A 140,114-nucleotide genomic window follows, 5' to 3' on the forward strand; every position below is an offset into this window, starting at 1 on the left:
ACAGCCTCTTGGTAGAATACTATCTAAGTAGAAATTTAACTGTGAAAACCTTGAGAGACACATATGCACAACTGTAAAGGAATTCATAAACTAAGCTGAACTGGAGACTTATATAGAGAATAAACTTCAATTCAGTGTTTCCATAAGCCAAAATAATGTCTGCTTTGTAACACTGGGTCTAGGAAACCAAAGGTACGGCCTGTTAAGGAGCTGCAATAAGTTTCGTTATAGAAATGAAAATAAAAGAGAACAATAGCTCAAACAAGTATTAGTAAGCTGCTTTGACTTACCAATCTATGTTGATTTGGGATCCAGGATATCAACAGCACATACGCTGTATCTTATTATTTTATAGTTCCTGTATGCCAGGTTACTTCTTCCAAAATAACACCTGAAGTTCTTGCTGTCTCTAATTTTATTCAAACAAGAGGTGTAAGGGTACCTGATTTACAGAAGGATACCCTGGACTCAAATCATATGTAAAAGCAAAGAGCGTTTTATTGTGCAGAAGTCGAGCATGTTGGGGTCTACCATCTAACAGGATGGAGGCACCCAAGTGAGCTCACAGGTCCAATCTAAAGCACATTAGGGGAGTTCTGGGAAGAAGGAAGGAGACCTTTCTCTTAAATCTGTTGGCTCCATCTCTAGGGACATTCTGGAACCATTGTTGGGGCAGTCTGGAAACTGTTGCTGGAAAAGTCTGGAAACTGTTGCTGGAAAAGTCTGGAAACTGCTGCTGACCCCATTCAAAGTCCTTGTCTCTGACCAGGTGGTGGAGCAGCTTCTGAGACCTGGGGTTTTTCAGGAACTAACTTGCCCAGTTCTTGGGAACAGAGATTCTGGCCTAGTTTCCTGAACTGCCAATTTGAAGCCTGTCCTGGAGTCAGCCTGTCTGAGACTAAAATGGAGAAGGACACTTTCTGGAAGTTACACATCACATCTGCAGGCATCCCAAAAGCCAGGCCCCATTTTCATCTGGTTAAAGAAAGGTCAGAAAGTATTGTTTTAAATCCATGCATTCAAGACAGTCACTAATAATGCAGAATTTAAATACTAAGGAGAAAAAAAAACTAAATTGTATCAGAAACACACTTATCAATGATGACAGCTTAGAAGGGTTCCTGTCTCAGTGATAGGGACTAGGAGTGCACTGCTGCTGTCTGTCTAGGAAGCTTCTCTCTGTTAGAATTGTACTATAGCAGTTATATTTCTATTTAAGATGCAGTGTCTTAGTGGTCAGAGGATAGGGTAGATTGACCTTTGAGTAACAAGGGTTCTGAAAATTTTATTGTTTGTCAAAGTTTTTTAATGAGGAGAAAGATAAATTTTCTCTCTGCTTTATCCCCCTTAGGGTGCACTGCAGTAGGCATATGCTGTACTGTGTTCCTGTAAATGTTTAAGCTTTTTGTCCTAGGCATTTTTCTGTATTGAGTTACCCTGGTGAGACTACTGCAGGGTGCTTCAGGATTTCTTTATTTTAAATCTGTGAAGCACCTGAAGTCACAGAGTAACATATAAAACCTTGCACACAGCAGACGTGGAGATGCATACGTTTAATCCCAGCACTGGGATGGCAGAGGTAGGTAGCTCTCCGTGAGTGTGAAACCAACCTGGTCTACATAATGAGTTTCAGGCCTCCTAGGACTTTATAGTAAGACTCTGTCTAACAAATAAGTCACAAGTTAATTAAATAATGCAAAGCAAAACAAAACGGAACAAAAATTTGCACATAGGTTGAAGTTACCCCCATATCAGCATAGCAAAATTATTCCTTTAAAACATGAAAAAATTTAGGGATCAATGTAGACTTTAAAAATAATAATTTGTTTAATGAAATAATAGCCCTTGATTTATATCCACATAAACAAACAACAGATAGGCAAAGGTCTTATGGGAAAGTGGCATTCAGTAACATTGAAAATAATTAAGGTACTGAAATCATTGGGTAAAAAGTTGATGATGGAGAGACGGCTCAGCACTTATGAGCACTGTCTGTTCTCCCAGAGGTCCTGAGTTCAAATCCCAGCAACCACATGGTGGCTCACAACCATCTGTAATGGGAGCTGATGCTCTCTTCTGGTGTGTCTGAAAACAGCGGCAGTGTACTCATGCATATAATAAATAAATCTTTAAAAAATGTTGATGAGGAGAAAGATGTCACATGCTTTCAGACTATTCATTAAAAACATATGTATTCATTACAAGTTAAAAATTAATAATAATAGTGGAGGAACATCGTAGAAATAATTTTAGAGATGTTGATGATCTGCTTTGTTGAGAAGGGTTCGATGTAAGGTAGGCGGGGTTCTTGTCATACCTGCATAACCTAACTCATCATAAGGAATTATTAAATTTACCTAAGATGTGTTCTGTCTGTTCCTTTTCTCTTGCCATTTTAACCAGACTATATGACAGAAACAACTTGCAAAAAGTAAGATTGACTCTGCCCCAGGCTCTTAGCTTTTCAGATCTAGAAAGATAGGGTAGGACAGTTCCTCAGTGATAACAGATGTGTATCCTGCTATGATTGTGACCTCTAAAGATTAATCCTGTGGCCCTCCTCCCCTACACAGGTTCCTCTTTCAAATGACTCCAAAGTCTTCAAAATAATGACACATTGTTGTGAACAATTATTTCTACTTTCTTTTTTAAATAAGAAAAACCACTTTGTCATGTTAAATATGTTGTCTGAGGTTATATGATGAAATGAAAAAAAAACTGAAATAAAAATCGTGGTAATAGAGGCAGAGTCTGGAGTCTTGGCCACTCATTGCATGATAATGTGTTCTCAATGGTGGTTGTATGTCTGCTCATGGAATTGCTCTGTATCAAGATAATCTTTTACAAAGCTTTGAAAGTAACTGACAAATAAAGGGAAGGAAAATGTACTCCTTAAATTTAATCCAATCAAACAAATCAAATCTGTGTTTTTTAAAGATCTATTTTATTTTTATTTTGGAATATGTTTGCATATTTTCACATATATTTGGATTCCTGCAAAAGACCAGAAGAGTGGATTGGATCTTCTGAAGCTGAACCTTCTAAAGGTGGCTGGCTATAAACACACGTGGAACTGGAACTGGATTTCAGTCCTCTGCAAGAGCAACAGACTCTTTCAATACCAAGCCTTAAAATGATGTTGCTGAGGGGAACACTAGAGTCCCAACTGATAATAGGAAATCATTTCATTTAACTAGAATTTTTTCTCAGTTACTTTACAGTGAATTTATAAACTCATATTCAGCTTAAGTAGCAAAAAAGACAGTGTTTATTAGATTCTGAGGTGGGCTCAAGAGATTTCAGAACTGATCAATGGAAAAGATATGGAACGGGTTTTGTGTGGACAGCATCTTCACAGTTTGTTGTAATAGAATTCCTTCACACATGGCATTATCGATGGCTACAGTTCTTGATGGGATGAGTAAGGATGGGGTGACACCCAAGAAGGAAGGAAAGCACAGCATACAAAATGGAGAGGGTCATAGAAGGATGCTACGTATCATATGATGTCCTGCAGCAGCACAGTCAGCAGTTAAACCAGACAGATGCAAAAGATAGCAACACTGAAGGCATTTATTTCATCGATAGCTAGTATCTACTGGGTACATTTTTTTTCCTGGAAGAAAAATTGCAAAAGCTGTAAATGGCCAAAAATATTTTTATTGAGGCAGTGTTACAAACAATTGGATATGTAAACTTTTCACATCAGCAAGAGTAGGCTCTTGAGCTCACAAGTTGTAGGCTTGTGGAAAGAAAGAACTTAGAACTGGAGATGCAGAAAAAAATGGTAAAATGTACTTGTCTAATCTGCACGGAGTCCTAGATCTGACTCCCACTACCACATGGAATCGCAGCTCATTGTAGGCCAGTGGTTTTCAACATTCCTAATGAAGCCACCCTTTAATACAAGTCCTCATGTGGTGATTACCTCCAATGACAAAATTGTTTTCATTGCTACTTCATGTAATTTTGCTACTGTTATGAGTCATAATGTAAACATATGTTTTCCAATGGTCTTGGGTGACCCCTGTGAAAGGGTTGAGGGGCACAACCCACAGGTTGTAAGCTGCTGTTCTATGCCTAGGACAGCCACAGTTATAGGATACCCTGTTTTGGGGGGGAGAAGAAAGGAAAGAGTAAGAGGGGGAAATAAAAGAAAGGAGAAAAGGAAATAACTTGGGATGGGGGTGGTCATCTTTGGTTTATTTGTGTAACAATTCACATGACAGTAATACAATTCACTGGCCAGTGGCCAGTGGGCTATCTCAACAAGGAAGGCATTGTTGGGCAAGTCTGGCTACCTGACTTCAATCCCTGGAACCCACACAAAAATAGGAGAGACCTCACCCCTCAAAGTGTCCTCTGACTTCACATATTGCTCTCCAGACCCTGCACATTAATAATAAATGAAAATTAGAAATAAAAAATTCATTGGTCAAAGAGCGACTATTTATCTCTTAGGATCTCTAGGCCCAGATAAAATCTCAACTCTCTGTTCTTTGGCAGGTAACTTCTAAAAGTCAAAGAAGTGTTTGTTTAAGATGATGAGAATGTCAGAAGTCTTTGAGATTAGCTGGATGCCAGGGAATGGGATAGTGTTTGCTGTTCTGGGCACTTCCAGGAGGAAGTGGGGTTATCTGTTGTTAAAAATGGCCCAGACTTTGCATTTACATGTTTGAATCTTCACCTGCTGCTGGTTGAAAATGGCTGGTCTGGTGAAAAATATGATTCCTAAAAGAAATACATGGTTTCACTTCAGGCATCAATGAGGGAACACCAGTTAGAATTGCGAATCTGTATGCCAAAGGTGTTCAAGGGAGAATGTCAACAAGGAAGTCTCATAAAGGGGCCAGAGGAATTTGGGACTTGCTAGTGATATCTATTCTAAGCTATACTTTGGGATATGTGGATGCCACAGAACGATAGCAACTTTCTCTTTAAACTTTGACATGTTACTAAAATTTAGATTAAAACCATAATCCCGCTGTGCTACATTCCGGTGGATGGCATAAAGAATATTTACTTCACTGCATAGTCATTTACGAGCTCAGGTTGAAAGAGAAGCCCACCATCCTGAAATGGTGCCATCCAAACTATTATAGATACTGGAGCAAGGAAATAAAATCTGAATGATGACATATCCTTACAGTGATCAGAATTCAGAGCTTTAAAAGAACTACAAAATGTGGGCGGAGAAGAATAGGATACACAATAGTGGAGGAGTACTATGTGGTAATTCTACAGCTACATTGGGAGGGGGTTAAAATTTTATTTGTGTGTGTGTGTGTGTGTGTGTGTGTGTGTGTGTGTGTGTGTGTGTGTGTCTGTGTGTGTCTGTGTGTGCCTGTGTGTGCAAGTTGTGGAAGACAGAGGACAATTTTGGGAGGCTTGGTTTTCCCCTTCTATGTGAGCTCATGGATGGAACTTAGGTCCTGAGGCTTGACAGCAAGAACCTTTACCTGCCCAGCCTCCTTTCTGTCCCAAGTTGCTTTTAGAGATGTGGGTATTTAGTTTGTTTTGATTTCTTTTAAAGTCAGGCCTCAGGAGTCTTTGTTAACCTAATTATCACTGTGTAGATAAGGCTGGCATTGAACCTACAGCCTTTGTTAACTGATTCTCACTTTGTAGATAAAGGCTGGCAGAGAGCCTGCTTCAGCCAGCTAAGTGCTGGGATTAAAGATGCAAAAGTATGACCTTCAAGTTCTTGGGGGTTAACATGTTTATATTAGCTTCTTATAGGTCACTTAATGCATGACCACAGAATAATTGCAGGTCTAAAACCTAAGATGGGAATCCAAAGGCTACTGTCCGTATTCTGGTAACCATGATTGTGGCTCCCTCTGTCTTCAGCACAAGAGTGTTTAATAGAGTCATTCTCTTACATCGTTCAACCTTTGTCTCTTCTGCTTCCCTCTATTACACATAACTCTTGAGATTGTATCCAAAATGGATAACCCGACTATTCTTGCTAGCTTAAGGATCAAGTAATTAGATTCCTAATTTCATCTCTTATCTTAATTCGCCTTTGCCATATAATATAACATACTCACAGGTTCCAGAAATCCAGACAGGAATCCTAATTTTCCTGCCTGCCTCAGTAAAACATTTATGTGTCTATATACTTGCTAATAATATTTATTATGTTGTGCAATGACTTTGCTATAAAATTCTATATTTTAAATATTGCAAGAATCACAAGCTTCTTGTTAGTTCATGAGATGATACTTGTAATACAGTGCATTTCCCTTTTTGTTTTAGAGACAAGGAGAAAAATTATCTCAGCAATATATTACCAGAGGCATTTTTAGTGTTAGTTTCTATAATAGTATATGCTGGGTTTTATTATGTTTTCCTGTAATGTTTTTGTTGGGAAATTTTTTCCTTGCTACTACTAATGCATTTAGAAGTAAAAAGCTATTAGGGAAAATGGCTACAGAAAATAGAATAATCTTGTTATGGTTGGACCAAATAAAATGATACTGTTGATTAAACTTGGCAGAAAAAATACTGAAAAGTATTCAGTATGATTATTTTTTTTAACTTTTACAGGTTACCATGTAGAAAACATGACTTATATGTACTTGGCAAAAAGAATAGACAAAGGGATAAAATACTCAACCTCCTCAGGGTCATAATAGTTTTCAGACATGAAGACAGAACTTGCTACACTTGGTAGAACTGAAGAAGTATGTCATAAGTAAGAGCTGTGTGTTGAAACAGGACAGGGGGAAGAAAGATGTGATGAGGCAATAGTGCCGAATACATTAATAAAAATAAACACAAGGTAATTTTATCGAAAGGATTTATTCTTTTGAAAAACTTTTTCTTAAGAGATTGAATTTATTTGGCTAATATACTCTTTAGACACAGAAAAGGTAAGCCCTGACATGACCTTTAATTGTTCAGTGATTTATTAGCAAAAAACTTTCCTTCTCCTCACCACAAAATTAACAAGTTTTTTTTCTTCTCAATAAAATACGCATAACCTCACGACCCTTTTATGTGACCATGTTTCAGAAAAAAAAATATAATTATGGTAGACACTGCTGGTTGCTTACCCCTTCTCATTTGAGTTTATGAATCAGTAACTTTTAGCTTTCCATAATAGCTCACAATATCAGTATGCACAATAGAATATTACCTGTCCAGTATTGTTTGATTACGAATGCCCTAAGAGGATGGGAGGGTGATCTGCTTGTGACATCAGTCATCCCATTGATTATCAGCTGTGGGTCTGGCTGGCTAGGGAGTTGTCCCTTTTCTCCCTCACAGCTCCAAGTGCATCCACCCCCAAGGGCTGGGGAAGATGATAGCAGTCCCCAAATAGAGAAGGACAATGTAATGTCTATTCCTGGTTGTCAACTTGATTATATCTGGAATGAACTACAATCCAGAATTGGAGGGCTCACTGAGATCTAGATCTTGAAGCTGGAAGACACAAGTTTCTGACCTGAATCTTGGCGTGAAGAGCTTGAGGCATAATGGTCATGAAAAACTTAGGCCCAGGCAAGGTAGTACATGCCTTTAATCCCAGGAGACTGAGGCTAGGAGATCTGAGTTCAAGGTCAGCCTGGGGCAAAGCAAGTCTCAGATCCAGCCCTGGTGGCACACACCTTTAATCTGGGCCACACCCTCTGCTGGAGACCTACGTAATGACATTGGAAGAAGGAAAATTCTTTGACAGCTTGCGTTTATTTGCCAGCACATTCGTAAGAACCTACTTGTACAGAGGAGCAGCTGAAGCAACTACCCTCATGGGACTGAGCAACTACTGGATTCTTGGACTTCCCATGCACAGCTGACCACTGTTGGGTTAATTGGACGACAGACTGTAAGTCATCACAACAAATTCCCTGGATACATAGAGACAGTCCATGAGCTCTGTGACTCTAGAGAACACTGACTAATCCAGACAGGTTTTCAGTCAAAGACATACAAGGAGCTGTATCCCCTGCTAGAACCTTCATACGAGTTCTGAAGTAATGTCCAAGGAACATCTCTTGACACTGTCACTTAATGGGGAATTTGACATGTGGCCTTTTATGTTTGCCACTTCTCCCCCTCCCCTTCCCCCCAGTCCAATCCTATTTTCCTGTCAAGTATGAAGATGGCAGGCATCTGGTGTCTACTTTGTGGCTAGGACAAACAGATCACAATTTTGAAGATGGTAGACGAGAAGGGTGGAATGAATCCATACCCTGTATCAAGCCAAACCCATCCATGCAATACTTCCTGCTTGTGAGGGACAAAGAACCCTCACCTTTCGGTTTTCAATGCTTCAGTTCCAGTGGCCGTTCTCTGATCTTCTCATTTGATAATGATGTATAGCCTAAGCCTCTTTAGCAGAAAATGGGCATCTGGTTATGATCTCTCTTGGATCAAATGTTTTCAGGCACCTCACATAATAACCTATTTGTATTTACTGATTAGTCAAACATAAATGGCCACCATTTACAAATGTTTATGTGGAGACTGACACTAAGCTGATTTTACCTCTTCAGAGGTATTGGAATAAGTTAGTAACTAATTTAAAAATTCTTGAATTGGCCATCAAATTTTCATTTTGCTTTTATCTTACTGCAGCTCTTGTTTAAAGTACCTGGAATAATTGCTTTTCTGCACTAAAGATTTTCAAACTTTGCAATGACCTCTCATGAGGAATCTTCTTATAGTATCATAGTTCTCGGGGTATCATGAGTATGTGACGGAAGACTGGTGGGGGTGGTATGGAACTACTGAGTCTCCTGTTTTCACCCAGTTAGTGCTTGTCTTGGTTACTGCTTGTTATTTCATGTTTGCGCTCTGAAGATTTAATAATATGTTAACCTCTTTCATGTTCATTGGCATAGTCTTCTGTTAACCCAGATTCACTTACTGTTCATTTAATTTCCCCTGATAGTTATACTGCTTTGCAACTTCAGGAATGTACTTGGTTTTCTCTCTCTCTCTCTCTCTCTCTCTCTCTCTCTCTCTCTTAAATATGTAGTTTCTGTCTTTCACTGATAGTTATTTTGCCCTACTTCAGTTCCTTATTTATGATTCTTTTCCTATTTTATTTGCTAAATATCATATTAAACTACCTCATAAAGTTTCAAGGAGCTGCTTGTGTGTTGACCACATCTCCAGTATATTTCTACTATGATTTATATTTAATATGCGATTTTTCATCAAGGGAAAATCATGTTGAGAGCTACTGTCCTCACTGTTGGTGTAGGAAAGGGATATGGAGTTTTTAAAAGATGTCCTGACTTTGACATAAGTAGATCTTTGAAAGTACTCCCTTAGAAGGAGTACTTCATGGATAGATTTGTATGTGAATTCACATTATATTTGAAGTTCAGTAAATTCATGTCTATGCTATATTTCACTTTTTTATTGATGAGGCCTCATGTTAAGACTAGAGTGGTTGTTTAGTAGAACTCTAATGACTTCTATATATTACTACAATCTTCCAGATAACTAGGGAAAAGCAGAGTATTCAGAAGGTCCCAACTCTACTTCCTTAGTGCTTATTTTGATTTTCTTTTGTCTTATGGGCTCTATCATTATCTGTGATAGACCAACAGGCCACTCTTCAGTGGCAGGGTCCTGAGAGAGAAGACCAGGAGATCGGAAGATAGAAGATATCAGATTATAGAAAACGGAAGATAGGAAAGTTTATGAGAACAAGAAGTCTTACACAAGTTCTGTCTTATGCCAAGCATGTTCCTGTATTCAGAGCTGTGTTCCTTTCCTATATATCAGGTTCATTCCCAAGTCTCTGGCTTAACGGTATTTCAGGTTCTGTCAAGCATATTCCTGGTTTTGAGAATGAACTAGGTTTTTCTCCATATAACTGGACCTCAGTGAACACCTCATTTGAACAGTCTAGCCCTCAAAAATTATCTAGATTTCTCTTCATTTTCTGGAGAAGTAAGCCATTTGTTGATGCCCCAACCATTATCACAATTTATTGGGCTATAATGCTCACTGCTAAGGAGAAGTGCATATGGGCATAGAGAGTTCCATGTTTTGTTTTGTTTTGTTTTGTTTTGTTTTCCAATAAGTTTTTACCTATACTGCCAAAGCTCTCCTGAGATTCTCAGTTTTCTTAGCTAGGGTGATCCATGGTGATCTGGGAGGGAACATGTCCTCAAGCCTTGGATAGTTTTCCACGATAGATTTCCATGAACTTCTACCATGCTTGGTCAGATTCAGATTTCCTTTCATGTATTGAGCTTCTCACTTTTTGTCACATCTTAGAATAAACAGCCCTTGTGAACAGGTTTACCTGGCTTTTGTGCTATATCTCAGCTCCCATTTCATAAATCTCCCCAAATTAATTTTTTATGCAAATCATAATCCTAAGTTAGTAGCTTATAATTAGTAGAAATTCTATGACTTATAGTTCTCAGTGTATATTCATATTAATATACTCTTTTAAAATATATGCATGGGAAACAGACCTCTATGTTATAGGCTATTATAATTTATTTTGAGAAAGAAATAGAATACAATTTATACCAAAGAAAATTATGCATTTATTTGGAAATTGTTATTATAGTGTATAAAATAGTCTAAATTTGCTTTAGAGTATAAGAACAGCCATTTTTAATTCTTATTTGTTACCAATTTTACTTTATAAAAGATTGTGTGTGTAAGATATAATGCTGATTTTTACATATGTATAAACATCTGGATGTTATATTGGTTGCTATTAGTTTTAAGTCAAAAAATATTCATCACAATGTGTGAAAATTTGCAGTAACGAAGTTTTAAAAAATACTGTAGTCATAATAAGTCTTTGGGATGAACTTATTTTTATATTATTGCTTTGAAGGAACCTGTGGAAAGAATATCTTGTATGTTGTATCAGTATATCAGCTGGCAATTAAAAAGCCTACAGCCTGTGACATAGGAAGGAAGTAGGAGAGGGGAGATCAGGGAGGAGAACAAATTCTTGGATAGAGCCAGGCAGGAGACTTGCCCTGGAGGATGTGGAGAGGGACACACGGTATCTGAGTACAGGTAACAGACACGTGGCAGAGTGTAGGACACAATGGTATATAACCAAGGTATTTGTAGATATATTTTGAGTCCGAGTCTTGTTTCTGAGAACATGGGGCTGGGAAACAGAACTGGTCCTAACTTCAGCAGGAACCACCTGAATGAATTAGAACAAGCTTTAAGACGTGATATAACAAAGATATTAGTATGTTCCAGAACTGGCAGAATGACAATTGAAAAAATTAGGAAGAGATGAACAGAACTAGCGTTCATCACACCAATGTTTGATTAGCTACTTATCTCATTGATATTGCCAATATCTAACAAGAAGCAACTTGAGGGAGGAGAAGTTTCTTGGGACTTGCAGTTCACGTGATGTTCATAGTTGCAAGGAAAGCATAGTGATGCAGTGGCAGGAGTTGGTCACATCATACCCACAGCCAGGAGGCAGAAGAAACAAGAAGTAGGGACAGACTCTAAAACCCACAACACCCTTATCCCTGGATGATTTTCTCCTGCAAAGACACTGCATCTTCTCAAGATTTCTCAGCCTGCCAAGACAGACTGGCTGGGACCCAAGTTTTCAAACTCAGGAGCCTAAAATGGGCCTTTCGCATTTAAATAACAGTAGTGGGTCTGTTGCTGTTGTTTTCTGAGTGGGTTTGATGTCAATTTATTTGTTTATGACAAACAGCATTCTTCATATTGATTAAGTAAACTTTCTGAAATGGTAATGACCTTGCTATATCAAATCTGACCAAGTAAAAGGAGATGGCTCAGTGTGTAAAGTGTGTACTGAACAGGTATGAGGGCATGGATATGAATCTTCAACTCACAAATAAGAAGCCAGATGCAACCACATTCACCTACAAAATCAGCACTAACAGTGGGTGATTAGAGAGACCCCAAAGCTGTGGGCCAGCTTACGTTGCCAAATCACTGGGATCCAAGTTTACTGAGAAAATCTACCTCAGTAAATAAGATAGAGAACAAGGGATGGAGACACTTGACATTGATATCCTGCCTCTGAATCTACACATGCAAACAGATGCAACACCCCTACTCCCCAACCTACATACGATAAACAGTGTTGTACAAGTAAAGTATAAAATTATCCCAGATTAGGGATTGAGGCATATATTATTCAACTGCTTATTAAGTTTGTAAGCAATACTACAACAAAGTCGAATTCATTTCACAAGAAGATTATTCTAGAAGCAACTGTACTGAAACAATGATGGACTAATAGTAACTAATGAAGCATTCCCCAGAAATGACAGTCTAAGAGGAAACTGCCAAACCAGAGGCTCTAGAGTGAGGAGGGGAGGACATATTATAATATGTCAAGTGTACTTTATAATGGAGTTACTTATAATGGGAGAGGATATGTCCTGAAGGTCCAGCCCATACATCACATTGGTTCCCTATTTGCCACCATGTTTTTCACACTGGTACAGGCAGTGTGGCAGCATGTGCATCAACCTTGAGCTACAGTAGGTGAACCTGAGCCGGGGAATTGGCCAGGTGCTACTCTGGTGCGCTTGCACGATGGGGAAAGCAACACCCACAGATGTCCCTTTCAGCCATTTTCTTTTCTGCTGACTTACCTTTTCTAAACTTCTGAAATTCTCAAAATTCTATCATTTAGAGTCAAAATCTGTCCCTTTTCTCTGTCCTGATTCTTTGTTCTCATTTTTACTTTTTTTGACTTAATTTCTTGGAATGCTTCCATGACTAAAATCAAACCAACCAACAAACAAAACTCAAAAATTTACAACCATTCATTTGATGTCTAGTAAGTTCTTCAAAGATAATATAACCAAACTACACTTTTTTTTTTGAGACAGTTCCACTTTGCAGACCAAACAATATTCTGATACTTTCTCTATAAAATAGAATAGCCTCAAACTCCTAGCAATGGTCTGGGCTCTGCCAACCCCAGGGATTTGGGTGACAGACATATATATATATATATATATATATATATATATATCTCAAAACTACAGAGGAGCATCACTTTATTTTTATTTTTAATTTTATTTTTATTTATTTATTTATTTTTAAAGATTTATTTATTCTATATGAGTACACTGTAGCTGTCTTCAGACACACCAGAAGAGGGCATCAGATCTCACTACAGATGGTTGTGAGCCACCCTGTGGTTGCTGGGATTTGAACTCTGAGCCTCTAGAAGAGCAGTTGTGCTCTTAACCACTGAGCCATCTCTCCAGCCCAGAGGAACCCTTTAATTTTTCCCCAAGTGCTGTGATGAAAGTCATGCCCAGCTCAAGGCTAAGATTGCTGACATTAATTTATTGTTTATTTCTCTTATTCCTTTCCACCAGTCTATAATTCTGTCACCTCTGCCACTAGAGTTAATGAGGCTGGGATCTGAACACTGACCTCACTGTACGGCTGTTGTTCAGTCATCTTTTGGGGTACCAGCCTAAAATCTCTAAAAGCTCCCGACTGACCTCCCGTCCTTGCTTTATTTTGTTCTGTCACAGCATAGGATCTAAAGGACTGCGCAGCTGGGGTACACACACTAACGCTAAGCAGGCTGGGGCAGGATGATCCTGATTTCCTTCCGTGTTTCAGTTTGAAAGTTTTTCACATTTATATAGTTCATGGAGCTATTTTCATTGCCTATGCTCAGCACCCCATGCTCATCCCCATCTCTCTCCTACTGGAGCCCCTCCCTCTTTCCAGCATCTCTCTTCCTTTCATAGATTCCTGTTTGTGGCCCTCTGAGTTAAATTAGGAAAAATTGCCTGACTTTGGTAGGGAAGTGACTTGCATGGCTATGCCATTGAAGAAAGTGATACTCCTCCCTCAACAGCATGAATTGCCAAAAGTCCCTGAGGGAAAACAAGGGCCTCTTGGGTTCTTCTTTCATGTGTGATTGCACGTTGATAGGCCCAGTTTCATGCAGCCTTTGTGCAGATAGCCATGGCTGCAGTGAGCTTACTAGTGGAGTCCTCGTGTCATGTCCAGAGTGTACCTCTTACTGTGCTTCTCATCCATCCTTACCTCTTACATTCCTACACCCCTTCTTCCAGGATGCTCCTTGAGCCTTGGAGGGCTTGTTAAAGCTGTCTCAGTTGGGGCTGAGAATTCCAATCATCAATTTTTCATGGTTCTTCGACTAGTTACATTTAAACCAACCCAGATTATATAGTGAATCCCAAGCCTATGTTGGTCATATAGTTAATTCTGGGTCAGCCTAAACTCCATAGTCAGGCCCAACCTCAAAATTAACAAATGGCTGAATTAATTTTAAAAACCGAGGAGGGAAAAAAAAAAAACCTATCATTCAGCATCATGGTTTATGCCTTTAATCTCAGCTCTTGGAAAGTAGAGGCAGGCAGATCCCAGTGAGTTTGAAGACAGCCTGGTCAACAGAGAAAGTTTCAAGCAAGCCAAGGTTACACGGTGAGACCCTGTCTCGAAATCTAAAACAACCAAAATACAACAGAGTAAATTGCCCAACACAAGGCTAATCATGACCACCCTAGCTGTGGCCTTTCATTAAGGTAAAGACCCAAGTCTGGAGAAGTGCTTACCATGCTTAAGTGGTTTTCTTATTCACCATCTCTAGGATTCGTCCCACAGAACTCAGGAGCCCAAAAGTCTGAGTGGATGGAGTGCTGAGGTTCAAGAGCCCTTGTGTCCATCAGGGCTCTCTTGATCCAGGTCATTTGAACTTGACCCTCTTAGAGAGCACTACACGGCACTTCCTTAGAAATGGAGGGCCCTTCCACCTACTGTAACAGCACTGACCCTGGTTTCACCTCACTTAGGTCTGTCATTTTAATTCAAGGTGCCAATCATCATTAATTGACATGTTAACATTTACTCATCACTTGTGCCTGAAGACACATGCTGTGTGTGACAGAATTAGACAGAGGCAAAAGACAATGTAGACATGTATAAACTAGCCTGAGGCTAGATAATTTGTCTGTTTTAGTTGCTACTCTTTCCTTGATGCCTAGAACAGTGCCTTCCATAAAACAAACAAACAAACAAACAAACAAACACAGAAACAACAAACCAAAACAAGTTTTTTAGGCACTGATGAGCATAGGACCATCTGGGTAAGAGAATGAAAGGGAAATTAAGGGTCAGGCAAGCTGTTTGTTTCTTACACTCAAATGACTCGATTTATTAAGATTTCTTCTGTTCTTTTCATTTCAAACTCAAACGAAATCATATCCACATATGATCTTCTGGACTCCTCCAAAGGGCTTGTATCACATCTTCAGCTCTGCCCTCTGTAGAACTCTAGGCTCTGGTTGACTCCATTCCCCTACTGCTGCTGTTCTTGGTGATCATCCTATGGTAATGCCATCTCTAATATACTGCGGTCTTTGGCTGCAACTAGGTTTCACTAATAGCCTCTCATAGATTCTCTTCGTGGTGCCAAGCCTCAACTTCTTTGTATGATCCCTTCAGTCCTGAGACATCAACTGCAACTGAGGCTGCACCTTCACCAATGGCCTTCCCTGGCCTCTCACAGTGCCAGGCCTCAGCTGCTCTCCATGACCCCTTCAAAATCCGTGACCTCCTGGCTGATTATTATACATTACCAAGTCCAGCTGCAGCACAAGGTACAACCTTGGCTATTTGTAGAACACAGTTTCTTTGTGCTCTCAAAGAACAATTTCCAGAAGATTTTCCCTTAGTGATGTTGATTCTTCTTAATCACCGCTCATTTCTTAGCTCCATCTAGCCAACATCAATTGTCCCAGTAGTCCATTCTATTTTTGACACTAAAGCCAGAGCCACATGACTGAAACTGCTGAATTCTGCTGCTTGCTTGAGCTGAAACATGGCCCCCTTGTTCTATTACATCATCACCAGCTTCCTCTTTTCCACCTTCTTCACTGCCTAAGTGTGACTGTCCTGGAACTTGCTCTTTACATTGACCTTTAATTCCAAAACACTGGGATTAAACATGTGGTCCACCAAGCCTGGACTTAAACTTTTCTCTTAGAATTTTCTCTGTACCAGGCTGGCCTTGATCTCAGAGATCTGCTTGCTTTTGTCGCCTGGAACTGAAGGAGTGCACCACATTGATGGGGCCTAATCGTTTCATGGGCACTATGCCTCAAGATCCAGGAAAAAAGCCTGCATGCATCATTTCTAGATTGTGGTTCATTTCAGATGAAAAGTCCAAGTAAAATCAATAACCACACAATAATAACACCTAGTATGATATAGCTATTTGTTGTTCAATTATTCATGCATAAACAATAAGCTTAGCTGGGAGGGATCTTGTGACAAAGTCACCACTCCCCTAATCTGTTCACTTCCTTGAATACAGGATTCAGCTCCAGTTCACTTCCTGGTCCCCTTGTTTACTAGAACCATACATTTTATATTTTTCTTTTCTAAGCTTGCTATGCTTATTCAAAACGCTCTTCATGAGGCTTAACCAGGGAACAAAGTCTCTGCTGGGCTTTTTTGAGACTTCCTTTGTCAATGTGATTAATTGACAAATGAGATAATGAGATAAATCTTTTCACCTTAGACTCAGACTCTTTGGACAAGGGCAAAGAGCAGCCACATTCTTCACCAAAATATCACAAGAATAGTATCTTGGCCACACATTAAAGTTCTTCTTTTCTGAAGCCTCTAGAGCCAGGCTTCCACAGTTCTAATCACCCTCAGCAACTAACTCCTCCATATTTCTACTAGGATGATCCATTAAGCTCCTTAAAGCATTCCACGGCTTTCCAAACCCAGAGTCCCTAAATCCACATTCTGCTATACAAAAGCATTCTCAGGCCTATTACATCAATACCCCAGTCTCTGGTACCAACTTCTGTCTTAGTTAGGGTTTTACTGTTATGAACACACACCTTGACCAAGGCAATTCTTATAAGGACTACATTTAATTGGGACTGGCTTAAAGGTTCAGAAGCTCAGTCCATTATTATCAAAGGGAGAACATGATAGCATCTAGTCAGGAATGGTGCAGGAGGAGGAGGAGCTGAGAGTTCTACATCTTCATCTGAAGGTTACTAGAAAACTGACTTACGGGCACATAGGAAGACGGTCTTAAAGCCCATACCCACAGTGACACACTTTCTCTAACAAGGCCATACCTACTCCAACAAGTCTGTACCTCCAAATAGTACCACTCCCTTGGTCAACCATGAACAAACCATCATAGATCCTGTGGGTTTTGTGTGTGTGTGTGTGTGTGTGTGTGTGTGTGTGTGTGTGTGTGTGTGTGTGCTTTTTGGGTTTTCTTTTTTTTTGTTGTTTTATGCTATGTTATAGATATAAAGTCTTTCTAGCTCTTCTTAGTTTTTGATTTTTATGAGAAGTTTTCTTAATCTATTTCCTGCTTCATATCTAATCTATCTGGCTTCTATTTATATTGTATTTCTACAGAAAACCAAATGTATCTGAGAAATCACTTGACTTCTACATATTTCTGCAGACAAGGTAATTCCGAGTGAGAAAATTTCTATCTATAAATGAATTAAATTGTTGGGGGAGGCGGCAATGGGGGGAGGATGGGAGGGGAACACCCATAAAGAAGGGAGGGGGAGGATTAGGGGATGTTTGCCCGGAAACCAGGAAAGGTAAAAACACTCGAAATGTATATAAGAAATACTCAAGTTAAAAAAAAAAAAAAAGAAAAGAAAAAAAATACACTTACATTTTAAATCATAATATATCAAGCGATGTTTCATTTTTCTTTTCAAATAGACATTTCCCTATTGTTAGCTGTGTGCACATGTAACTGTGAAGGTGTGTGCTTGTCATGGCATACAGGTAAGAAACCAAAAGAATTTGGCTGGACTTTGTATTAAATAAGAAAACGGATTAATATATGATTATGAAAATATCAAATATCACATGTCAATGGATAGGACATATTGATGTCACCAAAACAATGGCCATCAGTTTCTAATTATGTGCCAAAGGCATGATATTATTTTACAAAGATGAGAATAATTGTACGTGGCACACTTTGAATCATAACACACTAGACAACAAACATATGGAGGTTTGTGATTTATGGAAGTTGTTCACTAATCTGAATGATTGAACAGTGCACTTCATTGAAGGGTTGTTAAGTACTGGACAATCTGAGGATTAGGAAAATCTGTCTGTTTTAAAATGACAAATAAATGCAAATTCTCATGAGGAGAGTGATTATTTGACAATATGGTATTATTTCACACTTTACAGACTACATGTGACATAAATGTAATTTTATATGATCCCCAAAACCAAAAAAAAAATCTAATATATTATAATAGTCTCTTTATCCTGGTGCTCTACAACCAAACCCATACAATCTTCAAATATGGTATAATGTAATTCCTATCACATCTAAGTAAATATTGCTTCTGAGTAAAAAGTAATAGCTTTAGATTAATATTTTAGAAAGACTTCTCCAAGTTGACTCATTGTCATGATGAGAGAGAAACTCTTCCTACCATTCCACCTCAGTGTCAATTTCGTTTTAACTAGGAGAGATGTCCTTTTTGTGTGTTTGAGACAGTATGTGTATGCGGTGGAGAGGGAAGTATTGCTCTATGGTGTGTGGTCTCCTGGTGGTGCTATCAAAATTATCTGTAGAGTGATAGCATACCATATTTATTCCTAAGAGAGCAACACTATATTTTCTTTAATAAGTATAGTCTACTAGAAACAAAAATCTACCAAAATAGGGAGAGGAAAGGAAAAGTTTTAAATGGCCTTGCTAGTAAGATTTGAAGACTGATAATCAAATAGTACACAATGTTAGTACTTGTGGGGGAGAGCATTAAAACCTGTTATCATATAAAAATTATAATCACAATCTTCCAGCAAATACTTTATAAGGCTATGTGGTAATTTGAATATGCTGGTCCCAAAGGGAGTGGTTCTGTTAAGGGTGGGTGGCCTTGTTGTAGGAAGTGTGTCACTGTTGGGGATGGGCTTGGGAGGTCTTGTCTCTTCTTATACTCAGGTGCCACCCATTGTGGATGAGAGCTTGCTCCTAGCTTCCTGAGGATGCTAGGCTTTTCCTGGTTGCTTTTGGAACAAGATGTAGAATTCTCAGCTCCTCCAGTGCCATGCCTGTCTGGATGCTGCTGTTAAGGTAATGGACAGAACCTCTGAACGTGTGAGCCAGCCCTGATTAAATATTTTCCTTTATAAGTGTTGCCTTGTTCCAGGACCCAACAGTGAGGACATTAGCTGAAATACCCAACAAAGGGGAGATAGAACCTGCAGAGACCATATCCAGTGGATAGGCATGGCCCCTAGTTGAGGGATGGAGCCACCAAAAATATTAATCCAGAATTCCTTGTGTCAAAAGGAAATGCAAGGACAAAGAGCGGAGCAGAGACTGAAGAGAAGGCCATCCAGAGACTGCCCTACTGAGAGATCCATCCCATCTGCAGACACCAAACTCGGACACTATTACTGAGGCCAAGAAGCCCTTGCTGACAGGAGCATGCTATAGCTGTCACCTGAGAGGCTCAGCCAGAGCCTGACCAATACAAATGCATATGCAAACAGCCAAGCATCAGACTGAGTGCTGGGACCTCAATGGAGGAGTTAGGGGAAGGACTGAAGGAGCTGATTTGGTTTGCAACCCCATAGGAAGAACAACAACGTCCACCAATCAGAACCCCCAAAGCTCCCAGGGACTAAACCATCAACCAAAAAGTGCACATGGAGCAACCCATGGCTCCAGCTGGATATGTAGCAGAGGATTTCCTTATTGGGCATTACTGGGAGGGGAGCCCCTTGGTCCTATGGAGGCTCCATGACCCAGGGTAGGGGAATACTAGGTCGCTGAGGCAGGAGTGGGCAGGGGAGCACCCTCATAGAGGCAGAGGGGAAGGGGGAGAGGATAGAGGGTTTGCGAAGGGGAAACTGGGAAGGGGGATAGCATTTGAAATGTCAATATATAAAATAACCAAAAAAAAAAAAAAAAAAAAAAGTTGCCTTGGTCCTGGTTTCTCTTCACCACAATGGAAAAGCAGCAGCTAAGATTTTCGTTACAATGTGAAAACGTGCATTACATATCTTTCCTAAGACTCACAAATATTTTATATAAATTTTACAAAAATGTCTCCAAGTGTGCATGCATCTATAATTTATAACCTTTGTTTTATTTGGCATGGCTTTCAATGTGTAATTAGAAGCATGTCAGTGAGCTAGAATTACAATAGTAAGAAAGGAACATTATTCAATAAGGAAATATGTATCTGAACCTAAAGAGTGTGTTGTACATAGGCACCTGTTCGTGAAGAAAAACAAGCTCAACTTCCCTCTTTCCTGGTGCCTAATGACCAACAATTTCAACTGTACGCATTTAAAGTCATAACCCACTCCTTGTCCTCTTCTGCCCTCCCCACGGCTTCTCAGTAAACAAAATGTCTTAGCTTTAGGTAAGGGACAAAGTTCAAGAGGAACTACTCTTTGACACAGACATTTGCCTTTGGGATTATTTTATCTCCTAAATCTCTGGGCTAAGGGAAACAATACTGTGAATAAATATTGTAAATCCTCTAACCATGGCTTATTTAGACAAAGACAAATTAAGAAAGTAATACAGTAAATGTTTTGAATAACTTCCTACCATATAACTCTACTTCAGTTGAAAAGGAAAATAACTTACGGACTCTGTCTTTTGTCAATTGCATCATCCTCAAGTTCCTTGGTTCCCATTTAATGACTGATTAATTTATTATTATATTAATACCGATTCCAGTTCATTACATGAAGTTTCTATTTATAAACATTGTTCAAAAATTATTTTGCATAAATTGAGACAAAAACGTGCCAGGTACAATATGCTTGTTTTTATTTACTATAGATATTAACTTCTCAGAAAATACTGAATTTTTATCAACTTTAATATAGTAATGAAATGTGTTATAAGCAGTGTATTTTCCTCTTTATAAACACTGTGCTCATCAAAAAGTAAAAGAGCTTTGTATTTTGCAAACAAATGCCCATGAATGGCCAACTTTGGAAAATATTGAAGCTGATTTTTGAGTGGAAATTTACCAGCATCTAGGCTTCCTTTGAGCCTCCAGAAAGGCTTTGTACAGAAGACTTTCACTCTGTGAAATTTCTCATGTGAACTTGTGAACTTGGGCCAATCCCTTCCTAACACCTCTGTAGGTTTTATTGTCTTATCATGTTATTCATACCTAATCAGATTAATGTCATTGAGAATCTTTCCCCTTCGTTAAACAACTACATTAAGATGAGAAAAGGAAAAAAATACCACAAGAAATTGAGAATAAAAGTCAAACACAGGAAACACATGATCTTTTGTTTTAAAGTAAGGCAGTGTTTTATGAGAAGGTACATTCCTGATTAGGTAAAGGTCAAAGTCTTTATAGAATTGAAGTCTGTCTGCTTGTAAGTTTCATAAAATTCTAAGAACCATTCTAATCAAACAAAGTATAGACATGTTGCTCATTCGTTTCCTAGGGCTTTAAACCTTTTGATGAATTTATTACAATTGAAGGAGTTCATGGGAATACAATTTGGAAAGGAAGAAGTTAAAGTATCTTTATTTGCAGACAATATGGTCATATACATAAGTGATCCTAAAACTTTGACTAGGAAACTCCTGCAACTGGTGAGTACTTTCAGTACCTAGAAATCAGAAGCCATCTCATGCGCAACGTGACAAATGAGCCAAGAAAGACATCAGAGAAACAACATCCTACAATAGCCACAAATAATATCTTGAAGTTCTCAAACCAAGCAACCACAAGGCATGTATGCTAAAGACCTTGCAACATTAACATTGAAAGTACACACACACACACACACACACACACACACAAATACACACACACATACACACACCATACACACATATACACACACAAATACACACACACCACACACAAATACACACACATACACACACACACACACACACATATACACACACAAATACACACACACACACACACACACAAATACACACACACAAATACACACACCACACACACACATATACACACACATACACACACCACATACACACACACATACACACACATCACACACACATAATTTGTTATTTTATTTACAATTCAAATGTTACCCCTTCCCCGGTTTCCCATCTGGAAACCCACAATTCCACCCCCTAATCCCCCTGCTACTATGAGGGTGCTTCCCCACACATCCACCCACTTCTGCTTCCCTACCCTGGCATTCCCTAAACTGGGACATCAAGTCTTCACAGGACCCAGGAGCTCTCTTCCCATTGATGTCCTAGAAGGCCATCCTCTGCTAGAACCATGGGTCTCTCCATGTGTACTCTTTGGTTGGTGGCTTAGTCCCTGGGAACTCTGGTGTGTGTGTGTGTGGGGGGGGGCGTCTGTTTGATATTCTTGTTCTTCCTTTGGGGTTGCAAACCCCTTAAGTTCCTTCAGGCCTTTATCTACCTGCCTAAGAATTTCATGAAGACATTGTTTTTAATAGCACAGTAGTACTCCATTGTATAAATGTACCACATTTTCTGTATGCATTCTTCTGTTGAAGGACATCTGAGTTTTTGCCAGCTTCTGGCTATTATAAATAAGGCTGCTATGAACATAGTGGAGCATGTGTATTTGTTATATGTTGGGATATGCCCAGGAGTGGTATAGCTGAATGGCCAGGTAGAACTATGTCCAATTTTCTGAGGAACCTCCAGACAGATTCCCAGAGTGGTTGTACCAGTCTTCAGTCTCATTAAAAATGGAGGAATGTTCCTTTTTCCACATCCTCACCAGCATCTGTTGTCCCCTGAGTTTTTGATCTTAGCCATTCTGATTGGTGTGAGGTAGAATGTCAGGGTTGCTTTGATTTGCATTTCCCTGGTGAATAAGGAGGTTGGACATTTCTTTAGGTACTTCTCAACCATTCGATATTCCTCAATCAAGAATTTTTGTTTAGCTCTGTACCCCATTTTTTGAATAGGATAGTTTGGTTCTCTGGAGTCTAACTTCTTGAGTTCTTTGTATATACTGGGTATTAGCCCTTTATCAGATGTAAGGTTTGTAAAAATCTTTTTCCAATCTGTTGGTTGCCATTTTTTCCTATTGACAGTGTCCTTTGCCTTACAGAAGCTTTGCAATTTTACGAGATCCCAATTGTCAATTCTTGATCTTAGAGCATAAGCCATTGATGTTCTGTTCAGGAAATTTTCTGAAGTGCCACATGTGTTGGTGGCTCTTCCTTACTTACACTTCTTTCAATATGAGTGTATCTGGTTTTATGTGGAGGTCCTTGATCCACTTGAACTTGAACTTTGTACAAGGAGAAAAGAATGGATCAATTTTTGCATTCTTCTACATGCTGACCTCCAGTTGAACCAGCACCATTTGTTGAAAATGTTGTGGTTTTTTTTTTTCTAATGGATGGTTATGTTGTGGCCTTCATTTTCATTAAATTCTAAAAAAAGTTTTTGATTTCTTTTTTTTATATCTTCCTTAACCAAGTTGTCATTGAGTACAACTTTGTTCAGCTCCATGTGTATATGGGCTTTCTCTCATTGTTGTTATTGAAGACCAGCCTTAGTCTGTGGTGATCTGATAGGACGCATGGGATTATTTCAATCTTCTTATGTCTGCTGAGGCCTGTTCTGTGACCATTTATATGATCAGTTTTGAAGAAAGTACCATGAGGTGCTGAGAAGAAGTTACATTCTTTTGTTTTAGGACGAAATATTCTAGACATATATGTAAAATCTATTTGGATTATAACTTCTGTCAGTTTTACTGTATCTCTGTTTAGTATCTGTTTCCATGCAGTAGCCTAGGCTGGCATTTGTATTCTTTTAAGGTCTGTATGACATCTGCCCAGGATCTTCTGGCTTTTATACTCTGTTGGGAATTCTGGTGTAATTCTGATGGGTCTCCCTTTATATGTTACTTGACCTTTTTCTGTTCCCCGTTTCAATACATTTTCTTTTTTCTGTGCATTTGGTCTTTTAATTATGTGGTGGGGGATTTTTTTTTCTGGTCCAGTCTTTTTTTTTAGAGTTCTATATGCTTCTTATATGTTCACATGGATCTCTTTCTTTAGGTTAGGGAAGTTTTCTCCTATAATTTTGTTGACAATATTTACTGACCCTTTAAGTTGGGAGTCTTTGCTGTCTTCTATACCTATTACCCTAAGGTTTAGTCTTCTCATTGTGTCCTGGATTTCCTGGATGTTGTGGGTTAGGAACTTTTTGCATTTTCTTTGCCTGCCTCTACTCTAAGGATAAACAGGCTGAGATGAAATTAGGGAAATGACACCCTTCACAATAGTCACAAATAATATAAAATACCTTGGTGTGACTTTAACCAAGCAAGTGAAAGATCTGTATGAAAAGAACTTCGATGTTTTCTATGGTATGTTCTGTACGTGAGATTCTTTTATCTCTTATAGTCTGCTGGTGATGCTTGTATCTTCCCTGTGTTTTCTATCTCCATGATTGCCTGTCTCCCTTTGTGATTTCTTTATTGTTTTTATTTCTGTTTTTAGATCCTGGATGGTTTTGTTCAATTCCTCACCTGTTTGGTTGTACATCTCTAAAGGAATTTTGTGTTTCCTCTTTAAGGGCTTCTGCCTGTTTACCTGTGCTCTCCTGTATTTCTCTAAGAGAGTTATTTATGTCCACCTTAAAGTCCTCTATTATCATCATGAGATGTGATCCCAAATCCAAATCTTGCTTTTCCTGTGTGTCAGGGTACCCAAGACTTGCTGTTCTGGGAGAACTCTGTTCTGATGATGCCAAGTAGCATGCTCTGTGGTTCCGTGCCCTGTGGTCTCTTGGCAGATCTCCCTTTGGCCAGTCACTGGAACAAAAGTTTGGTCTTACCTATAAACTTAGAATTGACAGCACTCCTGGGAAACCAATTCTCTCTGGGCAGGATTTTGGTACGGAGATCTGTGTTGCTGGGTTAGATCAGGGGAGTACACACACACACACACACACACACACACACACACACACACACATGTATTTAAAAATCCCATTTCCCTGGATGATACAATCTCAGGTCCTTGTCAACAACATTGGTATGGGTTTCATTTCATGGAGTATGCCCACCTATGGAGAACTGATTTTTTTATTTTTATTTTTTATTAAGCAGACAGAAATGCACACTGGGGAAAAAAGATAGCATCTTCAACAACTGATACTGTGCAACTGTGCAAACCGAATCACTGAATCACTGTGTTTAGAAAAATAATACAAAGAGATACATATTTATCACCATTCACACACCTGAACTCCAAATATATCAAATACCTCAAAAAACAAACAAACAAACAAACAAACAAACAAAAAGCCAGGGTACATTGAGCCTGATAGAAAAAGAATTTGTTGGCACATGCAAATCCTTTCTAAACTGAACACAGTCCAGGAACTAAGACCAACAATTAGGGAATGGAACCTCGTTGAACTAAAAAGACTTCTGTTAGGCAAAGGACACCATTGATTGGACAAGTTGGCAGTCTACAGATTGGGAAAATATTTTTACTGCCTACAAATCTGATATAGATCTAATATCCAATATGGATATAGATCCCAAAAAACTAGACATTTAGAAAGTCAATAACCAAATTCAGTATGGATATTGATTTTAACATATTTCTTAAACAGGAAACGCAGATGTCTGAGAAACACTTAAAATAAATGTTAAGTGTGTTTAGTCACAAGGAAATGCAAATCTGCTCTACTTTGCAATATCATCTGTACCTGTCAGAATGGCTAAAACCAATAAAATAAATGAGAGCTCATGCTTCCATGGATGTAGAATAACTGAAGCCCTCATTTCTTGCTGGATCAGTGTGGCAGTTCCTCAAGAAGATGCGAATTGATGTATCTCAAGATCCAGTTATACCACTCTATCAATTTATCCAAAGGATGCTTCATTTTACCACAGACTCATCTGCTCGACCATATTTGTTCATAATAACCAGAAGTTAGAAATAACTTAGATGTCCATCTATAGAAGAGTGAATAAATGTGATATATATATATGTCATATATATCATATATATATAATATATATATTAGAGATTGTTTAATGACCTGAACACATTTAAGCAATTCTCTACTGTGTGATTGTGCTCAGTCATTTAAAAAAATCACATAAAAATTTAAGGTAAATAGAAAGACATAGAAGAAAGCATCCTGAAGTAGCACAGATCCAGAGAGACAGATATGGTATGTATTCACTTGTACGTAGATATTAGCTGTTAAATCAATAGGACCATAGAATTTACAGATAGATTAAGCTATTAGAAGGACAAATAGATCTTGCTAGGGAAGAGAAATAGAGTTTGGATAGATGGGAGAAGGGACTTGTAGGATGATGTCATAGGTGAGGCAGGTACAAGATAGAAGGAGGCCTGTCATTGGATGAGAAGGAAGGATGGGTGGGAGAAAAGTTTGAAGGAAGAGGAAGAGACTGGAACAGAAAGGAAGAAGAGACAGGAGGGACAGGGAGAGAAGCCATGGCAGGACAATGTAGCAGGTGATGTTAAGATTCCACGCTGACAATGACTTTATGAAATTCATAGGCAAATGGTGGGAACTGGAAAATATCATCCTGAGTGAGGTAACCCAATCACAGAAAAACACACATGGTATGCACTCACTGATAAGTGGCTATTAGCCCAAATGCTTGAATTACCCTAGATGCACAGAACAAATGAAACTCAAGAAGGGTGACCAAAATGCGAATGCTTCACTCCTTCTTTAAAAGGGGAACAAGAGTACCCTTGGCAGGGAATAGAGAGGCAAAGATTAAAACAGACACAGAAGGAACACCCATTCAGAGCCTGCCCCACATGTGGCCCATACATATACAGCCATCCAATTAGACAAGATGGATGAAGCAAAGAAGTGCAGATCAACAGGAGCCAGATGTAGATCTCTCCTGAGAGACACAGCGAGAATATGGCAAATACAGAGGCGAATGCCATCATTAAACCACTGAACTGAGAACGGGACCCCCGTTGAAGGAATCAGAGAAAGAACTGGAAGAGCTTGAAGGGGCTCAAGACCCCATATGAACAACAATGCCAACCAACCAGAGCTTCCAGGGACTAAGCCACTACCCAAAGACTATACATGGACTGACCCTGGACTCTGACCTCATAGGTAGCAATGAATAGACTAGTAAGAGCACCAGTGGAAGGGGAAGCCCTTGGTCCTGCCAAGACTGAACCCCCAGTGAATGTGATTGTTGTGGGGAGGGTGGTAATGGGGGGAGGATGGGAAGGGGAACAGCCGTAGAGAAGGGGTTAGGGGGATGTTGGCCCAGAAACAGGGAAAGGGAATAACAATCGAAATGTAAATAAGAAATACCCAAGTTAATAAAGATGAAAAAATATATAGCAAATTCAAAAAAGAAAAAAAAAAAAAGATTCCACGCTGTACCTTTACAGGTTGTTACGAATGTTCTTAAGGGATGGATCTGTATTGGGCTTTGTATGTTTAGGTGGGCAATTATATCTTATCAATTGCGCCAAAGGTTATTGTGTTGCGTGTTCTTTCATGCGTAGATTTAAGTGAAATGGAGTGTGGGGTAGCTGGTCTGGGCCACTACGGAGTTGGAATTTGTGTTTCTGGCATGGAAATTTGCCTTGGGAACTAGATATGTAGACAGCCTGCTGCCAGGCTATGAGAGAGGCCTTCGGCAGTGTGATATGGGATGGAGCAGGGCAGGTGAGCGGCTTTGCTGGCTGAGAATTAAGACATCCAGCAGATACCTTGGGGCACTGGGGATAAAAAACAGCCTTTTTATTTTATTTTTATTTTTACAACAACAGGGACTGGAATGGGAAGATCAAGTAGAAGGGTGTATTGGTCAGATCAGGACAATGTGGAGAGACAGCAAAGATTATGTTGTCTTTGAGAGGTAGTATGAAAACCTAATGCAGCAGCAGCTTTCTGAAATAACTGATGAAATCACCAAATAACGGGGGGATTGATCTTCAGCTGGAGAGCTCCTGATCAATGAAGCTTCCAATACTGAGTTTGGGTTGGTCCTAATTGGGTTTTTGGCCAAGGTGTTTAATGGTAATCCCCAAACAACCCAGGCTATTGCTAAGGCTATGGTTGGTCTCTGAAAACTGGCAGCAGGGTAGCATTGCTGAAGACAACCCCCACACGACGCTTGTGGAAACAACCAGCTGTGCCAACCTAGTGCCTTCTATACCTATGTATTAATGTATTTGGTATAGGAAAGTACTTTGCATGCCAGCAAAAAATAAAGGTAAATACCAGTCCACCCAACCAATGCTTTGATCTAAAATGGTATTCCGTCTGCAAGATATGCTAGGGCAAAATGGTGACACCAAACTTTTGGGAGTATTCAACAAATATTTGATTTGACTAAAGGCCTACTCCAAGAGACAAAACCCATGCCTGACCTTGCTTGGGTGACAAAACCTGAGAACTAAATAGTTCAGGGACCTAGGGTAAAACCAAATACTAAACACACAAAGACACACACAAACATGCATACACACATGCATGCATTCATTCATGGATATACATGCAACTGCTCACAAAAAGTACAAACAAAAATGTAGCCATAAAATGACATCTAATATCATTCTGCCATACTCATAGATCTGTGCCTTGCTAAGCCATCATTATAGAAGCTGCCTCTCCCACTAGATGGAAGCAAATATGGGGCATATAACAATACACTGGGCAGAGAGTGAGACATCTTGTATCTCTCAGCCGTGCATGGGATAGTTTCATCAAAATCACTCCTCTCAGGGACCAGGGAACCCAAGGGAAGAAGAAGAAACAATTATGAAAAGTTAAAATAATACTAATTAAAATATTACTAAAAATATACAGAAATAAATGGACAAATGAAGAAAAGGCCTCAGAGGTAAACAACTAACACATAACAAGGCAGTTCTGTGACTCTGTAACCAGAACCTTGCCATGAATTTCCAATGTCTTAATAAGTCCGTGGAGATAAGACTTGATCAATTGTAAGCCAACACCAAAGTCAGTCAGTTCTATTTGTTTCCACTTTGAAAATATAGCTGAGGTAAAGGACTCACTTAACCATGTTTTGTGATTTTGCATTGTACTCACAAATCTGCTATTAAAAATGACCAATTACACTAACGAAATCCATAGGTTGTTGGAAATATAAGTTCTCTGTATATTCCAGTTTTAGTACACAAATTCTTAATTTTCACCTATACTTGTACCCTCAAATGTGTAATGATTTTTTGTAATTTTCATGTTTTTTTGTGTATGAGCGTTGTAATGAGGGTATGTGTTCATGTTTGCATTCCCATGTATAAGTGTTAGAAACCAAACATGCATGTTGTGATAGTTTGTATATGTTTGGCCCAGAGAGTGCTATTACATGGACATTTGGTCTTGTTGGAGTAGGGGTGTCACTGTGCGCATGGACTTTAACACCCTAGTACTAGCTGCCTGGAAGCCGATATTCTGCTAGCAGCCTTCAGATGAAGATGTAGAACTCTCAGCTCCTCCTGCACAATGCCTATCTGGATGCTGCCATGTTCCCTCTTTGATGATGATGGACTGAACTTGTGAACCTGTAAGCTAGCCCCAATTAAATATTGTCCTTTATAAGACTTACCTTGGTCACAGTGTCTGTTCACACAGTAAAACTATAAGACACATGTGTATGTGAAGTCCAAGGATAACCATTTTTTTCTAATTTACTTGTTCCTCCAAAAGTCTTCACCTCACTTCAACAAAAAATAATAATTATCACCCCAAACCCTTAGATTAAGATGTCTGACTTAATTACTTTATAAGTTATACATATATTGTTATTTTAAAGGATAATTTATAAATAAGTATAGTTTTAGGCAAGGAGAAAACTAAATTAAAAACTTAAACTCAAAAATTTATATCTTTCGCTTCCTATTTTCTATTCTTTGAATTTTAGGAAAATGGAAGGTGGTTAAAAAAAAGAAGGGGAATATGCTAATATTGAGATTAAGAAAATAGGGATGAATTGTTAAATCTACTCTTAAACAAATCATTTTATAACTGTCCAGAGGGATGTCCAATTGCATTAAGAGAAGCCCAGATAAGAAGTGATAACTTGGGACTGTAGATAGGAAAGTAGATTCTAACAACATGGGGGTAAGCAACTGGTCACCTATTGTGCTGCCTAAGGCATATTAAAATACAAAGGCTGTGTATGCCCTTAACCTGGGAACATAAATATTCTAAGATGGGCAAGGAACCCTAGGACATAATTTTAATAATTTTTACTACAGAAACGAATGTTATTTTTAACATTATTTAATATATACATATCAATCCCCTTAGCATACAGTGGTTTGAGAAAACTGACTCCTAGTAGCTGCTCATGTATGTGCTATGTCAGGAACACACGCTGTCTCCAAAATAAAACTAAGAGAAAAGTGCTAACCCACAAGACATGGTCAGAAACATTTCACAAAAGTATTCTTTATTAATTAAATGAAAATTTGCATAGATATTTTTCTGATAATTTTCTCTTATGAAATTACAGTGCTGCCACAATCTTAGGAAATCTCCAAAGGATAGGCTGCTGCCCTTCGAACCTGGACCCTCACAGGTTCTCCAGTCCTACAGAATTAAACCAAAAACAGTCAGTCAATTTTCACATAAAATGAGATTTTCACATTGCATATTCGATTTAAAGAGTGTGAGTCCAATGAGTATTTTCTGCCCCATACTTTCTTCTACCTGCCATGGGTATGAATGGAGTCATCTTTCTGTGTAAAGTTGTGTTAAGGTTATCACTTCTCCCAGAGAAGGAACAGTACAGGAACCTGGCTTATTTGTTTTCTTGTTGTAGAAAAAAATATTTTTTATCTAGTATGTGGAAGCTGTAACAAAACATGTACCAAATATGAAAAATTAAAATTTCTTTAGAAGCACCACTTAATTTGAGACAAATCCCATACATTAATTAATATGCTTCCATATTTAAGTGCAACTTTTCCTCCATAAGAAATAGTTGGGTTTAATTTTAAACTAAATGATAAAGAAAAAACCAGGCAATTTATTCAGATTATCAGGCACTTTTAATAAAATTTGAGTGAATGTAAAATGTAGAGATGTGTGACAACATCAAATTTCATGTCTTCTAAAACAAATCTCAGTAGAAATTTAACTATTAAAAGGCTAAAATAATTTATCTTGGAAATTTAATGTAATTTTAGTTTAAGTTGAAATATCTAATTTAATTTGTTAGATTATTGAGAAACAATTACCAAGTTGCCAGATAAAATTAACACAAATAGAAATTAGGAGGATGAGGTATATGCTAGCATTTCATTTTTACATGTGTGAAATTCTCGGTTATAAAGTAGAACATTTTAAATATACTTGAAGAAAGGGAGTTAATCCTATATGGCCTATATTCCGGTAACTAATGGGGAAACCCTGTAGAGTTAAACTGTGCACACTTTCACATTTCCATTTCACACTCCTCTATTACCTTCCTATTAAAAGTATTACCAGTGCTTTCTGTCCCTTCAGATCCAATCCCCAAGTCTCACCTCCAGCACTGAGATAGAACACCTGTTGCAGCCTTCTTTGTCCCTTCCTCCATCTTCTGTGGACCACACAAGCCTTCCCTTCCTAATATCCCTCTCTCTACTTTCTGCTTTATTGCATCTCCCAATTCCTTCGAACCCACAGTCCATCCCCAGGGGGAAAAAAAATTTCCCTCTGCTCTTTCTCGAAAGGAAAAATTTCAACTTCACATGAACAACAACAAAAAAACCAAGCTAATTAGAAAAGAAAAAAGGAAAGCTAAAACAAGCCTGAACAATAAGTAAAAGATCTGCTTGCTGGAGATCTCACGATTCCCAGTTTCATGTTGTACCTCAGAACTATAGTAATGAAAATCACATGACACAGGCAGAAAACAGATACATTGATCAATGGAATCTAACTAAAGACCCAGATTTAAATTGCCACACCTATGGGCACCTGACTTTTTTAAATAAAGGAACCAGAAATAAGCACTGGAAAAAAATCCACAGTATCTTTAACAAATGGTACTGATCTAACTGGATGCGTGCATGTAGAAGAATGCAAATAAGGCCATATTTATCACCCTGCACAAAACTCAGGTCTAGGTGGACCAAAAACCTCAACATACAACCAAACATACTAAGTCTTGACAGAAGAGGAAGTGAAAGAAAAGCCTTTAGCACATTGTCACAGAAGAAGACTTTCTAAGCAGAACACCAGTAGCACTGGCACTAAAATCAACAATTAATAAATGGGAACTCATGCAACTGGAAGGCTTCTGGGAGGCAAAGAATACCTTAATTTGGACAAAGCAGCTGTCTACAGAATGGGAAAGATTTTTACCAACTCCATGTCAGATGGAGAACTAATATCAAACGTATATAAAGAACTAAAGAATCTAGGTATCGAAAAAAGCAAAATACTCTAATTCAAAAATGGGGTACAGATCTAAACAAAGAATTCTCAATAGAGGAAACTCAAATGTCTGAGAAACGTATAAAGGAAATGTTCAGCATCATTAGCTCCCAGGAAAATGCAAATCAATTTTGTTGTTGTTTTGATATTCTGTCTTATACACATCAGAACGTCTAAGTCCGATAACAAATGACAGCACATGGTGTGGAAGAAGGGTACCACTCTTTCATTGATGGTGGGAGTGCTAACTTATGCAGCCACTATAGCAACCTGCATGGGGTCACTCAGAAGGGTGGGGATCCATTCACCTCTAACATTCTTGGATATATAGTTGAAGGACAATCCATCCTACTACAAGGACATTTCCTCAACAGTATTGATTGCTGCATTGTTCATAACAGGTAGCTAGGAATTGTAAATAACTCTAAATGACCCCGAACTCAAGGATGGATAAAGAAAATGTGGTGCATTTACACAGTGAAGTATTGCTTATGGTTGAAAAATTGTACCATTAAATTTGCAGGCAAATGGACTGAAGGAGATTAAAATAATCTTGAGTGAGGTAATCCAGACCCAGAAAGGTGAAAATGGTATATAGGCACATATATGTGATTAGTAGTCATTAAATAAATGATACCCAGCCTACAGTCCATACACACAGAGACAGAAGGGGGGGCAGGGATCTGCCTGGGAGGGGAAAACAATAGATTTTAAGAGTGCACTGGGGCTGGACATAGAAGGGAATGAGATAGTCATGTGGGGGGTAGGAGTGGAGATGGGGCTAAAGGAGATCTTGATGGACATTTGATGGATGGTATGAAATCTAGTGCAGTAGAAACGCCCTAGAACTTATACAGATGATCTAAGTGAGGTCTCCTAATAATGGGGGAGAGAGTCCAAAAAACCCATCTCTTGTCTCAAGGGCCACTTTCAGTAGTGGGACTATGTTGCTTTCATTTTAGTTGTTGACTAAACAGGTAAATGGAAATCCTCAAACAAGTCAGGCTGTTGTTAAGATAATAAGTTAGCCACATTGCCAAGGACAACACCTGCACCACCTTTTGAACATGACTAAGTCCAGCTGGTGCCTACATGGAGCCTTAACCCCTACGTTTTAGTCTTGTTGGTGTCGGAAGATATTCTGGTCTACAATCTGTCTTGCCTCTCAGATACGCTAAGGCAATGATGGCACCAAACTTGTGGAGAGAGCCGACCCAGATTTGATTTGATTAAGGCTCACTCCATGAGCCAGAACTCATACCTGACGCTGCTTGGGTGACCAAGAACCAGATACTAGATAGCCTAGAGACCTAGGATAAAACCAAACACTACTTTTCTTTTTTTAAAAAAAGGCAGTAAAATGGTTTCTAATGATATTCTGCTCTACTCAGACATCAGCGCCTTGTTCAGTCATCACCAGAGAAGCTTCCTCCTGCAGCAGATGAGAATAGACGCAGGGACGCACAGCCAGACATTGTGCAGAGAGGAGTTCTTGGAACATGTACCTTTAGATGGGATGTCTCAATCAAATCTTGTCCCTCGGAGCTCAGGAAACCTGGCAGAAAAGGAGGAAAGAGTGTAAGAGCCAGAGAGAATGGGGGATACCAGAACGAGGCTCTCTGAGTCAAACAGGGCAGGCTCATGAACTCATAGACAGCACAACAGCAGTCAGAAAGCCTGCACGCAGTTCTCTCATAAATTACAGCCTTCAGCTTTGGGTTTTAATAGAACTCCTGAGCATCTGAAGGAATGGATCTCTGATTCTTGTGCCTGCTCTTTCCCCTCTGTTGGGTTGTCTTGTCCAGGTCCAATGTAACAATTTTTCTTTTTTATCTCATTGTATTTTATTTTGTTGTGTTTGGTTGTTATCTTCCAGAAGCTTACTTTCTGATGAGAGACAGAAAGGGGGTACACCAGGAGAGGAGGGGAGGTGGGGAGGAAGTCGAGGAATAGAAAGAATACAGACTGTGATCAGAATATAAGGTATGAGAAGTGAATTAATTTTTAATGAAAGGAAAAATACCTGCAATATTTTTAAAGATTTATTTATGTATTTTATATATATGAGTGCTCTATTTGCATGAAAACTTGCATGCCAGAAGACAGCATCAGATTACATTACAGATAGTTGTGTGACGCACCATGCTGTTGCTGGAAATTGAACTCAGGACTTCTGCAAGAGCAGCCAGTTCTCTTAATTACCCCCCCATTTGTTGCTATAGATTTGTGTGTGTGTGTGTGTGTGTGTGTGTGTGTGTGTGTGCACGTGCCTATTTTTGAGTTAAGTTTAGCATGTTTGTTTTGTTTTGTTTGTTTGTTTTTTGGAAACAGAGTTGGTAGCTCTGGTTGCCCTAAAACTTTGTAGACCAGGCTGGCCTTGAATTCACAGATTTATTTTCTCTGCCTCCCAAATGCTGAGGTTAAAAACATGCACCATAACCCAAAATTTTTTTTAAAGAAAAAAGTTAGATATTCAAATATCTTAAGCAATCTTAAAACAAGTCATGGTTTTATGCTCAGATTAATTGAAGCATTACATGAAACATACTTTTAAACTACATCATTATTATTATCTTAAAAGTTACTCCATTGACAAAGGGAAAAACAAAGTTCTTACCAAAGAAGAAATCAGTTAAGAATTACGTTTTTCTTGCTTTGCTTTCTTTTGTTTTCTTTACGCCCTCACTTCCAACTCTTAAAACATTATACTTTAAAAGTGCCAAGAGGGAGAGCAAAGTTGAGATTAATTTGCAAGAAATACCTGTATTAAAGAAAATCATAATATAACTATGTTTTTAATAAAAGTTTTGAAAAGAATGCCAAGCACCTCAAGAAAGTATATAGTTTACTTCTGAAAGTATTAATTTCTAAATGACAAAATAAAATTAATATTATAGTGATTTAAAATTAATTTTTTCAATGCTTACTAAACTTTTCATATTAATCAGATAGCCTCCAAAGAGTAGTGTTTTATGCATTCATTTACTGTATTAATGTAAAGACACATAAATGCATTTTCCAAATTTATCATCAAAAGAAACTGAAACATTCTTAAAGATTTAAGCAGGTTTAGTGTTTGAAATATTGATCATTTCCCATATATAAACATTAATTTATAGAAAATTGCTTTCATAGGTTTTTGAAAATTAAAATTGTTATATAATAATTAAACTTCACAAGTAATAAACCCTGTTAAGAGTCAAAATGATGTAGCAAAAAAAAAAAATACCAGTTAGTCAATATAGCTACAACACAAGTAAGTTAATGATTCTTTTCCATTTATTCATTATTTCATATATCTCAAGGGATACTCTCTCAAAGATGAAGTTACCTGTAATTTACAATGAAAATTATAGGTAGTGAATAACTAATATTCTTTTGGAAACACAGAGCTTGAAAAACAAATGAGAAATCATGGAAAATACATCGAGTAGTGCTTCCAAGAAGAATGTATTGGTAATAAGAAACTTATCTGACAAGAATAGAAAAAGTTCAGACCATACATTAATATCGTCTATGTCTAAATAAATAATTAACTAATTGGCATCCAAAGATAGGGAAGAGCAACAGGGCAGTAGCACGGAGTCCTCTTTGAATACATTTTCCAGAGCAGGTGGGAGCAAGAGGTGGGAAACCACACTTTCACCAGAAGGATCTGTGACAGAACAGAGCGTTCTGTTTTAGTCTTACAAAGACTGACATGGTGGAAGGATCACCCAGAACGAAGAGTGCAAAGAAATACCAAGAGATGTGCTTAACATCGAGGGGGCAGAATTTAAAACAACCAATCAGCAATGATATGCTGTGGGCAGCACTGGCTGTTTTTATTCAGAATTTCAGTAGAACCAAAGGACTGGGAAGGCAAAGACACGGGAAGTTTATAGCCTGGTCAAGAAAGAGCACAGCCACATCTCTGGAAGAACAAAACCTAAGTGTGACCCGTAAGGACTTGCCGATGAGATTACTGTGACTAAACAGGAGTGTTCAATGGCGCATCTGAACGATGAGCCAAGGCCCTCAGGGGCTGAGCGCCATCACTCAGCATGGGCTTGCTGCTCAGGGAAACTGTTTCCTCCCTGATTCCTTCCTTTCTTTTTTCCTCCTTTTAGTTTTTTTTTAAACTTTTAACTAGCTATGTCTCTCTATCTATCTACATCCCAAATGCTGCTACCCCTCACCATAGTTTCTCCCCCATAGAGTCTCTCCCCTTATCCCTCTCCCCTTCTCTGAGAGACTGAAGTGCCCCCCCTCCACTCCTATTCCCTGGAGCTTCAAGTCTCTGCTTGATTGGATACATCCTCTCCCACTGAGTCCAGAAAGGGCAGCCATGGGGACTGAGCTGCACATCTGCTACAAATGTGATGGGGGCCTCGGTCTAGCCTGTGTATGTTCTTTGGTTGGTGGCTCAGTCCCTGAGAGTTCTGGAGGGCGGGGAGTTCTATTTGTCTTCCTGAGACATTCCCATCCCCTTCAGGGTCTTCCATCCTTCTGCCAACTCTTCCATGAGTCCCTAATCTCTATCCAATGTTTGGCTGTGGGTATCTGCACGTTTCAATCTGCTGCTGGGTAGAGTCTCTCAGCAGACAGTCATGCTAGGCTCCTGTCTGTACGAATTAACAGAGAATCATTAGTAATGTCAGGGATTAGGGTTTGCCCATGGGATGGGTCTCAAGTTGGGCCAGTTATTGGTTGGCCATTCCTTCAGTCTCTGTTTTATCTTTGTTTTCACATTTCTTTTAGACAGGAAAATTGGGGGTTGAAAGTTTTGAGGGCGGTTTGAGGGTTCGATACCTCCGCTGGGAACCTGGGTGGCTACAGGAAGTGTCCTCTATAGGTCGCATGTCCCCACTGATAGACATCTCAGCTAAGGTCACTCTCATTGAGTCCAGGGAGCATCCCCCATGCCAGGTCTTTGGGACTTCCTAGAGATTTCCTGCCAATCCTGGCAGCGGAAGATTTGCAATCTTTCTCCTAGTGTTCCGGACCTCTCTCCTATCGTTCACCACACCTGATCCTGACTCCCCGTTCCCCCCACCCATCCAGTTCCCTCCTTCCCTCTGTCTCCTATGACGATATTGTTTACACTTCTAAGTGTGATTCAAGCATCGTTTCTTGGGTCTTCTTTCCTGTTTTACTTCTATGGGGTATATCAAGGGTGTTCTAAACTCCATGGGTAAAATCCACTTTGTCAGTGGTTCCATGTCCGTTTGGGTCTGTGTTATCTCACTCAGGATGATATTTTCTAGTTCCATCCATTTGCCTTCACAATTGTGTTTTTTTTTAAAAAAAAAATAACCAAATAGGAGTTCACTGTGTAAATGAACTGCATTTTCTACACTCATTTTTCTGTTGAGGGACATCTGGTTGGTTTCCAGTTTCTGGCTATTATGATAAAGCTGCTATGAGCATAAAGGACCATGTGTCTTTGTGGTACGATGTAGCATCTTTTGTACATATGCCCAGGAGCAGTATAGCTGGGTCTTCAGGTAAAACTATATCCAAATTTTCCCTTTCTTCACATAATTGTCAGGATTAGCTGCCACTTGACTTTTGATCTTACCCATTTTGGCTGGTGTAATGTGAAATTTCAGAGCCATTTTGATTTGCATTTCCCTGCTGATTAAGGATGTTGAACATTTCTTTAGGTGCTTCTCAGCCATTCTAGATTCCTCTGTTGAGAATTCTCTGTTTATCTCCATACCCTGTTTTTAAATTGGGTTATTTGACTTGGTGGAGTCTAGATTCTTGAGTTCTTTGTGTATTTTAGATATTAGCTCTCTGTCAGATGTAGGGTTAGTGAAGTTCTTTTCCCAGTTTGTAGGCTATTGCTTTGCACTGCGATCAGTGTCTTATAGATCTTTGCCTTATAGAAGCTTTTCAGTTAAATTAGGCATCATTTGCCAGTTGTTGATCTTAGAGCCTAAAACCCTTTGTTTTCTGGTCAGAAGATTGTATCCTGCAACAATGTATTCAAGGCAGTTACCAACTTTCTCTTCTATTAGATTTAGTGTGTCCAGTTTCGAGTGGAGGTCCTTGATCCACTTGGACTTGAGTGGCCATGGCTCAGACCTGAGTTTTATTGCTCTCGTGGGCAGCAGATCTTACTAAGTGGTCCTAATTGTCCAGAGAAGCAAATTGCAAGTGTTGTGGGGTCCTGAAAACTTCTAGAAAATTCTCCGAGCGAGTCAGGAAGAACAGCCCAAAGTCAGCTGGAAGGCTGGACAACACTAGTCAAGTTTTGGACTTGAACTTTGTAGGGATTCCGCAGGTCCTTGACACTATAGGGATGTGATTTTTATATTTTACATTAGGAGAAGAGCGTGGATCATGGAAGCCAAGGATGAGTTGGGGAAGATTAGAAATTCATGCTTGCAAAGTTTGACTTCATTGTATGAATACCACGATGATAAGTCTTGTAATAGGTAGGACCCAACAGGAGACTCACAGAGAATACTAGAAATATAGATTGTACAAATAATTGACCTGGATTACTTCTATGTTAACAGAGCCTAGTTTCTGGATTTTCTAGCTTCTCGTGTCACAATGTGATAGCTCTCTAACAAGCAGGTCTCAGATTATGTCAAAGACTGTGATCTGATACAGCAAAAACTCTCTTGTAGAATTGTAATCCTATGTGAAATTTTAAACTCCAAAACTGTGGACTAAATAAGCTTCTTTTCATTATAATATGCTAGGACTCAACCACCATTATTATTTGTATCATTATAAAATATCAAGTTTGATTTAAAGCAATCAAAACAAAAAATAATACACATGGTGTCTATCTAGCTTATCCATATTATGAGAGAAATGTTTCTTCATTTTTCAAGGCAGAATAGTATCACTGATATGGAATGTCAGCTTGTCATTATCCATTCATCATTTTTTTTTAGATTGCTTCCCATTTTCTGTAATAGTTCTAAGCTTACTAATGCTATTTTTGTTCACTTTGAAGTTCTTATTGTTTCTTATACTTTTTTCTACTGAATTTTGCTTCTATCTATATATTGCTTTCTGATTGCATTCTCTTTTTGTATCTATAGTAGTTCTCTTTTATCCAGTACTAATATGGGAATATATTCCAAGATTCTCTAATGGGTATGGAGTTGTGCTTAGCACTAAGTGGCTCACATCCAAACAATCAACACCGACAACCTCACTTTCTGGCTTAATGTCCAGTTCTTCTATCCATTAAATTAAAACTCAGATTGTATTCATGTTTTTTTTTTACCCACAAATATTTTGTTCAAATTTAAGCACTCATCTGTCCTAGGTCCATTCTTGAATTTTTATATAAAATATCAATATTAATATAACTCTGTTTTCCTATTTTGTAATTTCGCAGGAAGATAATGTTCTCAGTGTTAATCATAGCGACTTGATCCAATAATTTTTTTCCCAATAAAATACTCTTGTTCATTCTCATTCCATTAAAAAGAACTCTCAGTGATTCCTCTCCACAATATCGGGGTATTCCTTCTCTCATAACTTTGAGGCTGTTATTACGCAAATTAAAGGCTACCTGAACACAAGCCCTGGGATAGCACAGCACGTGACATTTGAGCCAGGATGGCCGTTGACTGGTTAGCGGGTAGATAAGGTTATTGGATAAAGAGAAGACCTGCATCTTGGGATGGATAAAACATGATGGCATATCTTCTTCAGCTCTTTAAAGTGGACTGAAAATTTAAATTTATGGCTTGTGCTTTTTCTGCAGTCTCCTTTTAACACCTTCAAGCCAGAGTTGGTGATGGGGTATCACCACCACCCTATTATTCCCCACTGGCAGTTTCCTCGGCTTCTTTAAAAGGACCAATTTCCATTGTGTCAGGCAGGTTTGGGTTCATCCAAATGTGCTTTGTTTTCCTAGTATCACCTTATCCCTATGTTAGAGGCATAAGCTTTGTTTTGTTTTAAGAAGAAGTCATGAAGGTTCTTTAGATGTAATTAAAAAGTCCTTTCAGAATTTCACACATTCTATTTGGTATACTCATCCTCCACTCATCCCTCTAGGTCTTCCCAGACACACCCTACTTTACCACTTTACCGTGACCTTCTACACTTTTCCCCCAATCCCTGCTTTTAAAAGAAACTTATCGTAGTGGTTCGAGTGACAAGTTTTCCCTGAGCCTCGGGTGTTTGGACACTGCTCCCCAGCTGATGGCCTTGTTAGAAGGAGGTGGCTCTCCTGAAGGAAATATGCCATTGGGGTAGGACTGGGGAATTCATGAGGTTACCCCAATTCTAGTTTACACTCCCTCCCTCCCTCTCTCTCTCTCTGTGCCATTTTCTCCTGTGTCTCCCACCTGCGGACTGTCATCACTCAGAAACCACACTCAAGGCAGACTCTTCTATAAGCTGCTTTCGTCTCTGCATTTTATCCCAGCAACAGGAAAGTAACTAATACAGAACTTGGTACCAGAGAGTGAGATCGCTGTGAAGAATCTGTGGGCTGGAAGAGCAGTCGATCTGTGTGCGCAGAGCATCATGGGTTATTCAAGAAGCACCGAGAGAAATGTGGACGGTAGAGGCACAGTTCAACAAGTTTCAGGGGGAAAGTAAGACCGTTTACTTACAGGCCATCCTTGTGATATTTTGGTAAAGAGTTTGCCTATCTTCTCCCTGTGTTCTACAAGCTTCACGGATAATTATGGAATGATTTCAATGGTGGAAGTCATTTCAAGACAGCATGTCATTAAACTCGGGGCTTTGTTATTTTCTATTTCTCTTATGTGATTCTTCAGAGAAAAAAGGAGAAGGCAGAAAGAAATAGAAAGGTAGAGTTTGGATGGAAAAAAGAGTACTAGTTATAGTTAAGGCAAATGCTGGAAGAGCGGTATTATTGTAAAGGAGATATTTTCCTAGAAAAGATAGACTTCTTCACTGGGATAAAGTAAAAGATACCATAAGCGCACCCAGACAACTTTCCAATTTGTTAAAGAGAGGCTGAAAGTTTTCTGCTCTGAGGAAGCTTTCAGAAACTACTGCAACTACAATTCCAGGGTGTGAGAGACAACGCTAAGGTTTAACAAGGCACTATGGGATTGTGGTAGATGGAAAAGGAAAGGGAGTGTGTTTAAATTCCTCCTTCAAAAGTTCAGTTTGATACTGAGGCCAGCAAACACACAGCAGGAGAGTCCCGTCAAGAGGAAGGCTCTGAATGTTTAAGAAGCCTTGAGAGTCCATATAATGAAAGTGTGAAAGTGCATCCTGGGTAGCAGACAACAAGATGATGCAGATGCCAGAGCGGTGGAATATGTACCCAAGAGAGTAGCAAAGCTGAAGTGGCAGAGACATCTAAATCCCTGGGCCCTTCCTACAGGCTGAGACATGCTCACTCCTAAGGTTTGATCTTGTTTTGGTCTGTTGTCTCCCCACTGTGTCCCAATTCCTCCCCTTTGGAAAAGCAATGTGTCTAATGTGCTTTAGATACTGAAAGTAGGTAACTGTCATTTATTTTATGTGGGGATTACAGCTAATTGATTGCCTTGAATCTCTAAAGAGCCTATGAACATTAGTCATTCAAACAGCATAGAGACTGTTGTATTTTCTAGAGACTTTTAAAAGTTGACTAGATGTATTTTGCATTATGACATGGCCTTGACCTTATGAAAGGCAGGGAGTGGAATGTAGTAGTGTGAATGAGAGGGTCCCATAGGCTTAGGGATTTGAATACGTGGTTCCTGGTTGTTGGCACTGCCTGTGGACATGGAGCAACCTCAGTGGAAAAAGTGTATCACTAGAGAAGAGAAAGGTTTTTCCCATTTTCATGTCACTCTTTATGCTTTCTGTTTATTTAATAAACACCAAGTCTGTACCCAACTCCATAACATGTGGAAATGTATATTTTGAAGATTGATACCAAGTAAACATATTAAACTTTCAGTAACTAAAAAAATTACAAAATATTTCTTGTATGGATCCAAATTTGTTTGTATGACCCCAAAACATCAGGTTTAGTCTTCCAACAGATAAAAGTATTTTGAAGATGCTATTTACATCTGTAATATTTTATACATATATTTATCTAATATTTAATACCATGAAAATGAAAAACTCACAAGTGAAATCAATTTGGATATATAAATGCACAGGCAAAATAAGTTAACAGACTGAAATTATGCCACTTATCATGCTTTTTTAAATAACAGGGAACTGAAGTGCATTTAATATTATATTAATACTGTAATAAAATTGTATAAATTAATATATAATTATATAAATTCTTTAGTATAAGTTTATAAAATGTTCCTACATGATTGTATAAGCCTGTAATTATAAGCGTATATGCTCATGGTTAGTTATTACCTCGCTTTAAACAACTGAAAATTGTAAATCAATTTTATTTACTTAAGTTTATACGTGTTACATCACTTACATAATCCCAGCAATATGGACATCATTTTAAACTTATTATATATCCAACAATGTCCTCTGAGTCCACATTTATTAATGTCCCAGTAAGAACAAGAACTACTTGATGCTATTCGAAAAAGCAGTGGTCCAGGAATGGAACCTAGGAAACAGTCAGTGATTATGAGTTCTTCATAAAAACACTATTGAGAAGGAGTAGAATAATGTTTTCTTAAAATACACACACTCACTCACACACACACACACACACACACACACACACTCCTACACACATTATTTAAAATTATTCTAGATTTTTTATTGATTGGCTCATCAATATCCTGATTCCTGCATGTATACCAATCTTAGTAGTTTGAAATGATTTTAGAATTCTAAGTTGCTGAATTTGCAGGGAAATATTTTTGAGACGTAGGTAGAACAAAAGAAGTAAACCACATGATTTTGTGACTTCCAGTATCTTGAAAGATACACAACTGTGAGAGCTTCACTGACTGAGAATGACTTAATACTGCTTTGTGATTGCATTCTGTTGTTTGTGACTCTACAATATTCCTTTTTTACCCCAGCGTGATATAGTTCAAGATTCTCCAGTGGGTGTGTGGAATTGTATATGACATTCAAATGTGCACACTCACCCAAGTGTGTGTACACACACCTTCTGGCTCACCATGCTGCGGTCAATTAAATTAAAATACATTTTCAATCTATGTCTTTCATTTTTATCTAGTTTGTAAATAAGTAGGATTTCACAAACTTTCATCATAATTTTTAATTTTGGTTGACTCGTCCCATTGTTCTCCTGTCTTCCCCCTCATCCCTATCCTCTTAACATGTTCGCACTCTCTATTCCTCCTGCATTTTCTCATGTTCCGTGAGTTCTATTATTCCACTTCATTATACTTTTACTAAGATGGCAAGATTGTTACTGCCCATGTGACTTCTTCATGAAGACATCATTTTGTCTAGGACTTTCCCTGGTCCTTCTTCCTCCAGCCTCATCACTTCACAGACTGCCTGGACCCTTCTGCTCCCTATTTTCCTCCATTCTATCTTCATCTCACCTATATTCCGGTATCCCTCCTCCGCAGATGCATCCCAGCAAGCAATGAGCCATTTCTAGTCTCATCATATGCTTCAGGTTCAAAGTACAAATGATTGGAAACTACACTACCAACCTCCCAGGCAGGTGGTGCTTAGGGCTCGACAGTGGTAAGGTCCTTTATGGCGACAAGCAACCACTACCTTGATTGAATCTGAGGACTGCTTTGCGGGAGGAATTAATGACTAGTACTATAAACATGGCAACAAAATAAAACAAAAAACCATGAGTAGAGAAATCATATACCCTAGTAAAGAAAATATTGATGTTGTCTTTATAAGTGGTCATGTTGTGAAATTTCATCCTAAACACTGCGTATTTCTATACATTTGTGCTGCTCCTGATCTGTATCCAAGAGGCGTCTTACTCCATCATGTGGTACTTGAAGCAGACTTGTGCTAAGAATATTCCACTGTGGGTGCTCACCTATAGATGTGACATGTGTGTCACCCTTCTCTTGTCTACATCTCGGGAAACATCATAGAGGACCAGTTTAGGGAATGTTAAGAGCTACAGGACAGAGAGACAAACACAAAACAGTCTCCTAGACATGACATAGCTGATGCAAATATGGACTCATAATAACGGTCGCTATTTTCTCAGGCATTTGAAATATCCAGCCAGTTAAAAATCTCATCGTGGATTTGAATTTTGATTGGGTTCTAACAAAACTGCCCCAGAATATCCAATCTATTCTTGGGGTAATTTATATCCATAGACATATCAAATTAAGGATTATCATCATCGGTAATGAAACTTTTATAAAGGACTTATTCTATTTGGGTACTTCCCAAGCATATGCTAAGTATGAAATGACTTTGAGTATGTTAATGTTTTGTACATCTCTCAGAGTCACATGTGCAAGATGATGAAAATACTTTGGTTTAAATGCATGGTTCCAGCTGAGGTAATTAATTGATGTAATATTGGTTTAACTGCATAGCTTTCATTTCACATGTTTTCTCTGTAATTGGCTCCTAAATCTTTCAGAATGATCTTCTATTCATTTATTTTGTTATTGTACATTATTACTTACTTATAATTTTAATTATATTTAAGCAAATCAATATAGCAAAAGGAACAATTCACATTAAAAATAGCTGAAAATACATACCAAATATTCTCAATATTGTATAGGTCACAGCTAGGCCCAGTGAATGTAAACTTGTAGGTAAAGTTCTGAAAACAAATATCAATGATATTACCTATGGGTGATATGTGGTAGGTATAGATTTAAATAAATATTTATTCAAATATATTAATACATACTTATGTGTATGTATTTTAGATTCATGACTATATGCAAGTTTATATTTTTATGATTATATATTTATATGTAATGTAGAATTACATATAATCATATGCATAATTTCATATTCTTTGCCCAGTTGACGAAAGTTCAATTTGGCCTATGAACTTACTGTAAATCCTTCCATTTCTGCACTTTTTTTTCACTTGCTGCCTAAAACTCAAATCCTGTAGTGCTTTCCATGAGAAAGAACTTTATGGATCAAATCTGCCTGAGCCACCTTTTCCGGAAACAGCTCAGCTCTTTCTAGCTTTCACGTTTACTTTCCTGCCTCTACCATATTGCTTAGAGTCCATTTCAACATTGTCAAGTACCCTGCCCATTTCCCTGGTTTGCTGTTTATGGTGGGATTTACACTCATGAATTATACCATTAAGTCTACACTTGACATTTTGGGTTTTCATTGGGTTCTAACTAAACCGCACTGTGAATGAAGGAGACAGTTTAAGTCCACTCTTTACCTTCAGGCTTCTTCCCATGGTTACTTGGGGTGACTGAATCTCTCTCTCTCTCTCTCTCTCTCTCTCTCTCTCTCTCTCTCCATCTCTCTCTCTCTCTCTTCTCTCTCTCTCTCTTTCTCTCTCTCTCTCTCTCTTTCTCTCTCTCTCATTTGCTGGAGTGCATGGTGGCTGCATAACACACTGTGCAATGTCGTTCCTTACATGCACCCCATATTTGGTTGCAACTTTATTCAACTTTACTTGATTTATCCTAATTTCTGATTGTCCCCTCTTTCAGGTGATACCTTTATCATAGTCACAACTCCAAATTTAAATAAAAATATCACTGTCATTTAAAATAACTAAAATTCATATATATGTGAAATATATATGAAAGTTGATAATATATATATGAAAGTTGAAAAAAAATATATATGAAAGTTGAATAACAAGCAGGAATATCTCTGTATTTTTATTAAATCAGTTATTCATTGAAGAAAACTGATTGTGATATATATATATATGTATATATATATATGTATACACACACACACACACACACACACACACACACACACACATATATATCAACTTCCACTCTCTTGTTCCTTTCATGTCCTAAGGATTTTCATTTAAGTTCATGACTTAAAAAAGATAGATTCAAAACATGAGGTACTATATACAGGTACTTATATATAAGTGCTATATACAGTGCTTAAAATTCCAAGTCTACTTTATTCCCTTAATCTGTTGATATGCAGTTTCATTAATATTCCAGCGAATGACATAATTTCAGTCTTCTTTATGGTCCACTAATCCTCCAATGTATGCACCATGTATTTTTTTATCCATTTAGCAGTGTTGTTACCACTGCTCAGTGACCATGCTGTGCGGCTCTGTCAGTACTCTGTGCTATGATTCCTCACATATGTAACCTGCAGTGTTCAGATGAGCCGTGTAGTAATTCTTTTTATAATCTTTTTAAGGAGCATTTCTAGGTTCAGAGGCAAAGCTATTTCCTTCAGCTCGAGGGCACTTCTTTCCCTCCCTTGCCCTCACAAGATTTTGTTTTTCTTAAATGTAGCCTTTCTACTGGGGGAAACCAGGAACTGAATGGTTGCAGATTTGCATTTACTTTATTATTAAAGAGCCTTGCCACTTTTGTGTTTGTATTGGACATCTCTCCATTTCTTTATTGCATATGTGTATTTCTTTTGGTAAAGTGTGTAGACATTGTATTTCCCCATTCGTCGACTGAATTATTTGTGCTTCATTTTTCTGATTTCTTCATATATTCCGAGTAGCAGTTTCCTGCCAGAGGTGTAACAAGACATAATCCCTTTCCCAGCTCATTGAATGCTCGCCTTTCTTAATCATTTTCTTTACTGTACGGATTTTTAAAAATATCGTGAAATCTCACTTGTCAGTTTTATTCCTCCTGGTTCCTGAGCTGTTGGATATCTTTTGAGAAAGATATTGCCTATGTTTATATTGGGGGTGTCTTCAGAAAATGTTTCAGTTAGTTTCTATTTTACAGTGTCATTTGTAGTGGAATTTTCCCCTAATTGATTGGACAATAAAGACAAGAAACTAATCATTGGTCGACGAGGCAGAACTTCTGGGTCGGGGAGAGGAAGAGGAAAGACGGGAGAAGGGAACTAGAACTTTCGGACAGAGGGAGCAAGGCAGGCACATTGTAGGAGGCCAGAGGATGTTAGTTCAGGTCGTGGATGGTGGATCCACCACTGGAAGATTTCTAAGTTAGAATAGTTGGAGAAATTAGGATGCTAGGTTCTGTGCCCAGCGATTGTGTTATCTGTCGACTTTAAACTAAGATTCTGAGGTGTTTTCGTTTTCACAGAGACTCAACGAAGCTCCAGGGAAAGGTAACCAAGGCAGAGCATGGGTTTACAAAAAGCACACCCCAGCTAGCCAGGATAATTTGGGAGCGCTGAGTGGATTTGGTGGCAGCCAGCTGTGGGGAGGAGAGAGCTGTTTTGGGGCAACGGAGAAGCAGAGCCAACTTTGGTGGGACAGGCTTTAACAAAAGAAAAGCTACGGAACAGACAGAGACCACCCTCCGTGCCTAGCCAGCGTTAGCATGGGTTATTTTGAAATATTACACGCTACAGCCATTATTGGTTTAGTGTCTTACATAAAGATCTTTGTTTCATTTAATTTTTGTTTTTCTTTTTTTTTTTTGTATCAGTTTCATTTGTTTTTCTATGTGTACTTCCAGAGTTTACAGAGCCGTTTGTTGAAAAAAACTGCATTCAACAGAAACATCTTAGTCAACATATATTTTGGAAACGTTTATTTAAATTAGAGGGCTTTTCCTATGTGGGTTTATTTCTGGGTACTGTATTCTATTCGGTTACTGTTCATTTGGGCTTATGTGCTAGTGGAATGTTGTTTTTTCCACTATGGCTTGGTTACATAGTTTGAAGGTGGACATAGTTTCACCGTTTGCTTTGTGCTGATTGCTTCTGTGTTCATTACAGGTTTGAATATTCAGGAAGTTTTATACTTACATGTATATTTTAGGAGTCCCCCTTGTCTTATGAAGAATGGCATTAGAATACACTGACGGGGCTTGCATGAATTCATAGGTTATATTTGGTAGTGTGGGCATTTCCCCACTATCTATTCTACTGACCTGTATACACAAAATGCCTTTTTCTAATGCATTCTTTGATTTCTTTCCGTTTCTATTGTTCTCATCAAAAAGACAGTTCACCTCCTTGGTTAGTTTTTTTCCTTGATATTTCACTAAGTTTGAAGTTACTCTGAGTGTGACGCTTTTCTTGATGATAGGTCATTTACTTTCATAAATATATCCAAACTGGCTGACTTTTGTGTAACGACTTTGTGTATTAATGCTTTGCTATTAGTAGTCAGACAGAATACGGAGGGTCCCTTGCTTGCTTATTTATTTGTTTGTTTGTTTGTTTGTTTGTTTGTTTTGAACCCTGGTTTAGTTGTGAATCCAAGGTTGAGCTTGAACTCATGATCGTCCTGCTTAGGTCTTCTAGGTTATGGAAAGATAAGTAAACATATACATGACTTTGAATAATATAAACATTTTCTCTATTTACTACTTTAAACCGAAACTCAATTGCTATAAGATTTGAACTGTTTCTAAATGCATCATTTTACGTACTAAATATATAATAATTATGAATATTACACACTTACCGGAGGATAATCAAGGTGATAGGTATACTAGCTGAACTGGAAAAGACAATTGACGAAAAGAAAAAGGCAAAGAACAAAGGCAGTGCATAGCACTTGGTGTTACACTTTCCAAGGAAGGCGTCAATGGGGTCATTTTCAGAATCTGCATTTGCCAGTCCATGTTTAATGCAAGAACAATTGTAGAATGTCTATGGACAATGACAATAAAAACAAGTATTTCAGATGCAGCCAGGAGAAAAATAACCTCAGTATAAAATTTAAAGCTTAGTTATTATACAAAAGGAAAAGGCCTAGTTTTTTCATTTTTTAAAATATGATTTAGATTAAAATGTGATCATCTCAGTTTCTGATTCTCTTGCCCTTCCCAAAGCTATTTGTCCCCCTTTCAAATTCATAGCCTCCTTTTCCTTAATTGTTGATACACACTAGCCCAATCTGTATAATGTTATTTAAATATACACATTCAGGCCTGACCATTAATAACTAGCTGGTATGCTCCTCCCTAAAGAACGTGACTTTTCATCCTCTCAGCATAACTTAGGCACGGTCTCACTGTGTATCTTTGGCTAGTCTGGGATTCACTGTTCTGGCTGCCTCTGCTTCCAGAATACTGGGATTAAAGGCATGTTCCATCACATCTGATAACAATGCATTGTTTTAATAATATTCTCAGACTAAACCTGTCATACATTGTTTTGAAATGCAGTATTGTAAAATCAGAGATATATTTCCCATGAGTGAATTACTTTTTGTGTAGGTGTTTGTGGATGAATAATTGTTGTAAATAAGGAAGAGTCCTACAAATTTAAGAAATAGTAATTATCTTAGGCTAAGTTTATTATCATTTATCAGAAATATAAATTAAGGTCAATTAAAAGTAATGAAAAATTGGTTTCAGCTGATATTTGAAATATGGTTGATTACCCAATTACAAAAGATTGTGTGATCTTGCTAATACTTTATTTTGAATATACCCATGACAAATTTGATTTTTATTAAACACAGTACACACAGTGCTCCAGACATCAAAGGCTTTAAGAGCACACAAAAGAATAATTGTAATCCCAGCACTGGGAAGACAGAAATGCACACACACACACACACACACACACACACACGTAAAAAGACTTACACAGGGACTGGAGATAAAGAGATCATTTGGGAATTTATTAGGCCCTTAAAAATATTCTGAGTTACAAAACAATAATTATAACAGAGAAACAACAAAGTAAATGTACTCCCAAAAACAAGTGCAATGATGGCTTGGGCTCAAGTGGTTAAGTACACATTAAATAGCATAAATGTACATGAGCCCAAATTAAAATTATCCAATCCACCAATTTTCTAAATGTCTGTGTGCTAAATCTCATTTTAATTTGAGGGGGCATATTGCAAACAATACAACAAACATCTGTTTGCCATTAGAAAACTGTCTACCTAGGAAGGTCAGAAATTAAACATGGCAGAAGAAAGTTTTATATAATTCATATGTGTTTACTATTCATGGAAAAAGAGGGCAAGAAAAATTGCAGGTCATATTAGGCGAAATAGCTTTTGTACTTAGCAGTATGAGGGGATGCATGAATGATGGAGTATTACTTGAGAAGAAATTTTAAGAACAAATGGAAGAACGTTACAAGACTCTCAGGAAACATGTTCCAGATAAGAGAAAGAGAGCAGTGGGGCATAAAGTCGAGAGCTACAACTTGCTCGGCAAGCTCACTGAGCAAGCACACTAGGACTGGAGCAGAATGTGAAAGAAACAAGACAACAAACAAACAAACAAACAACCCAGGAAGTGAATGAGAAGTGTAAGTTGTATAAAAATTGGTAATTGCAAATAAGGTTAGGGAACTTACGGGGTGGGAGATAAGGAATTACCTAAAAGGTTAGACCTTTGGTGAGAATGGAAAGCAAAGGGGAGCATATTAGTCGTAATGTTCACACACACACACACACACACACACACACAGACAGAGACAGAGAGAGACAGACAGAGAGAGACAGAGACAGAGAGACATAGAGTGTGAAAGGCAGAGAGACAGAGAGAGAGACAGAGAGAGAGAGAGAGAGAGAGAGAGAGAGAGAGAGAGAGAGCCACCAGTTTGTTGATAATTGATGCCAGTAGGACACATCAAGGAGCCGCCTCCACAGACGAGAACTCAGAACAGGGGGTGCCTTAGACATCAGACTTACGTGACAACATCCAACAAAAAACCAGAATGAGTAGTGAGTTTATGGCAGAAAACTAAAACATATAATAAAAAATAAAATAAAATTATGCTAGTAGATTTCTTCACAGTCCTGTCTAAACTGGTAAGAGATGTTTTAGAGATGAACTTTCCTCCTTTGTAGCGGGGATAGCAACACTCCGAATGCCTTTTACCCTACTTTTAGGCAAACTGAGAGAGGTCAGAGAACGTCTTCATAACTATGCTCAAATCCACGCAATTGATATTGGAGAGTCACACTTGCAGCTAATGCACTCTGGCTTCCTTCATACACACAGAAACACCATAAAGACAATGGTAAATTTTAAGTGAGAAGAGTTGGAAGAAATCATACCATCTCATGTACCATTTATAAGATAATGATGAGCAGTGTTTATAAATTATAGCAGATGGGTTATGAAAATGCAATTGAAATGAAGCAGCAAAATATATTTAATTCCAGTAATGAAAAACAATTTAGGACTAGGTAATTGGTTGAGTGGCTAACTTAGTCAACATGGGCGATTTTTCTTTTCTTTATGAGTCAATGATTTTTATTTGAAAAATTAATAACACCAATAAAATGAAGCTAGGCTAAAATTCTTCTATATCAAATATATTAAATATTAATCTACGAGTTGAAATTGAATTTAAAGATATGTGCAAGTGTCAGAGAAGCAATAACCTTAACGCATCAAACATGAAGATACAGATACACGGAAGTTGAATTAGCTATAATCGTCAAAAGAAAGTTAACAGTAAGAATCTATTGAAAATAGACTTGAAGACACTGTAGTTACCAGCCGTGAAAAGGAATATTTCATGAAAGAATAATCCATCAACGAGGCATAACAGTGTGCCGTACACATAACACAGCCTCGGAAATAAAACCCAAGCAGGAAAAGAATTAGAAGCAGTGTAGTTAGGCAATCTTTTTCATGTGTGATGTTCATAACTTAAAGTTGCTATAAGCAGCTCAAAAATAACAAATAAAGTAGGCTTAAAATAAAGACAACAGATGGCAGTAAAGTCTTACTTGATATGGTTGATGGAGTTAGTTCCAAGAAAACAGTGTATCAGAAACAAGGGAGAGAACAAACTATGGGAATGCATAACATTGCTAGACATTTGTGTTCTGTGACATCATGGGATCAGTGTAGAGGAATTTTAATCCAGCAACATGGTTGCTCTGGCAAGGGATGATATCCAAAGACCTAAGTCTGTGATCTGGTTGCAATAGAAATACACCACACACCTTTATTTTCTCTGGCTGGAATACGGACAAGCCTTTGGTATACATTTTTAATGCCAAATAACGTCATCTTAAGTTGAGAGGCAGACAAAATCACGAGTCAGAGAAATATTTGACTGGATGAGTCAGAGATAGGAAACTCCTACCTCTTAGAAGAGCAGAGAAGAAAGAGAGACATAGAAAATCAGCTTGGCAGGAGGAGGAGGTTGTGTGTGTGTGTGTGTGTGTGTGTGTGTGTGTGTGTGTGACAGTTTTTACCAGGACAATTTTACATATACAGGTCCAGGGAAAGACAAAATGAGCCAGAGAATGAGAACAAGCCAGAAGATTAGAATAGAGTGCCAAAGTCAGTATGAGGCCAGGCAGAGTAATCCAGAAGTTCAGAGTAGCCAGATAGAATCAACGTGGAGAGGAGTAGGAGGACCAGGATCTATGAGCAAAACCAGCCAGAGTTCAGAGAGAGCCAGAAATCCTGAGCTTATTCAGCAGTGAGCCTCCAAGACAATTCACTCAGGCAAATATGAGTTGCTTTTACTGATCACAAAAGTGAAATTAAAATGTAGGTGCTAATTGCAAAGAAATCACTATAGAATAAAGGATCAATTAATGACTGGGAAACAGATCAATGGCAATAACTACATTTAAACAGAAGAAAAGAGATGAGAACATATAGGAGATACTAAAAGGCATGGAACAGTGTATAAAAGTCCCCAACTGCCTGTGCTAGGAAATAATTCAAGATGGCTTCTTCTATAACTCGTGAATAAATGAATAATACCCAGGTCAAAGAATTCATGGTTTTTAGTTCCCTTTCTAAACTATATTTCAAGTGTAGTGAAAAAGAGGAACTACTTTGTGTAAACCTCACCTACCTAGGTGAGCTTCAAACCATCCCAGGCTTTTCCTGATTCCAGAGTTTCAAAACATAAGATTCTATTGTGTTGGCCTTGAGGGAAAGGGTTCCTCTCTTCAAGACTTTGAGTAGTCCACAATAGTCAAAACTGCTTCTGAAGAGAGGTAGCAAAGAAACACACATTTCTTTTCTTTCAAACTCATAAAGAAATAGACGGGTTCACAAGTCATCTCTTCTCAGATCCTCTAGAAAGAGCAGAGCGTGGACATGCACCCTGATTTCTGTCTATACAACTAAGTGATGCCATGTCTTGGATTCTGAACTTAGAATTGGGAGGCCATGACAATGTTATTTAAAGGCACAAACGCATTGCTAATTTACTAGGCATGAATGAGATAACAAATGTCAGACATCCATCCAGACTCAAGATGTATAATGAATCTCATAAATCAATCAATCAATCAATCAATCAATCAATCAAGTGAAAATTATATCCAGGCTAAGTGGAACTACAGATAGCACAAAACAAGGAGGAAATCCTAAATGTATCTGGAGACAGATAGAAGATATCAATAGAGTTCTGTGGTGGTGACTTTTGATCCTCAGTTTGGCTGTGTATCCATACATGAGGCCAGTTCCAGAGCTTGGTTAGTAGATTTGAATGTGAGAACTGGTGCCTAGCATGAAAGGTTCAGAAAGAACCAAAAAGCGCAAGTCGTCAGTTAGTACAGGCACACCTACTTGTTTCTCCCTCCTTCCTGAATGCAGTAAGGTGAAAAAGACTTTAGGCACCCCACACAGACTTAAACCTAATGTAGCCAGCTACAAGGGACTAAAAATGTGAAAGCATGAGCAAAAATCTTTTTTTCTTCCTATTGTTTTTCTTGGATATTTGTCACAAAATAGAATGGCTAACACCAAAACTTCAGGTGACAGCACATATTGGCAAGAATGTGGAGAAAAAGGAACACTTCTCCAGTGCTGGTGGGATTGCAAACTGGTACAACCACTCTGGAAATCAATCTGTAGATTCCTCAGAAAACTGAAAATAGATCTACCTGAACATCCAGTTATACCACTCCTGAGCATATACCCAAAAGATGCCCCACCTTGCCACAGAAGAACATGTTCTACTGTGTTCATAGTGGCCTTGTTTGTGATAGCTAGATGCTGGAAACAACCCAGAGGTCCCACAACAGAAGAGTGGATACAGAAAATGTGGTTCATTCACACAATGGCCTACTCCTCAGCTATTAAGAACGAAGACATCCTGAGTTTTGTAGGCAAATGGATGGAACTAGAAAATGTCATCTGGAGTGAGGTAACTCAGACATAAAATGACATGCATGGTATGTTCTCACTAATAGGTGGATATTAGCCAAAAAAAGAAGAAGAAGAAGAAGAAGAAGAAGAAGAAGAAGAAGAAGAAGAAGAAGAAGAAGAAGAAGAAGAAGAAGAAGAAGAAGAAGAAGAAGAAAAGAATACCCGAGATACAGTCCTACAGTCCACAGAACTCAAAAAGGTCAACAAACTAAAGGGCCCCGACTTGTACATACTGCCATAGGCTCACTCTTACATGGGACATTTCCATCAAATCCCCCTACATAAGGGTTCAGAGAACTCTTCAGAAGAGGAGGAAGAAAGATTTTTCAGAGTCAAAGGGGATCAAGAACGCCAAGGCAACAAGGCCTTCTAGACACAACAGGACTGATGCACATGTGACCTCACAGACACTGTGGTATTATGTACAGATCTGTGCCTGACCGTGTCAACAGATCTGAGCGAGGAAGTAGACGCAAGCTCTTTCTCTCCAACCAACGCTCACTGGGAACTCGAACCACTTTCAAGTGCGGGCTGCATGTACATCAACTGTTGGACAATGTAAACCAAACTCAAACACAATATCTATCTCCCTGTCTATCTGTCAGTCTGTTTGTCTGTACATCTGTCTGCCCATCTGCCCACTCATTTGTCTGTCTGCCTGCCTGCTTGCCTGCCTTTCTGTCTGTCTGTCTGTTTGTCTGCCTGTCAAACAATGTTTTGTCTGGGTTATTTACTTATTTTCTAACTAAGAATAATTTGTTTATAAAGTATAGTTTTCAGTTTTATTTTTCATGGATTTTGTGATTGTTAAATGTGTGTCTCTTAGAATCTATACTTTTAAAAAAATGCTTTTTCTTTGGCTCTTTTTCCTTTGTGTTATCCTACTCTGGCTTTTTAAATTTTTATCCTCCTTCCCCTCCTCATTGCCTCAGAACATTTATGCACACAACATGAAAAAAACCATAAACTTAGACAAGTAGTAGACTTGTCATTGTTCTCTACAACTGGAGAAGTAGTAGGAAAAAATATGGGTGGCTATAACAGTTCTGGAAATAAGAAACCCATGTTAGTACCAACAGGTGTGTAACTACATTATGTTTTAGTAAAGTCAGTGGGTGGTTTTTTTAAGACAGAAACCAGAAACAATTCAGTTAAGTCATATTTCTCCAATTCATAGGAGTTCTTTATAGCTCTCTGTTTTTGAGAATGTCAGATATATTTTGTGAAAGCCTTGTTTATATGATAAGATCTGGTGCACAGAGAACTAGGAAGTGGGGATATAGCTCAGCTGGAGAGCACTGTATTCAACCTCCCCGTACAGTTAAAAGTAATATCCATATCTGAGTTACTGTGGAGCAGAAACAGGAAATGGAAGGAAAATATGGAGTGTGCATTTTGAATCTCAGCAGAAGACAATTTTGAAGGAAAGATGATTCACAGGATAGCGCTGTCAAGCCCATTGGTGTGTAAAAGATTATGTTCAACGTTCGGTGAGTGTTGCTGAAAAGGAATTCTGAAAACACAAAGTAGGATTCCTTTCCACGTTGTTGAAATAAAAATAATATGGAAAATATAAAAACAAAATTCTAGAGAGAGCTGAGAGTCAAATCTAGTCACTATCTACAAACTTAGCATGCTACTGGAGAGGAAGAAGCATAAGAAAATTTACCTTTTCATAGTTTAACTCTTTAGAATTAAGGCAGCCTGCAAAGCAGGGAGAGAAGTATTCAGTCTCATCTCTTCCACATATAGCATAGTAGGTGTGACTTGTGCAACCACAGTGTGCGTTGCACGGCGCTGTTAGGTTTCCAAGGGTACCTGATCTGTTAAATTGAGATTAAATAAAATTCTAATACCCTCATTTAAATATAATGTATATATCAAGATATCAATAAAATTCATAAGTATGCCTATTGAAATGATTTTTATCGGCTTTACTAATATATAAAAGCATAATAAAAAGCATATTTATGAGTGTAACACATGATAGATCTGGAGAGATGACAGTTCTTAAGAGCACTTCCTGATCCTTCCAGAGGACCAAAATTCCATTCCCAGTATCATCATAGCACTTCACGGCTCTCTGTAATTCCAATAACAGAGAATATGATGTCCTCTTATGGTTTCTGCAAGCACCGGGCATGAATGTGGTACATATACATATATGTTGGTGAACATTCAAACACAAAAAATTAGAAATCAAAAATCTTTAAAATGTCACTTGGTGTTTTATGCTATAGTGAAATCGTCACTACGGTCACATTAACAAGCAAAATCATCACTACCTACAATGGGGTTCTTTTCCCCCTACTTCAAAGATTTCCTTTACTCCTTTGTAATCCTTCCTTCCTTTCTTCCTTCCTTCCTTCCTTCCTTCCTTCGTTCCTTCGTTCCTTCACTCTCTCTTCCTCTTCCTTTCATTCTTTCTCTTTCTTTTGTTTTCTTTTCTTCCCTTCTACTTTCTCTCCTCTTTTTTCTCCTGTGTGACAGATTTGTCCCCTATTGACCAACCTAACCCCACCGTGTAGCCAAGGTTGACCCCCAACTCACGGCAGTCCTTCTCCCTTAGTCTCCCCGTGTTTTAGAACATTTTATCACCTTAGAAAGTAGCAGATGTTGAATTTTATCAAGTTGCTAATTTTTTGTCTACCTTAAGAATTTCCATGCCATTTTTAGCTTGTTTAGTATGATGGATTCATTGATTCTTATCTGTGAATCTGATTTTCCTGGTGATGATTGGTTAATCATTTATTTACACATATGATAAATTCATCAATATAATATGCAACTGAGATTATATTGTGATACATTTATTGCCTTCAGCACTTATCATTTCTTTGTATTTTGAAATGCTCAAAGTTGTCTTTGCTACCTGCTTAAAATAATATATTAACCATGATTATAATACTGTGTTATAAATATAAAAGCCATTCCTCACAGACAAATACCTTCTTGGGCATACTTAGCATTTTTTTTCTCCAGCCACTTTTCATTCACACAATTATCTGAGAGACACTATTTGACTGTGTCTTATAATTTATTGAACAGGCTTTTGTGATTTACTTTTTTAGAATTGAATATAGGCTGGCCTTGTAGTAGTTACATTTTTCACTGCAATAATTTACTCCTTTGGTTACATTTATCCTTGGGAATGCTACTTCATTTGTTTTTAGAACTACAGCTAATAATATTATCTTTTCACAATTATCATATGATTAATTCAACATAACTGCATTTAGTTCTTTCTACCCAGCCCTTTGTGAGGTTATGGTGTCTGCTGTAATGCCTCTCTTTGACCTCTAATTTTACTAACTTCAGTTTCTCTGATTTTCTAGTTTAGTTGAAGGTCAGGTAGTGATTATTTATTTATTTATTTATTTATTTATTTATTTATTTGTTGAAGAAGCAATGTTGTGTTACACTAATTTTAGGGAAGTCTGGAGAAATGGCTCACTAGTTAAGAGCACTTTTTGCTCTTCCTTTTAGAGAACCAATGTTTAATTTCCTGGAACCAGGTATTCCTGTGCTGTATGGATTTACAGTATTCCTGTGCTGTATGGATTTACAGTATTCCTGTGCTGTATGGATTTACAGTATTCCTGTGCTGTATGGAGTTACAGTATTCCTGTGCTGTATGGAGTTACAGTATTCCTGTGCTGTATGGAGTTACAGTATTCCTGTGCTGTATGGAGTTACAGTATTCCTGTGCTGTATGGAGTTACAGTATTCCTGTGCTGTATGGAGTTACAGTATTCCTGTGCTGTATGGAGTTACAGTATTCCTGTAATCTCAGCTCTTTTGAGTCTGGCACCTTCTTCTGGCTACAGGCTCCCACACGTGCAGGTGCTCATGCAGACGTATAAAATAAAATTTCTAAAAGAAGTACTCCTTTCTGTTTTAAGTTTCATTTGTTTTTCTGGTACAACTTTTTTTCATTTCTACTAATTTGCCCCTGTTGAAAAATTAACTAGTTCCGAGTAAAGAAATCAAAACAAAGCAAGAGTCTATAGGTCACACCTATAACAGCTTCCATGACACTGATCCAGTCCACCTTGCTCACAGGTATCTAAATCAATCTCTTCAAAATACTGGTGTAAAAATGTGTCCCTTGTGCTAGAAGCATCACCCATTGCCTATGAATCTAAAATTCTCAGGTTTGCCATTTTAAAAATCACAGGGATGGAAGCCAGCCAATCTATATTTTGACATGTCTTATAGGAAGATGATATTAAAGATAATAAAGAACAGTGTTTTAAGAATGAAATAAATTGTGAAATGTTGTAAGCAGAGCACACATAATGCTCACCATTCAGCAGTCCAGTTTCTTATGTCTTGACACGACTTATTGTTCATCTATAGATCTCTTGGGTACTGAAGAATTATGTAAAGCTGTATCAAAATATGTTTCCAGTTGGATATTTAAATTTTCTGGAGATATATTTTTGAAACATGTAACATTCTCAGATTGGAATGTCTACTTTACATACATTAAAGTTTTAAGTGTTCATAAATGTATCTCTTAGGTGCCCTGAATCTTAGGCAGATTTGTAGTTAAGACAGTACTGCCATACTTGTTTGGCCTCACAATACATGTTTTCTCTTGCATTTGAATTTTCCAACTTGGTTTTATTGATTTATTTTATAATAGAGTATATTCTCAACTCAATGCCTTGTGTTTTTTTTGCCACATACATACACCTATCCACATACATATACATACTCATTGAGGGGAAAATGATTTTTTATCTTTTAATTAAATGTTTTTTAAAATCATAATTTCATTTTAATTATTTGTATTTTAAAAAAATATTCTATGGGTTATAAATAGTTTTCTTTTCCTGATTTCCAGACATAGTTTTTATTCTTCTCTCATGCACTACATCTGGACCGCAGCTTTCATTCCATCCACTCCCTTCTCTTCCCACAGTCTCTCCCCCACCCCAAACTTCGTCTCCCCCAGATGCGCTCAACCTCCACCACCCCTCAGAAAAGATCAGGATTCCCAGGGCCATCAATCAAACAGCATTAACAAGCTACAATAAGACCAGATGCATATACCATCACATCAAGACTGGATAAAGCAACCCAGTAAGAGCAAATAGGCCCCATAATTAGGTAAGAGTCAGACAGTGTTAGAATTCTCACAAGAACACCGAGCTACTCAGCTATAACATAGATGCCGCCTACCTAGGTCAGACCCTACAGGCTCTCTGATCTCTGAGTCCCTGTAAATCCTGGTTAGTTGATTCTACGAGTTGTTCGTTCTCGTTTTCTCGTTCTCGTTCTCGTTCTCTCGTTCTCATTCTCTTGTTCTCGTTCTCTCGTTCTCATTCTCTCGTTCTCTGGTTCTCTGGTTTTCTGGTTTTCTCGTTCTCTCGTTCTCTCGTTCTCTGGTTTTCTGGTTTTCTGTTTTGTTTTGTTTTGTTTTTTTTCTGGTTTTCTGGTTTTTTTCTGGTTTTCTGGTTTTTTTCTGTTTTTTTTTTTTTTTTTTACTCTAAGTCCCCAAACGGGTACATCAAATCCCCCCAGGCGGGATTAACCCACAAATTGGTTGGTTGACCCCATTTTTTTACAGGGGGGGGTCGTTTTTCCCCCTACCCCTCTCCCACTTTCTTTGCCCCCCCCCCAGGTCTTTTTTTTTTTTTTTTTTTTTTTTCTTTTTCTGGTTTTCTTGTTTTCTTGTTTTCTGGTTCTTCTGGTTCTTCTGGTTCTTCTGGTTCTTCTGGTTCTTCTGGTTCTTCTGGTTCTGGTTCTGGTTCTGGTTGTGGTTCTGGTTCTGGTTCTGGTTCTGGTTCTGGTTCTGTCACTGACTCTTTTGGTTCCTCTAATCCTTCCACTTTCTCAGCAGGACTCCCTGAGCACCACCTAATGTTTGGCTGTGGGACTCTGCATCTGCTCACGTCGGTTGCTGGACGGAGTCTCTCGTGTTTCTTTGACGGTGATTCTGCTAGTCTCCAGTCCCAGAACACTTATGGGAGCCAGGTGAATTGTAGAGAAATGATGTCTATCACATTTAACATTCAAGTATATGAGTGCTTACAATACTTTGCTTAGGCAATAATTTAAATGAGTAATATTTTACTTTATTCATAAATGTTTTGTTCACTTTGGATATTTGGACAACTTATTTGGGCATCTTATTCTTTAATTGGCAAACAAATTAATAGAAATTGGATGCTTTTTCAATTCATTTCTTGCTGGGGTGAAGAAGCAATTAAGTTTTAGTATTTTTGTGATTTAGTGATTTTTCAGTTGCCATGTCATTAATTATCCAGCTCCAGGCTCTCTAAATTTTCATTTTTCAAGCATTTTTCCATTGCATTTTATACTCATTGCACCAGACTGACAAAAATTTTTACACAGAAAAGGCTTTTAATTTGTATGTTTTTATAAACTTACCATTATTCAGTTATAAATATATCTATTATTACTATATCTACAGATTCATCACCTTCCTCTGAGTCCCAGGGATGGATTTGTTAAAGGGGTGAAGCTGTAGTCATGTTTTGCATCCCTTTGGACAACTCCAGAGCATTTACTCGATAGTAGTTTGCCCTATGCCATCCCGTTGTAGTTCAAAGTGCTATTATTCTCTTTTAGCATTTTGCTTACTTAATCTTGGATTTAAGTGTTATTTATATTATAGTATACTTAATATTAACTCATGCCAAGCCCTTTGAACTTTGGATATTTAATCGAAAATGTCCATGTGGATGTTCAAATATGCTTTAAATATTTTTTGATGTGCATAAGAAGATAGATCATTTCAAGAACACAAGGTCAGATCACATTACACATATTCTAGTAACATCTTGGACTTATTCCATACTCTAACTCAAAGTTCTAGTTTTGCTCATGAATCATTATTGAATGCATGATAAATATACTATTTCTCTATGAGATGTGTACCTTTGATATGAAAAGTAAACTATATATTATACTTTATTTTCATGTTTATTAATTCTGAGTTATATAGATATATAAGATTACTGGATCACTAATCTGAAAAATGTGCCTTCAGTTATGATTTCAAAATCTAGTATGCAAACTTATATTTACCCTTCATAATCGCTATTGATTCCAGCAAATTTCACTCTTTCACACTTCACAAAAGCGTTTAACACAAAAAGCAGAAGTGATATAACAGATGTTACCGTTATAAATCTCATTTGGGTTTTACAAGACATTTTCATCTTGGAAACAATGAAACCTCCCAGAAAATTGCCGATTGCACCTCCTGGAATTAAAATAATTCCTAAGAAAGGGAAAAGAAAATACTGTTAAACATACCTGTGGAGAATATCAAAAAATTAGCTATAAATGTCATTTCCTTTACTCAAATACATAGTTTCAAACAAATAAAGAAAACAAACAAAGAAAAAAACTAACCCAAACCCCAAAACTAGAGAATGTTGTATTTTAATAAATCTAATATATACACAATCTTGTGCAAACGGATGAAGGTCCTGGACCTAGGATTCTGGTAGTGATCGTGATACTTCGCTCTACTATTACTGGGTATCTGATAGAAGCTAGAAACTTAGTTCACAGGACATAGTATTTAGGAACTGTGTTATTGAAAGATATTATTATTTAGAAGTTTAAATGTATGGCTTATTGCAAAAAACTTTAATAAAATAACAGGCTCCCTCAAACCGTCCTGTGGATAGGAATTGCAACAACTATCTCCCTCAGATATCTCATAGATGTTCCACATGAACAGTCTGATGACAATGTGAGCCTCCATAGTACCTAATATAAGATATGGATTGACTTCTTAATCACAGATATTTATAAAGAGAAAATCACAAGAAGAATATGGGGGAAAAATAGAAAAGGAAGAAGAGAAAAATAGAAGAAAAAAATCACACAATAGCACGGTCAACTAAATGTAGACCACTGTTCGTGTGCATGTGACAGGTATAAAACACAATGCCAATAGCAACACAAACAACAGATTAAGTGTAGTGAGGATTTGAATACACACAAATGAAATGATCCATAGAAATAAAAAAAAGAAAAACAAAACAAACACAAACAACACACAAACAAACCAAATATGGAAGAAATAAAGGAGCTGGTTGAAAAAGAAGACCAAACAAGAAGAGTGAATGATAAAACATATAATTGATAAAAAAAAAAATTCAAGTTCAGGTTCAAGGTGGTGGTACAGGAACACTCAGCAATTGATTCCTCTTCCATGAATAGGAAACAAAGTAATAGACTTGGAACTTGTCATGGTAGAAAGAGTGGGTGAGAACTGGAAGTTGTCTGCACAGGAAATAAAACCTAGCACATTGCACAGACTAGGGAGAATGACAGAGCAAGGTAAGCGAATATTCTGGCTCCAGGAATACAAAAGTTTGGTAGAGGAGTGGACTTCCTGTTTCGAGGCAGGAAAGTCACAGAGGAGGCAGGACTTGGCACTGACTGCACATCCTGAAGACTCAAGGCCTGAACACATACCAGGTGTAGAGGATGAAAGCGAGCTTCAGAAAAGATACAACAGGAAGATCCGTGGAAACTCAGTATAAAGGTGCCTGGCAGGAGGTCCTACCGTCAGGGACTCAGTCATTCTCAAGCTAGAGATCCTGGCACTCTCTCAGACTCCTCGGGGGAATCTCAGACTTCCATGGACACATCAGTGCAAGCTGGGGAGGCAGCCATCCCAGAGAGTGAGACAGCGATAATTTGGGTGAGTGTCTCAGACACAACATGACGGGAGAGGTGTACACTCATGTACACTGTGAGAGGTGTACCAGGCATGCCCCATGTCTTGGATGGTTCCTGTATCTCAGGCTGCCAAAATGCTAAAAGCCTTAAAAGCCTTCAGAGCAAATGTGTGCTGGTGAGCACAGTCCATAGTCTGCCCAAATTTCGTGTTTAGTAAGAAGAGCTCCCCTGTTGCATCAACATTGTCTACATGTCCGTTGTACAGATTAAAACTTCCTAAGTGAAGGTAAATCTAAAGTAACATGTATTCTCCCTATGCTCATGTGGCTGGACATGGCTCACTGCTCTACCATCAAGATCCAGGTACAAGGGATTGCAGACAGACTCCTGACAGTGCGCACTCTTAGAACAGTCTACATACCCTGACTTCATTAGATGCTGGGCATGGCTGGCTTCTGTTCTGACTGGCTTGATGACAACTGAGAAGGTTAAGAGTGATCTGAAAATTGATTCTACTGTTCTCACCCTATTCATTGTGAAATTTCAGATCAAGAAGATCCAGAGAAATCTTAGCTAGAATGATGTTTAAAGTTACTTTTCCCCTTTCTCTAATTGTATCTTACCTTATTTTATTTTATTAGATATATTTCTTTACTTACATTTCAAATGTTATTCCCCTTCCCAGTTTCCTGTCCATAAGCTCCCACCCCCTACCCCTAGCCCAATCCACCCCCCTTACCACACCCCCCCATATTCTCATGCACTGGTTATTCAACTTTGGCAGGACCAAGGGCTTCCCCTTCCACTGGTGCCTCAACAAGGCTCTTCTCTGCTATGTATGTAGTTGGAGCCCTGGCTCAGTCCATGTATAGTTTTTCAGTAGTGGTTTAGTCCCTGGAAGCTCTAGTTGATTGTGATTGTTGCAAGCTCCTTCAGCTCTTTCAGTCCTTTCTCTGATTCCCCCAAAGGGGGTCCTGTTTTCAGTTCAGTGGTTTGCTGCTAACATTTGCCTTTGTATTGGAGATGCTCTCGTTGTATTTCTCTGGAGAGATCTATATCCGGTCCTTTTCAGCATGCACTTTTTAGCTTAATCAATCTCATCTAGTTTTGGTGGCTGTATATATATGTGGGGCACATGTGGGTCAGGCTCTGAATGGCCATTCCTTCGGTTGCTGCTCTAAACTTTGCTTCAATATCCCCTCCTATGTATATTTTTTCCCCTTTTAAGGACTGGGAGCATCTGCATTTTAGTCATCCTTCTTGCAATTTTATTGCTTGATCTTTTTCTTACTTTATTTTCATTTTAATTGAATTTTCCTCTCTTCCCTGTTTCATTTCCACTTTCTTGTTTTTACCTATATTTTTATCACTTTAAGTTTTCCTCCTTTCTTCTTGTATTTTTTAAATTCTGGGCATTTTTCATGTGTTCTAGGCAAGTGTCCCACCACTATGTGACAAGCTCTAGTCTTTCAATTTCTTTTTTAAAATTTTATTGGTTTATTTTATTTATTTACATTTCAAATATTATCCCCCCTCCCAGTTAAACTCTCTATCCCCTCCCCTCTCCCCCTGCTTCTTCTATGAGGGTGCTTCCCCATCCACATACCTCCTCCCACCTCACCACCCTGGCATTTCCCTATGCTGGGTTAGCTAGCCTTCACAGAAAAAGGTGCTTCCCTCACATTGATGCCAGATCAGGCCATCCTCTGCTACATATGTAGCTGAAGCCATGGGTCCCTCCATGTGTACTCTTTGGTTGGTTATTTAGTCCCTGGGAGCTCTGGGGTTTCTGATTGGTTGATATTGTTGTTCTTCCTGTGGGGCTGCTAACACCTTCAGCTCCTTCAGTCCTTCCCCTAACTCCTCCATTGGGGTCCCGACACTTAGTCTAATGGTTGGCTGTGTGTATTTGCATCTGTATGGTTAGGCTCTGAATGGGGCCACCCACCCATCTCAAAAATATTAATCCAGAGTTGCTCCTTTCAAAAGAGAATGCAGGGACAAAAACTGGAACAGAGACCGAAGGAAAGGCCATCCAGGGACCACCTACATAAGGATCCATCCCATCTGCAGACACCAAACCCAGACACTATTGCTGATGCCAAGAAGAGCTTGCTGACAGGAGCTTGGTCTAGCTGTCCCCTGAGAGGCTGTGACAGAGTCTGTGCAATTTTTTTTCTCTTAAAATCCATTTTTATTATTTTAAAATTTACTTCTGTCCTCAGTCCCACAAGAACTGAGGGTCAGAGCCAAGACCTTGTGTACCTTGGACAGTTACTGCCCTCGTGCATTATAATTTCTGGGGATTTGTATATTGTATATGTATATTCTACATGTATATTCTACAATAGTCAAAGACGCAGCAGGGCAGACTGCATGTGACTTGTAAGTCTGGTGATGAACTGTGACACAATAAAAGCCGTGCTTCAAACTGTGACCCTTCAACATGAAGTACCTTCAGTCTGTCTGTAGACCTTCAGTCTGTCTGTAGACCCTTCAAATCACGAGCCCAGCAACCAACACACGAATCACTTTCAAATAAGAGTTAACACCAACAATGTCTTTAGAGGTCCACAATTCCTAAGAGTGCCCTCTCTTCAGCAGCAGTCTCCATCGAGCATGCATACCACAACTTAGGGTGCCTGTTCATCTGCTTAAAGTGCCAGTTAGCCCACCCTTTCTTTTTTCTTTCTTTTTTTCATTAATCATTTTATTAGTTTACATTTCAAATGATAGCCCCCTTCCTGGTTACCCCTCCACAATGTCCCCATCTCATCCCCAGTTTCTCCCTCCCCCTTTGCCTCTGTGAGGGTGCGCCTTCACCTCCTCACCCACTCCTGCCTTACTGCTCTAGCAACCCCTTGTACTGAGGCATTAAGGTCTCCAAAGGTCTCCCCTCCCATTGTTGTTAGATAGGCCATCCTCTGCTACATGTGTATCTGGAGCCATGGCTCCCTGCATATATACTTTTTGGTTGGCAGTTTAGTCCCTGGGAGCTCTGGGTGGTCCAGTTAGTTGATATCATTCTTCCTATGGGCTTGCAAACCCCTTCAGCTCCTTCAGTCCTAGCTCTCCCTTTGGGGTCCCCAGTCTCAGTCTGTTGGTTTACTGTGAGTATCTGCATCTGTATTGGTCTGATGCTGGTAGAAACTCTCAGGAAACAACTGTATCAGACTCTTGTCAGTAAACACTTTTTTGTGTCAGCAATTGTGTGAGGGTTTGGTGTCTGCAGATGAGCTAGATCTCTAGGTGGGGTGGTCTCTGGATGGCCTTTCCTTCAGTCTCTCTTCCAAATTTTTGTCTCTGTCTTTCCTTTGGACAGGAACATTTCTGGGTTAAAAGTTTTGAGATTCTTGGGTGGCCCCTTCCCTCAAATGAGGGCCATGCCTATGTACTGCAGGTGGTGTCTACAGGTTCAATCTTCCCTTTGTTGGGTATTTCAGCTAAAGTCATCACCACTGGGTCCTGGGAGCCTCTTGCTTCCCTGGTGTCTGGGACTTTGTAGTAGCTACCCCAGTTCCTGATCCCCCACTGTTACATGTTTCTATTCAATTTCCTCGCACTAGTACTTCTGTCCTTTCCAATACCTGATCCTGCCCCCTCCTCCCTTTTCCCTCCCCCTTCTCTCTCCCTCCCAATTCCCTCCCTTCCTCTATCACGTGTGATTGTTTTATTCCCTTTTCTATGTAGGATTGAAGCATCTACACTTTGGTCTTCCTTCTTCTAAAGCCCTCTTTTGAGACTTGGAGAAATTCTGATTTACTCTTTCCTTACAATGCAAATTTTATCTTGAAACTATGTTCACAAAGAACCTATGATACATTGTATTTCAGAGCACTTTTGTAAATAAATTCAAAATTACATGAGCAACATATAACAGATGAACAGTATGAGTGAGTTAAGTAAGGTATTTCAAGATAAAACAACTCAGCAAAATAATACAAAACTTGAACATGAAAATCTTTATAAACGGAATCAAAACGAACTAAACTGGGTATGGCAAAGCACACCTAAAAATAGGAGGAGAAAGACTACAAGACCAGCTTCAGCTATAGACCAAGGTCAAGTTCACAATCTGTTTCTGCTATATCTCACCCCATCTCAACAAACAAAATTAGGTGAAAGCCTTACAAATTGGTTAAATAAAGCAAAAAGAAAACAACAAACAAACAGTATAATTTGGGCACTCTCAAGATGACTCAACAACTAAAGATGTTTGCCCCCAATCCTTGGACCCACATGGTAGAAAGAAAGAATGAACTCCCACAAGTTGTATGCTGGCTCCCATGTGTGTTTTTGAACAACCATACCCATATATATACAAAAAACCCCATAAAGAATAAAAAGTGTAAAAATTAATGAAAATATTTCTAATGCTGTATGATGCTATTGGACTAATCATATAAATAATAATACTTCCATAATATACTTGTAAGACCTTTAAATGCATTTCTTTTACTTTAGAATCTGAGATGTGAAGAATACTATCCATTGAAAGAAAGGGCAAGGCAGAGAAGAAACTGTTCTTAAGAGGGTCACTTATTTTCTGTGATCTTAGTTTTTATATATTTTAAAGCAATGCTATTGAGGCAGGTCCACTTAGGATTTTATGTATTACTTACTAATTCCTATAGTATTAGATCTTTTACAAAGTATGTCCTTTGCTTGAAATGGTATTGTTCTTAAAATTAGTAGAGGGATAATAGCATTTACTCTGGTTGATGTTCACTCAACCAGAGTATATACTCTTTCACATCCTCATTCTTTAAACATTTGTGAGTCTCAAATTTAAGGAAACCTTCAGTTAATTAATATATGTTGAAAATTCTTCCCAAAGTTTCACCTATTTCTATATTATATACTTCAAATATAGATAATAGGTAAATGTTCTTCCTATCCTCCTAAGTCTTATGTACATGCCAAATATTGAAGCAGACTTCTCTTTGTTCTAAACATTTTGCATATATATTTCTTTGTACTGTAAACCACCATAGATAATTATTGTAACTTTGCCTTGGAACAGAGACTATTTAACTTATGATTTTAGTTTCAGGAAGTGGCATTCACATACATTCACAATCACAGTGTCCTCTCCTTATGTGACCTAATACTTAACACACATATCACCCTTAAATATACATATCATAAATATTTTGAAATCAGCACAGCAACAAGAAAATCCTACCTGTGAGCAGAGCAGCACTTGAGGGTGATAACAAGAATTGATTTTCTAAATATTTTGGCAAAAATTCTGAAGCTCCGATCAAAGCCAAGGACTCTGTGGCTTTGCACATTGAGTAGCACATCAGCAGTGGGTTCTTAACCAGATACTGAAACAGAACAGGTCACATCACAATGATTTTATTTCATCACATACTAATGATCAATCTGCAGAACTGGCTTCCTATAGTCTAAACAGAGAACATATAGTTATGCAAGCAAAGCTCTACAGTTTTCTAATAAACACGTTTCATATGAGACTTGTAGTTTTGTTTTTCTGCAGCAAACAGCTTTTTTTATTTTTAACATATTTATTTACATTCTAGTCATTTCCCCCTTTGTGGCCAGACCAGGCAGATCCCTGCTACATATGTGTGCAAGGAGCCTCAGATTAGCTGGTGTATGCTCCTTGCTCATGGCTCAGTCTCTGGGAGCTCCCTGGGGTCTGGGTTGGTTGAGTCTGCTGTTCTTTCTAAGGGCTCACTCTCCCTTTTATCTTCTTCAATCCTTCTCCAAATTCTCCGGGACTTCAATCCAATGATTGGGTGTAAGTATCTGCCTATGTCGCAGTCAGTTACTGGTAGGACTTCTCAGAGGAGAACCATGCCAGGCTCCCGTCTGTAAGAACATCATAGCATCAGTAATAGTGTCAGGCCTTGACACAACCTCCTGAGATGGATCCCAGGTTTGAGTGGTCACTGGACTGCCTTTCCTTCAGTCTCTTCTCTATTTTTGTTTCTGCAATTCTTTTTAGACAGGACCAGTTCTGGGTTAGAAAATTTGACTATAGGTCACTAATACTGCCCCTCTACTTGAGGGATTATCTACTGGAGGTGGACTCTGAGTTCCTTCTTCCAAGTGTGGGGCATTTTGACTATGGTTACCCCCAATGTGTCCTGAGATTGTCCCACCTCTAGGATCTCTGGTACTTTCTGGATGTCCCCTTGACCTCCCACCCCTAGATCTGTTAGAAGATTGTTGAAAGTATTTCTCAGTGCCTTATTAGATACACTCATATTTTGCATTTACCCAACCCACCTGGTAAGTGCTGTGTAATTTTGCATCATGTCACATATTAATTAGTTCTTAATGGATTAAATACTTAGGTCCTCTTCAACTCCCCATTGTCACAAATGTGGTTACAATAAAACCCCTTATTGTGTTCTTTTGATCTATATGAAAGTATCTTCAGAATTGTGTACATTTGGAAGGGATTTTTGGATATTGGAGATTGTGGTAGTTTGAATATGCTTGGCCCATAAGGAGTGGCACAGTGAGGAGATGTAGCTGGTATTGATGAAGTGTTTGGGCATTGGAGGTCTCCTCCTATGCTCAGGCTTCACCCATTGCAGAAGAGAGCCTCCTTCTATGTCCCTGAAGATGCCAGTCTCATTCTAGCCAGAATCATCTCTATATTTAGCACCATGTCTGCTTGGACATTGCCATGCTTCCTGCCTTAATGATAATGGACTGGATGTCTGAAGCTTTGTAAGCCGGCCCCAATTAAATGCTGTTTTTCATAAAAGTTGCCTTGGTCATAGTGCTTTTCCCAGTAATGAAAACTCTAAGCCAGGGTTTATGGACAGTTTATTTGATTTCTTTTTGTCCAGATTTCCTTCCTGATTTTATCTTTAAATTACAACGCTTCAATATTTGAGAGCCCAGTTTAATTGATGAAATGGATATACTCTTAAGATTCATCAGAACAGTATTTTGGATTTGGCAGACCTTACAATTCCATCAGTATTGAGCATCAGATGGCCTTAGCATTGCCAGAAATGCTACATCTGAGTATTCTAAAACCTAGCATGTAAACACACTAATAATAAAGCCAAAAACCAAGCCATGAGATATTTCCATCCTTCACACTGTGAGCACTTGTCAATCAGCCACAGGAACAGCTGGGAGAAATAAGCCTCATGCCAAGTTTGGTTTGGTGAGTAAAACTGTCTGGTGTTATGCTACTAAGTTTTGTCATGCAGGAATAGCTAACTGGCATAGTCTACATAGAGAGAAACACTTGACAACATTTGCTAATATGGGCAGGTCTTGAAAATTTTGCCACACAAACACAAGATAGAAAATATTTCTTTTGTGTTTCCATGGTTTTAAATATAAATGTGCATCTTGGAGATTCAGTGATGCTTCAGTGGGTAGATTTCATTGCTTATATCATACTACAAATACTCATATAATATCTTTCTGTGTGTGCATATATACATCTCTCTCTCTCTCTCTATATATATATATATACATATACATATGTGTGTGTATGTGTGTACAGACATATATACAGACATATAACAAATTGCTAAATTTGGTTCATTTAGATGCAGATAAAATGTTATACTGTTCTTGATACCCTGGTCCTTTAGAATATCTTAATTTTACTAGATCAAGTTTTTTCCTCCATTTTTATAAACATTTTAGACTAATTTGTTATTCTTTAAAATATGAAATCCATGCCGTATGGTTAATTATTTTGGGTTAAATTTATAGCTTATTGGACAAAGTATCCCATACAGAGACATAGCCATTTCATTACTTAGCATTGCATCTGCTAGTTTACCTGTCTTCATTACTATAGATATGTTGAGTTCAATTTTCCTCATGAAATTTTTGTAAATCATTCTTAAATGAATTTCTGATTTACACAGAATTTTATGATTACATTTTAATGTAAAATTCAATTTTAAGCTTACACAAAAGGTATAAAACTAGGAAGGCACAGGGTCAAATTATCACTGTTTAATGTTTAAATTCACTTGTATACAAAAAAGAAACCCTAAAGTCAATACTCAAACAATATTAGAACATTTTAATAAGTTTAACCTTGGAATCAAAGCACCTCTATGGTGAAACATCAATGAAAACATTGAGGTAAACACACACAAACAAAATGAAAATGTCCTAGATGATAATGATAGAAAGAATTAATGCTGGAAAAGGTAAAATTGATGAATATGTTCAATGCAACTTCAACCATGTTATTTCTTAACTGTCAAAAACAATATTGAAATCTACAAGGTACATGAACAGATGCCAATAAGTTGGATTAATCTGTAACACAACAGAGCTAGAGGTGCCAGTATACTTGATATCAAGGCATACTATGGAGACACAGTAGATGAAGACGCATGACAGAGGGAGAAGACACAGATGACACTGAGCCAAAGATAGAGCTCTGCGGGTTCAGCCATCGATAGCCAGATGATTGTTTTTTTATAAAGGGCAAAAAAAGACCAGAGCTTCCAGGGACTAGCCACTCCCAAAGACTATACATGGACTGACCCTGGGCTCCAACCTCATAGGTAGCAATGAATATCCTAGTAAGAGCACCAGTGGAAGGAAGCCCCTTGGTCCTGCCAAGACTGAACCCCCAGTAAATGTGACTGTTGGGGGAGGCGCTGTAATGGGGGGATGGGGAGGGGAACACCCATATAGATGGAGAGGGGGAGGGGCTAGGGGAATGGTGGCCTGGAAACCGGGAAGGGGAATAACATTTGAAATGTAAATAAGAAATACTCAAGTTAATAAAGATGGCAAAAAAAAAAAGAGAAAAAAAGAAAAAGAAAGGGTCAAAAAGTGCACAGTGAAGAAGAGACAGGTCCTTCTATATACACATGAATGTCCACTTGCAGATGATTGTAAATTGGCTCCATCTTCCCCTCTGTAGGAAAATCCAACTCAATAGTGATTGAAATGTAAACGTACAACTGGAAAGTATAAATCTGTCAAGATGGAACGTAAAGTCTACACTGTCTCCGTGTGAGCCAGGATTCCAAAGACACAGAAAACAGAAGCAGTGCAGAAAAATAAGATCACTTAAAGAAATCAAGAGGCTTCTGTGGACAAAAGAAAACAACCCTAATGGAGGGTTCAAAATTACGTATTATTAATTTTCTGTTTCCATACGCAGCATGAGAGAGGATCACAGAGTTGCCTTTAAAGATGCAGTTCATAAGATTTCATATTTTACAAATTATGAAATCATGTTTTACAAATTATATCTGCATATATATTTTGTTTAGATGTCATTCATAAGTCTTGATTTATTACTTATAGTTTGATTGACCTGGACTTTAGTAAATAAAGCATTGAACTGAAAACAAACAAAGAAAAAACCACTGGAATGAAGATACAACCTTTGAATGGGAGAAAATTCTTGCCTCATATTTTTCTTTCTAAGGATTAATAGACAAAACAGGTAAGGTTCCAGAGAAATTTCAAAAGGTAACACAGTTTGAAAGTGGATATATGTTCTGAGTATGCCTCAAAAGAAGAAATATAAATAACTGAGAAGTGATACATGAAATGTGAAAGATACTTAGCCATTGTAGACTTGACTATTAAAACTACGATGAGATGCTTCTGAGCCATGTGAGAACGATGCTAGTCTACATATAAAATTCCCCCACAAGCTCACTGAGTTGCTTAGCTAATCATGCTGTTTGGGTGGAATTTGCCATCTTTTGTAGGGAGGAATGGTTACCTGGACAGAGTATGCCCTACAAGGACAGCTTTGAAATTTATATTCTGGTACCACTTTCTTTCTTTCCTCTCTTTTTATATAAAAAGACAGAAATTAATGGGTGAGACTTTCACAGTCCCATTCAGGATACATGCTTAATGACCTAAGGCATTCCCAAAGTAGAATTCCCAAAGTATTCTAATGTTTTTTCTAAAAGATAAGCCCTTCTTACCAGACTGAACTTTAGGGCACAATAAACTCTTTGAGCTATAGCACTCACAAAGAAAAATAATCTTCATACAAAAGAAATGAGTGTATCTGAAGTTAATTGGAGGTAGTTCTACCTGAAAACCCAGCTGTATCACTCCTGAGAACATTGTCAGAAGAGGCTCCACCATATCACAGGGGTACGTGTTCCACTATGTTCAGAGCAGCCTTATTTGTACTAGCCAGAAGCTAGAAACAACCCAGATGTCCCTAAACACAATAATGGATATAGAAATTGTAGTTCATTTACACAATGGAATTCTATTCATCTATTAAGATGAGGACATCATGAATTTTTACAGGCAAGTGGATGGAACTAAAGAATATCATCCTGAGTGATGTATCCCAGCCCCAAGAGGACATAAATGCATATTAGCCAGAAAGTAGACAATTCCCATAATGGAACCCACAGACCTTAAGAAGTTTAAGGAGAAGGAAGGCACAAGTGAGGATTCCTCAATCCTGCTAGAGTCGGGAATGAAATAATCCCAGGGAGGTAAAGGGAAGAAGGTACCTGGGTAAGAGAATGGAAGTGGGGGAAATGGTGAGCAAGAGCAGTTATAGGGCAGGGGGAGACAGGAGAGGAGCTCAGAAGGCTAGGAGAGTAAATGGAAATATTCAGACAGGTGCGTGTGTGTGTGTGTGTGTGTGTGTCTGTCTGTCTGTCTGTCTGTCTGTCAGGGGGTGGGACCTCTAGAAAGTCCCAGAGACCTAGGATGTGAGAAGCTATCACTCAATGGTGATTACCTTAGTCAAGATGCCCAGCAGTGTGGAGATGGAACCTGAAGGAACCATCTTCAGCAGAGAGACAAGGCTCCCAGTAAAGGGGTAGGGTCACCAAACTACCTTCAAAAAGTTTGACCCAAAATTGTTCCTATCTAAAAGAAATGGAGGGACAAAAATGGAACAGAGATTAAAGAAAAGGTCATCCAGTGACTGGCCCAACTTGGGCTCCATCCCGTGGGTGGGCACCAAACTCCGAAATTGTTATCGATGCCATGGTTTGTTTGCAGACAGTGACTTAGCATGGATGTCCTCTGAAATGCTCTACCAGCAACTAAGACAGATGCAGATACTTACAATCACCTACTGGACTGAAACCATGGACTCCTATGGAAGAGATAGGGGAATGCTTGAAGGAATAGAAGGGGATTGCAACCCTCTCAGAAGACTAACAGTGTCTACTAACCCGGATCCCTGGGAGCTCCTAGAGATTAAGCCACCATGTAAATTGCATACATGTGCTGTTCCAAGTCCTGGGCACATATATAACAGAGAATTGCCTTGTCTGTCCTCATGTACCTGATCCTGTAGAGCCTTGATGCCCCAGGGAGGGAGACTCGGGGTGGAGGGAGGAGGGCATTGAAGTAGGGTTTTGTGCATGGGTGAGGGGGGGATGGATGGGTGGGGGTGAGGGGTACCTTCTCAGTGACAAACAGGAAGGGGAATAGGTTGAAGAACTCTTAAAAGGGTTACTGAAAAATGTAGGCAACATTTGGAATGTAAATAAAATAATTTTTTTCAAATTAAATAATGTAAAATTTAAAATGCCCATTCTGAAACTTTACAAAGTATTGTTAACAGTCAGTTTAACATTTCACAATATAAAGTACTTAAGCTTGTCTAACTCCTGCATTGTTAAAATATGTGCATGTAACATTTGTATAGAAATAATATTAAGTAGAGTAGCTGTGGTCCTGAATACCTGAGACTCTACTCTTTCTCTGAGTCTTGAGAAAGGGTAAATATTCAAGGGTGTCCTAAGCAATGCAGTTTAACTTTAAAACAAAATTAAGATTAAAGTCTTACTGACATTTAATCACTTCCTTCTAAGGATTCATGAATTAATAAAGAAAATTTGAAGGACAGTTGTAGGTAAAAATAAATCTTATATAACATATCACTTACCTCTGAAAGAATTCAACTAATTCACATGTACTTTGACAAAGCCACCTCAATCCAACTATAACAACGTCAACTGCAGTAATTACACAGGACCCCCAGTTGAGGGATAGGGATACCAATCTACCTTCAAAAGTTTCAGACCAAAATTATTCCTGTCTAAAAGAAATGCACAGACCAAAAAAAAGTGCAGAGGCTGAATGAATTCCCAACCAGTAACCAATCCAACCTGTGATCCATCCCAGGAGCAGACAACAAGCCCTGACACTATTACAGATACTATGTTATGCTTGCCAACAGAAGCCTAGTACAGCTATCCTTTGAGAGCCTTTGCCAGCAGATACTGATACAGATGCAGATACCCAGAGCCAAGCTTTGGACTGAGGTTGGGGATCCCTATGGAAGAGTTAGGAGAAGGACTGAAGGAACTGAAGTGGGTGACAACTGGATAGGAAGACCAACAGTGTCAACTAACCTGGATCCCCGAGAGCCTGCAGAGACTAAGCCACCAACCAAAGAACATACACCTGCTGGTCTGAATCTCTGGGTGCATATGTAGCAGAGAACTACATTGTCTGGTCTCAGTGGGAGAAGGTGTGCCTAGTCCTCTAGAGATTTGATGCCCCAAGGAAGGGGGATATGAGAAGAACTCTGCAAGGGGGACCATGAATACAAATAAGAATGACAACTCAGTTTTTCACAGAGATTAAAAAAAAATCCTTGCATTCACACGAAAGTAAGAAAAACCAAGATAGTGGTGAAAACCATCTTGTACAATAAGAATAGTACTAGAGGCACAAGATGATATCAGGTTATAATATAAAGCCATAATAATAAAAATAGTATATGACTGGCAGAAAAAAAAAGACTAGTTGATCAATGGAATAGAAGATCCACATATTACTCCATGCAATTACAGTCACTTGAGCTTTGACAAAGAGACCTGAAAATACAGAATGGAGAAGATAGCCTCTTTGTTGAAAGATGCTGGGAAAACTGGACATCACTCTCAACTAACCTGGACCCCAAGATCTCTCGTACACGAATTCACCAACCAGGCAGCATGCACCAGCTGATGTGAGGCCCCTGACACTTATTCAGCAGAGGACTACCTGGTCTGGCCTCAGTGAGAGAAGATGCACCTAACCCTTGAGAGACTTGAGGCCCCAGGGAGTGGGCAGGCCTGGTGGGGTGGAGGTAGGGGTTTGGGGACAGTCTCTTGGAGATGGGGGAGGGAAAGTGGGATGGGGAGCTGTCAGACGGCAGACTGGGAGAGGGATGGAAACTGGACTGTGAAAAAAGATTAAAGAATAGTAATGATAAAATAAAATTAAAATAAAAGAATGAAAGTTGATCTTACTTTCACTTTGTACAATTCCAAATGGATCAAGGAACCCAGTATTCAACTTGAAACCCCGAAACAACTAGAGGATAAAGTTGGGAGTACACTAAAGATTATTTCTGAAAATGATATCAGCAATTTGAGAAACAATGTAAACAAGGAAAGTATGGAATCATACGAGGTCAAAACACTTCGTTTCTTCAGAGGAAACCATTAATAGAATGAACAGGTAGCCTACTTAATGGAAGAAAGTTTTTCCTTGATTTATGTGCGGTAGATGACTAGAATATACAAAAAGACAAACTACAGCTAAAGAAACAAACTAAACAAATAACAAACCATCTACTGAAAGATACTGAGAGTTCTCTAAAGAGGAAACACACATGGGTGGTAAATATTTTAAAGTGGATGGGGCCTTTTCCCTAGTGAAGGTTGTTTCTCTTGCTCTTTATGATCCTTAACTGCCTGGAGTTCTTTCTCTACAGTTGACAGAGAGAAGCAGGGATAGGCGTACGTGGAAAGGGAAGGAGAGAAGAAATGGAAATGGGGGAGAGCCATATTATATTTTAATTTTAAAATAATCCTTTTTAAAAGAAATGGGACATTTTGAGTAGAACAATAATAAGCAATGAACAAATAACAAATATCTTCAGGCAAGTGAAAATAGTTGGAAATTGGGAAGAGAGATACAATTCTAAAGTGAGTTAGAAAAATTCAATCGGTGTTATTTTTGAAGACTTTTGAAAGTTCTATTCAGGGTGTAAAAATCACTAACAATCAATAGAAATCCCCATGTGGAAATTATGACTGTGACATCTATGTGCCAAAATGAAAATTGAAAGTAGGACTGGAGCATTAGTCCCTCTGCACCCTGGAGTCTGTCACTTCAGGAGGCATGTTTTCTCATCCACAGAAACAAGGGCTTTTGTATTTCAATATTGTGATTGGTGGGTTTGTTCGGGAGGATGTATTAACACAGGTTCTTCCAATTCGCACCATCTTGTTAAATGCCACATTTATTTCTTCAAGGAGAATAAATTATAGAAAATCAATTAAGAAAATGAAAACAAATCAAACTCGTAGCTGTGGCATCACTCATTACCAGCACCAGATAGTTCTGTAGGAGCACCGAATCGGGGCGTTCATTCTGTCCACTACAAACAAAAACGCATAATCCAGTAGGAGACCCCAAAACTTTCACCCAAATTTAGGAACACATTTTGTTATTTGCTTGGCTCTATGTGAAGATTAAGCAGGACAACCTAGCTGATTTGTAAAATACTTTATAATATTTTAAATAAAATGTATAATATTTTAAATAAAAAAATATTTTGCTGTACCTGAAGAGCACGAAGCAGATCCTGAAAACTATATCCGTACTTTAAATCTTTATACTTCTTGTAAAAGAAAGGTTCGTTTTCCTTCCATACTCTTAGCTTGCTTGAACCTAGAGGTTACAAAGAAAACAGTCTTGTGATTATGTTGAAGTCAGTGAGAAAATACATATCACGTGATTGTACACATTAGAGTAGCCTCAGTTATTCATGGAAAGAGGGTTATTTTTAAACAAACCAAAACCAATCTGTGTTTTAGAATGCAAATTCTTCTACAGAGTGCTTCGCAAAAGGCAAATGATCATGTAATTCCTCACATCTGCACTGCCCAATTCTGAAGTCAACTGCTCTGGCCTTCTCTTAACTATTGGAAGTGGTTTCCTTAATTTTCAGTGGTGCCTATGGATGAATTAAATAGCTCTAATTTAATGTAGAATCCCATGGCCACATTCAACATGACACAGCCTTAGAATGTGGAGGTTTCCCCCCACAAATAAAAACCTTTCTTATGTCACACAATATTTTGTCTAATAAAGGGCACTGCCAAATGAGAACTTTTTGTAATAGTAAATAGTAATTAGGTAATAGTACTAATATTAGTAGTGAATGTAACTATAGTATTTTCATCCCCATATGTAATATTAATTATTACACCTTTTCTTACTTAACATGCCTTTATTCGGTGACCTCTCCCAGCCCCTTTATCTTTTGTTCCCACGAAGCCCCTGTTTTCCCTTCATGTCCCATCATTTGTTGTTGGGTTTCTAGGCTGCTGTTATATTATGGATGGTGTTAGTGCAGGAACACTAATGAAGATTTCACTTGATGGTAACATATGTCTCGTTAATGATAGGTATTTTGAATGGCGGGAGATGGAATCTCAAAACAGTTTCCATTAGCATTTCTCAGTTTGCTGAAGGTGTTAAACGTTTACTTTTAAACATGTTTGGTTAGTATATAGAGTACTCTATTTGTACCTTCATTTTCACGCATATATGTCATTAAAGTCTTTTCTTGTTCCTTTTCCCTTTCTCTCTCCCATGCACCATCACCTCTTTCATTTGATTTCTATCTCCTGTAACTCTCATGTTTTGCTTATGTAATATCTGTATTTCTTTATTGCACATCCAGCTTCCTTAAGCTCTCTTTAGACACTCACATGATTATCTTTCTAGTCCTGCCACACCATAAGCCCTACCTCCACCCTACACATGAACACACAAACACACACATGCACACATGCACAGGCACACCCGTGATACAGACATACATACTTTTAAATTGGCATTGTACATATGGATAAAAAAGTTGGTATTTGAAAATTTTAGAGTTTTGCTGATTTGACTTAAATTTCTAGTTTTATCAGTTTTATTAAAATGTTTATGGTTGAATTTTTATTTTTATCTGAATGATAGGTCTAGGGATTTCTAAGCTTGTCAGGCAAAGAAACAAACCACAGAAAAGTGAAAATGCCAACAGTTCAAATTGACTTGGTCAACTTGATTCAACCTTGGGGAGTCTGATGTCTAGCAGTTTATTGCCAACACATTTAAACACAATATAATTTGAAAAAAATAAAGTTTCCTGGTATAACATGATCCCTTATGCACAAGAGGACACTAATTGTATCCAATCCATCTCGGAGTACATATCCTTTCTCCCAAGAAGATGGGTTCTGGAGATAGGCCACCTGTATTAGCTTAAGGGCCTACAGAAGAGTCTGGCCTGGTTTCAGTCCTATGGATAGTATGGAGTCCATTTGGGTTATTTCCTACCTCTGGTCCTGGTTTTTGGAGCTTTGAGAAGCTCTTAGCTATGTGGATTGATTTTTGATTTTTGGAATGTCAAGAAGCTCTGGCTATGTGGATAATGTGAAAGTCATTTAGACTATTAGGTATCTCAGATCCTCATTATGGAGCTTTGGGGAGGCCCTGGCTAATATTAGTCACTTAATGTATTAGACACCTCCAGTCCTGGTTGTAGGAGTTTGATATATAGCCTGGCCCAACAGATAACACAGATCATCAGGCTACTAATAACCTCCAGTTCCCAACTTCGCGGGTGGAAAATGGGTTATGCCCATTTCTTTAAGAGGTCAGTCCTACATGCTTTACATCCTTGCTATCCCTGGAGACCTATGGGTACCCGAGCCTTCATGCTTCCAACACATAGGTACCACACATTCTTTTTCCCATTAAACTATTTATGAACTTCTAGATTGGATCTATTTTCTAGTTATTGTAAATAGTGATGCAGTAAATTAAGGTATTTCTGTGATAGAATCCACCAGGTATATGTAGACATAGCCTTTTGGGGCACTCTGTAGTAGTTGTCCTTGTATTATTCAAATGCTTATTTCTCTGCCTTCATGACTTGTTTCAATATGGACACAGCATTGTTATGCTTCTTCAAAAGTATCTTGTCTCAAGTTTGTGTAAAGAATTTTTACCATGGTTTTCTCTCACTCAATGGATGGACAGAAGAGAGAACAGACTACTGACTTCCAGCAGCCAGGAGGAGGAGAGGGGGTGGTGGGGGGTTCAGATTTGCCATATGGAAGAACCAAGAAAGAGTTCATAGAATTCAGCTGGAGAATGGAAGGCCATAAGTACAAGTATTACAGGGATGTTTTCTGGGAGGTAGTCAGATAAGCATAGGGAATTAAGATATCAAGGGAACCTTGGAAATTAATCTTGGTCTCTATCTCATTATTAGATACTAGCTCAGATAAATAATTCATTTTATAGGCATACATATGGGAGAGTGGTACAACTAGGTCATATGGTAATTTTGTTTTAAGCTTTTAAAGAGGATTTTTAATTATGGTGTGTGTGTGTGTGTGTGTGTGTGTGTGTATGTGTGTGTGTGTGTGTGTAAGCATTGCCTGTGGAGTGTAGAGTTGCAGGCCATTATGACCAAACTCATGTCCTGTGCAAAAGTTGTAGACATTTTTAGCTGATAAGACATCTCTCTAGCCCCTTATTTTCAGAATGCTTTGCGAAGCCTCCAGAGTTTATATATAACTGTATATGTTTATATGGCCACCAGCAGAGAATAAAGGTTTCTATTTCCCCACACAGTCATTTGCACTATTCTCTTGATTACCATATTGACATGGAGCTTCGATGCAGATTTAATTTGCCTTTTCTTTATGGGAAAGGATGTTGATCATTTTTCAAATATTTATTTTCCTTTTGTACTTTTTACAAACCAACTCTTGAGTTTTTAATAACATAGGTCCTGTTAATAATGAGCTCTCGTTTTCAGAACTGTTTCAGCTGTGTCCCAGATGTCTGGTATATTCTACTTTCTCACCGTTCATTTCCATGTGTACTTCTTTCGTAAATGAATGTTCAGACATCTCCCTGGCCGCTTTTGCTTTTTACCTGATTTCTCTTGCACCTGCTAGTAAGTCCATTTCTTCACCCTAATTTGAACTTCCTACTTGAGGGTTCCAATTCATACTAAACACAAGCCAACACATTCAACCTCGTGGACTGGAAAACTCTATTCAAGGTAGCCATTTTTGGATTAGCTGGACCATAGACTATAAGTCCTTCCAATAAATCCCCTTTCTAAACATAAAATTTCATTCTATAAGCTCTATTCCTCTAGAAAATTCTGATTTTTCCACTCAAAAAATAAATTTGAGTATACTTTCTTAAAAAAAGTTTCACACTTTAAATAAAATTGTATACTAACAAAAATATTGGGTCATACAAATATATGCTAATGAAGCTATAGTACATAAATATAGTATTAGGATGAGATATTGCTTAATTTGGAAAAAACAAAGGAAACTTGAACAGTACTTTTCTTTTACAGAGCAATGCAATTAGGTGAAGCCTATTAAAGAGATGTAGTTTGTCTGTGCTTTGAAAATTGAAGTTGAGGGTATGAATTGTTATAACAAATTATTTATATTTTTTTACTCACCAGGTAATCTGTGTGGAAAACATAAAAATGGGAAAACTGTGAACCATGCAAGTAGAGTGGCACTGAAAAAACCAAGAAACCAATTGAACTGCCACCAAAGAAAGTTGTCATTTACCCTTGAATGGAGAAAAAGTAGGAAATTTCAATTAGGGGCACATATAAAAGAAATCATAGTTAGTTTTGAGAACAGGAGAATTTCTGTTAATTTGCATTCATTTGTAATTTGTTCACTATTAATTTGGGAGCTTCGCTGATAAGAGCTGGTTACTAGTATTCAATGTTTTGGATTGGCTTTGCTCCTATCAGAGCCTCCTTTTCCCGCTTCCCTTTCCAGTGACATGACTCATGTACCAGATGTTCCTGCTTGTTCCTATTTTATATTTTCTTTATTTTTTCCCTAGGGGTGTATTGAACACTTTTTCTCCATCTTTATTAAATTGGGTATTTCTTATTTACATTTCATTTCAATTGCTATTCCCTTTCCCGGTTTCCAGGCCAACATCCCCCTAACCCCTCCCCCTCCCCCTCTATGTTCATCGCAGCCTTATTTATAATAGCCAGAAGATGGAAAGAACCCAGATGACCGTCAACAGAGGAATGGATACAGAAAATGTGGTACATCTACACAATGGAATACTACTCAGCTATCAAAAACAATGACTTTATGAAATTCATAGGCAAATGGATGGAACTGGAAAATATCATCCTGAGTGAGGTAACCCAATCACAGAAAAACACACATGGTATGCACTCATTGATAAGTGGATATTAGCCTAAATGCTTGAATTACCCTAGATGCCTAGAACAAATGAAACTCAAGAAGGATGATCAAAATGTGAATGCTTCACTCCTTTAAAAGGGGAACAAGAATACCCTTGGCAGGGAAGAGAGAGGCAAAGATTAAAACAGACACAGAAGGAACACCCATTCAGAGCCTGCCCCACATGTGGCCCATACATATACAGCCACCCAATTAGACAAGATGGATGAAGCAAAGAAGTGCAGGCGACAGGAGCCGGATGTAGATCTCTCCTGAGAGACACAGCCAGAATATGCAAACACATAGGCTAATGCTAGCAGCAAACCACGGAACTAAGAACGGGGCATCCCCACCCACCCACCCACGTTGAAGGAGACCCCATATGAACAACAAGGCCAACCAACCAGAGTTTCCAGGGACTAAGCCACTACCCAAAGACTATACATGGACTGACCCTGGGCTCCAACCTCATAGGTAGCAATGAATATCCTAGTAAGATCACCAGTGGAAGGGGAAGCCCTTGGTCCTGCCAAGACTGAACCCCCATTGAACGGGATTGTTGCGGGGAGGGAGATAATGGGCGAAGGATGGGGAAGGGAACACCCATTTTTTTTTTCATTTTAATTTCTGCTCATGGAAAAACCAAATCTTGCTTCTTTATCGAGCTACTTCAAATCTTGCACCCGGGCCTCTATAGGAAGAAGCCTTTTATTTTAGGTTGCACAATTTTTCTATTTGATGGCGTCTTGATATCACACTTCATCACAAGGTCACATGTGCTATGTATACATATGCTATGTATGTATATTTGTGGTGCTTCCACTTTTCCTATGGGACCCATTTTCATTCTTAAGAGTTTTGGGGTTTTTTTGTTGTTGTTGTTATTTTTTGTTTTTTGATTCTCACAAAGCTCAGTAGCTGTTAAGATAGGAAGGTAATAATGATTTTTCAACTAGACACATGAATCTAAGTTCTTTGGTCACTATCAGAATGCAAAATTCATCAAAAAGTATAACTATTTCATTTTAAGTAATCTTTATTTTTGTTTTAACAATATTTTGTTATATTCTTTTCTTTTATGTATATCAATGTTTTGCCTGCAGTCCTGTGGTGTACCACATGCAGAGTTCAGAAGAGATCATTGGAAACCCTGGAACTAGAGTCACAGATGTTTGTTGGCCATCACATGAATACTAGAAACCCAATACAGGTTCTCTGAAAGAACAAGTGTTCATCACTTCTGATCCTTCCCTTTAGCTCCAAGAAAAGTAATTTTCTAAAACTAGACCCTGATAAATTGATAAATCTATCAAAATTGATAATCCTAATGATTTGTGTGTGGAGACAACTTATAAAATATGCAATACAATTTAAAATATTAAATTGCTGTTTTAACACAAATTATAAAATATGTCACAGGACAGACTAGAATATAAAAGAAGAAAAAACTGTAACTATGAGTATATTTTATTTATTCTATAATTCCTGGTTAGCAGTAGTTGTTGAAAAGTGTTTAATATAGAATCAGAGACAGAAACTCACATAAATTGTCAATAGTTATAAAAAGCTTCAGAGTAGAAACTCAACTCCTCATTTTAGTAAAACCCCAAATAAAGTGGTATCAAAAGAGTCATGTGTTCTCAAATATAATAGAGGTCATAAGTAACAGCTTCAGCCAGCACTGTGATAAACACATACAACTGAAATCCTTTCTTCTGCAGTTGAGAATGTAAAGAGAGTATCCACTCTCTGCACACTTACACCAGAGAGCTCTTAGTCTTAATCAAAGCATCTAGTTGAGGAAACGAAATAGGGAAAAGGCATACATAGGAAGGAAAAAAACAAATCTATTTAAAGATGATAAGATTCTATACTTAAAACACCCTAAAGTCTCAATCTGAAGACTCTTGAGACATTATGACAGATACTTTTGGCAGAGTAGCAGAATAGAAAATTGGCATGTAAAGATTAGAAAGTTTCCTAGAACCACTAAGAAGCACACTGAGAAAGCAATCAGGAAAATAACCACATTTAGTTCTTCAGTTGCACCAAAGCATAAAGCATCCAGGGAAAATCTAATGATGGTAGAGAACAGGATGATGAAGTACACAAACACTAGAAAGTAGAAAATCGCCAAGAACTGAAAAGATTAATAAACTAGTAAAAGCTGGGGTGACATCTGTGTATATGAGTTAAGACAATTGATTTGTGAAAATGCACGTGTCACTCAAAGTGTTCTATAGAATGCAATACTAACCAAATTCCAATGGCTGTATTTGTTTTACAGAATCAGAAGAAATATCCTCAAACTCAGAGGGAGACACAAAGACCTAAAACAGCTAGAGTGTCTGAGGAAAGGAAATGCAGGAGAAACTGCCACACTGAATCTCAAAGTGTAGATTGGAATTTTCTTCTAGCACCATATATAGTGCTAGATTCATTGATATTGCTTAAGTTTGGTTTTGTCATTACTGTAGCATTTCCTCTACTTCTGGAGATTGAAAGTTTTCCAGGTATAGTATTTTTGTTTGCCATCTGTGGTGTCTTTTAATCTGTAGCATACATGTCTGGGCCTTTATGGCTTTCAGAGTCTTTATGGAGAAGTCAGGTGTAACTCTAATAAGTCTGCCTTTATATGTTACTTGGACATTACACCCGGCTTCTTTCAATATTTCTTCTTTGTTCTGTTTAATGTTTTGAATATTATGTGGCAAAGATGACTTTCTTTTCTGGTCCAATGTATTTGGTGTCCTGTATACTTTTACCTTAGGGATATCTTTCTTTTGGTAGGAAAATTTCTATTATTTATTTTGAAAATATTTTATGGGGTTTTTAGCTGTGATTCTTCTCCTCCTGTTCCTATTATTCTTAGGTTTCGTCCTTTCATAGCGTGCTGGATGCTTTTTGTCAGGATATTTTAAACTTACTTATCCTCTTTGACCAATATGTCTATTCTATCTTATTTTTAATGTCTGAGATCCTCTGTTTCATTCCCTTTATTCTTTTACTGAAGCCTGACTCAATATTTTCTGTTTAAATTCCTACATTTTTCATTTCCAGAATTCCCTCAGGTTGGGTTTTCCTTATTGATTCTATTTCCATTTTTATGTCCTGAACATTTTTAGTCACTTCATTCGACTGCTTGTTTATGTTTCTCTGGATTTCTTTAAGTGATACAGTTATTTTCTTAAGGACTTCTATCATATTCATATGGTTGGCTTTAAGGCATAACTTTCTCCAATTTCATTTCCTTCAATTGTCGTCGTCTTCTTCTTCTTCTTCTTCTTCTTCTTCTTCTTCTTCTTCTTCTTCTTCTTCTTCTTCTTCTTCCTCCTCCTCCTCCTCCTCCTCCTCCTCCTCTCTCTCTCTCTCTCTCTCTCTCTCTCTCTCTCTCTCTCTCTCTGTATGTTCTGGATTTCTTTAAGGGATTCTTTCCATTTTCTCTTTAAGGCCTTCTAATCATGATCATACAGTTGGTTTTAAGGTCTTTTCTTTGTCCTTCACTGAAGATGTAATATTTGGGTCAGCTTCAGTCCTTAGAGGGGTGCACAAAATACTAGCAGGGGTAAATAGGGAGAGATCTAACACAAAAACTGCTTGCAAACCCAATCCAACTACACATCAAAAATATCATCCACCATGTTCACTTAGGCTTCATCCCAGATATGCAGGGATGGTTCAACATACAATAATCCATAAATATAATCTATCCCATAAACAACCTGAAAGAAAAAAAACATTTGACTGTCTCATTAGTTGCATAAAAACCCTTTGGCAAAATCCAATACCATTTCATTATAAAAGTCTTGGAGAGATCAGTGATAAGAGCTACATATCTAAACACAATAAAAGCAATATACAACAAGCTATTATCCAACATCAAATTAAATAGAAACTTAAGGCAATTTTACTCTCTTATATCTACTCAATATAATACTTGAAATATTAGCTACAGGCGAGGATGTGGAGAAAGGGGAACACTCCTCCATTGTTGGTGGGCTTGCAGACTGCTACAACCTTTCTGGAAATCAGTCTGGAGGTTCCTCAGAAAATTGGACATTGAACTGCCTGAGGATCCAGCTATACCTCTCCTGGGCATATACCCAAAAGATGCCCCAACATATAAAAAAGACACGTGCTCCACTATGTTCATCATGAGCCTTATTTATAATAGCCAGAAGCTGGAAAGAACCCAGATGCCCTTCAACAGAGGAATGGATACAGAAAATGTGGTACATCTACACAATGGAATATTACTCAGCTATCAAAAACAATGACTTTATGAAATTAAATGAGGCAAATGGATTTGGAACTGGAAAATATCATCCTGGTGAGCTAACCCAATCACAGAAAGACATACATGGTATGTACTCATTGATAAGTGGCTATTAGCCCAAATGCTTGAATTACCCTAGATGCCTAGAACAAATGAAACTCAAGACGGATGATCAAAATGTGAATGCATATCGCTCCTGAGAGACACAGCCAGAATACAGCAAATACAGAGGCGTATGCCAGCAGGAAACCACTGAACTGAGAACAGGACCCCCGTTGAAGGAATCAGAGAAAGAACTGGAAGAGTTTGAAGGAGCTCGAGACCCCATATGTACAGCAATGCCAACCAAAAAGAGCTTCCAGGGGACTAAGCCACTACCCAAAGACTATACATGGACTGACCCTGGACTCTGACCTCATAGGTAGCAATGAATATCCTAGTAAGAGCACCAGTGGAAGGGAAGCCCTGGGTCCTGCTAAGACTGAACCCCCAGTGAACTAGACTGTTGGGAGAGGGAAGCAAGGGGAGGGTTGGGAGGGAACACCCATAAGGAAGGGGGGGAGGGGATGTTTGCCTGGAAACAGGAAAGGGAATAACACTAAAATGTATATTAGAAATACTCAAGTTAATAATAATTAAAAAAAAGAAATATTAGCTACAGGAATAAGACATCTAAGAGAGATCGAGGGGATACAAATTGGAAAGGAAGAAATCAATTATAAGTATTTGCAGATAATATAATAGTGTATATAAATTTGGGATTTCCCAAAATTCTACCAAGGAAATCCAACAGTTATAATCTCCTTCAGAATAATGGCAGGATAAAAAATTAACTCAAAACAATCACTTTTCTTCCTATACACAAAATAAATGGTCTGAAAAAGAATTTCAGGAAATAATACCCTTCACAAAAGACACAAATAAAATAAAATATCTTGGTATAATGCTAATCAAGCAATTGAATGACCTGTATGAAAAGAACTTCAAATTTTTTGAAGAAACTGAACTAAATACATGAAAATGTAAATATTTCCTATCCTCATGGATCTATTGGGTTAATGTAGTAAAATTTGCCATCCTACCACAAGCAATCTACAGATTCAATGCAGTTACTGACAAAATTCCAACACAACTTTTATAGACTTTGAAAGAGCATTTTGACCTTCATACAGTAAAACAAACAAACAAAAAATTCAGAAGGAATCACCATCTCTGACCTCAAGTTGGACTACAGAGCAATACTGATAAATAGTGCATGATATTGGTACTAAAAAAGACAGGTTGATCCATAGATTTGAATCACAGACCAGGAAATAAACTTGTACACCTCCTGGATTTTTGAGAAATGAACCAGACTATATAATGGAAGAAAGAAAATTGGTGCTTCCCTAACTGGGTATTTTCATAACTGGGTGTCTGCATGTGGAAGAATGCAAATAGATCCATATTCGTCACCCTGCACAAAACTCAAGTACAAGTGAGTCAAAGACATCAACCTAAAAATGGACATGGTAAATCTAATAGAAGTGAAAGGGAATAACCTTGAATGAATTGGCATAAGGGATAAATTCCAGAACAGAGTACCAACAGCTCAGGCACTATGATCAATAATAAATGAGATTTCATGAGACAGAATTACTTCTGTAAGACAAAGGACATTTTCTAACAGAAAAAATAGTAGCTTACAGAATAGGAAAAGGTTTTTACCATCTCCACATTTGATAGAGGACTGACATCCAAAAATATATAAAGAACTGAAGAAGCTAGACATCAACAGACCTAATAACCCAATTTAAAAAAATAGGGTATAGATCTAAACAGGGGATTCTCAGATAATTTTCTAATGGCTGAAAAGCATTTAAAGAAATGATCAAAGTCCTTAGTCATCAGGGAAATGCAAATTTGAACAACTATGAGATTTCATCTTATGCTTGTCAGAATGGATAAGATCAAAACCTCAAGGTACAGCTCAGGCTGGTGAGGATGTGAAATATGGGGACACTAATCTGTTGATAGTGGGAGTGCAAACTTTAACAAACATTTTGGAAATCAATTTTGTGCTTTCTCAGACAATTGGGACTACTTCTACATCAAGATCCATCTATATCATACCTGGGCATGTACCCAAAAGACAGTCCATTCTCATCAACTATGGACACTTGCTCAAATATGCTCATAGCTGCTTTATTTATAATAGACGGAAACCAGAAACAACTTAGATGTTGCTTAAGTGAAGAGTGGATAAAGAAATTGTGGTTCGTCTACACAATAGATTACTACTCCCCTTTTAAAAACAATGACATGAAATTAGTAGGTGCATGGATGGGATGAGAAAATGTCATCCTGAATGAGGTAACTTAGATTCAGAAAGACACACATGGTATATACTTACAAGTGGATATTAATCATAAAGTACAGGATAACCATGCTGTGAACCACATACCCAAAGAAGTTTAGTAACAATGAGGGCCCAAGGGAGGATGCTTGCCTCTCACTGAGAAGGGGAAATAGATTAGACATGGGGGAGTTGAAGGGAGGGGACTGGGTGAGGGAGGAGTTGAGATAGGAACAGGAGGAATGAGGTGGTAGGATGACAACTAGAGGGAGAACTGGGATAGAGAAATGAAATTGAAACAGGGCATCTCTGTTACAAACCTAGGATGCAGAATTTCCCAGGAATCTATGAGGATGATTCTAGCTAAGGATTCTTCCAATGGGGGATATGGAATCTGAAACAGCCATCTCCTGTCACCAGGAAACAAACCCAGCCAAAAAATATTTGATGCACAATTTGTTCTGCCTACAAGATGTGAATGGGTTAGGGATGGAACAGAATTTGAGAGAAAGGCCTAGCTTGAGACCCGTGCCATGAGAACAAGCTCACCCCTGACACTATTAAAGATATTCTGCTATATTTGTAGACAGAAGCCTAGCATAACTGACATCAGAGAGCCTTCCCCTATAAATTAATGGAAACAGATACAGAGTCACGTAGCTAACATTAAGCAGAGCTTGGGGAATCCTCTAGAAGAAGAGGAAGAAGGATTCAGACAGCTAGAAGAGTCAAGGACACCACAAGAAAACCTACAAAATCAAATAACATGGGCCCATAGGGCCTCAGGAAGACTAAACTCCAAAGCAGAGAGCATGCATGGGATGGGCCTAGGACGTCTGTGCATAAATAATAGTTGAGCAGCTAAGTCTTCATATGGGACTCTTAAAGCAGGAGCAGGGCCTATCTCTGACTACACTGCCTGCTTTTGGATCCCTTCCTCCTATCTGGCTGCCACCACTTCTAGCCTCAACAGAAGACAATGCACCTAGTCTTACAGCAACGTGATATGCCAAGCGTATCCATGGGAAGTCTTCCTTTTACTGAAGAGAAAATGTAGAGGGGTATATGGGTTGAGGAGAGGGAAGATGGAGGAAGTTGGAGGAGTGGTGTGAGGGGAAGCTCCTGTGATTAGGATTTAAAGTGAATAATAGAAGGAAATTTAAAAAATTAAAATGTCTGATATTGGCCTTAAAAAAGACATATTAATCAATGGAATCAGTCTGAAGACTCATGCAGGTACAAACAGAACTTTTGACTAAGAAACTAAAAGTATATACTGGACAGAATATAGTATCTTCAAAAATGGTGGTACTAAGGCTGGATAGCTGTATGTACAAGAATGCAAATAGATCATGCTGAATAAAACTCTACTCCAACTGGATCAAGAATCTCAGCCTAAGACCAGATATGCTGAATCTAACAGAAGACAGTGGAGAGAAAGCTTGGGCTCATTAATACAGGAAGGACTTGTAAGTAGGATTCCAATTGAAAATTCACTAAGACCAACAATTAATAAAGAGGAAGAAGGGTTCAGACACCTTCTTATGGACCTCTTTATGAAGCTGAAAATCTAAAAACAAAGGACAAACAAGCAAAGCAACATCCAACAGAATGAGTAAGATCTTTACCAATTCTGTGTCTGATAGAATGTTAGTACCTACAATATATAAAGAACTAAGTCACTGAATATCAGGAAGGCAACCCAGTTTAAAAATAGAGTGTAAAACTAAGCAGAGAATCTCTAGAGATCAAACTCAAAAGGTTGGAAAACATTGAAAGAAGGGCTAAACAACACTTTATCAATCAAGGAAATGCAAATTAGAACTACTTTGAGATTCATTTCCCACCAATAAAAGAAATAATAGCACATGCCTATAGAACGCATGCTTGTACAGGAGTTTCCCGCAGGAAGCTGGAAGTCAATCGACTTCAATAACCAAATATATCACTCTTGGGCAGCTACTGAAAGGACTGTGGAGTGAGACTTGCCCACCATGTTCATTGGGGCCGTATTCAAAGTAGTCAGAACTTTAAAACAGCCTAGATGTCCACCAGCCCAGAAATGGACAATGAAAATGTGGTACAGTTTTATTTCCCTTCCCACTGATGCCAGATAAGGTAATCCTCTGCTACATATGCAGCTGGATCCATGGACTGGCCCATGTATATATACTCTTTGGTTGGTAGTTTAGTGCCTGGGAGTTCGGAGGGGTCCGGTTAGTGATATTGTTGCTCTTCCTATGGGGTTCCAAACTCTTTCGGCTCCTTTAGTCCTTCCCTATCTCTTCCTTTAGTGTCCCTGGTCCCGGTATCGTGGTTGGCTGTTAGTGTTTGCATCAGTCTTTTTAAGTTAATTGTTAACACAGTCCTAATCCTAACCATGAAGCTGTTTCCAAATAGGATGACTATTTGCAAAAAGACAGTAAGTTCCGTCCAATAAAAGGTAACTAGGTATAACGAAAACACTCCAGACCGGGTACCATTGCCTGGAGTAGTTGCCAAAACGAACTGCATTAACCGGAAGACTTTGGAGCATTCAAACCTGAGTGAGATCAAACTCCTCCCCTCAAGGCGTGGAAGAGGAAGTAGAAAGACTGTAAGACACAGACGTGAAGAATGGCTGCAAAGAAATAGTATTTTCCGGAAGCAGCAAGGTTGATGCCCATACGAACACACAGAGACAGACGTAACACATAGAAGACCTACCCGGACCAAGATGGGGTCCCAGCACCAAGATGAGGATTAGATGTGGAGTCCCAATCCCAACTGTGAAACTATTTCCAATGGATGACTATTTGCAAAGGGACATTAAGTTTCCTCCAAATAAAGTGTCACTGCCGGGTATACAAGGTTTCAGACCAGGTCCCATTGCCTGGAGTAGTTGCCAAACACAAAATGAGCTCAATGATTTTTGGAGTGGCTTTTTGTTTGCTTGTTTCATTTTGTTTAGTTTTGTTTTGTTTTGGCATGATTTTATTGTGTCTGGCTGGTTTTTTGCTTGTTCGTTTTGATATTGCCCTATTGTATTTTTTTGGGGGGGGGGATGGGGTTTCTTTCTTTTTTTGTTTGTGTGTTGTTTTGTTTCTGAATGAATGAATGAGAAAGATCATAATGTTGGGTAAATACAAAGGTGGAGAGGATCTGAGAGAAGTATGCATGAGGAAGAATATGATCAGAATACTGCATAAAAACTTTTTAATTAAATAAAATGTACACATACTTATCATGCATATAACTATTAAATTTTGTTGAATCAAACTGTAAGTCTTTCAACAAAACTTAAATTTAGTATTTTTTAAATTTAATTAATTTTTCTCTTTCTTACTCATCTTACATCCTGCTCATTTTCCCTCTTCCTGTCATTCCCTCCAACAATCCCTCTACCTCCCTTCTCTCATTTTCCTCTCATTTCCCCTCCCCAGCTCCATATCCATCTCAAACAGTAAAAATACATATGAACATTATAAATGTACACATCACCTGAAATTGGATATATTTTCTATGCACTATTCATGAGTTATGGTATCTATTCATACAATGTAAATTAAATAGAAAAGTAAACAGTATGACTTACTTTTCCTCAGAACTGTGATTAAATGAAGGCCTAAGGTTTGGTGATCCCACTGCATAACCCAGACCATATCCCAGTACGAATGAAGCATCTGCAATACCTTGAAAAAGAAAAGAAGGACTAAAGAGCTTCAAAATTTAACGTGTTAAAAAGAATCTAAACTATCTGCAATATTTGAAAACTTTTCATGCTATTCTCTATTACTTGACAAAGAGAAGATGGGTTGGAAAAGAGGAAGAAAGGGGGAGGCGTGAAAGGGGGAGGGAAAAACTATAAATAATTTCTGGAATTGACTCTAACAAATCCAAATTAGTAGGGCAGGAAGCTCATGAGAAAGTCATGCAACAGTTGATGCTCTCTTACGGTTGATGCTAGTGCTGCGTCATTGCCTCTTTGGGAACAATCAGTCTGCCCTGTGAGGACTCTACATTGCTTGAATGAGACCTGTTTTTGTCATAAAGGTCATCTGCCTTACTCAGTGTCTACTGACTGTGAATGTTAATCATAACTAAGACCACATCAGAGAGCCATCTAGACTACTTTCTGATATTACAATTGGTTCCATATCTTCTGACCTAACCAAGTTATAGGTATTATATAATTTAATAGTGAACTTAATTGTATCTCATTTAATCTATATACTTAATGTAGCATAAATATATCTATATTCAATATACACATAAAGTATATTTCCTTTAGTATCTCACCAGCATAAGATAGCACATTTTCATAATTACTTTTTTTATTACTCATAAAGACTTCTAGCATAGCAAAGCGTGGCATATAGTACAATATCTATATTGTATAGATAATGTGTCTTATTTTCTATTTAGTAAAAATAAAATGTGTATTTTCTGCCAATCTTGACCAATGCTAATAAGACACAAGTATTTTTCACACACACACACACATATATATATATATATTCTTTATTTTAATCTTGGAAAGATTTTCTTACTACTGGTGAAAAAGAATGTTATTTTGTGCAAACTATTGCTTACTTCTATTTTTTAATATTTTTTAAAGATAGAATCTTGGTATTTAGTTCTGACTAATATATATAGCCCTGGTGTTTGATGTGCACTTTCGAAGGGCTTTGAACTGATCATCATCATGTCTCAGTTTCTGTGCGTCTGAGATGACAGGCAAACTACATGCTATTTACTCGTGAGACAATTTCAAAGTAAGTACAAAAATAATTTTATAATTTTGAAAATTATTTCTAGCTTTCTCTGTGAAAGGACATATTCATTTTAACCTGGCAGGACCATAGTCTACATAAAGGATATAGTATTTTGGGATTGTATCAATGTTTACACAAAACTGTAGAACACAGTTTACACAAAACATTGAGGAGTGGAAAAAAATGACACTGTGTTCATTCTCCCCTCCACCCCCCACAAGAGAAAAAGAAACAGAGACACAGAGAAAATTTTGCCACTTAAAACATACATGCATTTTCAATCCCTTTACATCTTTTAGTGACATTACATGATTTTTCTAGTTTTCCAAACCTCAGAATTAGGTCGATCAATGTCATTTTGAAGTTTTGCAAACAAGTCATCAGTAAAGTGTCATCACAGGGCCAATAGTATTTCTGTGTCTATTAGAACATACAGAAACCCAGTGACTGTTCAAAACAGGCCATGTATAATAATAAAAAAAGCAAACTTGCCTAAATAGATTCCAGCCAAGTACGAGGAAATGTTGTCATAAATGTAGGTCATACCAAGGACATACATCGGCATCGATGCAAATCCCTGAAAACACTGCCCGATGACAGAAAGATAGATAATTTCTGATTTGAATGGTATGATTTTCTCACAATTTGGCATTGATCTTTGTTCTTCACCTTTGCACAACTCTTTTGAAAGATAAAAATTATATTTTACTGAATTGAATTCAAAATTAAATGTACAATAAATCTGCAGTTGCTACTACCACCATGATTTTTTCTTTCATTTGATATTCTTAAATTGAATATACCAATATTATTAATGATCATAGTCTTAAGAGAAATTGTTCATTAAAAGAAAACATGTCAGTATACTGTAGGACACATGCATATTACGAAGGAAACAGTGTGGTTGTTTATATGTACAAGATTACCTCTACACAGATGTGCTTATATGCATACACAATCACTCATATGTAATACATATGCACTCACTTTCCTATACTTTGGATCATGTTCTGACATTTGTCTCCACAAGAAAAGTACTTGTAATGCCCTGGATAGTCCACCATCTGAGTTTAGTTCCATGTCCCTTTCTTTAACAATCTTTAAATTATATCCAAAATTCTTTGATGAAATAATTTCTTATTTTTGACTCTTGAGCTTCAGCAATATACTATTATGAATTGTACATGAAATACCTCTCTAAAGTCTCATGTTCATTACTAAATTCCGTATTGATATTATTTGGAGAGTTCCTAGAACTGTGAGGGAGAGACAGAGCCTAGTCTCTGGAAGGTATATCTTGTCACAGTTCCTCAGTATCTTCACTCTGTATTTCTGCCACCACGAGGTAAACAGACTTCCTTCGCACATTCCTAGTTTTGTCTGGGTGTGGGCTCAGAGTGGATAGAGACTAGCAACCGTGAAGGTAGCACTCTGAAACCATGAGTTAGAAAAAATCATGTGTCCTACCTTTAAGTTGTGTTTGACATTTTTTTGACAGCAGCAAGACAGCTGAGTACACATGGGATCATCCAAACAAGGTATTAAGTCATAAAGCTAGATGGTTGTGGGGTACAACTTTAATCCCAGTATGTGTGATGGAGAGGGAGGAGGATCTCTGGGCTGAGGCCAGATTGACTGACAGAGTAAGTTCCAGAACAACCAAGGCTGTAAGAGCAGCCAGGGCCACAAAAGAAACCCTGTATTGACAACAAACAAACAAACAAACAAACAGTTCACCAATACCACCATAGTTATTATGTGATAATCTAACAATTAGATTTTTAAATCCTTTGTGTCACATGTTACTTCATGTTATTCTTACATGGTTATGGGACTTGTGTATGTATAATTGTTAGGTTGATGGTGGAGCTAAGCAGGTGATACTAAAGTCATGTATGTTATGACTATCTCAAGTAACCCTTAACATATGCACTTGAAGTATTATAGAATAACTGTTAAAGTGAGTGCTACTTTCATTGCATGAATGAAACCTTACTTGGCTTAATTTTTGTGTAATAATACATAACTTTGTGGAAAATTGAAAACTGTCTTTAAAATTATCATTTTTTTATCCCAGCATGATCATCCTTTTTTACATTTTATTGTAATAATGCATAATGTGTCAATTTCTTTATGCCATTTTCAAATCTGTGTATAATGCATTCCTATCAATTTCATCTGTCTCACACATACACCCAATCTACCTTCTCTTCTCTTCTTTTTGTTCTTGATCATCTTCGTGTTCTTGTTCTTCTCATTCTTCTCATTCTCTGTGTTCATGTTCTTGTTCCCTTCCTCCTCCCTCTCCTTCTCTTCCCTCTCTCTTTTCTTCTGCTTCTTTTTTTTCTTCTTCGATGACTCAATGAGTTGTGTTAAAATTGTTTACTGGATGAAGGCTGACTTGTTTGCAGAAGCGTGACACCTTGCCAGGCACTCCACTGCTGGACTCTATCTTAGCAACATCTACAGCAATGCATGGGAACTTGTACTCTCCTTTCCCTTTTATGGTAATATGTTTGCAGACTATCTTGAATATAATTTATTTGTAGATATTCAGTTTCTGTGAGTTGAAGATTACGATGGACGCTTCATTCCTACATTCAGGATTTCACACTGCTTCCCAAACCTGCCACCTCATCTGGCTTTCATTCTTCTGCAGTGTTCCCTGGGCCTTAAAGAGCCTATCTATAGTTAAGCATACCACAGCTATCATTCATGCCTACTTCTTATTCTCCAAATTCTTCCAGCTAATGTCTTTTAGTGTGTGAGCCAAATAATCTTTTAAAAATCTTATTAGAATACCTGTAACCTAATTCAGTGGCCCCTATTTTATGTTTTGTCTGTAAATATCAGTGCTTCTATATGACGTTGCTCTCTTTCACAACAAGCAAGTTATCAGTCAATTTACAAACAATATCAAGTTATCTCTCTTCTTTATTGGTTCTTTTATTCATGTGTATTTGAAATGTTATCCTCCTTCCCAGTTTCACTTCCACAAACACATTATCCCCTCCTCATCCCCTCTGCTTTCTATGAGAGTGCTTCCCCTACCCTTACCTCCACTTCCTCCACCCACTCCTGCTTTAGTGCCCTTGCATTACCCTAGGCTGTGTCATCAAGCTTCCACATGACTGCATGACTATATGATTCCTCCCATTGATGCCAGAGAATGCAATGCTCTGCTACATATGCAGGTAGAGCCATGGATCCCTCCAGGTGTACTCTTTGGTTGATGGTTTACTCTCTTGAGAGCACAGGGCGGTTCTGGTTGGTTGATAGTGTTGTTCTTCCTATGGGATTGCAAGTCCCTTCATCTCCTTCAGTCCTCTCTCTAACTCCTCCATTGGGGGCCCTGTTCTCAGTCTTATCATTGGCTGTGAGCATCCACCTCTGTATTTGTCAGGTTCTGGCAGAGCCTCTCAGGAGACAGCTATATCAGGCTCCTGTCAGCAAGTACTTCTTGGCATCTGCAATAGTGTCTGGGTTTGGGTTCTGCATATCGTATATATCCCTAGATAGGGCAGTCTCAGGATGGCCTTTCCTTCAGTCTCTGCTCCACTGTTTGTCCTTGCATTTCCTTTTAACAGGAGCAATTTTGGATTAATATTTTTGAGATGGGTGCATGGCCCTATCCCTCAATTGGGGCCATGCCTGTCCACTGGATATGGTCTCTACAGGTTCTACCTCCCATGTGTTGGGTATTTCGGCTAATGCCATCCCTGTTGGGTCCTGAATCTCTCGGGACTTTAGCATCTGGAACTTTCTAGTGGCTACCTCCAGTTCTTCATCCCATACTGCTACACACCTCACTTCAAATTCCTGATCCTCTGTACTTCTCTCAACTCCTGGCTCCTCCCTCACCTGGTCCTGCCCCCCTTTTCCTCCCAGTCCCCTCTCCCTCTCAGATCCCTCCGTCCCTCTATGCCTGTGATTATTTTCTCCCCTCTTCTGAGTAGGATTGAAGACTCCACAGTTTTTGTCTTCCTTCTTCTTAAGCTTTATAGTCTTTGAGTTGTATCATGGGTATTCTGAGCTTTTAAGGAATGGATACAAAAATTGTGGTAATTTACAAAATGAAGTACTACTCAGCTATTGAAAACAATGACTTCATGAAATTTGCAGGCAAATGGATGGAACTGGAAAATATCCTGAGTGAGGTAACCCACTCACAAAAGAACACACATGTCATATACTCCTTTATAAGTGGATATTAGCCCAAATTATCATTTTACTTAGTTTCTAGCTATAGTTTTAGAGCTGAAGGAAAATAACAGTGTGCAAAATCTGATCTGACTTTGTGATAAATAAAACAAAAAAGTCTTTCACTGTGTTTACAATCATAAAATACCCCCTTAGTCTTGTTCTAGAAACTTGAGTTTAATAGTGTATGTACTTTTAAGGATCACATTTCTCAGCTTTCTATTGAATGTTATTTGAAAGCAAATGGTTCCCACTGTAGTAAATCTATTCTTTTTTAGGTTCAATGGTAAAATAATAATTCTGTTAAGGAAATTGAAGATTTTAAATAACATATAAATACCATACATAGTAAGCCCCAAAAATGAAACTATCAAGATGTAGAAAGTGTTCAATATTACAAATACTGATTAAAGTTCTAAATTTATAACAAGTAAGTTCTCCTTACAGTAAATAGCATGAATTCCATTAGTGATTTTCCGGAAATAATTCTGTTGCACCATTTTGGATAAACTCATGTTGAAATTCATCAAATAAATAGGTGTAGAAAGTCAAGCAATGTGAAGAGGTCTCCCATAAAGTTGTGTATGAAAACAAAATTTCAGTGGGTGATAAAAGGAAAACTGACCACACGTGTGGCTGCTCTTGCGATCCTTCAGGGTGAGAAGGACTTGGAGCTGGGGTGGCTCAGCAATCCAGAATCCTAGGTGTTCTTTCAGAGAGACTAGGGTCTGTTTCTAGCACCTAAATGGCAGCTCGCAACCATCTGAACCTCTAGTTCCAGGTTCTGACTATCTTTCTGGCCTTGACAGATATCAGCATGGAAATGGTGTGCTTACATAACACATGAATAACATTCAAATAGATAAAATGAAATCAATATTTAAAATGTTAGAAGAAAATGTAAAAGGCCCTCCTTCCTCTTTCCCCAATTACAGCATAGCAATAATAGAAATAGAACATAAATATTAGAGTGACAAAGTGGGCAATGTAAGGAGCTGAGGAAAGAAACAGCATAGGGGCTTTGAAGGGGAGATGTGGGAGGGACTGGAAGATGAAAAAAGGGGGAAAAATTTAAATTTATTTTAATTAAAAGACAAAAATTTAGAGGCATTTGAAATTCTAAAACGGAGTGAGAATAATTTGATTGTGTTTAATCCTTAGTGAGAACTGAAAGAGAAGGGGACCTTGGATACAGCAGTAGAAAGGGAAGACAAATGGAAGGAAGGATGAAGTAGGAGCGGATAGAAGGACCACAAGGACAGCTCCTTCATTTTAACAGGAGGGGAATATGAGGAATACTGATACACAAGTGTAGGCCCAAGTACAACTTCACTGTTAAGAAATTAAAGCAATTTTCCTCCATGAAATAATTTTCATCCAACACAGGGCATTTTAGGAGTTCAGTAAGAAAACCTAAAGTCCTTGCAAAGGTTATAAGAGAATGTGACCTATGAGGACTTTCACAGAAATGGATCCAATAGTGAAGAAACTAGCACTTCCAATTAGAAGCAGCAGATTCATCACAGGACTCAGCAGTCATCTGGCACAGGGAAAGGGGCAGGTGCATTATTCACTCCCAACATTTCCAAGCAGGAGATAAAAGGACAATGAGATAAAATAGCCAAGGTTACTCACTAGAGGAAATTTGAATGATTTTGATATGTCATGTTGGCATACAAAAAACTAGCTTCAAATGAAGTAAAGTAGCAACTAGGAGAACCAGAGAAAGCTGGTTTTCACTATCCACTAGTTCTAACGATAGAAAAGAAGTTTGCCTTCAGTCTGAATAAGTATGAAACACTGGTGGGTATAATAAAAAACCTGAGCTCAATCAAAGCTCAGTAACGGGAGCTTTCTACTCTCCCAAGAAAGTGTCAGTATGAAAGCAGTATGTATGGTCACTTTATATAAATTTCTAGAAAAAAAGCAACAGTATAGGATGAGTATTTTCATGACTTCATCGAGAAGTGTTGCTTTGAATTTTTCAAGATGTGGTGAAGTATCAAGTCTGTATGTTTGTTGAGGCACACATATTCTACATGTGTGTTGAGTAGGAACCTGTCATCATTGTGGATAACAGATGGAACATGGAGAGTGTAAAAAAAAAATAGAAATTTACGAACCATACCATGGGAGTTCTGAGAACTCTTAACAGAAGATAAGCCTAGTGTCTAGTCAACCAAGCTTGAAAAAGAAAAGACCAGAAAAAATAAAAACAGGAGACATCACAGTAAGAGAAGAGGTATATATAAGCAAGGGAGAAATCTCTCTCTCTCTCTCTCTCTCTCTCTCTCTCTCTCTCTCTCTCTCTCTCTCTCCTCTCTCTCTCCTTCTCCCCTCCTCTCTCCCTCTCCCTCTCCCTCTCCCTCTCCCTCTCTCTCTCTCTCTCTCTCTCTCTCTCCCTCTCTCTCCCTCTCTCTCTCTCTCTCTCTCTCTCTCTCTCCCCCTCTCTCCTCTCTCTCTCTCCTCTCTCTCTCTCCCTCTCTCTCTCCTCTCTCTCTCTCTCTCTCTCTCTCCTCTCTCTCTCTCTCTCTCTCTCTCTCTCTCTCTCTCTCCCTCTCTCTCTCTCTCCTCTCTCTCCTCTCTCTCTCTCTCTCTCTTTCTCTCTCTCTCTCTCTGTCTCTCTGTCTCTCTGTCTCTCTCTCTCTCTCTCCCCTCTCTCTCTCTCTCTCTCTCTCTCTCTCTCTCTCTCTCTCTCTCTCTCTCTCTCTCTCTCTCTCTCCTCTCTCTCTCTCTCCTCTCCCCTCTCCCCTCTTTCCTCTCTCCTTTCTCCTCTCTCCTCTCTCCCCTCTCCTCTCTCCTCTCTCCTTTCTCCTCTCTCCATTCTCCTCTCTCCTCTCTCCTCTCCTCTCTCTCTCTCTCCTCTCTCTCTCTCCTCTCTCTCTCTCCTCTCTCTCTCCCCCCTCTCTCTCTCTCTCTCTCTCTCTCTCTCTCTCTCTCTCTCTCTCTCCCCTCTCTCTCTCTCTCCTCTCTCTCTCTCTCTCTCTCTCTCTCTCTCTCTCTCTCTCTCTCTCTCCCTCTCTCTCCTCCTCTCTGTTTATCTTTTTCTGCATCTTTCTGCCTCTCCATATCTCTCTCTCCCTCTCTCTCGCCCCTCCCCTCCCTCTCTCGTTCCCTCTCTCCTCTCTCTCTCTCTCTCTCTCTCTCTCTCTCTCCTCTCTCTCTCTCTCTCTCTCTCTCTCTCTCTCTCTCTCTCTCTCTCCTCCTCTCTCCTCTCTCTCTTCCTCCTCTCCTCTCTCGCCTCCTCCTCTCTCTCTCTCCTCTCTCCTTCTCCCTCCCTCTCTCTCCTCCTCTCTCTCCCCTCTCTCTCTCTCCTCTCTCTCTCCCTCTCTCCTCTCTCTCTCCCTCTCTTCTCTCTCCTCTCTCTCTCCTTTTCCTCTCTCTCCTCTCTCTCTCTCCTCCTCTCTCTCTCTCTCTCTCTCTCTCTCTCTCTCTCTCTCTCTCTGGGTGTGAATATGTATGTTTAAACTGAAATATGAGTCAAAGGTGTTAGTGAAGATGTAAACTGTCAGAATAAATCAATTATCTGCAAGAAAGAAATAGCTGAGTACTTTTCAACAGATGATTATGGCTGCTTCCCAGCCATCAGACACCTAGAAAATATTCTGAATGATGAGCGGTAGGCACCTAATCCCAAGTAAAGCAATATATGCAAAAATACAGATGACATGAACAAGATTCAAAAGAAAGAAAAATACAAATTTCTACTGTTATAACGCCTTCCAGCACTAATAACAAGTTTTTAAATTTTTATTTTTTAAGTTGAGTGTGTGTGTGTGTGTGTGTGTGTGTGTGTGTGTGTAGGCCAATGCCTGCAGAAGCCATTAGATTGTATCAGATCACAAAGAGCTGTAGCTATGTATGGTTTCTAGCTACTTGATGCCCATGCATGGAAGCAAACTCAGGTCCTCTATAAAGGTAGTGCACGCTCTGAGCTACCTACCAGATTTTTAAAAACTTATAATGGTAAGTTTCTGAAGATTTTACCATTTCTGACCATAATTTTTTAGGAGAAAAAAGGAATGATTTCCTTTCCTTTCTTTCCATAAGTCCTCTTCTAATTCAAGAAAATGTCACTTCTATGAATATCAAAGATATATGTAATATACAGTTCTTACTTTTATATGCATTATGTTCTATGTAACTATATTAATATTAAAATAGTTTGGGTTCATATTAACTGCTTTTACAAAGACTGAAAAACGTTGAAAAAAATGCTGAACAACTTTATCAGGAAAATGCAAATTAGAGCTACTTTGAGGTTTAGTTTCCCACCATAAAACAATAGTACATGCTGATAGAGTGCACACTGGTTCAGCCGATATAGAAATCAATGAGGGGGTTTCCTTAGGACGTTGGTGTCAGTCTACCTCAAGATTCAATTACACCACTCTTGGGCATGTACTGAAAAGACTGTACACTGATTCTTACTCATCCTTACTTGCTGCTGCTGTATTCAAACACCGTAACGATACCATTATAAACTTCAAAGACATTTGCATTCATACATATGCACATGGATACATCTCCCTTTTTCATCATTTGTTGTTAAAATGCAGCTTAGCATGTATATAGAAGCCTGTACATGATATGGACAATGGTGTTAGAAATAATGTCCAAGGACTGTTCAAATATATTTTACTAGGAATAGGAAAAGACTGTGGAATCAACAAAGAGCAATGTTGCAAAACCACTATCTTTACAGATTCAAATCGTAGTCTGAGAGTAGTGTCTTACTTTTGCAATGCTAGGAATACGTAGATATGTATGTAGGTAGGAAAATTAATCCTTCTGTGTATGTAGGCTTATTCCTATATTTGAACTTATCTGCCTCTGTGCTACAAGGAGAATGAAGAGAATACTTAAAATATCTTGTGCAATATGAAATAAACTAATAAACTTCTCAAGAGATTTTTTAACACATGTGACATTGCATAAAACAAATATTTACAAATTATCTCAGAATATTCTTTCCTAGCATCATTTCTTCTTTGAGAGGTAAATCAGAGAAATACAGAAATTTTTAATAAGCACCATTACATAAGAATACACAGGCATCATGATTCTGTTTTAATGTATTCAAATCAACGATTTAAAAAAAAACAATTTAGCATATTATAGAATATTTGAAAGCTCTCACCTTCAGTTTCTTCCACCGGATGTATAACTTCATATTTCAAGTATGGGAGAGCACCTATAAATGATCCAAGTCCTACTAAAAAGGCGGCAGCTGCCACCCATCTTGACCTCTTCCCTCTGCCTCCATAGTGGGCTACAATAATTACTACCAATAATGATGAAAGATCATACGCAGTGGTCAATAGAACTTTCTCTGAGTGTGACAGATAAAAATCCCTCTCAAAATTTCCAATAGTCAAATCAGTCAGACCAAATACAATACCTAAGGAGTCAAAGAAAAATAAAAAAGAGGGTGATAAACACATTTTAACAGGCAGAACATATAACCACTATAGTCAAAGGAAAGTTTAATTTACACTGATTTATAATGTTAGGAATGACCTAAACACTATAAACAGAAATAACTTTACTCACCTCCACAAATATTTTTACTTGGATTTCAGAAACTATTTGTGACCATCTCTATTCGTTTATTAACGATCAACTATATTTGTACTGTCTCTTAACTCTTTTGAAGCATTCTCAGTATCAGTTACCAAGAATTAACAGAATGCGAATGGATGTTTACCTAGTTTCTAAAATTGAAACCATAAAGAAAGTTGGGACCCAGCTTTTATTTCTAAATATAACGTTCCAGAGCCGGAATTCTGTGCTGGAAGATTGGCATTTTGAGCATTTTCAATCTTTTTGAAAAAAGCAAAAACAAAAACAAAGTACACATTCAATGTAATTGCTTTCATTTTCTTGAACAGTAAACAAATGAGAGCATACTACGTATAGACATATTCATAACTATGGGTATCTATAGCTAATATTCTGAGCTGAAGTTTAACTTACTGAATATTTTCAGTTTTTTTAAATGTACACTTTCAATGTAAATCGTTTCATGTTTTTAAGAATTAAGTGATAGTATAAACGTGTACACAGCTATCATCCAGCATGTAGAGAAATATGCATTTCTTGGTATAAAATGATAAAAAAAAAACACCACATAATTACAAGTTAACGCTTATGTCTCCAAAGTAGCTGGGTCACAAGTCACTGTTGTCCAGCTTCCTCAAAGACTCCTTGGTTTTCAGGGATCCAGGAATCCATATATTTCCTAAAGCTCCTACATCTATGAGAAGCAGCTGATCCCCTGCTGGTCTACTGCCCCAGCAGTGGCCAGGGCCAGGCACAGGAGCACAGTGCAGATGAAATAGTCATGAGTATCTATTCCCTACTTTATGTCCAAGAACTTCACTCAGTGTTGCTCCTGCTGCCAAAATCACCTCCCAAATCAGAAAACCATAGAAGATTCTGCCTCTGCTTTTGATGCCTGCTGCCCCAGCCTCTCAATAGCTAGGTGTGTGAGCAGTGGGCGAATGTAGCTTCCAAGCTAACTAGAGAAATTTCAAATAAAAGTAAACTCAGAAGTGGACTGAAACTATTTAGTGGATATAGTCAAAAAGGGGAGTATTTATATTAATAAAATTATTTATAAAATTAAAATAATAGAGGAAGAATAGGAAGGAGGAAGGAGACAACATGGAAAAGTAACACCTTCGTTTTTTTTTTTTTCTTCCTTTTTTTCCTTCCTACTCCAAATCTAACCAAACCCTCAATTCACAGATGAGGAAACAAAAATCTTACCGAAAATTGCTTTTACGGAGTGTTTCAAAATTCTGAGCGGAAACCAGCATGTGACGGCAATGCTGTTTTCAAGTTTATTTTAATCTTGAAAAAGATTCAGCCTAGAACCTAAGATGGTCAACGAAAAAACAGTGAGCTAACTTAGTATCGCCTTCTCCTCAGCTCTCCTTGGAGGCAAGAAGCTGACACCCACAATGTGGAGTGTACCCTGCCATGCAGGCCGCCAAAGACCTGGAATAACAAGAATTGTGCTCCCTGACTTTTATTCCACTCATGCCTGGAAAACAAGCCAGAGGTCACATACCTTCTTCCTTCCAGCCTCATGTCGGCCTCACTATTCGACTTCCCAGAGCTATCCTACTCCTCCAACTTACCTTGAGCTAGGGTCAATATACAGAACGAGATAAGGAAGAAGTTAATGTTGTTGAAACGCTGCAAAGAAGGGACAACCAGAGACCCCAAGCCGAATGGCCCATCCAAGTCAGTTGGTATTTTTTCTGATAACTGTGATGAGGTTTCAGAGTTAGCATTTTGGAGGCCTGTAACATCTGACATGGCAGCTGAAAGGCGTATCTGATAAGGGAACACTCTGATGTGTTCTTGATGATCCTCAGTCCACTCTTCCCTTGGAGGCTCGGCACTGCTGTCCATCCAAGCCTCTGCACTGATGTCCGCCAGGGCCTCTGCAGTGATGTCCACCGGAGCTTCTGCGGTGACGTGACGTCCACCGGAGCCTCTGTAGTGATGTCCACCGGAGCCTCTGCAGTGACGTCCACCGGAGCCTCTGCAATGATGTTCACCGGAGCCTCCAAAGTATTATCCTTCCGGGCCTTCGCAGTTCTGGCCTGCCTTTGTTCCAAGTTCCGCTCCATGGCTTATCCGAAGCAGGGCTGTGCAGGCGTGTTTCAAGGCACCCGTGTACTCCCTGGGCTCAGGTGTCTAATGCTGTCGCTGACACTCTAACCTCTGCAGGGAACGTTACTTCTAGGGAAGGAAACCAACGTCCCTACAGAAGGGTTGAGTGACGCAGCAGAAGTTCCAAGCCTGGATTCCATCTTCTCTGCGTCACAGAGAAGGAAAGAAGAGGAAGGGAAGGAGGGAGAAGGGGAAGAAGAGGGAGGAGGTGAATAAGATCAACCCATGTTGAACAAAATGCTTAAATAGCTAACAAAAATATTTATAAGAGAAAAAGGGACAAATAAACGTGTAAGCAAAGAACCAGGGAACCAACTGTCAGTATCTCAATGTTTCCTTCCGTGTGGTGTCTCTACAACTAGAAAATCTCGCTTGATACAATTTTTAATGTACTAAAATAATTAATGAATTAATAAGAGGAGAAAGAAGAAAGGAAAGAAATGAAAAAGAAAGTGAAAGAAAAGTAAAAAGAAAGAAAGGAGAGAAAGAGAAAATCATGAAACATGAAAAGACATCCATTTATGATGGAGAGTCTTTAAAGTTCATACATAGCCGCTTTTCTCTCAATTGTGTATGTTTACCCATAAATGTATGTGTATGTGTGTGTGTGATTTAAGTATGTGACAGAGGGACCAACCTCCCATATTTCCAGTCTTGCTTCAATGTAATGTATTTAAACTGGATAATGTCACTTGCTATTAATTTATTAAAGTACTAAATAAATAAAATAATACATAAAAGAAAAAGTGTGGTTGGGGTGTGTGTGTGTGTGTGTGTGTGTGTGTGTGTGTGTGTGTGTGTAGACTGGTGATCACAATTGATATGGAAACTTTCATTTGATGTGTGAGTACGTTTTGCAAGTTACAATGTCTGTCAAAATTTGTAGAACTTCCTTTATGATTTAGATATGCCAAAGGGTACTTCATTTGCTTTTTATAAGTCACTATAAAGTAAAAAGATGGTGAAAAATTGCTTACTTTCACCCACGAGTCATACTGTCCCACCTTTACCCTAAATCTAAAGAAACCAGACTTAGAGATTTCAAATACAAATCATAGGCTGTTACTTTTCTTATTCATGTTTACTTTTGGGGAAATGATTTTATTCATTTTCAACAGTCCTTGCTAGTACTCTCCTTCCGATACCTGTACTCAGGTTATTATGGATAATATACGAAATATTGCCATGCCTACTGAGCTAAATAGCATTGATTTCAATTCCTTAATTGAACTTTTAAGATAATTCTTTTTAAAGCAAATTCTTAATCTTTAAATTTTATTTAAAATTGATTAGGAATGTCTGATTCAAAATCTATTTGAGCCATGGGTTAATTTTGAGCAGTTTCTGAATGAGAGGATCGATACTGAAGCAAAGTCATGCTTGGCATGACGAATTTTTCTCAATGTCAACATGAGTGAAGAAATGTCTGTTAATTGTCTTGGGTACAAAGAAAGTAGCCTTTTATCCTATTCCTAAGAAGGAAATGTCACTTAGGAAAGCCTGGGTAAACTACTTAACTCCATGTGGTCCTAGTGTTGCATGATGTGCCACTAGTTTTCCATTCGATTTGCTGGAGATGGCATATCTGGCCAATGCTTTTCAGAGGGCTAAAAATGGTTTCTCAAAAATCTCCTTTCCCAATGTTTTCAAGGGAGTCTGCTTTTCTCTATTTCTCTCAGCCCTTTCGGGAAAAAAATAACCTTTTTATATCACCAACATTTGTATTCTAAAAGTCAACTGCAGAGTTTCTTATTTCTGGAAAATGGAACTAAAATAAGTTACGGTACCCTCTAACCATCATGGTGTTCTCAATGGAACATAAACCACTTGGAAATCCACAAGTACCAACCTGGGCATCAAGGAATGTATAGTGTGCATAATTGTAACTTACTTGTATTTTTATGTATCCGGGTTCCCTACTATCTGATACAGCTCCCACTACTCTAAGTTGAAGAACACCCCTACAAACATCAAGGACATTGGCCTTTGTGGGTTATAAAGAACATCTGGTTCCTCTCTCTCTCTCTCTCTCTCTCTCTCTCTCTCTCTCTCTCTCTCGCACTCCACACACTGGATCCCACCCTACCACATCCCCCACACCATCCTCTCACCTGGTTCCCTACTTCCATTCACTTCTCATGTCTATTCTACTTCTTCTACTGAGAAAGATTCAAGCATCCTCCCTTGGGTGCTCCCTGTTATTTAGTTTCTTTGGGTCTGTGGATTTAAAGCATGGTTATCTGGTATTTTATGGCAAATATTCACTTATAAGTTAGTACATATCATACATGTTTTTTGGTGCCTGGGTTACTTCAGTCAGGATAATATTTTTTAGTTCCATTCATTTGCCTGCAAAATTTTTGATGTCCTGGTCTTTAATAGCTGAATAGTAATCCATTGTGTAAAGGAAGCATTTTTTCTGTATCCATTCTTCAATTGAAGGACATCTGTATTGTTTTCAAGTTCTGCTAATATGAATAAAACTGCTATCAACATAGTTAAGCAAATGTACTTCTGGTATGGTAGAGAATTGTTTGACATATGCAAAGGAGTTGTATTACTGGATCTTTAATTAGGACTATTTCTCATTTTATCATAAACCACCAAATTAATTTCCAGAGTGGATGTCCGAGTTTTCACTCTCACCAGCAATGGAGGAGTTTTACTCTTTCTCCATATCCTTGTCACTTTAATTTTTGATCATAGCCATTCTGATGGATGTAACATGGAATCTCAGAGTTGTTTCAATTTTCATTTCCTTGATGAGTAAGGACATTGAGCATTTCAGTGTTTCTCAGCCATTAGAGATTTCTTCATTGAGAATTTTCTGTTTGGCTCTGTGCTCCATTATTTTTTTTTTATTTTTATTTTTTTATTAACTTGAGTATTTCTCATATACATTTCGAGTGTTATTCCCTTTCCCAGTTTCCGGGCAAACATCCCCCTAATCCCTCCCCCTCCCCTTCTTTATGGGTGTTACCCTCCCCATCCCCATTGCTGCCCTCCCCCCAACAATCTAGTTCACTGGGGGTTCAGTCTTAGCAGGACCCAGGGCTTCCCCTTCCACTGGTGCTCTTACTAGGATATTCATTGCTACCTATGAGGTCAGAGTCCAGGGTCAGTCCATGTATAGTCTTTAGGTAGTGGCTTAATCCCTGGAAGCTCTACTTGCTTGGCATTGTTGTACATATTGGGTCTCGAGCCCCTTTAAGCTCTTCCAGTTCTTTCTCTGATTCCTTCAACGGGGGTTCTGTTCTCAGTTCAGTGGTTTGCTGCTGGCATTCACCTCTGTATTTGCTGTATTCTGGCTGTGTCTCTCAGGAGAGATCTACATCCGGCTCCTGTCGGCCTGCACTTCTTTGCTTCATCTATCTTGTCAAATTGGATGGCTGTATATGTATGGGCCACATGTGGGGCAGGCTCTGAATGGGTGTTCCTTCTGTGTCTGTTTTAATCTTTGCCTCTCTATTCCCTGCCAAGGGTATTCTTGTTCCCCTTTTAAAGAAGGAGTGAAGCATTCACATTCTGATCATCCGTCTTGAGTTTCATTTGTTCTAGGCATCTAGGGTAATTCAAGCATTTGGGCTAATAGCCACTTATCAATGAGTGCATACCATGTGTGTTTTCTGTGATTGGGTTACCTCACTCAGGATGATATTTTCCAGTTCCAACCATTTGCCTACGAATTTCATAAAGTCATTGTTTTTGATAGCTGAGTAATATTCCATTGTGTAGATGTACCACATTTTCTGTATCCATTCCTCTGTTGAAGGGCATTTGGGTTCTTTCCAGCTTCTGGCTATTATAAATAAGGCTGCGATGAACATAGTGGATCACGTGTCCTTTTTATATGTTGGGGCATCTTTTGGGTATATTCCCAAGAGAGGTATAGCTGGATCCTCATGCAGTTCAATGTCCAATTTTCTGAGGAACCTCCAGACTGATTTCCAGAATGGTTGTACCAGTCTGCAATCCCACCAACAATGGAGGAGTGTTCCTCTTTCTCCGCATCCTAGCAGTTCAATGTCCAATTTTCTGAGGAACCTCCAGACTGATTTCCAGAATGGTTGTACCAGTCTGCAATCCCACCAACAATGGAGGAGTGTTCCTCTTTCTCCGCATCCTCACCAGCATCTGCTGTCACCTGAGTTTTTGATCTTAGCCATTCTCACTGGTGTGAGGTGAAATCTCAGGGTTGTTTTGATTTGCATTTCCCTTATGACTAAAGATGTTGAACATTTCTTTAGGTGTTTCTCAGCCATTCGGCATTCCTCAGCTGAGAATTCTTTGTTTGGCTCTGAACCCCATTTTTAATAGGGTTATTTGTCTCCCTGCGGTCTAACTTCTTGAGTTCTTTGTATATTTTGGATATAAGGCCTCTATCTATTGTAGGATTGGTAAAGATCTTTTCCCAATCTGTTGGTTGCCGTTTGTCCTAACCACAGTGTCCTTTGCCTTACAGAAGCTTTGCAGTTTTATGAGATCCCATTTGTCGATTCTTGATCTTAGAGCATAAGCCATTGGTGTTTTGTTCAGGAAATTTTTCCAGTGCCCATGTGTTCCAGATGCTTCCCTAGTTTTTTTCTTCTATTAGTTTGAGTGTATCTGGTTTGATGTGGAGGTCCTTGATCCACTTGGACTTAAGCTTTGTACAGGGTGATAAGCATGGATCGATCTGCATTCTTCTACATGTTGACCTCCAGTTGAACCAGCACCATTTGCTGAAAATGCTATCTTTTTTTTCCATTGGATGGTTTTGGCTCCTTTGTCAAAAATCAAGTGCCCATAGGTGTGTGGGTTCATTTCTGGGTCTTCAATTCTGTTCCATTGGTCTATCTGTCTGTCTCTGTACCAATACCATGCAGTTTTTATCACTATTGCTCTGTAATACTGCTTGAGTTCAGGGATAGTGATTCCCCCTGAAGTCCTTTTATTGTTGAGGATAGTTTTAGCTATCCTGGGTTTTTTGTTATTCCAGATGAATTTGCAAATTGTTCTGTCTAACTCTTTGAAGAATTGGATTGGTATTTTGATGGGGATTGCATTGAATCTGTAGATCACTTTTGGTAAAATGGCCATTTTACAATATTAATCCTGCCAATCCATGAGCATGGGAGATCTTTCCATCTTCTGAGGTCTTCTTCAATTTCTTTCTTCAGAGTCTTGAAGTTCTAATTGTACAAATCTTTTACTTGCTTGGTTAAAGTCACACCGAGGTACTTTATGTTATTTGGGTCTATTATGAAGGGTGTCGTTTCCCTAATTTCTTTCTCGGCTTGTTCCTCTTTTGTGTAGAGGAAGGCTACTGATTTATTTGAGTTAATTTTATACCCAGCCACTTTGCTGAAGTTGTTTATCAGCTTTAGTAGGTCTCTGGTGGAACTTTTGGGATCACTTAAATATACTATCCTATCATCTGCAAGTAGTGATATTTTGACTTCATCTTTTCCAATCTGTATCCCTTGATCTCCTTTTTGTTGTCTGATTGCTCTGGCTAGAACTTCAAGAACTATATTGAATAAGTAGGGAGAGTGGGCAGCCTTGTCTAGTCCCTGATTTTAGTGGGATTGCTTCAAGTTTCTCTCCATTTAGTTTAATGTTAGCAACTGGTTTGCTGTATATGGCTTTTACTATGTTTAGGTATGGGCCTTGAATTCCTATTCTTTCCAGGACTTTTATCATGAAGGGGTGTTGAATTTTGTCAAATGCTTTCTCAGCATCTAATGACATGATCATGTGCTTTTGTTCTTTCAGTTTGTTTATATAATGGATCATGTTGATGGTTTTCCGTATATTAAACCATCCCTGCATGCCTGGGATGAAGCCTACTTGATCATGGTGGATGATTGTTTTGATGTGCTCTTGGATTCGGTTTGCCAGAATTTTATTGACTATTTTTGCGTCGATATTCATAAGGGAAATTGGTCTGAAGTTCTCTTTCTTTGTTGGGTCTTTGTGTGGTTTAGGTATAAGAGTAATTGTGGCTTCATAGAAGGAATTTGGTAGTACTCCATCTGTTTCAATTTTGTGAAATAGTTTGGATAATATTGGTATGAGGTCTTCTATGAAGGTCTGATAGAATTCTGCACTAAACCCGTCTGGACCTAGGCTCTTTTTGGTTGGGAGACCTTTAATGACTGCTTCGATTTCCTTAGGAGTTATGGGGTTGTTTAACTGGTTTATCTGTTCCTGATTTAACTTCGGTACCTGCTATCTGTCTAGGAAATTGTCCATTTCCTGCAGATTTTCAAGTTTTGTTGAATATAGGCTTTTATAGTAAGATCTGATGATTTTTTGAATTTCCTCTGAATCTGTAGTTATGTCTCCCTTTTCATTTCTGATTTTGTTAATTTGGACACACTCTCTGTGTCCTCTCCTTAGTCTGGCTAAGGGTTTATCTATCTTGTTGATTTTCTCAAAGAACCAACTTTTGGTTCTGTTGATTCTTTCTATGGTCCTTTTTGTTTCTGCTTGGTTGATTTCAGCTCTGAGTTTGATTATTTCCTGCCTTCTACTCCTCCTGGGTTTATTTGCTTCTTTTTGTTCTAGAGCTTTTAGGTGTGCTGTCAAGCTGCTGACATATGCTCTTTCCTGTTTCTTTCTGCAGGCACTCAGAGCTATGAGTTTTCCTCTTAGCACAGCTTTCATTGTCTCCCATAAGTTTGGGTATGTTGTACCTGCATTTTCATTAAATTCTAAAAAGTCTTTAATTTCTTTCTTTATTTCTTCCTTGACCAGGTTATCATTGAGTAGAGCATTGTTCAATTTCCACGTATATGTGGGCATTCTTCCCTTATTGTTATTGAAGACCAGTTTTAGGCCGTGGTGGTCTGATAGCACGCATGGGATTATTTCTATCTTTCTGTACCTGTTGAGGCCCGTTTTTTGACCAATTATATGGTCAATTTTGGAGAGAGAACCATGAGGTCGTAAGAAGAAGGTATATCCTTTTGTTTTAGGATAGAATGTTCTTTAAATATCTGTTATTCTGTTTGTCTATGTCTCTGTTTAATTTCTGGTTCCATGATCTGTCCATTGATGAGAGTGGGGTGTTGAAATCTCCTATTATTATTGTGTGAGGTGCAATGTATGTTTTGAGCTTTAGTAAGGTTTCTTTTACGTATGTAGGTGCCCTTGTATTTGGGGCATAGATATTTAGGATTGAGAGTTCATCTTGGTGGATTTTTCCTTTGATTAATATGAAGTGTCCTTCCTTATCTTTTTTGATGAATTTTAGTTGAAAATTGATTTTATTTGATATTAGAATGGCCACTCCAGCTTGCTTCTTCTGACCATTTGCTTGGAAACTTGTTTTCCAGCCTTTCACTCACTCTGAGGTGTGTTTCCTGTAGGCAGCAGAATGCAGGGTCCTCGTTGCGTATCCAGTTTGTTAATCTATGTCTTTTTATTGGGGAGTTGAGGCCATTGATGTTGAGAGATATTAAGGAATAGTGATTATTGCTTCCTGTTATATTCATATTTGGATATGAGGTTATGTTTCTGTGCTTTTCTTCTCTTTGTTTTGTTGCCAAGACGATTAGTTTCTTGCTTCTTCTAGGGTATAGCTTGCCTCCTTATGTTGGGCTTTACCATTTATTATCCTTTGTAGTGCTGGATTTGTAGAAAGATATTGTGTAAATTTGGTTTTGTCATGGAATATCTTGGTTTTTCCATCTATGTTAATTGAGAGTTTTGCAGGATATAGTAACCTGGGCTGGCATTTGTGTTCTCTTAGGGTCTGTATGACATCTGTCCAGGATCTTCTGGCTTTCATAGTTTCTGGCGAAAGTCTGGTGTGATTCTGATAGGTCTGCCTTTATATGTTACTTGACCTTTTTCTCTTACTGCTTTTAATATTCTTTATTTTGTGCGTTTGGTGTTTTGACTATTATGTGACAGGAGGTGTTTCTTTTCTGGTCCAATCTATTTGGAATTCTGTAGGCTTCTTGTATGCCTATGGGTATCTCTTTTTTTAGGTTAGGGAAGTTTTCTTCTATGATTTTGTTGAAGATATTTACTGGTCCTTTGAGCTGGGAGTCTTCACTCTCTTCTATACCTATTATCCTTAGGTTTGATCTTCTCATTGAGTCCTAGATTTCCTGTATGTTTTGGACCAGTAGCTTTTTCCTCTTTACATTATCTTTGACAGTTGAGTCAATGATTTCTATGGAATCTTCTGCTCCTGAGATTCTCTCTTCCATCTCTTGTATTCTGTTGGTGAAGCTCGTATCTAAAGCTCCTTTTCTCTTCTTTTGGTTTTCTATATCCAGGGTTGTTTCCATGTGTTCTTTCTTGATTGCTTCTATTTCCATTTTTAATTCTTTCAACTGTTTGATTGTGTTTTCCTGGAATTCTTTCAGGGATTTTTGTGACTCCTCTCTATGGGCTTCTCCTTGTTTATTTATGTTTTCCTGGAATTCTTTCAGGGATTTTTGCGATTCCTCTCTGTAGGCTTCTACTTGTTTATTAATGTTTTCCTGTGTTTCTCTAAGGGAGTTCTTCACGTCTTTCTTGAAGTCCTCCAGCATCATGATCAAATATGATTTTGAAACTAGATCTTGCTTTTCTGTTGTGTTTGGATATTCCGTGTTTGCTTTGGTGGGAGAATTGGGCTCCAATGATGCCATGTAGTCTTGGTTTCTGTTGCTTGGGTTCCTGTGTTTGCCTCTCGCCATCAGATTATCTCTAGTGTTACTTTGTTCTGCTATTTCTGACAGTGGCTAGACTGTCCTATAAGTCTGGTGTCAGGAGTGCTGTAGACCTGTTTTCCTGTTTCCTTTCAGCCAGTTATGGGGACAGAGTGTTCTGCTTTTGGGCGTGTAGTTTTTCCTCTCTACAGGTCTTCCGCTGTTCCTGTGGGCCTGTGTCTTGAGTTCACCAGGTAGGTCACTTGCAGCAGAAAAGTTGGTCTTACCCGTGGTTCCGAGGCTCAAGTTTGCTCGTGGGGTGTTGCTTATGAGCTCTCCGTGGCGGCAGCGACCAGGAAGATCTGTGCCGCCCTTTCCGGGAGCTTCTGTGCACCAGGGTTCCAGATTGCGTTTGGTGTTTTCCTCTGGTGTCAGAGATGTGTACAGAGTGCAGTCTCTTCTGGTTTCCCAGGCGTGTCTGCCTCTCTGAAGGTTTAGCTCTCCCTCCCATGGGATTTGGGTGCAGAGAAATGTTTATCCGGTAGGTCCCTTCAGGTTCTGGCGGTGTCTCAGATGCAGTGGACCTGCTGCTCCTCTACCCTCCTCTAAGGGAACCCAGAGGCCGTATACAGTTTCCTCTTGGGCCAGGGATGTGAGTAGGGGTGGGCAGTGTTGGTGGTCTCTTCCACTCTGCAGCCTTCAAGAGTGCCCACCTGATCAGGCGGTGAGGTCTCTCTCTCATGGGGTTTGGGAGCAGAGAGCTGCTGCGGGCAGGGATCCATGGGTTTGGGACTCCCCCCCGCTAAATACCGGAAGTGCCCGGTCCTAGAGTAATTTTGCCTCTGTGTGTCCTGAGTTCCCCCGGCAGGTCGCTTGCAGCAGAAAAGTTGGTCTTACCTGTGGTCCCGAGGCTCAAGTTTGCTCGTGGGGTGCTGCCCATGAGCTCTCAGCGGCGGCCGCTCCATTATTTAATTGGGTGTTTGGATTGCTGTTGTCTAACTTTTTGACCTCTGTATATATTTTGGATAATAGCCCTCTGTCCAATGTAGGGTTATAGGGTTTGTCTTACTTATAGTATCCTTTGCCTTACAGAAGTGTGTCATTTTTCAAGAATCTCCATTTATCAATTTCTGATCTTAGTGTCTGAGCTATTTTGTCTTCTGGATTTTCAAATATATCTTTTACTGTGGCTTAGTAACTTGCATTCACATCACTGGCCTTATCATGTGCGTACACAATTATGGGAACAGTAAGATTTCAGATTGCTTCTTTCATTGTGTCTTTCGAGGAAAGAGTTGGTTTATTTTGTCAGTGAAGATAGACAAAAAGGCAGATGACATTCTAAATATTGTATATACCTATTCTTTGGTAGTTTTAATTCATTTTGAGGAAGTAAGGTATCTACTTCTTTTACAACCACTTCAATAAAACTGGATCTGTGGATTTGGTATACTTTACTTAATTTCTGTGTATTCCATCTCCAATACATTCAGATCATAAGGGAATTTAGTATCACTAAAGGTCAGTGTTTCGGGACATGAGTCTATGCTAAGATAGCAACAAAGTCTGGAAAAATGAAGTAGAAGGCAAATTAAAATTAAGATTTATTCAGCTTCCAAAATTTGGAATTTCAAGATTAAAACATGCAACACAAAGTATTGTGATAAATACAAGTTCTAACAGAATGATTATATATTTAATGATAAAGTTGATGATCCACAAGTAGAGGGAGTTTCAGAAAACTCAGATCATGACAAGCCTGCATTTTAAGAAAACATTTTTTTTAAATCTCTTTGGAAGACCTAGAGTATATTATGAAGGCAATTGTCTTTATTTGTCATAAACTGAAATAAAAAATTTGCACCGTAACTGAAATGACAAACTGAAAGAGGTGATTGACAATAATGGACTAACTCTCTGTGCCATTAAATGATTCATTGGTTCTTGGCCTGTTAACTTCTGTTTTTCTTTCCATACATCTGCTCTTCTTTCTGTGGCTTTTTTGGGTGGGTGCAGACAACTTTTTGACGGTATTCAAGAGAATTGGGAGCACTCCCCAGCCCCCTCCCATTATTATGGAGACCTAGAATAGAAACTGTGAGAGAGGTGCTCAGTGTTGGGGACCAAGTTGGGACAGGGACTCCTCAGTAACTAAGGGCCTCTCTCTTGTTCTCAGTGTCCTTGCTGGGGTTGGTGGTCCAGGGATTTTTACTCCTTGGACACCATGTAGGCCATGAGGTCCATCATCCTGTTGATGTAACAATATTCATTGTCATACCAGGAAATGAGCCTTTCAAAGCTGTCATTGAGAGCAATGTCAGCCCCGGAATCAAAGGTAGAGGAGTGGGAGTTACTGTTGAAATCACAGGACATAACCTGGTCCTCAGTGTAGGCCAGGGTGCCCGTTAGTGGGCCTTTGGATGCCACCTTCAGCACCTTCCTGACGCCATCATACTTGGCAGGTTTCAGCAGACAGCATGTCAGACCCACGATGGATACATTAGCAGTAGGAACACAGAAGGCACTGCCAGCGAGCTTCCTGTTCAGCTCTGGGATGACCTTGCCCATAGCCTCGGCAGCACCAGTGGATGCAGGGATGATGTTCTAGGCAGCTGCAAGATCATCATGCCATAGCTTTCAAGAATGGCCAAGCATAGTCTTCTGTCTGTCAGTAATGGCATGGACCACGGTCATGAGTACTTCAACTATGCCAAAGTTGTCATGGAAGACAGTGTGAATCTGGGAAGAAGAAAGAAACCAGGGTATACCCTTTATTTCTGTAATTTGAATGCATTTCTAAGAGAATGACATGATGGATTTTTGGGGGGCTACACTGAGAAGATACCAGAATTAATTTAATGGTCTAGAACATTTACAAGTAGGGACGGAAAATAAATAAATAGGTTATTACATGGAATTACCATTTCAGAGAATTAATGTGCTCTTTGTTTTTTATCATAGAGTGAGTTCTTGTAAGAGCATGTCATTACAAGTAGATCAAAACTGGGTCATACTACATTTAGGTCTCCTATTTCAAATGTTGTCTTTCTGTATTGGATGCACTCCCACCATGACACCCTCTACCATATTGTGCCATAGGCAACAGTACCAAAGAGAGCCACTTGTGGGTGAACTATTAACAGTCAAAACTGTGAGTATAAATCTCATTTGTTTTGAGATATTCAGCCTAAAGGATTTTGCAGTAACATTAAAAAAAACAGACTAATAAAACTCCTATTTCTACCTTTTAAGTTCTTCTGAAACAGCTACACCTTCATCGATAGATTGAAGATCCCTGTCTTCTCTTGTTTTTAATTATCAGGAAGATAGTTTTCTCCCTTTCCTTTCAGAATATATAGAGGGTCAGTTCCCTACCTTGTTAGGTTCCTAAGTTCCTCATTCTTCTTGTTTAATATCTCAGTCTTTCCATCAACTTATTAAGTCAAATCCTGGCATTAGTCAATTTGTTAGTTGTCTCTTAATTTATATCATTCTGTTAGACCCTCATAGTGTATAACATGCATGCACACATATATATGCATGCCCAATTCTGTACTTTATCCTTCATCAAATCTTTTTTAATAAAGCACTCAGAGAAGAACTAAGATTGTCTTAGAATGGACTCGTAATAGCAAGAAAACAGTGTGACTTGTACATATTTCTGACTCTGGAATATGAATCCCCCACATATACTCTATTATACTATAGCACCATTTCCAGAATCCCTTCAATAGAGTAGGGACTTGTAGGTGGAGTTGAAAGATAACAGTCTTGGTGAATTATCAATAAAATTGATGGAGAGACAGACATTCTAATATCAAAGCCTCTGAAATATCTGACATGGCAGAAAAGGAGACAAATTTTGTACACTAGTTTTGTAATTCCGTAGTTTTTTTCTTTTTTCTTTTTTTTTTTTATCTGTCACAGACACTGGAATCTACAACCATCATAGCAGAAGTCAGCTACCAAAAATATGTGACAGTAACATTGGAAAGGTTGCTCCTTCCCGAAAATGTTTCCTACACAAGCATGTTGACTTAAGTTCAGATTCTGTGTTTATCACTATTGCTCTGTAATACAGCTTGAGGTCAGGGATGATGATTCCCAGAGAAGTTCTTTTATTGTTAAGGATAGTTTTTGCTATCCTGGGTTTTTTGTTATTCCAAATAAATTTGCAAATTGGTCTTTCTAACTCTATGAGGAACTGAGTTGGACTTTTGATGGGGATTGCATTGAATCTGTAGATTACTTTTGGCAAGATGTCCATTTTTACAATATTAATCCTGCCAATCCATGAACATGGGAGATCTTTCCATCTTCTGAGCTCTTCAATTTATTTCTTCAGAGACTTGAAGTTCTTGTCATAAAGATCTTTCTCTTGCTTGATTAGAGTCACACTAAGTTATTCTATATTATTTGTGATTTTGTGAAGGGTGTCATTTCCCCAATTTCTTTCTCAGCCTGTTTATCCTTGAGTAGAGGAAGGTTACTGATTTGTTTGAGTTAATTTTATACCCAGTCACTTTGCTAAAGCTGTTTATCAGGCTTAGTAGTTCTCTGGTGAACTTTTGTGGTCCCTTAGTATACTATCATATCATCTGCAAATAGTGATATTTTGACATCTTCCTTTTCAATTTGTATCCTTTTGATCTCCTTTTGTTGTCTGCTTGCTCTGGGTAGGACTTCAAGTACTATATTGAATAAGTAGGGAGAGGGTGGGCAGCCTTGTCTAGTCCCTGATTTTAGTGGGATTGCTTCAAATATCTCTCCATTTATTTTGATGTTGTATAGTGGTTTGCTGTATACTGCTTTTACTATGCTTAAGTATGGATAAAATCCTTTGGAAATAATGTTGTGTGGCGTGAGAATATAACTCAGTGGCAGAGTGCTTGCCCAGCATTGATGGGGACCAAGATTTAGTTTCCAGTAATGCAAAACCAACATAAAGTTGCATGATGTCCTTGTGAGCCTGCTGGTCTCTATGGTAGGTACCTTTCAGGCAACAGGCACTCAATGATTGCCAGATAATGATAGTAATTATAGGATCCTTGGTCAGTAGCACAAACCATTTCCATTTTCAGATGTTCAAACTGAACCACAGAAACAATAAACAGCTTTTAAAAACTCTAAGTATTTGGTGCAAAATAATGCAAAATCAGGTAGTATAGTCACTCTTCACTAAAGTGGTCAGTTGCAATTAAAAATTAAGTCATCTAATTCTAGAGTCATCTTTGCATTTTATCTAACACCCAAACTCATTTTCTCTAGGTTTCACCTCTACTTCACCATGAATATAAAAACCAGTGAAGCCCTCACTTTGATATACTTAGAATTGACAGTTTCCTGCTCAAAGTGACAGCTCAGGACATTTCAATTCTGTACTCTGAGAGTCCCATAGGATCTGACTTAACAAACATACAGGGTAGTCAGAAAATAATAACCCTGAATAGCTCTATTAATGGTGAGTAAAACCCAAGGACAAAAGCTTCTTCTTGCCCTTTCTCAGATGTACAGTTCCAAGATGAGACTGGGAACCTCAAAAGACTAGCAACCCATTCCCTGAAACAGTTGCTAACTCTGTAACTTCCCTTGCCATGTCTTCTTCTGCCTCCCATTCGACTTTCTATTGACTGCTGCTACTGCATATTACATGTAGCTGAACCCCCAAAGAGCTGTTCACAGAGCTCTCCTCTTCAGGTCAGCACATTAGAACATCTTGGATTGAGGTTTAGAGTAAGCAGAGAGATGATGTGGGGCTAGGTTTCAAATGCATGAAGAACTGAGTGTTATTCAAGAAGTAATAAAGGGAAAATCATCATTGAGATGGCTAATAGTGGTCACACTTATTCACTTCCCTGGTTCCTAAGCATCTTCATTGTTTCTTTAACTTTCTAAAGGGGTAGCTGTGGGGATGAATAATAATGCAGACATATTTCCATGTTTGGTAGGGTTTTCTTATTCCAGGATCCAAGGTTAAATAGTCTTGTAAGGATCATTAAGGTGAATTCTACTAACCCTATTTGTTGGCTCATTCTATGGCGACTTGACACAAGCTAGAATTATCTGAAGGAGGGAATATCAATTGTCTTGAGGTTTCTATTGCTATGACCAAAAAGCAAGTTGGAGTAAGGGTTTATTTAGCTTACACTTCCACACTGGTGTTCATCATTGAAAGTAGTGAGGGCAGAAAACCAAAAGAGGCAGGAACCTGGAAACAACAGCTGATGCAGAAGCCAACAAGGAGTGATGCTTACTGACTTTCTCCCCGTGGTTAGCTCAGCCTACCTTTTTATAGATTCTAGGACTACCAGCCCAGGGATGGCATCACCAACAATAGGCTAGACCCTTCTCCCATTGATCACTGATTGATAAAATGATTTACAACTGGATCTAATGGAGAAATTTCCTCAACTGAGGCTCTTTTTTTGTGATGACTGTAGCTTGTGTCAAACTGACACACAGAAACAGGCAGTACATAGCTGCAAGGCATTTTTATAATTAGTGATTGATGCAGGAAGGTTCGGCCCATGGAAGGTAGTGCCAATGCTGGGCTGGAAGTCTAGGATTTCATAAGAAAGCAGACAGAGCAGGAAACAGCATACCTCCATTGCCTCTGTGTCAGTTCCTGCCTCCAAATACCTGCTTTATTTGAGTTTCATCCTTGGATTCCTTCAATGATAAACATCAACATATAAGTATAAACAAAATAAACCCTTTCCTCACCAACTTGCTCTTGGTCATGATGTTTCATTGCAACAGTAGGAACCCTAATAAAACACTATCACTAAATGTGTCATTGTTATATCGTTAATTAGTACACATGTCTTACTTTCTTGCCATAGAGTTCTCCATTTGGAAAACTGAATGCTAAGATCAACTGAGCACACACATACATACATGTGTACACACACACACACACACACACACACACCTGAAGTGAGAAATTTATATACAATGCAAAATCTATATAAACTTCATGGACTTTTTTCTAATAGAGTATAGTTTTTCAAAAGTATAATAATATCATCATTTTATTCAAGAAATACAAAACTTCATTTTTTAACTATACTAATGTGAATTAAAATTATAAAATTATTCTTTTGTTATCCTTACTATGCCAATGTGAATTGAAATTAAATAGTCATAACTAATCCCTTTGTATTTATTCATCAGACATTGTAAAAATCACTTTGAAACTTAAAAATAAATATGTGTGTGTGTGTGTGTGTGTGTGTGTGTGTAATCATTTATACATGTTGATGTCAAAGGACAGGTGGAAGATTTGGTTTACTCTGATGGGTTCCTAGATCAGGCTCATGCCATCAGTATTTTTAGGCAAGTGCCTTTATCCACTAAGACTTCTTGCTGGTTCAGAAAATGACTATCCATTGGGCCTTTACTAATTCTACAGTTTATATGCAGACCAAGGGAGAAAGTTGTCACATAGGCATCTAATTAACTAGGGTCATACAGCCATTTAGAAATCAAACTGTATGTGCCACAATAGTCCTAAGTCTTAGCTACACATATGTATATACTAGAGAATTAATTATGGTCCACATGGAAAGTTATCTTCAGAGCCTGGAAACATTTTTTATTGCTGTTGTAATTTCAAATAAATGTATAAAATCCAAATAAATAATGTATTAATGTATCTAATAATATCTATTTTCACTCTGTTTTTGTGTTAAACCTTTTATTCACAATCTTCTAAACAAACATCCAGGATATGAGTTTTAGAATATTTTAAGCTTTCTTGCATTAACCAACTCCTTATCAGTGTAATATTCAGTGTTTTGCTGGATTCTTTTCTTCTCCGTGAAGTCCTTGCACCAGGTTAAAATGTATGCTACAATAAAGCGAGAAAGGGAAGGAGAAAAACATGGTCCTCCTTTGGCGCAGGGGAGCACCTTGAGTTTCCTGAAGCCTCGTCTAAGGGAAGATGAAAAGTGAATTGGTGACTTGATGCTGATTGAGGATTTCTAGTGAGAACACTCATCCTCCACCAGAGCCTCCTCCCTAGCTAAGTGCTCCTTGCTCTACTCATACTAAGCACTGTAGAGCGATCTTATGTGAATTATGTCCCAGAAGGAAGGACAAAGGGCTGAGCAAAACTTCTGATTAACTGCACTGGGCTTGTTGTTCATATCTCCTGGGCCAGAGGAGCAACAGGCCAACAGGGGCTTCCCAACTCCTGCTTTCAAAACAAGATAATTAGAAATGTTTACACAATGGTCACTACATTATCTTAGATTATCGATGCATTGTACACTAAAACAAATTCTTGTCCTCTAAGGAAGCGCTTTCCAAAACGTAGAACTTAAATATTATCATGTTTTCTCTGAAAAAGCCACAGAGTTTAGCATGCTTCATAGCTTATTTTTTGAAAGTGACAGAGAAAACGAACTCTTTTTATGGAATGACCCTGTTTCTCTTGAGGATAGAGAGGAAAATTAGTTCAGATTTTTCCCAAGCTATCTTCGTTTGTTAGGTTTTTTTTTTTTAGTATTAAAATTTGTGCCCCATTAAAACAAATTTTGAAGAATTTGTTCAAGTCTATAGATTTTGTATTCCTTTTCCAAATTTAAATTCTGTACCACACAGGCCAATATAAGTTCCAGAAAACAGCTGGAAGGCACACAGACGAGAACTCACAGAAGCATACATTTGGCCTGTCTTAATGGGGTAAAAAGACAAAAAGCATTTTCTGGGGGAATACATACTAGAGTTAAGTGAGGAAAAAAAAAAAAGACAACCCAGAATAACATTCGGGAAAGGCAAAATAAGAAAGCATGCACGCGCGCGCGCGCGCACACACACACACACACACACACACACACACACGGTAGCTCTACACCTCAACTGCCCTCCACAGTGAGGTTGTTGCAAGGAGAGTCTATTCAGACAGGAAGAACAGCAGTTACAAAGACAGGCAAACAGGAAGCTTATCATCTGTGCTTTCTGTAACAGTCTGAAACTGTGAACGCTGACATTCAGACAGCTAAAGCTACATTCACAAATAGGGTCTGGGTCAACTAATTTCTTGAAAATAGCCTATGAATACAGTTAGGCAATGAGGAGGATGGGGAAGAAAATTGGGAAGAAAGGAGATAAGAGGAAGGATTGGGAGGAAAGAGGTAGGGGGAAGAGAGTATAGGAGGAGGAGACAGGAAGAAAGAAGAGGGCAGGGAGGAGGGTAGGGAAGATGAAGGGAGGGGAGGGAGGGGAGGGGTGGGGAGGAGGGGGAGCCATCATGAGTTGAGACAAGAGATGCTGACCTGAGATTGCAATAATTTAATATTTGCCTAACTGGCCATTTTGTCAAAATCCATCAGAGTAGAACTGGATGTATATTGATAAAATATTCAATGTTTTTTTTTACTGTAGGGTTTCATTTTCCTAGACAGGGTCTCACTATGTAGCTCTGGCAAATCTGGAACTCACTATGTACCCCAAGTTAGTCTTAAACACGTAAAGATCCACTTGTCTTTGCCTCCTTCAGGCTGGTATTAAAGGTGTGTCCCATAACCCAAGTTCTCAGGACATTGGATTACATTTACCATTACCACATAAACACTTGTAGGCCATGATTAAACACTTGCGTTCATCAAGTGCTATCTGGTCAATATCATGATGCTTTGCAAATGGCATTAAGAAAAAAAGCTGGAAGTTATTTTAGGTTCTATAATAGACTAGGTGAGTTTTACAGACACGAATGCATACAGTGTAAAGTACTTACATAGTTAATCTAATGAAATCCTTTTATTCATTATTTCTACCTCTTTATTGAAATCTCACAAATCCTGTTCTGTCTTCCCAGTTTCATTTAGCAATTGTCCTTGAAAGTCAAATGGGAAATGCTTTCAGTCTTTTTATGGTCCAGGGTAAGGTCTTTTCTTGCATCTTTTTTAAATCCCTTCGATATTATTTGACAATATTTATATATTTTTTTAAATTCTGTGTGATGAGGTTTGTCGACACAATTCCCACTGGAGGGCATTTCTCCAGTGCTTTTGGTGGGCATATTGTTTTGATCCTTCATATTGTTTTTGCTTTTGCAAGGGAACTGGGTGTGTAGATTTACGCATCTGGCATGATATCCTAGCCTACCTGTGTTGAATGAAAGTTTACTTCTATTTTTTGTTAATGTCAAGAGATAGTTCTTTTCAGGTGAGGTAGGAAGAATGAGCATGCCAGTCTTTCAGACTGAGAGACTGGGGCAAGACTGGGTTGATATAGAGGTCTTAAGGATCACGTGAGGTTCTTTGGATAAAGCCTAAGGTAGTTCCCTAGTGTGGATCCCTCCTGGGTCTAGACTTAGAAAGGCAACACCTAGGCAAGGGACACAACAGAATTTCTAAAAGGCACTCAACTGTGGCTCCTCATTGGGCTTAGGATGCTGTATACTGTATGAAAAATACACTGTATGCAAAATGTGTACAATATCATTTGGTCACTGGAGGGTAGAATAGTAGGAGCTAGTTCAGACTCACCAAGAATTCGCAGATGTCGTTCCTGCCTGGAACTAGCACATGGCCTGGGCTAACAGTTCAAAGGAGAGTGAGAGGCCTGGATTAGACTAAGCTAGGGGTTTGGGGATACAATTTCTGATTGGTTCTGGGCCTAAAGAGTAGTAGAGGAACAGTGGTAGCAACAACTTAGGGGCCCAAGATCAAGGCTTAGCTTCAGCAAGAGAGTGCTGAAATGGGGCTCCAGGATAGGGCAGAAACTGGGAGTAGGGAACTGAACTAGATTCACCAGGAGAGCTTGCAGATGTGGCGCCTGCTTGGGCTGTGTCTTGAAGAGACATTGTGGATGAACGTCAGGAGAGTTTGCACCTACAAAAAGTTTTACAAGTACGAGAAACATGTGATGGCTGCATTCAATGTTTAAACTTTTTGAGCATGTGCACTTTTAAATATGAGGCTTTTAAACACAATAATGTGTAGTGGGATCTCTCTATTATTTTAAATTTCATAATAATGTATTTGTTTAAAGAAACCTGAATAAAATCACTACTCCTTTTTTCCAATTAATAAGATATAATTGCCCACCTAGATAAGATATAGTTTGCTCCGTACACATCCATCCCTTAAGAATAGTCATAACGACCTGCAAATGTGCAGAGAGAAATCTTAACATTCGCCTCCATGTTTTCTTGGCTGCTCTCTCTCCTCGAGAAAATCACTACTCTTTAATCTGTAATTTGCCATTAATTTATAGCCCCCCTCTTGCTCAATGAAAATGCCAATCAATAGTGTCTGAAGAAATGTCCCCTTTGTAGATGCCTGCAGGTTTCATATTTTCATATATATATACTGGGAAACATGGTGCCCTCTGTTGGAACAAAAAGAAAGGCATATGAGGATAAAATGGGATAATTCTTTTCTAAAAAAAATATTCTTTCTTTTACAGATCCTTAGATTAGTGGAACAACCCTCAAAACAGATATTCAAAGAACTGGCAAACCAAACTCTTAATTTTTAAAAATGTGTACAATGTCATTTGGTCATATTTTTCCCTCCCCAAACTACTCCAGCTTCTCTCCACCTCCCTACTTCCCTTTATCTTATTAGTAACCAGAAGTCCTACTATTATTTGTACAGGGAAGTCACTTGTAGAGGTGGCAGCTGTGGCTGGGTTTTTTTGGGGGGATATTTTATGTATTTACATTTCATATTATTCCCTTTCCCTCCCTCTCCCATACTCCTTCCCTCTACCCCTGCTCCTATGAGGATGCTTCCACTCCTACCACCTTCCCACTCCAATCTCAGCACCCTGGCATTGCCCTATATTTGGGAAATGAGCCTTTACAGAACCAAGGGCAGCTGCTTGCTTTTTTATTTTATTTATTTTATTTTCATTTTTTAACAACCTGTTAACCCTCTTGGTTAGTGCTAAGCAAAGAAGGGACAGAGTTAGACCTGCAGCCCTGAGGAATTTCTGTTCAGCCACTTAACTCCACCAGGTATCAGTTTCTTCCCCATGAACTTCTGGAAAGCAAGTTTTGTATTTTATATTGCCAGGATGTTGCAAGGGTATGGTGATTTTCTTTGTGGGGAGAACTTTGTACCATATAAGTTCATTTTTAAAAACCCTTTGCTTTTAGAAAGAAAAATAGAACCTTGGCTAAGCTACACCCCAAACAGCAGAGAATATGGGTATAACTACACAGGAAGAATGGGACTACAGTCCACCAGAAGCTGTTCGGTGTTTGTAAGCAGCATCGTGCCAGAGATGTGCATATACAAATATTTACTGTAGGATAAAGGCTTATGCTTAAAATATCCTGTAATTAGGGTAACCATGCTTCAAATACATAGAGGCCTTCTTACATTAATATAGTACAGAAAACATTTTCTTTTACAAGGTGTAGTTGCATCTTTTTATTTTTAACTATTTTAAAGCTTTAATCAAAGTTAAACTCAATGTTTTATTATGAAAATTGACATAGTATAGAAAAGAAGCAAACTATAAATTAAGAAGAAAGCGAAACATTCGTAATATGCTATGGATACTTCAAACACCATGTGCATAAACTAGACGAGAAACACTTCATCCCTTGAAGAGTCGTGGCCACAGTGGGAATAACATCATGATCTTGGCCGTTACTTGTCTTTAGGGACAGGTGCTGCTAGGAAACAGAAACATAAGGCTTCCCTACCATTTGGGGTGACCATTCTGAACAGAGAGTGAAAACAATTCCCAAGCCGCATCTTGTCTGAAACAAAAAAGTATGAATAGGCGGTCAGTAGTAAGCACACAGCCAGACCCCAAGAATGGCTCCCAGAAACATACACCGGTGATTTTTCCCTTCTGAGTCCAGCATTTATGTGAGAGATGTTCATGTCCTGATCATTTTAGCTGTTTAATCTCATTGACAAATCACAAACCTCTGCCTACTTTAAAACTCTTTTCCCCTCTGTAGTTTGCTCAGAATATTTATTTATTTAAGAATATATTCTGGGTCCATACTGTAGAAGAGATTTTCTTCAAGACCTTACATCTAGTTCTAGAAATTCTCTGCAAATTACAGACGATTTACTCTCAAATTCCACCCACTTTCCTACAGTCGGCACTAGTGGTGTGCATGTCGTGAAAATATGTAGGGACTTCTTGTACTAAGTTACTTGAAGATAATGAATCCTTAAGGTAGTTTTAAAAGCCTGCTGAAGAAAATATAACTCCCTTTCTTAGTTATTGGAGGTTTTCCTGTCTTTCCTCACTTGGAATGAAACATGAATTTCATCTAAATAAATAAGGTTGAATCAGTAATTAACTTAAGGAGTTTGGTAAATGGCACAGGTAATATAGTGCATGCCACACCAAGAAACATGCCTTGGTAAATACAACATAGACCAATCATCAAAGACCCTGTGGTCAGTGTCTGACCCTTATTTATATACATCCATTCACATGCACTTCCATTGGTACAAGCACATGTATGTATGCCCACACATATTGGAATATGCATACATACATACACAACACACACACACACACACACACACATCAAATTAACTTTGAGAATTACTTGACCTATAATCATACCACTCTATAGAATAAGATTTTACTGTCTTGTGCTTTTAACCTTTTGTTTTTATTTGTGTATATTCCTGCTGTCAGACACAAAACATAAGTGAACTTCTATAAGACAGGCACTGGAGTGTTTTGATCTTTGTATGTGCATGGCTCAGTTTTGTATCTGGTACATGGCTACATGGTAAAGTTGAGGGACTAAATGAGAATTTGAATAAAATGTCTGTGGTCAGAGAACTACAAACCATTTTCTTCCACATTCATTTTTATGTTGTTCTACTGGCAAAATATCCAAGAAGGACACGACTTTTAAAAAGGGAAATTTATATCGTTGGCTCCTAGTTTCAAAGGTTTCATGTTGGTGCCCTCGCCTCCACGGTACTGAGAACCGGATGTAGGTCTGCAAGTTTTAAGAAAAAGACACATACTCGGGTCATTTGTGTTATGAGAATGCCAAATCCTTTACTGTGGTTCACAGAATATATGCCCCAATTTCGCCAGGTGGAAAATTCCAGAAAGCACAGTTGAAAAACAGGCTTATGCCCTCAGGAACAAAAAAAGAGGAAGGAAAAAAAAAAAAAAACAGGAACGGATTTAACAGTGTTACAGGTGCACCACCCAGGTGTACCACCCAGGTGTACCGCTCACAGAAAGGTCAGGGTGTTCCTTTGTTAGGAACAAAAGGCTTCCACGTGGCTAAGCAAGGCTCAGCAGGGGTCAAACACTGACAGGGCCCAGGAGGGTCCACAGTTTCAGTCTCTGGTTGGATGGCTCCATTATTTTTAGGAATGGGCAAGAGGGAACGTCATTCTGGTAGAACAGTGAGAACACCAGGTAGCTTTTTTCATGGTGAGCAAGAAGCAAAGAGATAGAAGAAAAGTAGGGGATATGATGATCCCTTGTAAATGCATGCCCTCAGTGATCTATGTTGCCTAACAAAGTTTCTACCAGTTCCTGCCATCACCTGGCACCCAAGTCTTTGATATATGTCCCAGAGGTCACATTTAAGATCTAAACCATCCATGGCTCCCAGAATTCCTATTAAAAGGAGAGGAAAGAAAAGAAATAAAACAAAATAAAAGAAAAAAAAACAAAAGGTAAAATAAGATCCCTTTGAGAATTCAGAGGCAGGGATGTCCTGGCTGTGATGGAACTGTGGTTTAACTTTCTACTGTCCTTTGTGGAACACAAGTGTGATGATCAGCATCTGTGACTTCCCCATATTACAAAGTATTTTCTGTCTATTCTACCATCTAATAAAACAATGCCATTTAGAAAGATGCATCTTTCATCTCACTTAACTGTTCCTTTTTTTTCTACCACAAAGTCATAAACTGCCATTTAGAAAGATTCAAAACTAAATAAAAATGCCTAGACAACTATAAGGTTAAAACTTTTCTGGTTGCATTGTTTAATTCAAATGGGGATTTCTCATTTTTCACACTAGAGGGAGCCATTTACTGAAACAAGTTTTAAGGAAATGGAGAAAGCACTAAACTGTTTTCTAAAATAGCTATATTGCTTTCTAGCTTCAACAGTAGCACAGAAATATTCAGGAGGCTTCATTCACCCCCAGATCGGAGCTTTGCTACCCTTTTCTTTAACTCACCCTAATAACCTGTGCATTACTGTAGATTTTGCACTCTCAAAAGAGAGAGACAGAGACAGACAGAGAAAGAGAGAGAGAGAGAGAGAGAGAGAGAGAGAGAGAGAGAGAAAGAGACAAGAGACAGAGAGACAGAGAGAAAGGGAGAAAGAGACAGAGAGAGATTGAGGATATGTGCCTCTTTAAGTAGGTGAGTGCATTCATACATTCGGGTATACATTCACACATGCGCGTGGAGGTCAAAGGTCAAGGGGAGAATTTTGTTTTCTTTGAAAAACACCAAAACACTATGAGAATATGTTTGCATTTTAATCCCAGGTATGAGATATTGGGCTACTTCAGATTGTCCACAGCAACTGTGATTGGTCTTGCACTCCAGTGGAGGTATGTTTTTTTCAGCGGCAGATAGTTTCTGTAATTGTGTGACTTAGGGAATTCTAGGTTTTTAGAGGGAATATAAAAGCTAGGTCCCTGAGAGATGGAGTTGCTGCAGTTGGTGGGTTGTGTTTGGATGTTGGTGGATTGATGGTTGGTGATTTGGGTTGTGTATTGTTAAGTAGCCATGCACAAAGAAAGAAGGGAAGAAGAGGAGAAGAGGAGGAGGAGGAGGAGGAGGAGGAGGAGGAGGAGGAAGAGGAGGAAGAGGGAAGAAGAAGGAGGAGGAGGAGGGAGGAGGAGGAGGAGAAAGGAGAAGGAGAAGAAGAAGAAGAAGAAGAAGAAGAAGAAGAAGAAGAAGAAGAAGAAGAAGAAGAAGAAGAAGAAGAAGAAGAAGAAGAAGAAGGAAGAAATAATTAGATATCCTGATGGAAAGATCAAACTTGCTTCAAAGAATGTGATGCCCTTAATCAGCTGGAAGTAATCTAATGGTAACATTGCCCCCATTCCCTCTATCCTTCTTTCTCTCTTATCTAGTGTTAGGGGTTGCCAGGGTTGAAGAAATAAGGTAGAGAAGGATGGAAGATAAACACACACACACACACACACACACACACACACACAGTAGCCAAAGTTCTACTACAGATGACTTTCTCCAATCACTTTTCACCTTGAGACAGTCTCTCACTAAACAGAATGATAACTAGCTAGCCTTGCTGGCCAATGCACTTGAGGAATATGCATGTCACTGTCTCACTCTCTGAACCCCCAACTCCACAACCACAGGTGCTAACTAGAATTATAGGCTTAAGATATAGTTGCCATTTTTTCTTGGATTCTCAAGATACCAACTCAGGTCCCCATGCTTACACAGAATGCAGTTTTCCAAATGAGGCAACTTCCTAGACTTCCATTGTACGATTTCCCTTTCTTTAATAATGATGGCAAATGTATTTTTAATATGCATCTTACCTCATTTTATATTCCGTTTGTCAAACTACCCTTTTTATTAATTTAAATTTTTTACTTATTCACTTTACATCCCATTCATTGACCCTCTCCCAGCCACCCACCTCCCACAATCCTTCCCCTATTCCTGCTCCCCTTCTTCTACTGGGGGGGTAGCAGCCTCCCTGGATATTCCCCTTACCCTATCATTTCAAGATTCTTCAAGGCTAGGTGCTTCCACGTCCACTGAGGCTAGACGAGGCAGCCTAGCAAGTAGAATATATTCCACTTACAGGGAATAGCTTTTGGGATGACCCCTGGTCCAGTTGCTCATGACCCACATGAAGGACAAGCTGTACATATGCTACATATGAACCAGGGGCCTATGTCCTCTCCATGTATGTTCTTTGGTTGTTAGTTCAGGCTCTGGGAGTCCCAAGAATCCACATTAGTTGACTCTATTGGTCTTCTTATGGACTTCTACCCCATTTGGGGCCTGTAATTCTTCCTCATATTCTTCCACAAAGTCCCCAAACTTCATCCACTGTTTGCCTGTGGGTGTCTGTATCTGAGTCAGTTGCTATGTGGGCCTCTCAGAAGACAACATGCTTCTGTCTGCACACATAACAGTATCACTAATAGCGTCATGGATTGGTGCTTGCCAATGGGCTGGGTCTCAAAGTGGGACTGTTACTGGTTGGCCATTCTCCTAGTCTTTTCCTGTGCTTGCCTGCATTTCTTGTCGATAGGAAATGAGTTGGGTTGAAAGGTTTGTGGGTAGGTTGGTGCCTCTATCACTTCACTGGGGTTCCTGCCTGGCTATGACAAGTGGCCCCTTCAGGTTCCACATCCCCAGTGTAGTGAGTCATAGGGAAGATCACCACCATTGGTTTTTGGGCACCTCCCTTATCCCAGGTTTCTGTCTTGTCCTGGAGATGCACACCCTCAACCCCACCAGTCACCTCATCATCCAGATCAGGTGCAGATTTCCATTCCTTTTCTTTGCCATCTAGCCATCTCTCTTGTCCTTTCCCACACTTGATCCTGAACCTCCAGTCCCTTCTCCATTTCTCCTCCAAGTTCCTTCCCTCCTTCTACCTCATATGACTATTTCATTTTCCCTTCTAAGTGAGAGTTAAGCTTCTTTTCTTGGGTCTTCCTGTTTGTTGAGCTTCCTTGGGTCTGTGTTTGTTAATGTCAAGCTATACACTTACGTTCTTTTTATTACTATAACATACAAAAGTTCCATCTGTTAAACTTACTCAAGATAAATAAAACATGTATACACAAAGATCAATATCGATATGTTTGTAATAATTTTACTTATATGCATCATGTCACCTGGAGAGCAGATAAACTCTTCTTCACTTGCAGCATGGAACAGGGAACAGCAGTGGAAATGAAGGAACTGCACTAAATGGTATGAATTTGCAAAGTGCAATGCTGAGTGGGAAGATTAGACACAGAAGACAGCATGTTGTAACATGTTCATGACATTTGTGCAAAATAAAGACTTCGGAAGTTTAAACTTAGGGAGACAAGACTGACTGAAACAGGGCACAAATAAATTTTGGAGGAAGAGTAGAGTATTCTATGGCTAGTTTTTCATAGTTATGTGTGCATATTCTGAATAGATATCTGATAGCACTTCCTGTTATTTGGGAAACAGGAACATCAATTAAGAAAAGGCTTAGTGAAACTGCCTGTGAGTAAGTCTGTAGACACTTATCTTCATGATGATTTAGAAGAGGCAAACTGTAAGGAGAGGGGAGTTTCAGCCTGGGCTGGTTATTCTGGGTGCTGAAACAAGCTAGGAGGACCAAACTAATCTTCCGTGTCCTTTACTTTAATTCATACCTCCATGACTAGAACCTGTAAGCCAAACAGAGTTCTTCCCTGTGGCTTTTGACTATGGTATTGTATCACATCATCACATAGTAAAATAAGGCAGTAGAATTTCTGAGAAGAAATTAACCATATATCTCAAAGGGTAGATTTGGTTCAAGTTCATTGTTGAGTCATAGTTTCTTAAATAACTTCATATTGGATGTTTTGATATTGAGCCAGTCCAATATACAGAAACTTTTTGTGTATTTCTTACTGTATTTTAAGGCTGTGCACTGACATGATATTCAAATAAAATTATTTGCATATGAAGGGCTCAATCACATGAATGCGTTAGGGATAATGTTTGCTTTCCTAATGAATACTTCAAATTAAGTCTATGAAATTACATAGTGCTTTGTACAAATCAACTATCCATACATCTTGTTATGGATACTTTTCTTACATTTTGGATCTTGGCTAAGATCAAGCAGAGCATAAATAGGTACCATATCTTTTTTGTATAAAGGTAAAGAGTATTATATTATCAAATATTAAAATAAAATGATTGGTATTAGAAGAACATTCTGAGATATAATATATGCATAAACTCAGACATGCATATGTATAGGTTACATAATTCTTGTGAGATAAAAGTCAATTTCTCCTTGTGTGTTAGATAATGAATATAATATCTAGAGTGTATCGTGGTTTTCTTCTTTACTGGGATGTCTTTGGTGGTCATTATTCTCCTGGGATAAGTGCCTGAATCTATAGTCTTGCCAGTCCTTTCAGAAATAACTGAAAAAGGCAGCTTCTCTTGGAGGGAAGTCTCTCTTTGTCTCAAAGGACTCACAATGATGCTGTAGTTTGTAGTATTGTTGCTTGAGTTATGTCACTGAACTCTCTGGCATCAGGTTCTGCAAGACATGATATGCTTAACAATGAGAAAAGGGGTAAAAAAAAAAGCACAGAGCACAGAAACATAATTCTCCATCCTTCCTTTAGTGTCAATACTGAAATTACAGAAGGAAAATGTCTGATTTTTAAACCAGCCATGTCCACAAGAGTTCTAGGATATCCAGTGCTATATAAAGAAACCCTGTCTCAAACAAACAAAACAAAACAAAAACAAAAAAAGAGAAAGAACCAACTGAAATAATTATCTTTATGGGTCCAGTAAACATGTTTTTCTGTGAAGGTGACTTTGCTCTGGACTACAATACTATTCATAGTTGTAACTGAATAAAGTATTATTTTCTGGAGTTTGCATGTTATTATCTGTTTAAAATTTAATATAAAATTTTTGATCATCATACTAAAACCCACACTAAGAAAATCCTTTTTGGAATGAAAAAAAGCAATTTTACTTTTGCTTTTTTACTTTGAAATTTTATGTTCAAATTATCTGGAAAGAATTAGATATAAAACTTGTTTCAAACTCTGACCCCTTGTGGTGTCCAGCAGTCGGAGTGCTGGCTCTGAAGTTACGAGAGCAGGAGAGCTGATCTTGTGTCTGACTGTATGTGCCTGTCACCGCTCCTTCCTAGCTAAAGACATGTAGCTCTGGAGGTGAAGGCATTGGTAAGGGTGAGAGATCTGAGGAGATGAGAGCCAGAGAACTGACTCTGTCCCTTGCTGGCTGAGGGAGTAGGTGAGCCAGCTAGAGTAGTGATGGTGAGCTAGACTTTCTGGTGTAGGTGCAAGAGAGCTGACCGTCTGACAATCTCAGTTACCACCAAAGCCTAGATCCAGGGTTTAAAGTTGGATCATCCCAGCATCTATCCCATCTCTGATCTGTTACAGCAAGTGAAAGGGCTGGTACTACAGATCCAAAGACACATGATCTCCATAACACAGGGCAACAACAAGATATGTGAGAGGAGTCCCCATGAAATTCCAGTACAGATAGTGTAGCAGAAAACAGAAGCCTTGAAACAGACCAGTGACTCATTGCAAGGAATGTTTACAAGTAAAGATATGTAGACAGAAGGGTATACTGAGTGGCGCACTGAGAAACACTACAGCTTCCATGATAAGATTTTTTTTAAATTCTGTCTTTTATTTTATTTTATTTTATTTTATTTTATTTTATTTTATTTTGTGGGGGAGGTTGAAAGGGTGGGGAGCAGATATGAGGGGAGATGGGTAGGATTACAGTGCATGATGTGAAATTCACGAAGGATCAGTAAGAAATTCTTAAGTTTAATTTTCGGTGGATGACTTTTCCTCTCCTTCCAGTGAGCTTCATAACCACAGAAACTATGTGTCATGTATTCACTGCTAGAGCTCTAGCATAAAGAGTAATGGCTACCATACTGTCAATATCCAGCAAGTACTTGTTAATTTATGCATCATCTTGTTCGTGGTTCCTTTAATTAGAGAGAAAAAGAAGAGAATGCCATTAATAAACTCGGACCTTTAACCTAATTTTATATCAAAATTTAACTCAAATTCTTTGAGTGGGTGGTGACTATATATACATAGAACTCACTGACCTCCAAGGTTGCTGATTCCTTTGTTGGGTATCTGACATTTGCTGTGTGCTTCTGTGGGACTGTAATGCCCCAGGGTCAATTGGAGGAAGGATAGAGACAGCTTCAACCCAGGGAATCTCAGACATGAGGATATGAGGAGTTGACTACCTCCCCTCTCTCTCATAGGAATTTCCTCCTCTGACAGTTATCAGGCTTCACTCCTTGTTTGAAAATTAAATGCACCTGCACCCCCTGGGCCTGACAGTCCCTGACTCTTCAGAGAAGTATCTTCTAACACCCCTGCCCTAGCCACCTTCTGGTGGACATAAATACAACCCCCTTCCCCAGTACACTGAAGCAGTTCTTTGAAGCTGTTCTCGAGTGTTCTCTTTGCCTGTGCCTCATCACTGATCAAGACAGTGTCTGTAAGGAATACCTTCTGTACCTTATTGCTATAAAAAAACCTCCAAGTACTTTAAAAACGGTTACCTATAAATGGCAGAAGGAATTAAGGAAAAGTTCTTACTTGCACAGATTTGTGAAATAGTGATACAACTGTCAAAATAGATGGTCAGAGTTGATAAGCCAATTTTTAAATTGTTTATTGGTTACTTTGTTTTATTATATTTCAAATGTTATTTCCCTTCCTGGTTTACCCTCTGAAAACCCCGCATTTCCCCTCCTACACCTGTCTCCATGAGAGTGCTCCCTCACCAACCCACTCATTCCTGCCCCACCACCCTAGCATTTCCCTACACTGGGGCAACAATCCTTCACAGGGCCAAGGGCTTCTCCTCTCTTGATGCCAGACAAAGCCATCCTCTGCTACATATGCAGCTAGAGACAGGGTCCCTTCATGTGTGTTCTTCAGTTGATGGTTTCTTGGAAATAGTTCTACCTGAGGACCTAACCATACGTCTGGCATTGTTGGCTTATGGGGTCCATGGAAACCACCAAGTAACTCAGGCCAAGACCAAGAATGTTCTTAGTTTTCCACAAACTGATGGTAAGGCCTTCCTGATGAACACAACACTTACATAACTCACTGACTGAACTTGAGGAAGTTGCGCTGATACCTACGTAGAGCCTTCACGGCTACCAGCTAGTCTTCATACATAAGGTACTGTAACTTACTCTGCATGCTACAGAGGAAAACTGCAAGCACCAAATCTAGCTGCAAAACCTGTGATCTACAATGATGGTCTTTCTGAAAATATGTTGACTCAATAGTGACACAAATGTTGTTATAGTAACCAACACATATCTGCCTGGATTTAAGGCCACTCTATGCAATGGAACCCATGCCCAACATTTCATAGTGGCCAAGACAAATGACCACATATGTCATGGGCCCAGAGAGAAACCTAATACTAGCAAAATATACCCATAAAGTGACTCCTAGTGTAATTCATATATATACAATGGTCCTGGGCATATACCTACTCTTGGATATATACCTAAATGATGCTCCAACATACAATAAGAACACATGCTCCACTATGTTCACAGCAGCCTTGTTTATAACAGCCAGAAGCTGTAAATAACCCAGATATCTTTCAACAGAGGAATGGATACAAAAAAGTGCAGGTATATTTATACAATGGAATATTACTCAGCCATGAAAAACAATGACTTCATGAAATTCACAGACAAATGGATAGAACTAGAAAATATCATCCTGAGTGAGGTAACACAGTCACAAAAGAACACACATGGTACATATGCACTTATAACTTTCTGTTAGGAAAAAAACTTGGAATAACCATGATACAACTTGCAGTCCACATGAAGGTCAACAAAAAGGAAGAGCAAAGTGTGGGTGTCTCAGTCCTACTTAGAAGGGGGAATAACATAATCATGGGAGGGACTTATAAGACAGGAGGGAAAGAGGTAAAAAGGGGGGCAGGTGCAGGAGGAGGAAGATAAGCTATACAAAGCATCAGGAAATTGACCAGAGGTGTGAAGTAATAGGGCACTGGAAACTGGGGGTAGCCACCAGCAAGTCCCAGATGCCAGAAAAGCAAGAGACTCCCAGCACCCAACAGGAATGACAGCTGATATACCCAACCAAGGGGAGAGAGACCCTGTAGAGACCATAACCAGTGGATAGGCAGGATCCCTGCTTGAGGGATGGGGCCACCCACTCTTCACAAAATTTTAACCCAGAATTGTTCCTGTCTAAATGAAATACAGGGACAAAGAGTAGAGCAGAGACTGAAGAAAAGGCCATCCAGAGACTGCCCCACCTTGGGATATGCAGCCACCAAATCCCATACACTTGCTGATGCTAAGGAGTACTTGCTGACAAGAGCCTGATATGGATGTCACTTGAGAGGCTCTCTCATAACCTTACAGATACAGATGTGGATCCTTGCAACCAACAATCAGACTGAGCATGGGGATCCCAATGGAGGAGTTTCAGGAAGGACTGAAGGAGCTGAAGGATTTGCAATCCCATAGGTAGAACAACAATATCAACTAACCAGAGTTGCCAAATTTTTAAAAATATTTTTATGTAATATATTTTGGTCATATGTTTCACTCCTTCAACTTCTTCAGATCTCCACTTTCCTACCTCCCTTTGTCTTATGGGTAAGCAGAACTCCTACAGAGATTTAACCAAAGACTAGACTTAAGAAGGTTCAGGGTCCATTTTTATGATAATCCAGTAGAGGGCGCCAAGTTTCAGAGTTAAAAAAAAAGGAAAAAAAAAAAAAAAAAAAAAAAGAAGACAAAGAAAATGAAAATCTGCCAGCTTCACTGGAGAATGAATGAAAACAAGGACAATTCAATGCTTGCTGCCAGAAGGGATTACTGGCTCTACCTACAGTCCCTAAGGTCTGCTACTAATAAGAACTGTCAAGCCAGCCAACACCAGAGACAACCAGGTAGCTAAATGTCAGTGCAAGAACACAACAAAAGCCAGGGCAATGTGGCACCATCAAAACCCAGCTCTCCTACTACAGTAAACTGTGGATATGCTAACACACTTGAAAAGCAAGACAATGACGTTAAATTTAATTTCTTGAAGGTTATGGATGCTTTTAAAGAGGAAATTAATAAATTCCTTAACTGAAAAAATAAAAAATAAACAAAAAACAAAAACAAAAACAAAAACACAATGAAAGTGAAAGAGTCCTTCAAAGAGGAAGAAAATAAAAAGAAATAGAGGAAAATACAATCGTGCTGGTGAAGGAAATGAATAAAACTCTCTTAGACTTTAAAATGTCAATATAATCAACAAAGAAAACACTAAATGGCAATAATCCTGGAGACGGAAAACCTAGGAAAGAGAACAGGAACTACAGATGCAAGCATCACAAACAGAATACAAGAGAAGGGAGAGAGACTCTCAGGCAAAGAAGAGATGAAAGAAAAATTGACAGATGGGTCAAAGAAAATGCCAAATCTACAAAGTTTCTAAGTCAAAATATCCAGGAATTTAGAACACTATGAATAGACCAAGCCTAAGACTAATAGGAATAGCAGAGAATGAAGCAATCCTTTTTAAAGGACCAGAAAATATTTTCAACAAAATCATAGAAGAAAACTTCCCTAACCTACAGAAAAAGATTGCTACAGACATACAAGAAGGTTACAGAGCACCACATAGTTTGGACTAGAAAGGAAAATCCTCCTGCTATATAAAATAAAAGCACCAAATGTATAGAACAAAAAAGAATATATATATATATATATATATATATATATATATATATATATATATATACTGACCTATCAGAATTAAACCTGACTTCTCAGCAGAGACTCTAAAAGCCATACAGGCATGAACTGATGTCTTCTAAGGGACCACAGATAATCAGTCCAAAAACTCAGGTGACAGTAGATGCTGGCAAGGATGGGGAGAAATACAAACACCCCTCCAGTGTTGCTAGGATTGCAAGCTGATACAACCACTCAGGAAATCAGTCTGGCGGTTCCTCAGAAAATTGGATATAGTACTACCTAAGTATCCAGCTATACTATTTCTGGGCATATACCCAAAAGATGCTCCAACAAATAACAAAGACACATGTTCCACTATGTTCATAGCAGCCTTATTTATAATAACCAGAAGCTAGAAAAAACCCGGATGTCCTGTCACAAAGAAATGAATACAGAAAATGTGGTACATTTACACAAGGGATGCTTCAGTCCTTCTTAGAAGTAGAGCCAAAATATTCATAGGAGGAAATACAGAGACAAAGTGTGGATCATAGACTGAAGGAAAGGCCATCCAGAGACTGTCCCACTTGTGGATCCAGCCCATATCCATACAGCCACCAAATCCGGACAATATTGCTGATGCCAAGAAGTGCGTGCTGACAGAGCCTAATATAGCTGTCTCCTGAGAGGCTCTGGTGGAGCATGACAAATACAGAGGCAGATGCTCGCAGTCAACCATAGAACTGAGAACAAGATCCCATTGGAATAGTTAGAGAAAGGACTGAAGGAGCTGAAGGGGTTTGCAACCCCATAAGAACAACAATACCAACCAACCAGAGCTCCCAGGGACTAAATCACCATCCAAAGAGTACACACGGACAGACCCATGGCTTCCGCTACATCCTCCCGCAGCAGATGGCCTTGTTAGGCGCCAATGGGATGAGAAGTCCTTGGTCCTGCCAAGGTTCGATGCCCCATTGTAGAGGAAGTCAGGGTGCAGAGGCAGGAAGGAGTTGGGGGGCACCCTCACAGAAGCAAGGGAAGGGAGAATGGGATAGGGGGTTTATGGATGGGAAACCAGGAAAGGGAATAACATTGGAAATGTAAATAAAAAAATGCCCAATAAAATAAAAAAAGAGAAAAAACAATACCACCACTTATTTACAATGTATTAAGATTAAATCAAGGTGAATGTGAAACATACAGTTTCTGGTGAAAGAAATAGAAAAAATAAGTAGGAAATGTGACTATTTTAGTAAAACATTGAGTACAGACACACAAGACGAAAGGTATAGAAGAGCTTAAAAGAAGGATATGTTGTGGCTTGAGAAGAGTTGTTTCTTAAAGGGGAGGAGAAAGGAAAAATGGGCAGGTATGTAGATGGGGAGGCAGGAAGATAAAGATCATTGTGAAACTTTATGTGTTTAAAAC

At 38.6% G+C, this 140,114-nt stretch overlaps 1 protein-coding gene across 1 annotated transcript; it reads right to left on the reverse strand.

Annotated features, from left to right (window-relative positions):
* Positions 1–35,049: 35,049 nt before the first annotated feature.
* On the reverse strand, positions 35,050–105,578 carry LOC116900613 (solute carrier organic anion transporter family member 6A1-like). Its single transcript, XM_032902332.1, is given in 14 exon segments — positions 35,050–35,171; positions 42,789–42,926; positions 44,998–45,062; positions 48,828–49,015; positions 56,135–56,288; positions 61,525–61,720; positions 68,324–68,468; positions 77,681–77,787; positions 81,611–81,726; positions 92,556–92,652; positions 94,228–94,416; positions 103,076–103,336; positions 105,081–105,423; positions 105,426–105,578. Coding segments are annotated over 14 exon segments (2,274 nt in total).
* Positions 105,579–140,114: the final 34,536 nt, after the last annotated feature.

This window comes from Rattus rattus, chromosome 5 (genome assembly GCF_011064425.1).
Source record: "Rattus rattus isolate New Zealand chromosome 5, Rrattus_CSIRO_v1, whole genome shotgun sequence".
NCBI classification, from domain to species: Eukaryota; Metazoa; Chordata; class Mammalia; order Rodentia; family Muridae; genus Rattus; species Rattus rattus.